General features: G+C 40.4%; 2 protein-coding genes, 3 long non-coding RNA genes and 1 pseudogene across 5 annotated transcripts; 2 read left to right on the top strand and 4 right to left on the bottom strand.

The window, feature by feature from the left end:
• Positions 1-15,341: 15,341 nt before the first annotated feature.
• Positions 15,342-19,265, top strand: LOC115136728 (granzyme B-like). The gene is made up of 5 exons (XM_029672458.2): positions 15,342-15,456; positions 16,703-16,853; positions 16,976-17,123; positions 17,407-17,667; positions 18,109-19,265. Exons 1-5 carry the CDS (start codon positions 15,411-15,413, stop codon positions 18,274-18,276), a joined length of 774 nt encoding a protein of 257 aa, XP_029528318.1. The 5' UTR covers positions 15,342-15,410; the 3' UTR covers positions 18,277-19,265.
• Positions 19,266-38,311: 19,046 nt separating this feature from the next.
• On the top strand, positions 38,312-41,676 carry LOC115136727 (granzyme B-like). Its single transcript, XM_029672456.2, has 5 exons — positions 38,312-38,504; positions 39,552-39,702; positions 39,832-39,976; positions 40,185-40,445; positions 40,657-41,676. The coding sequence occupies exons 1-5, from the start codon at positions 38,459-38,461 to the stop codon at positions 40,840-40,842; spliced, it is 789 nt and encodes a 262-aa protein (XP_029528316.2). The 5' UTR covers positions 38,312-38,458; the 3' UTR covers positions 40,843-41,676.
• LOC135569968 (uncharacterized) lies at positions 40,654-50,289 on the bottom strand. Its single transcript, XR_010463386.1, has 2 exons — positions 49,444-50,289; positions 40,654-44,932 (listed from the first exon to the last, which is right to left on the bottom strand). It is a non-coding gene; the product is annotated as an uncharacterized LOC135569968 (long non-coding RNA).
• Positions 50,290-53,782: 3,493 nt separating this feature from the next.
• LOC115136726 (uncharacterized) lies at positions 53,783-59,279 on the bottom strand. The gene is made up of 4 exons (XR_010460385.1): positions 58,845-59,279; positions 55,528-55,675; positions 54,568-54,813; positions 53,783-53,802 (listed from the first exon to the last, which is right to left on the bottom strand). It is a non-coding gene; the product is annotated as an uncharacterized LOC115136726 (long non-coding RNA).
• Positions 59,280-59,774: 495 nt separating this feature from the next.
• LOC115137607 (uncharacterized) lies at positions 59,775-63,225 on the bottom strand. The gene is made up of 3 exons (XR_003864817.2): positions 61,797-63,225; positions 60,632-60,670; positions 59,775-60,171 (listed from the first exon to the last, which is right to left on the bottom strand). It is a non-coding gene; the product is annotated as an uncharacterized LOC115137607 (long non-coding RNA).
• A 12,114-nt stretch (positions 63,226-75,339) lies between these two features.
• Positions 75,340-106,696, bottom strand: LOC115137762 (interferon-induced GTP-binding protein Mx-like; annotated as a pseudogene).
• Positions 106,697-112,107: the final 5,411 nt, after the last annotated feature.

Raw genomic sequence — 112,107 nt, 5'->3', positions numbered from 1 at the left:
GGCCAGACCTTCACACTCAGGTTTCTACTGCTGGGCCAGACCTTCACCCTCAGGTTTTACTGCTGGGCCAGAACTTCACCCTCAGGTTTCTACTGCTGGGCCAGACCTTCACCCTCAGCGTTCCACTGCTGGGCCAGACCTTCACCCTCAGTGTTCTACAGGTGGGCCAGACCTTCATCCTCAGGGTTCTATTGCAGGACCAGACCTTCACCCTCAGGTTTCTACTGCTGGGCAAGATCTTCAACCTCAGGTTTATACTGCTGGGCCTGACCTTCAACCTCAGGTTTATACTGCTGGGCCAGACCTTCACCCTCATGTTTCTACTGCTGGGCCAGACCTTCACCCTCAGGGTTCTACTGCAGGACCAGACCTTCACCCTCAGGTTTCTACTGCTGGGCCAGACCTTCACCCTCAGGTTTCTACTGCTGGGCCTGACCTTCACCCTCAGGTTTCTACTGCTGGGCCAGACCTTCACCCTCAGCGTTCCACTGCTGGGCCAGACCTTCACCCCCATGGTTCTACTGTAGGACCAGACCTTCACCCTCAGTGTTGTACAGGTGGGCCAGACCTTCACCCTCATGTTTCTACTGCTGGGCCAGACCTTCACACTCAGGTTTCTACTGCTGGGCCAGACCTTCACCCTCAGGTTTCTATTGCTGGGCCAGACCTTCACCCTCAGGTTTCTACTGCTGGGCCAGACCTTCACACTCAGGTTTCTACTGCTCGGCCAGACTTTCACACTCAGGTTTCTACTGCTGGGCCAGACCTTCACCCTCAGGTTTTACTGCTGGGCCAGACCTTCACCCTCAGGTTTCTACTGCTGGGCCAGACCTTCACCCTCAGCGTTCCACTGCTGGGCCAGACCTTCACCCTCAGTGTTCTACAGGTGGGCCAGACCTTCACCCTCATGTTTCTACTGCTGGGCAAGACCTTCAACCTCAGGTTTCTACTGCTGGGCCTGACCTTCAACCTCAGGTTTATACTGTTGGGCCAGACCTTCACCCTCATGTTTCTACTGCTGGGCCAGACCTTCACCCTCAGGGTTCTACTGCAGGACCAGACCTTCACCCTCAGGTTTCTACTGCTGGGCCAGACCTTACATTTACATTTACATTTAAGTCATTTAGCAGACGCTCTTATCCAGAGCGACTTACAAATTGGTGCTTTCACCTTATGACATCCAGTGGAACAGCCACTTTACAATAGTGCATCTAGGTCTTTTAAGGGGGGGTGAGAAGGATTACTTTATCCTATCCTAGGTATTCCTTAAAGAGGTGGGGTTTCAGGTGTCTCCGGAAGGTGGTGATTGACTCCGCTGTCCTGGCGTCGTGAGGGAGTTTGTTCCACCATTGGGGGGCCAGAGCAGCGAACAGTTTTGACTGGGCTGAGCGGGAACTGTACTTCCTCAGTGGTAGGGAGGCGAGCAGGCCAGAGGTGGATGAACGCAGTGCCCTTGTTTGGGTGTAGGGCCTGATCAGAGCCTGGAGGTACTGAGGTGCCGTTCCCCTCACAGCTCCGTAGGCAAGCACCATGGTCTTGTAGCGGATGCGAGCTTCAACTGGAAGCCAGTGGAGAGAGCGGAGGAGCGGGGTGACGTGAGAGAACTTGGGAAGGTTGAACACCAGACGGGCTGCGGCGTTCTGGATGAGTTGTAGGGGTTTAATGGCACAGGCAGGGAGCCCAGCCAACAGCGAGTTGCAGTAATCCAGACGGGAGATGACAAGTGCCTGGATTAGGACCTGCGCCGCTTCCTGTGTGAGGCAGGGTCGTACTCTGCGGATGTTGTAGAGCATGAACCTACAGGAACGGGCCACCGCCTTGATGTTATTTGAGAACGACAGGGTGTTGTCCAGGATCACGCCAAGGTTCTTAGCGCTCTGGGACGAGGACACAATGGAGTTGTCAACCGTGATGGCGAGATCATGGAACGGGCAGTCCTTCCCGGGAGGAAGAGCAGCTCCGTCTTGCCGAGGTTCAGCTTGAGGTGATGATCCGTCATCCACACTGATATGTCTGCCAGACATGCAGAGATGCGATTCGCCACCTGGTCGTCAGAAGGGGGAAAGGAGAAGATTAATTGTGTGTCGTCTGCATAGCAATGATAGGAGAGACCATGTGAGGTTATGACAGAGCCAAGTGACTTGGTGTATAGCGAGAATAGGAGAGGGCCTAGAACAGAGCCCTGGGGACACCAGTGGTGAGAGCACGTGGTGAGGAGACGGATTCTCGCCACGCCACCTGGTAGGAGCGACCTGTCAGGTAGGACGCAATCCAAGCGTGGGCCGCGCCGGAGATGCCCAACTCGGAGAGGGTGGAGAGGAGGATCTGATGGTTCACAGTATCGAAGGCAGCCGATAGGTCTAGAAGGATGAGAGCAGAGGAGAGAGAGTTAGCTTTAGCAGTGCGGAGCGCCTCCGTGATACAGAGAAGAGCAGTCTCAGTTGAATGACTAGTCTTGAAACCTGACTGATTTGGATCAAGAAGGTCATTCTGAGAGAGATAGCGGGAGAGCTGGCCAAGGACGGCACGTTCAAGAGTTTTGGAGAGAAAAGAAAGAAGGGATACTGGTCTGTAGTTGTTGACATCGGAGGGATCGAGTGTAGGTTTTTTCAGAAGGGGTGCAACTCTCGCTCTCTTGAAGACGGGAGGGACGTAGCCAGCGGTCAGGGATGAGTTGATGAGCGAGGTGAGGTACGGGAGAAGGTCACCGGAGATGGTCTGGAGAAGAGAGGAGGGGATAGGGTCAAGCGGGCAGGTTGTTGGGCGGCCGGCCATCACAAGACGCGAGATGTCATCTGGAGAGAGAGGGAGAAAGAGGTCAGAGCACAGGGTAGGGCAGTGTGAGCAGAACCAGCGGTGTCGTTTGACTTAGCAAACGAGGATCGGATGTCGTCGACCTTCTTTTCAAAATGGTTGACGAAGTCATCTGCAGAGAGGGAGGAGGGGGAGGGGAGGAGGATTCAAGAGGGAGGAGAAGGTGGCAAAGAGCTTCCTAGGGTTAGAGGCAGATGCTTGGAATTTAGCGTGGTAGAAAGTGGCTTTAGCAGCAGAGACAGAGGAGGAAAATGTAGAGAGGAGGGAGTGAAAGGATGCCAGGTCCGCAGGGAGGCGAGTTTTCCTCCATTTCCGCTCAGCTGCCCGGAGCCCTGTTCTGTGAGCTCGCAAAGAGTCGTCGAGCCACGGAGCGGGAGGGAGGACCGAGCCGGCCTGGAGGATAGGGGACATAGAGAGTCAAAGGATGCAGAAAGGGAGGAGAGGAGGGTTGAGGAGGCAGAATCAGGAGATAGGTTGGAGAAGGTTTGAGCAGAGGGAAGAGATGATAGGATGGAAGAGGAGAGAGTAGCGGGGGAGAGAGAGCGAAGGTTGGGACGGCGCGATACCATCCGAGTAGGGGCAGTGTGGGAAGTGTTGGATGAGAGCGAGAGGGAAAAGGATACAAGGTAGTGGTCGGAGACTTGGAGGGGAGTTGCAATGAGGTTAGTGGAGGAACAGCATCTAGTAAAGATGAGGTCAAGCGTATTGCCTGCCTTGTGAGTAGGGGGGGAAGGTGAGAGGGTGAGGTCAAAAGAGGAGAAGAGTGGAAAGAAGGAGGCAGAGAGGAATGAGTCAAAGGTAGACGTGGGGAGGTTAAAGTCGCCCAGAACTGTGAGAGGTGAGCCGTCCTCAAGAAAGGAGCTTATCAAGGCATCAAGCTCATTGATGAACTCTCCGAGGAACCTGGAGGGCGATAAATGATAAGGATGTTAAGCTTGAAAGGGCTGGTAACTGTGACAGCATGGAATTCAAAGGAGGCGATAGACAGATGGGTAAGGGGAGAAAGAGAATGACCACTTGGGAGAGATGAGGATCCCGGTGCCACCACCCCCGCTGACCAGAAGCTCTCGGGGTGTGCGAGCACGTGGGCGGACGAAGAGAGAGCAGTAGGAGTAGCGGTGTTGTCTGTGGTGATCCATGTTTCCGTCAGAGCCAAGAAGTCGAGGGACTGGAGGGAGGCATAGGCTGAGATGAACTCTGCCTTGTTGGCCGCAGATCGGCAGTTCAGAGGCTACCGGAGACCTGGAACTCCACGTGGGTCGTGCGCTGGGACCACCAGATTAGGGTGGCCGCGGCCATGCGGTGTGGGGCGTTTGTATGGTCTGTGCAGAGAGGAGAGAACAGGGATAGACAGACACATATTTGACAGGCTAGAGAAGAGGCTACGCTAATGCAGAGGAGATTGGAATGACAAGTGGACTACACGTCTCGAATGTTCAGAAAGTTAAGCTTACGTAGCAAGAATCTAATTGACTAAAATGATTAAAATGATACAGTACTGCTGAGGTAGGCTAGCTGCGTTGTTGACACTACCCTAATCAAGTCGTTCCGTTGAGTGTGAAGTTTCTACAATGCTGCTTTTCGGGGGTAAGCTGGCTAGCTAGCAGTGTTGGTTACGTTACGTTGCGTTAGGAGAACGACAATAGCTGGCTAGCTAACCTAGAAAATCGCTCTAGACTACACAATTATCTTTGAAACAAAGACAGCTATGTAGCTAGCTATGTAGCTAGCTACGATCAAACAAATCACACCGTTGGGACTGTAATGAAATGAAATGAAAATATGATACTACCTGTGGAGCGAAGCGGAATGCGACCGGAATGCGAAAGTTCTATTCAGTAGACGTTGGCTAGCTATTGGCTAGCTAGGAGTGTCTCCTACGTTAAGGACGACAAAATAGCTGGCTAGCTAACCTCGGTAAATTAAGATAATCACTCTAAGACTACACACTCTAACTACACAATTATCTTGGATACGAAGACAGCAAAGACAACTATGTAGCTAGCTAACACTACACTAATCAAGTCGTTCAGTTGAGTGTGATAGTTACTACAGTGCTACACTACCTTCACCCTCAGGTTTCTACTGCTGGGCCTGACCTTCACCCTCAGGTTTCTACTGCTGGGCCAGACCTTCACCCTCAGCGTTCCACTGCTGGGCCAGACCTTCACCCCCATGGTTCTACTGTAGGACCAGACCTTCACCCTCAGTGTTGTACAGGTGGGCCAGACCTTCACCCTCATGTTTCTACTGCTGGGCCAGACCTTCACACTCAGGTTTCTACTGCTGGGCCAGACCTTCACCCTCAGGTTTCTATTGCTGGGCCAGACCTTCACCCTCAGGTTTCTACTGCTGGGCCAGACCTTCACACTCAGGTTTCTACTGCTCGGCCAGACCTTCAAACTCAGGTTTCTACTGCTGGGCCAGACCTTCACCCTCAGGTTTTACTGCTGGGCCAGACCTTCACCCTCAGGTTTCTACTGCTGGGCCAGACCTTCACCCTCAGCGTTCCACTGCTGGGCCAGACCTTCACCCACAGTGTTCTACAGGTGGGCCAGATCTTCACCCTCATGTTTCTACTGCTGGGCCAGACCTTCATCCTCAGGGTTCTATTGCAGGACCAGACCTTCACCCTCAGGTTTCTACTGCTGGGCAAGACCTTCAACCTCAGGTTTCTACTGCTGGGCCTGACCTTCAACCTCAGGTTTATACTGCTGGGCCAGACCTTCACCCTCATGTTTCTACTGCTGGGCCAGACCTTCACCCTCAGGGTTCTACTGCAGGACCAGACCTTCACCCTCAGGTTTCTACTGCTGGGCCAGACCTTCACCCTCAGGTTTCTACTGCTGGGCCTGACCTTCACCCTCAGGTTTCTACTGCTGGGCCAGACCTTCACCCTCAGCGTTCCACTGCTGGGCCAGACCTTCAACCCCATGGTTCTACTGTAGGACCAGACCTTCACCCTCAGTGTTCTACAGGTGGGCCAGACCTTCACCCTCATGTTTCTACTGCTGGGCCAGACCTTCACACTCAGGTTTCTACTGCTGGGCCAGACCTTCACCCTCAGGTTTCTATTGCTGGGCCAGACCTTCACCCTCAGGTTTCTACTGCTGGGCCAGACCTTCACACTCAGGTTTCTACTGCTCGGCCAGACCTTCACACTCAGGTTTCTACTGCTGGGCCAGACCTTCACCCTCAGGTTTTACTGCTGGGCCAGACCTTCACCCTCAGGTTTCTACTGCTGGGCCAGACCTTCACCCTCAGCGTTCCACTGCTGGGCCAGACCTTCACCCTCAGTGTTCTACAGGTGGGCCAGACCTTCACCCTCATGTTTCTACTGCTGGGCCAGACCTTCATCCTCAGGGTTCTATTGCAGGACCAGACCTTCACCCTCAGGTTTCTACTGCTGGGCCAGACCTTCACCCTCAGGTTTCTACTGCTGGGCCTGACCTTCACCCTCAGGTTTCTACTGCTGGGCCAGACCTTCACCCTCAGCGTTCCACTGCTGGGCCAGACCTTCACCCCCATGGTTCTACTGTAGGACCAGACCTTCACCTTCATGTTTCTACTGCTGGGCCAGACCTTCACCCTCAGGTTTCTACTTCTGGGCCAGACCTTCACCCTCAGGTTTCTATTGCTGGGCCAGAACTTCACCCTCAGGTTTCTACTGCTGTGCCAGACCTTCACCCTCAGGTTTCTACTGCTGGGCCAGACCTTCATACTCAGGTTTCTACTGCTGGGACAGAACTTCACCCTCAGTATTCCACTGCTGGGCCAGACCTTCACCCTCAGGGTTATACTGCAGGACCAGACCTTCACCCTCAGTGTTCTACGGGTGGGCCAGACCTTCACCCTCATGTTTCTACTGCTGGGCCAGACCTTCACCCTCAGGTTTCTACTGCTGGGCCAGACTTTCACCCTCAGCGTTCCACTGCTGGGCCAGATCTTCACCCTCAGGTTTCTACTGCTGGAGCAGACCTTCACCCTCAGATTTCTACTGCTGGGCCAGACCTTCACCCTTAGGGTTCTACTGGTTGGCCAAACTTTCACCCTCAGGTTTCTACTGCTGGGCCAGACCTTCACCCTCAGGTTTCTACTGTTGGGCCAGACCTTCACCCTCAGGGTTCTACTGGTTGGCCAGACTTTCACCCTCAGCGTTCCACTGCTGGGCCACACCTTCACCCTCAGGGTTCTACATGTGGGCCAGACCTTCACCCTCAGTGTTCTACAGGTGGGCCAGACCCTCCTGGAGATAACACTGTTCTCATTGAGTTTACACTCTGATCCTGGAGGTAACACTCTGATCCTGGAGGTACAACTCTCATCCTGGTGAAGAAATATGTGGAGAAACACAGTCATTAATACTACCTGTGTAAGGTCTGAGCTACTACAGGGCCACAGTCATTAATACTACATGTGTAAGGTCTGAGCTGCTACAGGGCGACAGTCATTAATACTACCTGTCTAAGCTCTGAGCTGCTACAGGGCCATAGTTAACACAGTCATTAATACTACCTGTCTAAGGTCTGAGCTGCTACAGGGCCATAGTTAACACAGTCATTAATACTGTGAATATTAAAGAATACCTGGTTCTGTTGTCCTGGTCTGTTTAGGTCCTTAGAGGGGATCCTCACTGTGTTTAAAGAATACCTGGTTCTGTTGTCCTGGTCTGTTTCAGTCCTTAGAGGGGATCCTCACTAAAGAATACCTGGTTCTGTTTCCTGGTCTGTTTCAGTCCTTAGAGGGGATCCTCACTAAAGAATACCTGGTTCTGTTTCCTGGTCTGTTTCAGTCCTTAGAGGGGATCACCACTGGGCCCACAGAAGGTGAGCACAACTCTACTTGTCAAATTGAGAATAAGAGAAGAATAGTGTTCAATCCAATTTCATATATTACCGTTAAAGTGATATATTATCATTCAGGATGATTGTTTCCAGACATGTATATGGTTATTTCAAAACAATTATACAACTTCAGAACTGTGTCACTTTCCCTGAGAAGTGACTTTTGTATTTGTTGTGTCCTACAGGACAGATTCCTCGATCATATACTACATCAGTCCTTTCGAAAAGTCCAAGAAAAAAAACATCTGACCATCTGGCCATACCTTACTGTTGAACTAGTGTCCTGTCCTGTTGACCAACTGCACTATAAAGTAGTGTTGCCCCACTGTACTGTTGACCTACTGTACTGTTGACCTACTGTACTGTTGACCAACTGCACTATAAAGTAGTGTTGCCCCACTGTACTGTTGACCTACTGTACTGTTGACCTACTGTACTATACTGTACTGTTGACCTACTGTACTGTACTGTTGACCTACTATACTGTACTCTTAACCTCCTCTACTGTACTGTTGACCTACTCTACAGTACTGTTGACCTACTCTACACTGTACTGTTGACCTACTCTGCTGTACTGTTGACCTACTCTACTGTACTGTACTGTTAACCTCCTCTACTGTACTGTTGGCCTACTGTTAACCTACTCTACTGTACTGTTGACCTACTACTGTACTGTACTGTACTGTTGACCTACTGCTGTACTGTTAACCTACTCTACTGTACTGTTACCTACTCTGTTAACCTACTGTACTGTACTGTTAACCTCCTCTACTGTACTGTTGGCCTACTCTACTGTACTTTTAACCTACTCTACTGTACTGTACTGTTAACCTCCTCTACTGTACTGTTGACCTACTCTACTGTACTGTTGACCTACTCTACTGTACTGTTAACCTACTCTACTGTACTGTACTGTTAACCTCCTCTACTGTACTGTTAACCTACTCTACTGTACTGTTTACCTCCTCTACTGTACTGTTAACCTCCTCTACTGTACTGTTGACCTACTCTACTCTACTGTACTGTTAACCTACCCTACTGTACTGTTAACCTCCTCTACTGTACTGTTAACCTACTCTACTGTACTGTTAACCTCCTCTACTGTACTGTTGACCTACTCTACTCTACTGTACTGTTAACCTACTCTACTGTACTGTTAACCTACTGTACTGTACTGTTGACCTACTATACTGTACTGTTAACCTCCTCTACTGTACTGTTAACCTACTGTACTGTTAACCTACTGTACTGTACTGTTGACCTACTATACTGTACTGTTAACCTCCTCTACTGTACTGTTAACCTACTATACTGTACTGTTAACCTCCTCTACTGTACTGTTAACCTACTCTACTGTACTGTTAACCTACTCTACGCTACTGTACTGTTAACCTACTCTACTGTTCTCTACTGTTAACCTCCTCTACTGTACTGTTAACCTACTCTACTGTACTGTTAACCTACTCTACTCTACTGTACTGTTAACCTACTCTACTGTACTGTACTGTTGACCTACTCTACTGTACTGTACTGTTAACCTCCTCTACTGTACTGTTAACCTACTCTACTGTACTGTTAACCTACTCTACTCTACTGTACTGTTAACCTACTCTACTGTTCTCTACTGTTAACCTCCTCTACTGTACTGTTAACCTACTCTACTGTACTGTTAACCTACTCTACTCTACTGTACTGTTAACCTACTCTACTGTACTGTACTGTTGACCTACTCTGCTGTACTGTTGACCTACTCTACTGTACTGTACTGTTAACCTACTCTACTCTACTGTTAACCTACTCTACTGTACTGTTGACCTACTCTACTGTACAGTTGACCTACTGTACTGTACTGTTAACCTACTGTACTGTTGACCTACTGTACTCTACTGTACTGTTGACCTACTCTGCTGTACTGTTAACCTACTGTATTGTACTGTACTGTTGACCTACTGTACTGTACTGTTAACCTACTGTACTCTACTGTTGACCTACTCTACTATACTGTTGACCTACTGTACTGTACTGTTAACCTACTATACTGTAATGTTGACCTACTCTACTCTACTGTTGACCTACTCTACTGTACTGTTAACCTACTCTATTGTACTGTTGACCTACTCGTCTGTACTGTTAACCTACTCTACTGTACTGTTGACCTACTCTACTGTACTGTTGACCTACTCTACTGTACTGTACTTGACCTACTGTTGACCTATTGTACTGTTAACCTACTCTACTGTACTGTTAACCTACTCTATAGTACTGTTAACCTACTGTACTGTACTGTTAACCTACTGTACTGTATTTGACCTACTGTTGACCTATTTTACTGTTGACCTACTATACTGTACTGTTGACCTACTCTACTGTACTGTTGACCTACTGTTGACCTACTATACTGTACTGTTGACCTACTGTACTGTATTTGACCTACTGTTGACCTATTTTACTGTTGACCTACTATACTGTACTGTTGACCTACTCTACTGTACTGTTGACCTACTGTTGACCTACTATACTGTACTGTTGACCTACTGTACTGTATTTGACCTACTGTTGACCTACTATACTGTACTGTTGACCTACTCTACTGTACTGTTGACCTACTCTACTGTACTGTTGACCTACTCTACTGTACTGTTGACCTACTGTACTGTACTGTTGACCTACTCTACTGTACTGTTGACCTACTCTACTGTACTGTTGACCTACTCTACTGTACAGTTAACTTTTTATGGCTGCAGGGGCAGTATTGAGTAGCTTGGAAGAAAAGGTGCCCATTGTAAACGGCCAGCTCCTCAGACTCAGTTGCTAATATATGCATATTATTATTAGTATTGGATAGAAAACACTCTAAAGTTTCCAAAACGGTCAAGATATTGTCTGTGAGTATAACAGAACTGATATTGCAAACGAAACCCTGAGGAAAATCAAAACAGGAAGTGGCTTCTATTTTGAAAACTCTGTGTTCCATAGCCTCCCTTTGCTGGATTTAAAGGGATATGAACCAGATCCCTTTTCCTATCGCTTCCTCAAGGTGTCAACAGTCTTCAGACATAGTTTCAGGCTTTTATTTTGAAAAATGAGCCAGAACGATAACATCGTGTCAAGTGGTCAAGTTGAGTTTGGACAGCCATTGTTTAACCCCTCTCCTACTGTAAAAGACATTTGCGGTTGATATATTTTCGATTATATATTTTAAAAACAACCTGAGGATTGATTATAAAAAACATTTGACATGTTTCTGTAGACATTATGGAAACTATTTGGAATCTTCGTCTGCGTTGTCGTGATGACTCTTTCCTGTGGATTTCTGAACATAACGCGACAAACAAACGGAGGTATTTTGGATATAAAAAATAATCTTTATGGAACAAACGGAACATTTGTTGTGTAACTGGGAGTCTCGTGAGTGAAAACATCCGAAGATCATCAAAGGTAAACGATTAATTTGATTGCTTTTCTGATTTTCGTGACCAAGCTTCCTGATGCTAAGTGTACTTAATGTTTTGTCGTGCGATCGATAAACTTACACAAACACTTGGATTGCTTTCGCTGAAAAGCATATTTTCAAAATCTGACACGACAGGTGGATTAACAAAAGTCTAAGCTGTGTTTTCCTATATTGCACTTGTGATTTCATGAATATAAATACTTGTAGTAATATTTACTGTACTGTTGACCAACTGTACTGTGCTGTACTGTATTGTTTACCTACTGTACTGTATTATTTACCTACTGTACTGTTGACCTACTGTTCTGTTGACCTACTGTACTGTTGACCTACTGTTCTGTACTGTACTGTACTGTGCTGTACTTTATAGATGACCTACTGTACTGTTGACCTACTGTACTGTGCTGTACTGTATTGATGACCTACTGTACTGTTGACCTACTGTACTGTGCTGTACTGTATTGATGACCTACTGTTCTGTTGACCTACTGTACTGTGCTGTACTGTATTGATGACCTACTGTACTGTTGACCTACTGTACTGTGCTGTACTGTATTGATGACCTACTGTTCTGTTGACCTACTGTACTGTGCTGTACTGTATTGATGACCTACTGTTCTGTTGACCTACTGTACAGCACTGCACTGTATTGTTGAACTACTCTATTGATGACCTACTGTACTGTTGACCTACTTTAGTAGACCTACTGTACTGTTGACCTACTGAACTGTACACCTAGTGTACTGTACTGTTGACCTAGTGTACTGTACTGTACTGTACTGTTGATCTACTGTACTGTTCTGTTGACCTACTGTAGTAGACCTACTGTACTGTTGATCTACTGTACTGTACTGTTGACCTACTGCACTGTTGACCTACTGTACTGTACTGTTGACCTACTGTACTGTACTGTTGATCTACTGTACTGTACTGTTGACCTACTGCACTGTTGACCTACTGTACTGTACTGTTGACCGACTGTACTGTACTGAACTGTACTGTACTGTTGACCTATTGTATTATTGACCTACTGCACTGTACTGTTGACCTACTGTACTGTACTGTTGATCTACTGTACTGTACTGTTGACCTACTGCACTGTTGACCTACTGTACTGTTGACCTACTGTACTGTACTGTTGATCTACTGTACTGTACTGTTGACCTACTGCACTGTTGACCTACTGTACTGTACTGTTGACCGACTGTACTGTACTGAACTGTACTGTACTGTTGACCTACTGTATTATTGACCTACTGTACTGTACTGTTGACCTACTGTACTGTACTGTTGATCTACTGTACTGTACTGTTGACCTACTGCACTGTTGACCTACTGTACTGTACTGTTGACCTACTGTACTGTACTGAACTGTACTGTACTGTTGACCTACTGTATTATTGACCTACTGTACTGTACTGTTGACCTACTGTACTGTACTGAACTGTACTGTACTGCTGACCTACTGTACTGTACTGTTGACCTACTGTATTGTACTTTTGACCTACTCTACTATACTGAACTGCTGACCTACTACTGTGCTGTTGACCTACTGTACTACAGTATATTGTATTGTTGACCTACTGTACTACAGTATATTGTATTGTTGACCTACTGTACTACAGTGTATTGTATTGTTGGCCTACTGTACTACAGTATATTGTATTGTATTGTTGGCCTACTGTACTACAGGATATTGTATTGTACTGTTGGCCTACTGTACTACAGTATATTGTATTGTATTGTTGGCCTACTGTACTACAGTATATTGTATTGTATTGTTGGCCTACTATACTACAGGATATTGTATTGTTGGCCTACTGTACTACAGTATATTGTATTGTACTGATGACCTACTGTACTACAGTATATTGTATTGTACTGTTGGCCTACTGTACTACAGTATATTGTATTGTACTGTTGGCCTACTGTACTACAGTATATTGTATTGTACTGATGACCTACTGTACTACAGTATATTGTATTGTACTGATGACCTACTGTACTACAGTATATTGTATTGTATTGTACTGTTGGCCTACTGTACTACAGTATATTGTATTGTTGGCCTACTGTACTACAGTATATTGTATTGTACTGTTGGCCTACTGTACTACAGTATATTGTATTGTACTGTTGGCCTACTGTACTACAGTATATTGTATTGTTGTTGGCCTACTGTACTACAGTATATTGTATTGTACTGTTGGCCTACTGTACTACAGTATATTGTATTGTTGGCCTACTGTACTACAGTATATTGTATTGTTGGCCTACTGTACTACAGTATATTGTATTGTTGGCCTACTGTACTACAGTATATTGTATTGTACTGTTGGCCTACTGTACTACAGTATATTGTATTGTTGGCCTACTGTACTACAGTATATTGTATTGTACTGTTGGCCTACTGTACTACAGTATATTGTATTGTTGGCCTACTGTACTACAGTATATTGTATTGTACTGTTGGCCTACTGTACTACAGTATATTGTATTGTACTGTTGGCCTACTGTACTACAGTATATTGTATTGTACTGTTGGCCTACTGTACTACAGTATATTGTATTGTACTGTTGGCCTACTGTACTACAGTATATTGTATTGTACTGTTGGCCTACTGTACTACAGTATATTGTATTGTTGGCCTACTGTACTACAGTATATTGTATTGTACTGTTGGCCTACTGTACTACAGTATATTGTATTGTACTGATGACCTACTGTACTACAGTATATTGTATTGTACTGTTGGCCTACTGTACTACAGTATATTGTATTGTACTGATGACCTACTGTACTACAGTATATTGTATTGTACTGGTGACCTACTGTACTACAGTATATTGTATTGTATTGTACTGTTGGCCTACTGTACTACAGTATATTGTATTGTTGGCCTACTGTACTACAGTATATTGTATTGTATTGTACTGTTGGCCTACTGTACTACAGTATATTGTATTGTTGGCCTACTGTACTACAGTATATTGTATTGTACTGTTGGCCTACTGTACTACAGTATATTGTATTGTACTGTTGGCCTACTGTACTACAGTATATTGTATTGTATTGTTGGCCTACTGTACTACAGTATATTGTATTGTACTGTTGACCTACTGTACTACAGTATATTGTATTGTACTGTTGACCTACTGTACTACAGTATATTGTATTGTACTGTTGACCTACTGTACTACAGTATATTGTATTGTACTGTTGGCCTACTGTACTACAGTATATTGTATTGTACTGTTGTACTACTGTTGTAAATGTTCTACAGAAATGCTGCACCCATGTTGACTCCAATGCTTCCAATAGTTGTGTCAAGTTGGCTGGATGTCCTTTGGGTGGTGGACCATTCTTGAAACACACGGGGGAAAAACAAATCCCCAATTTTGTGGTATCCAATTGGTATTTACAGTCTTGTCTCATCGCTGCAACTCCCATGCAGACTCAGGAGAGGAGAAGGTCGAGAGCCATGTGCCCATTCAACAAGCCACACTGCTTCTTGACACAATGCACATCCAGCCCGGAAGCCAGCCGCACCAATGTGTCGGGGGAAACACCGTGCACCTGGCGACCTGGTTAGCGTGCACTGCGCCCGGCCCGTCACAGGAGTCGCTAGTGCGCGATGAGACAAGGATATATCCCTGCCCGGCCAAACCCTCCCTAACCCGGATGACGCTGGGCCAATTTTGTGCCACCCCATGGGCCTCCTGGTCACAGCCGGCAATAAGGGATCATAGCTTTCACTTGGATTCACCTTGTCAGTCAAAATCATGGAACGTTTTCTTAATTTTTTGTATACTCAGTGTGTGTCGAAAAGCAAAATAACGTTTGTGGTAATGTTTGTGTAAATATGCTTTCCAAACTCATTGTCTAAGAAAGTAGTGAGGTTAATGGTTCAATTTGATAAAAAGTGAAGGATTTTAAAACATCTTAGTCTTGTTTCGGTTTAGGTCCTGACAGGCTAGTTAGGGACATGAATGGAAAGAAAAGGAGGATATCTGAGCAGACATTCAGATGTTTTTTACTTTATTTGAAAAGGTTATTTTTTCTTCATCTGAGACCACTCACCACTGACAATCACCTTAAAATTAGAGATATTTCCACGCCATCTACCTTTACCTCAGCTTTCACTTTCAGTATGTATAATCTGCTAGACCACCAAACACCTTCTTGCTGTGTATGTGGGTAGTATGGAAGGGGGGGAGATGATGTTAAGGTGGTGTATATAGAGAGGAGAAACCTGCAGTCTCTCTAATCATCTAGAACTCTGCCCCAGTCCACCACCATGTACCTGAACCTCCTCATCCTCCTCCAACTCCTTTCCTCTGCTGGTGAGTTGATCTATTCTATACATTATATATCTACGAAGAACCAGCTAGTAAAGAAGGTATAGCTGATTATTCTCTATATAAGAACCAGCTAGTAAAGAAGGTATAGCTGATTATTCTCTATATAAGAACCAGCTAGTAAAGAAGGTATAGCTGATTATTCTCTATATAAGAACCAGCTAGTAAAGAAGGTATAGCTGATTATTCTCGATATAAGAACCAGCTAGTAAAGAAGGTATAGCTGATTATTCCCTATATAAGAACCAGCTAGTAAATAAGGTATAGCTGATTATTCTCTATATATGAACCAGCTAGTAAATAAGGTACAGCTGATTATTCTCTATATACGAACCAGCTAGTAAAGAAGGTATAGCTGATTATTCTCTATATAAGAACCAGCTAGTAAAGAAGGTATAGCTGATTATTCTCTATATAAGAACCAGCTAGTAAAGAAGGTATAGCTGATTATTCTCTATATAAGAACCAGCTAGTAAAGAAGGTATAGCTGATTATTCTCTAAGAGGAACCAGCGAGTAAAGAAGGTATAGCTGATTATTCTCTATATAAGAACCAGCTAGTAAAGAAGGTATAGCTGATTATTCTCTATATAAGAACCAGCTAGTAAAGAAGGTATAGCTGATTATTCTCTATATAAGAACCAGCTAGTAAAGAAGGTACAGCTGATTATTCTCTATATAAGAACCAGCTAGTAAAGAAGGCATAGCTGATTATTCTCTATATAAGAACCAGCTAGTAAAGAAGGTATAGCTGATTGTTCTCTATATAACAACCAGCTAGTAAAGAAGGTACAGCTGATTATTCTCTACATAAGAACCAGCTAGTAAAGAAGGTATAGCTGATTATTCTCTATATAAGAACCAGCTAGTAAAGAAGGTATAGCTGATTTTTCTCTATATAAGAACCAGCTAGTAAAGAAGGTATAGCTGATTATTCTCTATATAAGAACCAGCTAGTAAAGAAGGTATAGCTGATTATTCTCTATATAAGAACCAGCTAGTAAAGAAGGTATAGCTGATTATTCTCTATATAAGAACCAGCTAGTAAATAAGGTACAGCTGATTATTCCCTAAAAATAATCACTTGGTAGCAGACAGTAAAGGAGGTAGCTAATTGTTAACCAAATTGAACACAAATGATGTTGTTGTTTTGGTCGTTGGTCGTTGTTTTGGTCGTTGTGTGTCCCAGAAAACATAGTTAACATGGTATCCTCTTTCCTCCTCCTTCCAAGGAGCCTCTGAGAGTGGTATTGTGGGTGGTAAGATAGCTAAGCCCCACTCAAGGCCCTATATGGTCTCTCTGCAACACAGAGGACACCATGTTTGTGGAGGAATGCTCATCCGGGAGGACTTTGTTCTGACTTCAGCACACTGCTTGGAAGGGTGAGTCAACAACGAATACAAATGCATCGTGTTACATGTCTCTTGAAGGGGCATCTATGAGTAATAACTCAATGTTGACTGTCTTGTTGTTTTAATGAGACTCGTTTCGATTTGTTTTTTAGTGCTTACCCTTTAACGGTGGTTCTTGGAGCTCACAACCTAACCAAAGAAGAGAAGAAGAGTCGGCAAGAGAGGAAAGTGTCACATTACCATCGCCATCCCTTACATGAGAATATAACGCAGTTAAGTTACGACATCATGCTACTGAAGGTATGTCTCAGACATATTTCCTTTCCCTATTCTCTATGCTTAATGTTTTTTGTTCGGACGGTAAACTCCCTGATATTACTTTATCACACACAATGTCCTGCTTACAGACATCAACATCATTAATATCTGTCTCGTGAGCCACTTTTGGCTCTTTGTTCCACCTTAGCCGGTCAAGTGATACTTGTAGATATTATATTTACCCCCCCCCCATTTCATCCACAGCTTCTACCTGTTTTTAAGTGGTTCATTAGAATCTAATTCATATAATGTTTATCTTTTACAGTTACATACCAACGCCGTTCTGAACGAGTACGTGAAGGTCATTGGACTACCCAATAAAGATAAACGTATCCCAGCCAGAACCAAGTGCTCTGTCGCTGGCTGGGGCAAGACTTCACCGGATAAACCATCTGGTGTTGCAGATGTATTGATGGAAGTTGAAGTCACAATGCAGTTCAACTTTGAATGCGTAAATAAGTGGAAAGATTACTTTATAAGTAGCCAAATGATATGCACTGATGATGGACAGAAAGGCTTTTGTCAGGTAAATTACACATTTTTGAATCAAGTACATTTTTGAATCAAGTAAATATTTGAATCAAGTAAATGTTTGAATCAAGTAAATATTTGAATTAAGTACATTTTTGAATCAAGTAAATATTTGAATCAAGTACATTTTTGAATCAAGTACATTTTTGAATCAAGTAAATATTTGAATCAAGTAAATGTTTGAATCAAGTAAATATTTGAATCAAGTAAATATTTGAATCAAGTACATTTTTGAATCAAGTAAATATTTGAATCAAGTACATTTTTGAATCAAGTACATTTTTGAATCAAGTAAATTTGACGAGTACAGTTTGAAACAACATGGAATGATAAGAGGTGTTAGTTGGGAAAAAAAAGATGAGCTCTCCTTTTTCTGTTCCAGCAGTATGTACAATACACTACTTACCTACAAATGTTTGTTTTAATGTTTTCTCAGGGAGATTCAGGTGGACCTGTTATTTGCAAGAACAAGAACGTGGCACAGGGTATTGTTGCTTCTTTTCGTAATCCACTGAAATGTGATGATGGTAAATTCCCCCGTGTGTACATAAATATTTCCTTCTTTAAGTCCTGGATTGAAGAGGTGATTAATGGATACCTTTAAAAAATATATATATATACATATAAAAATAATTCATGCATAAATAGATATATCATAAATGCATAACTTGTTGTGTACGAATATACAGGTAACTGCCAAAATAGTGGAAACTCTTGAGTAAATGAGGGATACAAATGATTTTGAAACATACACTTCCACAAAGGTGTGGTTCCTGAGTTGATTAAGCAATTAACATCATGATTATGGTCACATGTAGAAAAATGCTGTGCAGACCATTATTTTGGCTACCATGGCAATGAATACATAGGATGACAATGCCGCCATCCACAGGGCACGAGTGGTCACTGAATGATTTGATGAGCATGAAAAATGATGTAAACCATATGTCATAGCCGTCTCAGACACCAGATCTAAACCCAATTGAACACTTTACGGGAGATAGTGGAGCGACTCCTGAGACCAGTGTTTTCCACCACCGTCAACATAACACCAAATGATGGCATTTCTCGTGGAAGAATGATGTCACATCCCTCCAATAGAGTTCCAGACAGTTGTAGAATCTATGCCAAGGTGGATTGAAGTTGTTCTGGTGGCCCAACGACCCTATTAAGACACTTTCTGTTGGTGTTTCCTTTACTTTGGCAGTTACAGGTCTGCTTAATAAGGAACATTGCATATTGTATGTATCTTTTCTTTCAGTTTTGATTGGTGTAGCTGTACAGTAATGGCATGTCCCACATTCTCTGTTTTTTTTAATCAATTACTGCTTTTACTACAATGAAATGTAACGTTTTCTAAAGCCAAATCTTTGTGACACAGTGGTTAATATTTTGCATGTTGAAGCCATGTAGCATTTGTAAAAAAAAAAAAAAAAAATGTTGTACTTTAGGATAATATAATTTAAAAATATTTGTATTTGTTAATTAACTAGTGATTTTAAAAATATTGTCAATGCTTAGTCATTGTGTGCATCAATCCTTTCATTTACCCTTAATACAATGATGAATTAAATGCCACACGCATCCATATCATTTCCCATAGCATACCACTTATTTAGTCTGGGAAAATGTAACAGAATGCTTGAAAAGATTAATCTTGAAAAGCTTGAAAAGATTAATCTTCTGAAGTTAGATGAATGTGATCTGACAATAAGGTAGGGCAGTTGTACATAAATAAGGTACAAATCTGTCGTTCTGCCCCTGAACAGGCAGTTAACCCACTGTTCCTAGGCCGTCATCGAAAGTAATATTTTTTTTGACTTGCCTAGTTAAATAAAGGTCAAATAAAATAAAAAATTAGACTGTAAATCCAGAGGTATACTTCATTAGACTGTAAATCCAGAGGTATATTTCATTAGACTGTAAATCCAGAGGTATATTTCATTAGACTGTAAATCCAGAGGTATATTTCATTAGACTGTAAATCCAGAGGTATACTTCATTAGACTGTAAATCCAGAGGTATATTTCATTAGACTGTAAATCCAGAGGTATACTTCATTAGACTGTAAATCCAGAGGTATACTTCATTAGACTGTAAATCCAGAGGTATATTTCATTAGACTGTAAATCCAGAGGTATACTTCATTAGACTGTAAATCCAGAGGTATATTTCATTAGACTGTAAATCCAGAGGTATATTTCATTAGACTGTAAATCCAGAGGTATACTTCATTAGACTGTAAATCCAGAGGTATACTTCATTAGACTGTAAATCCAGAGGTATATTTCATTAGACTGTAAATCCAGAGGTATACTTCATTAGACTGTAAATCCAGAGGTATACTTCATTAGACTGTAAATCCAGAGGTATACTTCATTAGACTGTAAATCCAGAGGTATATTTCATTAGACTGTAAATCCAGAGGTATACTTCATTAGACTGTAAATCCAGAGGTATACTTCATTAGACTGTAAATCCAGAGGTATACTTCATTAGACTGTAAATCCAGAGGTATACTTCATTAGACTGTAAATCCAGAGGTATATTTCATTAGACTGTAAATCCAGAGGTATACTTCATTAGACTGTAAATCCAGAGGTATATTTCATTAGACTGTAAATCCAGAGGTATACTTCATTAGACTGTAAATCCAGAGGTATATTTCATTAGACTGTAAATCCAGAGGTATATTTCATTAGACTGTAAATCCAGAGGTATACTTCATTAGACTGTAAATCCAGAGGTATACTTCATTAGACTGTAAATCCAGAGGTATATTTCATTAGACTGTAAATCCAGAGGTATACTTCATTAGACTGTAAATCCAGAGGTATACTTCATTAGACTGTAAATCCAGAGGTATACTTCATTAGACTGTAAATCCAGAGGTATACTTCATTAGACTGTAAATCCAGAGGTATACTTCATTAGACTGTAAATCCAGAGGTATACTTCATTAGACTGTAAATCCAGAGGTATACTTCATTAGACTGTAAATCCAGAGGTATATTTCATTAGACTGTAAATCCAGAGGTATACTTCATTAGACTGTAAATCCAGAGGTATATTTCATTAGACTGTTACAATATTTGCCCATTATTCTTTAGAAAATTCTTCAAGCTCTGTCAAGTTGATTGTTGGTCATTGAAAGACAGCCATTTGCAAGTCTTGCATTAGATGTTCTAGCTGATTTAAGACAAAACTTTAACTCTGTCACTCAGGAACATTCAAAGTCTTGTTTGGTATGCAACTCCCGTATAGATTTGGAATTGTGTTTTAGGTTATTGTCCAGGTGAAAGGTGAATTGATCTCCCAGTGTCTGGTGGAAAGCAGACTGAACCAGGTTATTGTCCTGCTGAAAGGTGAATTAGTCTCCCAGTGTCTGGTGGAAAGCAGACTGAACCAGGTTATTGTCCTGCTGAAAGGTGAATTCATCTCCCAGTGTCTGGTGGAAAGCAGACTGAACCAGGTTATTGTCCTGCTGAAAGGTGAATTCATCTCCCAGTGTCTGGTGGAAAGCAGACTGAACCAGGATATTGTCCTGCTGAAAGGTGAATTCATCTCCCAGTGTCTGGTGGAAAGCAGACTGAACCAGGTTATTGTCCTGCTGAAAGGTGAATTCATCTCCCAGTGTGTTGGAAAGCAGACTGAACCACGTTTTCCTCTAGGAAAACCTTGCGTGTGCTGAACTTATTTAGGCGTGCCTTAACAAAGAGGTTAAATACTCGTTGATTCAAGACATATCAGCTTCACAATTGAATTAATTTCTAAAATGTTCAACAAACAAAATTCCCCTTTGACGTCATGGGGTATTGTGTGTAGGCCAGTGACACAACATTCAATCTACTGTATTTAAAATGCAGGCTGAAATACAACAAAATGACCATAGATGACTGTATAGACTTTTGACCCTGTGTGTGTGTGTGTGTGTGTGTGTGTGTGTGTGTGTGTGTGTGTGTGTGTGTGTGTGTGTGTGTGTGTGTGTGTGTGTGTGTGTGTGTGTGTGTGTGTGTGCGCGTGTGCGTGCGTGTGTCTAAGATTGTGTGGCCTGTCCTCTTCTGTTCCACTGAAACCTGTCATATATGTCTACCTCTCACTTAGTTATTGAGAAACCAACACCTTCTCAGAAATAGACAGGACCCCAAACTCACCCAGCTCAACGTGGTCTCTGTTGCTAGGCAATACATTCTCCGGAAACAACTTTACGGTGACATTTGCAGGTCTTTCTCACCTTCTTTCACCTCTCCTCTGTGAGTGACAGAGTCTGGAGTCTCAGGTTATAGAGTGGTATTTTGATCTGTTTGTTTTGGAACAAACAAATTACATGTTTCAACGCTCTGGCGAGGAGCTGAGAAAAGTACATCCTCTCACGTCCACCGAGCCGCTCGGCTATGATTCTAGAAAGGAAAAAATGATTCAATGCAACGCTGGAGAGATGAGAGTTGATCTGTGAGAGATACAGGTGAGCTTCTCACGTAGCCATGGCAACACGTTGGTCTCAAATATAGCTTACAATGTTACGCAAACCGTAAGCCCTGGCCAACCCAAATCAACTCTTAAAATATCAGGCCCAGGCAGTAAATCTAAATAACGAAAAGGAAACTCAAATGAACTTTGATCGCCTTTATTCACATTTTTTTACATTGTAGAAAGTGACTATTACTTTTCATGCCACAAGAGATGCTGAATCCGGCCAAATCGGTTCCCGGAACGAAACAGAGAGGTGTCGGATCCTGTTTCCTGCCGGATCCAGCTCAAATGAAGCACTGTGTACCTTTGATCTAATGTTCTGTTGACTTACTATCCTGTTCTGTACTGTAATGTTGAGCGAATGTTATGTACTGCACTGTTGACCAACTGTGCTCTGAGGGGATTTGAACTCCCTAGAAAGGCAGGAACCAAGGAAGAAACCTAGAGAGGAACCAGGCTGTGAGGGTGTTTGAACTCCCTAGAAAGGCAGGAACCAAGGAAGAAACCTAGAGAGGAACCAGGCTCTGAGGGGATTTGAACTCCCTAGAAAGGCCGGAACCAAGGAAGAAACCTAGAGAGGAACCAGGCTGTGAGGGTGTTTGAACTCCCTAGAAAGGCAGGAACCAAGGAAGAAACCTAGAGAGGAACCAGGCTCTGAGGGGATTTGAACTCCCTAGAAAGGCAGGAACCAAGGAAGAAACCTAGAGAGGAACCAGGCTGTGAGGGTGTTTGAACTCCCTAGAAAGGCAGGAACCAAGGAAGAAACATAGAGAGGAACCAGGCTGTGAGGGTGTTTGAACTCCCTAGAAAGGCAGGAACCTAGGAAGAAACCTAGAGAGGAACCAGGCTGTGAGGGGATTTGAATTCCCTAGAAAGGCAGGAACCTAGGAAGAAACCTAGAGAGGAACCAGGCTGTGAGGGTGTTTGAACTCCCTAGAAAGGCAGGAACCTAGGAAGAAACCTAGAGAGGAACCAGGCTGTGAGGGTGTTTGAACTCCCTAGAAAGGCCGGAACCTAGGAAGAAACCTAGAGAGGAACCAGGCTGTGAGGGTGTTTGAACTCCCTAGAAAGGCAGGAACCTAGGAAGAAACCTAGAGAGGAACCAGGCTGTGAGGGGGTTTGAACTCCCTAGACAGGCAGGAACCTAGGAAGAAACATAGAGAGGAACCAGGCTCTGAGGCATGGCCAGTCTCTTCTGACTGTGCTGGGTGGAGATTATAAGAGCACATGGCCATTTATTACCTCTTAGGGCTAGGTGTGCCGCTCGCGCCCCACCTCGACAACATTGCATAAAGCGAAATTCAAAATACAAAATTCGTAATATTAAGCATTCATGAAAATATAAGTGTCTTACATCATTTAAAAGCTTAACTTCTTGTTAATCCAGCCACCCTGTCAGATTTCAAAAAAGCTTTATGGTGAAAACCTACCGTGCGATTACCTGAGGAGAGCGCCCCGCATACAAAAGCATTACAAACATTTTCCAAACAAGCAAAGGCATCACAAATGTCAGAAATAGCGATAAAATAAATCACTTACCTTTGATGATCTTCCTCTGTATGCAATCCCAAGGGTCCCAGCTACATAACAAATGGTTGTTTTGTTCGATAAAGTCCTTTTTCATGTCACAAAAAAGTTATAGAATTTAGAAGTTAGTTGGCGTGCTTGATCCACTGGTTTCCCTCGTTTAACATGCATACAAAGGAATCCCAAAAGTTACCAATAAACTTCATCCAAACAAGTCAAACACCGTTTCTAATAAATCCTCAGGTACCCTAATATGTAAATAAACAATACAATTTAAGACGGAATGTAGTATGTTCATTACCGGAGGTAAATAACGAGGTGAGCACCCTCAGCCACGTGAAAAGAAAGAAGGGACACTTATCATGGATACATTCTAGAACTATTCTCACATGAATCATATATTTCTTATCATGGATACATTCTAGAACTGTTCTCACATGAATCATATATTTCTTATCATGGATACATTTTAGAACTGTTCTCACATGAATCATATATTTCTTATCATGGATACATTTTAGAACTGTTCTCACATGAATCATATATTTCTTATCATGGATACATTTTAGAACTGTTCTCACATGAATCATATATTTCTTATCATGGATACATTTTAGAACTGTTCTCACATGAATCATATATTTCTTATCATGGATACATTTTAGAACTATTCTCACATGAATCATATATTTCTTATCATGGATACATTTTAGAACTGTTCTCACATGATTCATATATTTCTTATCATGGATACATTCTAGAACTGTTCTCACATGAATCATATATTTCTTATCATGGACACATTTTAGAACTGTTCTCACATGAATCATATATTTCTTATCATGGATACATTTTAGAACTATTCACACATGAATCATATATTTCTTATCATGGATACATTCTAGAACTGTTCTCACATGAATCATATATTTCTTATCATGGATACATTTTAGAACTATTCTCACATGAATCACATATTTCTTATCATGGATACATTCTAGAACTATTCTCACATGAATCATATATTTCTTATCATGGATACATTTTAGAACTATTCTCACATTAATCATATATTTCTTATCATGGATACATTCTAGAACTATTCTCACATGAATCATATATTTCTTATCATGGATACATTCTAGAACTGTTCTCACATGAATCATATATTTCTTATCATGGATACATTTTAGAACTGTTCTCACATGAATCATATATTTCTTATCATGGATACATTTTAGAACTGTTCTCACATGATTCATATATTTCTTATCATGGATACATTCTAGAACTGTTCTCACATGAATCATATATGTCTTATCATGGACACATTTTAGAACTGTTCTCACATGAATCATATATTTCTTATCATGGATACATTTCAGAACTATTCACACATGAATCATATATTTCTTATCATGGATACATTCTAGAACTGTTCTCACATGAATCATATATCTCTTATCATGGATACATTTTAGAACTATTCTCACATGAATCATATATTTCTTATCATGGATACATTCTAGAACTATTCTCACATGAATCATATATTTCTTATCATGGATACATTCTAGAACTGTTCTCACATGAATCATATATTTCTTATCATGGATACATTCTAGAACTGTTCTCACATGAATCATATATTTCTTATCATGGATACATTTTAGAAATAGTCTCACATGAATCATATAATTCTTATCATGGATACATTTTAGAACTGTTCTCACATGAATCATATATTTCTTATCATGGATACAATTTAGAACTATTCTCACATTAATCATATATTTTGCACATGAACAGCCGTCCGTCCGGGAATAAGAAATCATGAATGTATTTACATGTGAGTGCCTTTGTTTATCGTTTATCTCTGTCAGAACCAGCCCTCCTTAGAAAGGATGTGGGTTGGCCTTTCAGCGGTACGCTTGTAAGGCTCTGATTGTCCGAAAGCGTCCGGGAACATCTCTTCTACTGTTGTTCACTCTGGAAGATAGACAGCTGTGTTTAAGCACTCTGGTGGTGTTGATGGTAGGAGAATCCGGTGATTTGAGACTCGTAGTAAGATGGGATGATTTGAAGAGTAGAATGGTGGTCCCTCTAAGATGAGCTTTTCTCAATATTTGACTTAGGACAGCTAATCAGCCGTACCAGTGATTCTCTGCGAGTTGAGCTTCTCGCCTACACCTCGTGTTGATTATTCAGGATTCAGACAACTTTACACAAACAGCTGCAACCTGCCAATGTTCTCGTCTGAAATGTTCATTCTTGTCCAGTTCTTTTAAGCACTCTGGTGGAAAAGGACAGTTCCATCAGGCTGACATGCTCTTCTGACCTCACTCTGGGTGTGGCTACTTACTGTGCAAAGGATATGATTGCAAAATCTCTTTTGACTCCTAAAATCACATGCCTATCTTAACAAAAATACGTTCATCCTTTTTCAAATTTTATGCGTAACGTTTTGGATGGAAACTTGACAGATTAATGGGATATACTTTCCAAGTTACAGTATTTCATCCTTACAATTTTTTATGACGTCACAAAATGAAAACCGACATTAGTTTTCTACAGCTCCCCATTGACCATTCTCAGCATTCTTATGTTAGAAATATTATTCCAGTATTCACTTTTTCAAACGTGTTAGAGTTTTGGCTGGAAAAGGTCTGTTAAAACCTCTTAAGGCTACCCCTGACTACTGCCCCTTCTGGAGGAATTCGGTACCCATATAAAACATGATACATTTTTGTCAAAAGTTGCTAATATATGCATATAAAAAATATTATCGAATAGGAAACACTCTAAAGCTTCTAAAACCGTTTAAATTTTGTCTCTATGTAAAGCAGAAGTGTCAGGGCATGCATTCTCCCAAAGTCTCTCTTGTAATGGAAAAAGTTGCTACCACTTTGACGTCATCGTATACGCACTTACCAAGCAGTTATAACCATGGGAACAGTTTCCACGTCTTCAGCGCGAAGCCTGCTTTCGATGAGGCGTGTAACTGTGAGAATCGCGCGCTCACGAGACGTTCAGCGTGCCGAAAGGTCTCGGTCACGCAAAAAAAAAGTTTACCCAATGCGCGCTGTGAAGTTTCTCTCTCTTTTCCTCAGGATGGATTGAACAACGTGTGTGTGTCTGTTCGCCCTCACGATTTCTGTGCACCTTTATAACATGTTAAGGCTTAATTATGAACATAGTTTGACAAGTTTACTCGACATATAATGTATACTTTCGACGTTTTGGTGCGCATCCACTTGAAATTTGCATACATTTCGACCGAAATGTGGCTAGTTTGAGAACCGAAAGACACAGACTTGAAAACTGAACGCTAACTTGGTGAGTATTAACCCTTCCAGGTCTTCTGATGGAAGAACAGCAACGGTAAGGGAATATTTATGTGTTAATTTTGGGTTTCTGTCGACTCCAAGATAGAGGAGTCATTATGCTAAATGGGAGCGCCGACTCCCTATTATAGCCTAGTGAACGCCAAATGGAACGTTAAAAATAAATGTAACATAGCGATTGCATTTAGAAGAAGTTTATCTTGCTATACATATGTAAAACATGCATATTTAGTCAAAATTTATGATGTGTATTCCTTGTTAGCTGACGTTATCTGCCGGAGCTATTTTATTTCTCCTGACATTGCAGTAGCATTTTTTGAACGATGCATAATTGTAAACAGAGATTTATGGATATATATTGCAGATTATTGAAAAAAAAATGAATGTACTGTGTAACATGTTATATTACTGTCATCTGATGAAGATTTCAAAAGGTTAGTGAAATGATTTTTCTTTTAATCCTGCGTTTGTTGATTGCATATTTTTTCCTACTTGGCTATGCTAATGAGGTATGTCTGCAGTGGTGGTTGGACATAAATATGTGCTATGTTTTCGCCGTAAAACATTTTAGAAATCTGACTTGCTGGGTAGATAAACAATTTGTTTATCTTTCATTTGAGCTATTTTTCTTGTTAATGTGTGGAGGTTAAATATTTTTAGGATTATTTCTTGCGTTCCATGCGGCACCTTCCAGCTGAACGTGGGGGGGAAAGTTCCCAGGTGGGTCTCAAGATCCGTGTAAGGTTAACCTCTCTAGGGGGTGTGGGACGGGAGCGTCCCACCTGGCCAACATCCAGTGAAATTGCAAAGCACCATATTCAAAAAATAATCATTATAAAAATTCATGAAACATACAAGTGTTGTTCATCGGCTTAAAGATTAACTTCTTGTTAATCCAAACACGTTGTCAGATTTCAAAAAGCTTTACGGTGAAAGCATACCATGCGATTATCTGAGAACAGCGCCCAGCAGACAAATCATTACAAACCTTTACCAGCCAAGTAGAGGAGTTACACAAGTCAGAAATAACGATAAAATTAATCATTTACCTTTGATGATCTTCATATGTTTGCTCTCACAAGACTCCCATTTACTCAATAAATGTATATTTTGTTCGATAACGTCCCTCTTTATATTCAAAAACCTCACTTTTGTTCGCGTGATTTGTTGAGTAATCCACAGGCTCAAAGGCAGTCACAACAGGCAGACGAAAAATCGAAAGTTTGTAGAAACATGTTAATTAAACAATGTTTATAATCAATCCTCAGGTTTTTTTTGTCATAGTAATCAATACATTTTCAACCGGACAAAAGATTTGTCAATATAAAAGGAAAACAAGAAAGGTGCACTCTCGGTCTTGCGCATGAAAAATCTCTGGGACACTGTAGTGTTGACTCATTCAGAGTGGTCTTACTCCCTCATTTTTCAGAACACAACCCTGAAACAATTTCTAAAGACTGTTGACATCTAGTGGAACCCATAGGAAGTCCTAAATCAATGGAATCTGTATAGGCAGTCAATGGAAAACTACAAACAAAACAAAATCCCACTTCCTGGATGGATTTTTTTCTCAGGTTTTCGCCTGCCATTTCAGTTACGTTATACTCACATACATTATTGTAATAGTTTTAGAAACGTTGGAATGTTTTCCATCCATGTCTACTAATTATATGCATATCCTAGCTTCTGGGCCTGAGTAGCAGGCAGTTAACTTTGGGCACGCTTTTCATCCAGAGGTGAAAATTGTGCCCCCTACCCTAGTGATGCCAATTATTGATTGGGTTAATTAGTGATTGGGAGCCCGGGATCGAACCCGGGTCTGTAGTAATGCCACGAGCGCTGCAGATGCAGAACGCTGCGCAACTCAGTCCACTGTTGACCTACCATCCTGTACTGTACTGTTGACCCACTTTAATATACTGTATTGTTGACCCATTGTATTGTACTGTTGACCTACTGTACTGTTGACCTACTGTACTGTTGACCTACTGTACAGTTGACCTACTGTACTGTTGACCTACTGTACTGTACTGTTGACCTACTGTACTGTTGACCTACTATACTGTACTGTTGACCTACTGTACTATTGACCTACTGTACTGTACTGTTGACCTAAGGTACTGTACTGGGTTATGAATGTATTGTACTGTTGACCTACTGTACTGTACTATACTGTACTGTTGACCTACTGTTCTATACTGGGTTATGAATGTATTGTACTGGGGTATTATGGGGGTTTTGGGTGGCGGCGGGGGGGGGGGGGGGGCTGGAGTGTAAACTTGTGTGGCTAAAAGCAAAATCTGTGTTTGTAATCATGTAATCATGTAATCATTTTTGTATACATATGCTTTCCACGCTCATTGACTAAGTAAGTAGTGAGGTTATTGGTTCAATTTGATAAAAAGTGGAGGATTTTAAAACATTTACATTACATTTACATTACATTTACATTACATTTAAGTCATTTAGCAGACGCTCCTATCCAGAGCGACTTACAAATTGGTGCTTTCACCTTATGACATCCAGTGGAACAGCCACTTTACAATAGTGCATCTAAGTCTTTTAAGGGGGGGGGGTGAGAAGGATTACTTTATCCTATCCTAGTTATTCCTTAAAGAGGTGGGGTTTCAGGTGTCTCCGGAAGGTGGTGATTGACTTAAAACATCCTACTCTTGTTTCGGTTTAGGTCCTGACAGGCTAGTTAGGGACATGAATGGAAAGAAAATGAGGATATCTGAGCAGACATTCAGATGTTCTTTTACTTTATTTGAAAAGGTTATTTTTTCTTCATCTGAGACCACTCACCACTGATTGTACTGTACTGATTCAAGACATATCAGCTTCACAATTGAATTAATTTCTAAAATGTTCAACAAACAAAATTCCCCTTTGACGTCATGGGGTATTGTGTGTAGGCCAGTGACACAACATTCAATCTACTGTATTTAAAATGCAGGCTGAAATACAACAAAATGACCATAGATGACTGTATAGACTTTTGACCCTGTGTGTGTGTGTGTGTGTGTGTGTGTGTGTGTGTGTGTGTGTGTGTGTGTGTGTGTGTGTGTGTGTGTGTGTGTGTGTGTGTGTGCGTGCGTGTGTGCGTGTCTAAGATTGTGTGGCCTGTCCTCTTCTGTTCCACTGAAACCTGTCATATATGTCTACCTCTCACTTAGTTATTGAGAAACCAACACCTTCTCAGAAATAGACAGGACCCCAAACTCACCCAGCTCAACGTGGTCTCTGTTGCTAGGCAATACATTCTCCGGAAACAACTTTACGGTGACATTTGCAGGTCTTTCTCACCTTCTTTCACCTCTCCTCTGTGAGTGACAGAGTCTGGAGTCTCAGGTTATAGAGTGGTATTTTGATCTGTTTGTTTTGGAACAAACAAATTACATGTTTCAACGCTCTGGCGAGGAGCTGAGAAAAGTACATCCTCTCACGTCCACCGAGCCGCTCGGCTATGATTCTAGAAAGGAAAAAATGATTCAATGCAACGCTGGAGAGATGAGAGTTGATCTGTGAGAGATACAGGTGAGCTTCTCACGTAGCCATGGCAACACGTTGGTCTCAAATATAGCTTACAATGTTACGCAAACCGTAAGCCCTGGCCAACCCAAATCAACTCTTAAAATATCAGGCCCAGGCAGTAAATCTAAATAACGAAAAGGAAACTCAAATGAACTTTGATCGCCTTTATTCACATTTTTTTACATTGTAGAAAGTGACTATTACTTTTCATGCCACAAGAGATGCTGAATCCGGCCAAATCGGTTCCCGGAACGAAACAGAGAGGTGTCGGATCCTGTTTCCTGCCGGATCCAGCTCAAATGAAGCACTGTGTACCTTTGATCTAATGTTCTGTTGACTTACTATCCTGTTCTGTACTGTAATGTTGAGCGAATGTTATGTACTGCACTGTTGACCAACTGTGCTCTGAGGGGATTTGAACTCCTAGAAAGGCCGGAACCAAGGAAGAAACCTAGAGAGGAACCAGGCTGTGAGGGTGTTTGAACTCCCTAGAAAGGCAGGAACCAAGGAAGAAACCTAGAGAGGAACCAGGCTCTGAGGGGATTTGAACTCCCTAGAAAGGCCGGAACCAAGGAAGAAACCTAGAGAGGAACCAGGCTGTGAGGGTGTTTGAACTCCCTAGAAAGGCAGGAACCAAGGAAGAAACCTAGAGAGGAACCAGGCTCTGAGGGGATTTGAACTCCCTAGAAAGGCAGGAACCAAGGAAGAAACCTAGAGAGGAACCAGGCTGTGAGGGTGTTTGAACTCCCTAGAAAGGCAGGAACCAAGGAAGAAACATAGAGAGGAACCAGGCTGTGAGGGTGTTTGAACTCCCTAGAAAGGCAGGAACCTAGGAAGAAACCTAGAGAGGAACCAGGCTGTGAGGGGATTTGAATTCCCTAGAAAGGCAGGAACCTAGGAAGAAACCTAGAGAGGAACCAGGCTGTGAGGGTGTTTGAACTCCCTAGAAAGGCAGGAACCTAGGAAGAAACCTAGAGAGGAACCAGGCTGTGAGGGTGTTTGAACTCCCTAGAAAGGCCGGAACCTAGGAAGAAACCTAGAGAGGAACCAGGCTGTGAGGGTGTTTGAACTCCCTAGAAAGGCAGGAACCTAGGAAGAAACCTAGAGAGGAACCAGGCTGTGAGGGGGTTTGAACTCCCTAGACAGGCAGGAACCTAGGAAGAAACATAGAGAGGAACCAGGCTCTGAGGCATGGCCAGTCTCTTCTGACTGTGCTGGGTGGAGATTATAAGAGCACATGGCCATTTATTACCTCTTAGGGCTAGGTGTGCCGCTCGCGCCCCACCTCGACAACATTTCATAAAGCGAAATTCAAAATACAAAATTCGTAATATTAAGCATTCATGAAAATATAAGTGTCTTACATCATTTAAAAGCTTAACTTCTTGTTAATCCAGCCACCCTGTCAGATTTCAAAAAAGCTTTATGGTGAAAACCTACCGTGCGATTACCTGAGGAGAGCGCCCCGCATACAAAAGCATTACAAACATTTTCCAAACAAGCAAAGGCATCACAAATGTCAGAAATAGCGATAAAATAAATCACTTACCTTTGATGATCTTCCTCTGTATGCAATCCCAAGGGTCCCAGCTACATAACAAATGGTTGTTTTGTTCGATAAAGTCCTTTTTCATATCACAAAAAAGTTATAGAATTTAGAAGTTAGTTGGCGTGCTTGATCCACTGGTTTCCCTCGTTTAACATGCATACAAAGGAATCCCAAAAGTTACCAATAAACTTCATCCAAACAAGTCAAACACCGTTTCTAATAAATCCTCAGGTACCCTAATATGTAAATAAACAATACAATTTAAGACGGAATGTAGTACGTTCATTACCGGAGGTAAATAACGAGGTGAGCACCCTCAGCCACGTGAAAAGAAAGAAGGGACACTTATTTCTTATCATGGATACATTCTAGAACTGTTCTCACATGAATCATATATTTCTTATCATGGATACATTTTAGAACTATTCTCACATGAATCACATATTTCTTATCATGGATACATTCTAGAACTATTCTCACATGAATCATATATTTCTTATCATGGATACATTCTAGAACTATTCTCACATGAATCATATATTTCTTATCATGGATACATTCTAGAACTGTTCTCACATGAATCATATATTTCTTATCATGGATACATTTTAGAACTGTTCTCACATGAATCATATATTTCTTATCATGGATACATTTTAGAACTGTTCTCACATGAATCATATATTTCTTATCATGGATACATTTTAGAACTGTTCTCACATGATTCATATATTTCTTATCATGGATACATTCTAGAACTGTTCTCACATGAATCATATATTTCTTATCATGGACACATTTTAGAACTGTTCTCACATGAATCATATATTTCTTATCATGGATACATTTTAGAACTATTCACACATGAATCATATATTTCTTATCATGGATACATTCTAGAACTGTTCTCACATGAATCATATATCTCTTATCATGGATACATTTTAGAACTATTCTCACATGAATCATATATTTCTTATCATGGATACATTCTAGAACTATTCTCACATGAATCATATATTTCTTATCATGGATACATTCTAGAACTGTTCTCACATGAATCATATATTTCTTATCATGGATACATTCTAGAACTGTTCTCACATGAATCATATATTTCTTATCATGGATACATTTTAGAAATAGTCTCACATGAATCATATAATTCTTATCATGGATACATTTTAGAACTGTTCTCACATGAATCATATATTTCTTATCATGGATACAATTTAGAACTATTCTCACATTAATCATATATTTTGCACATGAACAGCCGTCCGTCCGGGAATAAGAAATCATGAATGTATTTACATGTGAGTGCCTTTGTTTATCGTTTATCTCTGTCAGAACCAGCCCTCCTTAGAAAGGATGTGGGTTGGCCTTTCAGCGGTACGCTTGTAAGGCTCTGATTGTCCGAAAGCGTCCGGGAACATCTCTTCTACTGTTGTTCACTCTGGAAGATAGACAGCTGTGTTTAAGCACTCTGGTGGTGTTGATGGTAGGAGAATCCGGTGATTTGAGACTCGTAGTAAGATGGGATGATTTGAAGAGTAGAATGGTGGTCCCTCTAAGATGAGCTTTTCTCAATATTTGACTTAGGACAGCTAATCAGCCGTACCAGTGATTCTCTGCGAGTTGAGCTTCTCGCCTACACCTCGTGTTGATTATTCAGGATTCAGACAACTTTACACAAACAGCTGCAACCTGCCAATGTTCTCGTCTGAAATGTTCATTCTTGTCCAGTTCTTTTAAGCACTCTGGTGGAAAAGGACAGTTCCATCAGGCTGACATGCTCTTCTGACCTCACTCTGGGTGTGGCTACTTACTGTGCAAAGGATATGATTGCAAGTTATCTCTTTTGACTCCTAAAATCACATGCCTATCTTAACAAAAATACGTTCATCCTTTTTCAAATTTTATGCGTAACGTTTTGGATGGAAACTTGACAGATTAATGGGATATACTTTCCAAGTTACAGTATTTCATCCTTACAATTTTTTATGACGTCACAAAATGAAAACCGACATTAGTTTTCTACAGCTCCCCATTGACCATTCTCAGCATTCTTATGTTAGAAATATTATTCCAGTATTCACTTTTTCAAACGTGTTAGAGTTTTGGCTGGAAAAGGTCTGTTAAAACCTCTTAAGGCTACCCCTGACTACTGCCCCTTCTGGAGGAATTCGGTACCCATATAAAACATGATACATTTTTGTCAAAAGTTGCTAATATATGCATATAAAAAATATTATCGAATAGGAAACACTCTAAAGCTTCTAAAACCGTTTAAATTTTGTCTCTATGTAAAGCAGAAGTGTCAGGGCATGCATTCTCCCAAAGTCTCTCTTGTAATGGAAAAAGTTGCTACCACTTTGACGTCATCGTATACGCACTTACCAAGCAGTTATAACCATGGGAACAGTTTCCACGTCTTCAGCGCGAAGCCTGGTTTCGATGAGGCGTGTAACTGTGAGAATCGCGCGCTCACGAGACGTTCAGCGTGCCGAAAGGTCTCGGTCACGCAAAAAAAAAGTTTACCCAATGCGCGCTGTGAAGTTTCTCTCTCTTTTCCTCAGGATGGATTGAACAACGTGTGTGTGTCTGTTCGCCCTCACGATTTCTGTGCACCTTTATAACATGTTAAGGCTTAATTATGAACATAGTTTGACAAGTTTACTCAACATATAATGTATACTTTCGACGTTTTGGTGCGCATCCACTTGAAATTTGCATACATTTCGACCGAAATGTGGCTAGTTTGAGAACCGAAAGACACAGACTTGAAAACTGAACGCTAACTTGGTGAGTATTAACCCTTCCAGGTCTTCTGATGGAAGAACAGCAACGGTAAGGGAATATTTATGTGTTAATTTTGGGTTTCTGTCGACTCCAAGATAGAGGAGTCATTATGCTAAATGGGAGCGCCGACTCCCTATTATAGCCTAGTGAACGCAAAATGGAACGTTAAAAATAAATGTAACATAGCGATTGCATTTAGAAGAAGTTTATCTTGCTATACATATGTAAAACATGCATATTTAGTCAAAGTTTATGATGTGTATTCCTTGTTAGCTGACGTTATCTGCCGGAGCTATTTTATTTCTCCTGACATTGCAGTAGCATTTTTTGAACGATGCATAATTGTAAACAGAGATTTATGGATATATATTGCAGATTATTGAAAAAAAAATGAATGTACTGTGTAACATGTTATATTACTGTCATCTGATGAAGATTTCAAAAGGTTAGTGAAATGATTTTTCTTTTAATCCTGCGTTTGTTGATTGCATATTTTTTCCTACTTGGCTATGCTAATGAGGTATGTCTGCAGTGGTGGTTGGACATAAATATGTGCTATGTTTTCGCCGTAAAACATTTTAGAAATCTGACTTGCTGGGTAGATAAACAATTTGTTTATCTTTCATTTGAGCTATTTTTCTTGTTAATGTGTGGAGGTTAAATATTTTTAGGATTATTTCTTGCGTTCCATGCGGCACCTTCCAGCTGAACGTGGGGGGGGGAAAGTTCCCAGGTGGGTCTCAAGATCCGTGTAAGGTTAACCTCTCTAGGGGGTGTGGGACGGGAGCGTCCCACCTGGCCAACATCCAGTGAAATTGCAAAGCACCATATTCAAAATATAATCATTATAAAAATTCATGAAACATACAAGTGTTGTTCATCGGCTTAAAGATTAACTTCTTGTTAATCCAAACACGTTGTCAGATTTCAAAAAGCTTTACGGTGAAAGCATACCATGCGATTATCTGAGAACAGCGCCCAGCAGACAAATCATTACAAACCTTTACCAGCCAAGTAGAGGAGTTACACAAGTCAGAAATAACGATAAAATTAATCATTTACCTTTGATGATCTTCATATGTTTGCTCTCACAAGACTCCCATTTACTCAATAAATGTATATTTTGTTCGATAACGTCCCTCTTTATATTCAAAAACCTCACTTTTGTTCGCGTGATTTGTTGAGTAATCCACAGGCTCAAAGGCAGTCACAACAGGCAGACGAAAAATCGAAAGTTTGTAGAAACATGTTAATTAAACAATGTTTATAATCAATCCTCAGGTTTTTTTTGTCATAGTAATCAATACATTTTCAACCGGACAAAAGATTTGTCAATATAAAAGGAAAACAAGAAAGGTGCACTCTCGGTCTTGCGCATGAAAAATCTCTGGGACACTGTAGTGTTGACTCATTCAGAGTGGTCTTACTCCCTCATTTTTCAGAACACAACCCTGAAACAATTTCTAAAGACTGTTGACATCTAGTGGAACCCATAGGAAGTCCTAAATCAATGGAATCTGTATAGGCAGTCAATGGAAAACTACAAACAAAACAAAATCCCACTTCCTGGATGGATTTTTTTCTCAGGTTTTCGCCTGCCATTTCAGTTACGTTATACTCACATACATTATTGTAATAGTTTTAGAAACGTTGGAATGTTTTCCATCCATGTCTACTAATTATATGCATATCCTAGCTTCTGGGCCTGAGTAGCAGGCAGTTAACTTTGGGCACGCTTTTCATCCAGAGGTGAAAATTGTGCCCCCTACCCTAGTGATGCCAATTATTGATTGGGTTAATTAGTGATTGGGAGCCCGGGATCGAACCCGGGTCTGTAGTAATGCCACGAGCGCTGCAGATGCAGAACGCTGCGCAACTCAGTCCACTGTTGACCTACCATCCTGTACTGTACTGTTGACCCACTTTAATATACTGTATTGTTGACCCATTGTATTGTACTGTTGACCTACTGTACTGTTGACCTACTGTACAGTTGACCTACTGTACTGTTGACCTACTGTACTGTACTGTTGACCTACTGTACTGTTGACCTACTATACTGTACTGTTGACCTACTGTACTATTGACCTACTGTACTGTACTGTTGACCTAAGGTACTGTACTGGGTTATGAATGTATTGTACTGTTGACCTACTGTACTGTACTATACTGTACTGTTGACCTACTGTTCTATACTGGGTTATGAATGTATTGTACTGGGGTATTATGGGGGTTTTGGGTGGCGGCGGGGGGGGCTGGAGTGTAAACTTGTGTGGCTAAAAGCAAAATCTGTGTTTGTAATCATGTAATCATGTAATCATGTAATCATTTTTGTATACATATGCTTTCCACGCTCATTGACTAAGTAAGTAGTGAGGTTATTGGTTCAATTTGATAAAAAGTGGAGGATTTTAAAACATTTACATTACATTTACATTACATTTAAGTCATTTAGCAGACGCTCCTATCCAGAGCGACTTACAAATTGGTGCTTTCACCTTATGACATCCAGTGGAACAGCCACTTTACAATAGTGCATCTAAGTCTTTTAAGGGGGGTGAGAAGGATTACTTTATCCTATCCTAGGTATTCCTTAAAGAGGTGGGGTTTCAGGTGTCTCCGGAAGGTGGTGATTGACTTAAAACATCCTACTCTTGTTTCGGTTTAGGTCCTGACAGGCTAGTTAGGGACATGAATGGAAAGAAAATGAGGATATCTGAGCAGACATTCAGATGTTCTTTTACTTTATTTGAAAAGGTTATTTTTTCTTCATCTGAGACCACTCACCACTGACAATCACCTTAAAATTAGAGATATTTCCACTCCATCTACCTTTACCTCACTTCCAGTATTAATAATCTGCTAGACCACCAGACCCCTTTCACTGTGTGTGTGTGTGTGTGTGTGTGTGTGTGTGTGTGTGTGTGTGTGTGTGTGTGGAAGGAGGAAGGTGGGGGTTGGAAAGGAGGTAGGCCTATATGTAGAGAGACAACACCTCACCTGATTGGTCCGAAAGAAAAATTGACTCACATGATTGGTTGTAGGAAAAATCCCTGCCCACACCATACCCCATCGTGTGTTACAGCTGTGTAACCTGGGATTTACAACTACAAACCATTTTGGCGCAAGTTAGACGTTACATTTGTGTCAAAATGTATTTTCTTCATAACAAAGTGCTTAGTAAGCAAGGTAATTATTGGTTGAATTGTATAGTAAGAGAAGCATTTCTAATGTTCTTGTTCCTGTTGAGGTCCTGACAGGTTAGGGACATGAATGACAATCTAAAGTGGCATACGAATGATATACTTTCTTTTAAAAGGTGCTTTTTTTGTATGGATCATCAGAGGCAACCAACTTAAAAATGTGTGATATTTCCACTCCATCTCACTTTACCTCAGCTTTCACTTTCAGTATGAATAGTCTGCTAGACCACCAAACACCTTCTTGCTGTGTATGTGGGTAGTATGGAAGGGGGGGAGATGATGTTAAGGTGGTGTATATAGAGAGGAGAAACCTGCAGTCTCTCTAATCATCTAGAACTCTGCCAGTCCACCACCATGTACCTGAACCTCCTCATCCTCCTCCAACTCCTTTCCTCTGCTGGTGAGTTGATCTATTCTATACATTATATATCTACGAAGAACCAGCTAGTAAAGAAGGTATAGCTGATTATTCTCTATATAAGAACCAGCTAGTAAAGAAGGTATAGCTGATTATTCTCTATATAAGAACCAGCTAGTAAATAAGGTACAGCTGATTATTCTCTATATAAGAACCAGCTAGTAAAGAAGGTATAGCTGATTATTCTCTATATAAGAACCAGCTAGTAAAGAAGGTATAGCTGATTATTCTCTATATAAGAACCAGCTAGTAAAGAAGGTATAGCTGATTATTCTCTATATAAGAACCAGCTAGTAAAGAAGGTATAGCTGATTATTCTCTAAGAGGAACCAGCGAGTAAAGAAGGTATAGCTGATTATTCTCTATATAAGAACCAGCTAGTAAAGAAGGTATAGCTGATTATTCTCTATATAAGAACCAGCTAGTAAAGAAGGTATAGCTGATTATTCTCTATATAAGAACCAGCTAGTAAAGAAGGTATAGCTGATTATTCTCTAAGAGGAACCAGCGAGTAAAGAAGGTATAGCTGATTATTCTCTATATAAGAACCAGCTAGTAAAGAAGGTATAGCTGATTATTCTCTAAGAGGAACCAGCGAGTAAAGAAGGTATAGCTGATTATTCTCTATATAAGAACCAGCTAGTAAAGAAGGTATAGCTGATTATTCTCTAAGAGGAACCAGCTAGTAAAGAAGGTATAGCTGATTATTCTCTAAGAGGAACCAGCTAGTAAAGAAGGTATAGCTGATTATTCTGTATATTAGAACCAGCTAGTAAAGAAGGTATAGCTGATTATTCTGTATATTAGAACCAGCTAGTAAAGAAGGTACAGCTGATTATTCTCTATATAAGAACCAGCGAGTAAATAAGGTACAGCTGATTATTCCCTAAAAATAATCACTTGGTAGCAGACAGTAAAGGAGGTAGCTAATTGTTAACCAAATTGAACACAAATTATGTTGTTGTTTTGGTCGTTGTGTGTCCCAGAAAACATAGTTAACATGGTATCCTCTTTCCTCCTCCTTCCAAGGAGCCTCTGAGAGTGGTATTGTGGGTGGTAAGATAGCTAAGCCCCACTCAAGGCCCTATATGGTCTCTCTGCAACACAGAGGACACCATGTTTGTGGAGGAATGCTCATCCGGGAGGACTTTGTTCTGACTTCAGCACACTGCTTAAGGAAGTGAGTCTTTCTTTGTCGTAGACAACAAATGAATCCAGATGCTGTTTGTTTTGTTGCATCTTGTTAGGCCTCTTGAGGAATTCTTCTACTTCATTCTATGTCTTGTGACCCGTTTTGATATTCTGTTAGTGCTTATCCTTTAACGGTGGTGCTTGGAGCCCACGACCTAAAGAAGTGGAAGAAGAGTTGTCAGAAGATTCAGGTGTCCCATTACCTTCGGCATCCATTACATGAGAATGCAACGCAGAACAGTTATGACGTCATGCTACTGAAGGTAATCTTCAAGACACCTCTAATGTCTCCTTTCTACAGTATATAGTACTTATTTCGTATGAACTTTAATTGAATGCAGGGCCTTATAAGAAATGCGTTCAATTGATACTGATTATCGTCACTGACATTAATATTTATAGAGTTTTATTCTTTCTGAATCATACAACTGGAATATCATTATTTTATTTTAATTTTATTTCCTCTTATAGTTAAGGACCACAGCTCGTCTAACCGAGTATGTGAAGGTCATTGGACTCCCAAAGGAGGATGAACATCTCCCAGCATCCCCCAAATGCTCCGTAGCTGGTTGGGGCAAGACTAACTCGAACAACAACCAGGGTTCTGGCGTTTTGATGGAAGTGGCAGTGACGGTGGAGGATGACTCTGAATGCAAGAAGGTGTGGGAGAAATACTTTGACAAAAAACAAATGATGTGCACTCGTACTACCGGAGGGAAAGGATTTTGTCAGGTAACTAAATTACATTTGGATCAAATGATTATAGTAATAGTAGAAACAGAGGACAACCAGTACAGGTTTTAGTTGGTCAGATAAGCAGTGTTTATTTATCTGTAACATTACTGTACTAAAACAGCTAAAACAGCCTTGGAAGTGTTCACTCATTCTCCTTTCACAATCTCACTTCTGTCTCTTCTCTAATTCCTGTTGTTCTGTGTTCCAGGGAGATTCAGGGGGACCTCTTATTTGTAACAACAAGGCACAGGGTATCGTTGCTTTTAATTATCCTGAGAGATGTGATGATTCCCGATATCCTCATGTGTTCATGAAAATCCCTTTCTTTCTGCCCTGGATTAAAGAGGTGTTGCACGGATATGGTGCCAACATGTCTTTAGACAAGCAGGAATAAAGGACTAGGAAGTACATTGATTATAGTGTACTTAACATAATGGTATCTATTCCCAGGAAGTACATTGATTATAGTGTACTAACATAATGGTATCTATTCCTAGGAAGTACATTGATTATAGTGTACTAACATAATGGTATCTATTCCTAGGAAGTACATTGATTATAGTGTACTAACATAATGGTATCTATTCCTAGGAAGTACATTGATTATAGTGTACTGACATAATGGTATCTATTCCTGCATAAATACACTTCTCATTATGCCCTGGATAGAGGACATGTTTCTGATAAAGCTAAACCTTCATCCGTTCATAGTTGTTAGAGAGAGACAGAGAGGGATTGTGTGTGTGTGTGTGTGTGTGTGTGTGTGTGTGTGTGTGTGTGTGTGTGTGTGTGTGTGTGTGTAGGCTCCGTGCAGTGTCGTACTGCAGGCTTATGAAGGGTATTGTGGCTCTTACTAATTCAACAACATGTGATGATCCTAAGTACCCCTGTGTTCACATTAACAATCATTTGTTCGTCCTGGATTTGAAGAGGTGATCGTGGATATTGACAATAATGTCACAAAACTCAGTTCTAGAATGCATTAATAGATACATTTTAACATGTTGTGTTCTAATACAAATGACTGTATTTCTGCATTGTACACCTTGTCTGTTGTACACCTGTATACCTTAAGAAACAGGAAATACATTTCTCAACAGATTTTTATTTTGTTTACATTTGAAACTGTATTATTCAGATGGGCACAGCTATCCAGTGCTGCCCCCTAATCACTGCTTTTCACTGTAGTTACAACGTTCATTATTAAATCAAACGTTTTCTAAAGATACATCTTTACTGTGTCGTATTTTACATGTTGAAAGGATATCATATTTGGTAACTCTTTACAATAAGGTTACATTACTTGTCATAAAGTAAATCAAGTAATGTAAGCGATTAGAAGTCATTAGACATTTTGGCAAACCTTTGTCAACATCTTTTTCCACAGTTAATTATAGACTCATCATTACTAGGTTAGATATAATCAACACATTGTGGCTAACATTATTATAAATAGTTTGTTTATCAAATCAAATCAATCTTTATTTAAAATTGCAATACACTTTACAGTAAAAATCTAAAAGAAAAGGACACGCTAGTAGAATAAAGGAAAATCAAACAGAATTATTAGACTGGCTTTAAGGCCAGGCACCACCCTCATAAGGTAATGTTTTCCCCCTTAATCGTATAACAATCAGCTTTTACCAGTTGAATTTATGTTACTTTTTAATAATACTATGGATCAACGTATCAGCATATCTCATTATTGATAGGTAGATGCAAAAATGTAATTTCAGTCTTTTGGTGTCTAGCCTTCAGCTGGCCTTCAGCTAGCCAAGAACACCCTGAGGTGCCTGGCCTTCAGCTGACCTTCAGCTAGCCAAGAACAGCCTGAGGTGCCTGGCCTTCAGCTGGCCTTCAGCTAGTCAAGAACAGCATGAGGTGCCTGGCCTTCAGCTAGCCAAGAACAGCCTGAGGTGCCTGGCCTTCAGCTGGCCTTCAGCTAGTCAAGAACAGCATGAGGTGCCTGGCCTTCAGCTAGCCAAGAACAGCCTGAGGTGCCTGGCCTTCAGCTAGCCAAGAACAGCCTGAGGTGCCTGTCCTTCAGCTGGCCTTCAGCTAGCCAAGAACATCCTGAGGTGCCTGGCCTTCAGATGGCCTTCAGCTAGCCAAGAACAGCCTGAGGTGCCTGGCCTTCAGCTAGCCAAGAACAGCATGAGGTGCATGGCCTTCAGCTGGCCTTCAGCTAGCCAAGAACAGCCTGAGGTGCCTGGCCTTCAGCTAGCCAAGAACAGCATGAGGTGCATGGCCTTCAGATGGCCTTCAGCTAGCCAAGAACAGCCTGAGGTGCCTGGCCTTCAGCTGGCCAAGAACAGCCTGAGGTGCCTGGCCTTCAGCTGGCCTTCAGCTGGCCAAGAACAGCCTGAGGTGCCTGGCCTTCAGCTGGCCTTCAGCTGGCCAAGAACAGCCTGAGGTGCCTGGCCTACTGCTGGCCTTCAGCTAGCCAAGAACATCCTGAAGTGCCTGGCCTTCAGCTGGCCAAGAACATCCTGAGGTGCCTGGCTTTCAGCTGGCCAAGAACAGCCTGAGGTGCCTGGCCTTCAGCTGGCCTTCAGCTGGCCAAGAACAGCCTGAGGTGCCTGGCCTTCAGCTGGCCTTCAGCTGGCCAAGAACATCCTGAGGTGCCTGGCCTACTGCTGGCCTTCAGCTAGCCAAGAACATCCTGAGGTGCCTGGCCTTCAGCTGGCGAAGAACATCCTGAGGTGCCTGGCCTTCAGCTAGCCAAGAACAGCCTGAGGTGCCTGGCCTTCAGCTGGCCTTCAGCTAGCCAAGAACATCCTGAGGTGCATGACCTTCAGATGGCCTTCAGCTAGCCAAGAACAGCCTGAGGTGCCTGGCCTTCAGCTGGCCAAGAACAGCCTGAGGTGCCTGGCCTTCAGCTGGCCTTCAGCTGGCCAAGAACAGCCTGAGGTGCCTGGCCTTCAGCTGGCCAAGAACATCCTGAGGTGCCTGGCTTTCAGCTGGCCAAGAACAACCTGAGGTGCCTGGCCTTCAGCTGGCCTTCAGCTGGCCAAGAACAGCCTGAGGTGCCTGGCCTTCAGCTGGCCTTCAACTGGCCAAGAACATCCTGAGGTGCCTGGCCTACTGCTGGCCTTCAGCTAGCCAAGAACATCCTGAGGTGCCTGGCCTTCAGCTGGCCTTCAGCTAGTCAAGAACAGCATGAGGTGCCTGGCCTTCAGCTAGCCAAGAACAGCCTGAGGTGCCTGGCCTTCAGCTGGCCTTCAGCTAGTCAAGAACAGCATGAGGTGCCTGGCCTTCAGCTAGCCAAGAACAGCCTGAGGTGCCTGGCTGTTCAGCTGGCCTTCAGCTAGTCAAGAACAGCATGAGGTGCCTGGCCTTCAGCTAGCCAAGAACAGCCTGAGGTGCCTGGCCTTCAGCTGGCCTTCAGCTAGTCAAGAACAGCATGAGGTGCCTGGCCTTCAGCTAGCCAAGAACAGCCTGAGGTGCCTGGCCTTCAGCTGGCCTTCAGCTAGCCAAGAACAGCATGAGGTGCCTGGCCTTCAGCTAGCCAAGAACAGCCTGAGGTGCCTGGCCTTCAGCTGGCCTTCAGCTAGCCAAGAACAACCTGAGGTGCCTGGCCTTCAGCTGGCCAAGAACAACCTGAGGTGCCTGGCCTTCAGCTGGCCAAGAACAACCTGAGGTGCCTGGCCTTCAGCTAGCCAAGAACAACCTGAGGTGCCTGGCCTTCAGCTGGCCAAGAACAACCTGAGGTGCCTGGCCTTCAGCTAGCCAAGAACAACCTGAGGTGCCTGGCCTTCAGCTGGCCAAGTGCCGCTTATTTGTTTCCATTACAATGTACAGTATGCATTTGGGCTGTTGCCCCTTTAACGTAACTATCCAGTGTAAATCGTACATATTCTGATACCTCATACCGGAATACTGTTGTTGACTCTTCCAATACTCGGAATTGTGGCCAAATCATAAATGGGAGAGTTTTTAAAATATTTTTTAAACAACGTCAAACTTTGTATCTCAAACATACAGTTTAAAAAACATTTGCCCTATTTCCTCATAGAGAATGATGCCATCCTGCATCATTAGCAAAACTGGCCAATCAGTGGTCTACTTGACGCCATCCTGCATGAATATATACAATGACTGGTATACACTCACACCCTTCTGTTTCTGTACAGACCCACACCATTCCAACACAGAAAACAAACCTAATTAGCTTTTTCATTTTTTTTATTTAAGGAAAATCTTTCCCTTGTATTTTTATTCATAATAGGTCATATTTTATAAAAATCTGACAGTTACTTTACGAGTTCTGAAGCGTAGTCTAAAGCTTTGGCACTGGCGATAAGACCGCCCCCAATCGCAGTGCCAACGCCAGGAACAAAGGAACAAATAGTCCCAACTCCATCCAACATTTTGGAGACATTATTTTGAGGAGTTGGATTATCGTTACTTTGATTGGCGTTTTTGTTTTTCTCCATGTATTCTCCTATTTCCTTAAAGCCTTTATCCGTTAGGTCCTTCAGCTCCTGAAATGTAATAATGAAAACAAATTAACAAGTAGAAAATGTAGATTTTAAGGAAAAATGTGTGTGCCTGCTTTAACCATCTAAAACAAAATCCATGATTGTAGTGTTTATAAAAATAATACTATTTTAATTCTGAACATTTAAACTTTTTTGGTGTTTCTATCGTAATCCTTTAAAGGATCGGACCCTTTTCCCCCCACAATTTTCGCATAAAATGACATTCCGAAATCTAACTGCCTGTAACTCAGGCCCTGAAGCGAGGATGTGCATATTATTGGTACCATTTGAAAGAAAACACTTTGAAGTTTGTGTAAATGTGAAAGGAATGTAGTAGAATAAAACACAAACAATCTGGTAGAAGAAAATACAAAGAAAGAAAACAACCGTTATTTTTTGAATAAGTTAAACAGCCGTACAATTTGAAACGCCATATCTAAATGTGTTATGGTTCTTGTCCTGCTGGAAGACCCATAACCTACAAACAGAGACCCATTTTTTTAGTTTGACAGCGGATTGAACATTTCCCTCCAAAACACCTTAATAATCTACGGATTTCATAATGTCTTGCACACCTTCAAGGCTCCCATACCAGAGGCAGCAAAGCAACCCCAGAACATTATCAAACCTCCCCCATGTTTGATTGTAGTGAGGGTGTTCAATTCATTGAATGTTTCATTTGGCCATTATTCAGTATAGTTCTGATCGGTATTGCCAAGGAGCTCTAATTTTGTTTAATACTACCTGTCTAAGGTCTGAGCTACTACAGGGCCATAGTTAACACAGTCATTAATACTACCTGTCTAAGGTCTGAGATGCTACAGGGCCATAGTTAACACAGTCATTAATACTACCTGTCTAAGGTCTGAGCTGCTACAGGGCCATAGTTAACACAGTCATTAATACTACCTGTCTAAGGTCTAAGCTAATACAGGGCCATAGTTAACACAGTCATTAATACTACCTGTCTAAGGTCTGAGCTAATACAGGGCCATAGTTAACACAGTCATTAATACTACCTGTCTAAGGTCTGAGATGCTACAGGGCCATAGTTAACACAGTCATTAATACTACCTGTCTAAGGTCTGAGATGCTACAGGGCCATAGTTAACACAGTCATTAATACTACCTGTCTAAGGTCTGAGCTGCTACAGGGCCATAGTTAACACAGTCATTAATACTACCTGTCTAAGGTCTAAGCTAATACAGTGCCATAGTTAACACAGTCATTAATACTACCTGTCTAAGGTCTGAGCTAATACAGGGCCATAGTTAACACAGTCATTAATACTACCTGTCTAAGGTCTGAGCTGCTACAGGGCCATAGTTAACACAGTCATTAATACTACCTGTCTAAGGTCTGAGCTAATACAGGGCCATAGTTAACACAGTCATTAATACTACCTGTCTAAGGTCTGAGATGCTACAGGGCCATAGTTAACACAGTCATTAATACTATCTGTCTAAGGTCTGAGCTAATACAGGGCCATAGTTAACACAGTCATTAATACTACCTGTCTAAGGTCTGAGCTGCTACAGGGCCATAGTTAACACAGTCATTAATACTACCTGTCTAAGGTCTGAGATGCTACAGGGCCATAGTTAACACAGTCATTAATACTACCTGTCTAAGGTCTGAGATGCTACAGGGCCATAGTTAACACAGTCATTAATACTACCTGTCTAAGGTCTAAGCTAATACAGGGCCATAGTTAACACAGTCATTAATACTACCTGTCTAAGGTCTGAGATGCTACAGGGCCATAGTTAACACAGTCATTAATACTACCTGTCTAAGGTCTGAGCTGCTACAGGGCCATAGTTAACACAGTCATTAATACTACCTGTCTAAGGTCTGAGCTAATACAGGGCCATAGTTAACACAGTCATTAATACTACCTGTCTAAGGTCTGAGATGCTACAGGGCCATAGTTAACACAGTCATTAATACTATCTGTCTAAGGTCTGAGCTAATACAGGGCCATAGTTAACACAGTCATTAATACTACCTGTCTAAGGTCTGAGATGCTACAGGGCCATAGTTAACACAGTCATTAATACTACCTGTCTAAGGTCTGAGATGCTACAGGGCCATAGTTAACACAGTCATTAATACTACCTGTCTAAGGTCTAAGCTAATACAGGGCCATAGTTAACACAGTCATTAATACTACCTGTCTAAGGTCTGAGATGCTACAGGGCCATAGTTAACACAGTCATTAATACTACCTGTCTAAGGTCTGAGATGCTACAGGGCCATAGTTAACACAGTCATTAATACTACCTGTCTAAGGTCTGAGCTGCTACAGGGCCATAGTTAACACAGTCATTAATACTACCTGTCTAAGGTCTGAGATGCTACAGGGCCATAGTTAACACAGTCATTAATACTACCTGTCTAAGGTCTGAGATGCTACAGGGCCATAGTTAACACAGTCATTAATACTACCTGTCTAAGGTCTGAGCTGCTACAGGGCCATAGTTAACACAGTCATTAATACTACCTGTCTAAGGTCTGAGATGCTACAGGGCCATAGTTAACACAGTCATTAATACTACCTGTCTAAGGTCTGAGATGCTACAGGGCCATAGTTAACACAGTCATTAATACTACCTGTCTAAGGTCTGAGATGCTACAGGGCCATAGTTAACACAGTCATTAATACTACCTGTCTAAGGTCTGAGCTAATACAGGGCCATAGTTAACACAGTCATTAATACTACCTGTCTAAGGTCTGAGATGCTACAGGGCCATAGTTAACACAGTCATTAATACTACCTGTCTAAGGTCTGAGCTGCTACAGGGCCATAGTTAACACAGTCATTAATACTATCTGTCTAAGGTCTGAGCTAATACAGGGCCATAGTTAACACAGTCATTAATACTACCTGTCTAAGGTCTGAGCTAATACAGGGCCATAGTTAACACAGTCATTAATACTACCTGTCTAAGGTCTAAGCTAATACAGGGCCATAGTTAACACAGTCATTAATACTACCTGTCTAAGGTCTGAGCTGCTACAGGGCCATAGTTAACACAGTCATTAATACTACCTGTCTAAGGTCTAAGCTAATACAGGGCCATAGTTAACACAGTCATTAATACTACCTGTCTAAGGTCTGAGCTGCTACAGGGCCATAGTTAACACAGTCATTAATACTACCTGTCTAAGGTCTAAGCTAATACAGGGCCATAGTTAACACAGTCATTAATACTACCTGTCTAAGGTCTGAGCTAATACAGGGCCATAGTTAACACAGTCATTAATACTACCTGTCTAAGGTCTGAGATGCTACAGGGCCATAGTTAACACAGTCATTAATACTACCTGTCTAAGGTCTGAGATGCTACAGGGCCATAGTTAACACAGTCATTAATACTATCTGTCTAAGGTCTGAGCTAATACAGGGCCATAGTTAACACAGTCATTAATACTACCTGTCTAAGGTCTGAGATGCTACAGGGCCATAGTTAACACAGTCATTAATACTATCTGTCTAAGGTCTGAGCTAATACAGGGCCATAGTTAACACAGTCATTAATACTACCTGTCTAAGGTCTGAGATGCTACAGGGCCATAGTTAACACAGTCATTAATACTACCTGTCTAAGGTCTGAGCTGCTACAGGGCCATAGTTAACACAGTCATTAATACTACCTGTCTAAGGTCTGAGCTAATACAGGGCCATAGCTAACACAGTCATTAATACTACCTGTCTAAGGTCTGAGATGCTACAGGGCCATAGTTAACACAGTATATGTGTGAAATTCTTTACTTAAGTTTCCAAAAACACATTGTTGACAATCACATAACAACATGTGATGACCAAAAAAAACTATTTTAGAAAAGTGCAAGTGTGCCAATATATTTGGCAAGCAACTTGTAACTTGTAAATAATTATCTTGTAACATGTTCATCTTCCTGTTATAATGAATATAAGTTGGCTGCAGTCAATGCGTTGTCATAATTTGTGGTCACTATTTGAACTGGCTAGCCAGTTAGCTAAGAAGATGGTGTGGTAAAGGTTTTTGTCTAGATATATGAAAGGGATAACAGAAATATCTCCCTGTCCTTCATTCCATACCTTAAGTCTGGTTCCTGTCCTTCATTCCATACCTTAAGTCTGGTCCCTGTCCTTCATTCCATACCTTAAGTCTGGTTCCTGTCCTTCATTCCATACCTTAAGTCTGGTCCCTGTCCTTCATTCCATACCTTAAGTCTGGCCCCTGTCCTTCATTCCATACCTTAAGTCTGGTCCCTCTCCTCCATACCTTAAGTCTGGTCCCTGTCCTTCATTCCATACCTTAAGTCTGGTCCCTGTCCTTCATTCCATACCTTAAGTCTGGCCCCTGTCCTTCATTCCATACCTTAAGTCTGGTCCCTCTCCTCCATACCTTAAGTCTGGTCCCTGTCCTTCATTCCATACCTTAAGTCTGGTCCCTGTCCTTCATTCCATACCTTAAGTCTGGTCCCTCTCCTTCATACCTTAAGTCTGGTCCCTCTCCTTCATACCTTAAGTCTGGCCTCCAACACTTGTTTATATTCCTGTTTGGTGATCTCTCGTTCTTTCTCAATCTTTTCCATCAGCTGTTGCTGAATCTGAATCTGCTCTTCTGCCGCTCTCCGAGCCTGTTCTGCTGCCTCCTTCCTCACCCTCTCCACTGTAGAGAGAGAGAGAGAGAGAGAGAGAGAGAGAGAGAGAGAGAGAGAGAGAGAGAGAGAGAGAGAGAGAGAGAGAGAGAGAGAGAGAGAGAGAGAGAGAGAGAGAGAGAGAGAGAGAGAGAGAGAGAGAGAGAGAGAGAGAGAGAGAGAGAGAGACACAGACACACTCAATGTTATTACCAGGGGAAATTTGTCAATGGGTCTCAGGCATTGTCCCACTCAGCAGAAGTAATTGAAATCCCAATTGAAAGTCTCTCAGCTTTGCGCTGTATAATGTTTTTTTTTTTAAATAGTTTTTATTAGTATTATTTTTTTAAACAGGGAAGACACACTGAGACCAAGGTCTCTTTTACAGGATCTCCAATATTAGCCTGTTCCCGGGTCTGGCAGCCACATGCCTGTACGTCAACAATGTAGTAAGGCATGGTGGGAGCTTATGTGAGAGGGCTTCATAAACAAAGTGCAATGCATCGATCTACAAGACCTCAAAGAGGGCCAGTCTACTTTTTGATACAAAGTGCAGTGATGTCCCCAGTCCACCTGACTGTGGTGCTGCTCCAGTTTCAACTGTTCTGCCTTATTATTATTGGACCATGCTGGTCATTTATGAACGTTTGAACATCTTGGCCTTGTTCTGTTATAATCTCCACCCGGCACAGCCAGAAGAGGACTGGCCACCCCTCAGAGCCTGGTTCCTCTCTAGGTTTCTTCCTAGGTTTTGGCCTTTCTAGGGAGTTTTTCCTAGCCACCGTGCTTCTACACCTGCATTGCTTGCTGTTTGGGGTTTTAGGCTGGGTTTCTGTACAGCACTTTGAGATATCAGCTGATGTACGAAGGGCTATATAAATAAATTTGATTTTGATATGATTTGACGTGTACTGAACCTATCGCCCTTAATAAAACGTAGTGCTCTATGGTAAACTGTGTCTAAGGGCTCCAATACAGTGGAAACTGCATTCATATAGATCAGGGGTGGGCAATTCCAGTCCTCGAGGGCCTGATAGGTGTCACAGTTTTGCCCCAGCTAACACACCTGACTCCAATCATCACCTAATCATGATCTTCAGTTTAGAATTTTTGCAATTGTATTAATCATCTGTGTTTTCTACGGATGGAGAAAAAGTATGACTCCAATCAGGCCCTGGAGGAGTCGCGCACCACTGGTTTAGATCATATTGCCATAGTCAATTTATTTATTTTACCTTTATTTTACTAGGCAAGACAGTTAAGAAAAAATTCTTATTTTCAATGACGGCCTAGGAACAGTGGGTTAACTGCCTGTTCAGGGGCAGAACGACAGATTTGTACCTTGTCAGCTCGGGGATTCGAACTTGCAACCTTTCGGTTACTAGTCCAACGCTGTAACCACTAGGCTACCCTGCCGCCCCATCTATTATGGAATAGATGTTGATTGAATTATTTATTTAGTCTATTTAATGAAAGGCATGATCTGTTCTTGTACAGGAAGCCTATTTTAATTCTCAATTTCTTTTAACTAACTCGTCAACATGTTTTGTGTAGGAAAGCCTGTTCGCTCAATCCAGATGCCCAGATATGATCAGTGAGTGCACAAATCCTCAGAATGTTTTTTTTTAAAATGTGATTTAGAAAATAGCATAAACTTTTTTATTTTTTTTTACCTGCATTAAACATCTTCAATTCAACGAAGGCTTTCTGCCAGGCAGTAAAGGTAAATTGAAGCTCAGAAAGATATTGGCCTGTACCCAGGGAACCCTTGAGAAGACTCATCAGACACCTACTGGTCAAATGTACACGAGGGGTAACTTCAGGGGAACTCCTGGCCGAGCAAAATTCAGTTGGTGGTACAACTAACCTGTACCCCTGCACACTGACCTGGTACCTGTACCCCTGCACATTGACCTGGTACCTGTACCCCCGCACACTGACCTGGTACCTGTACCCCTGCACACTGACCTGGTACCGGTACCCCTGCACATTGACCTGGTACCGGTACCCCTGCACATTGACCTGGTACCTGTACCCCTGCACATTGACCTGGTACCGGTACCCCTGCACACTGACCTGGTACCTGTACCCCTGCACATTGACCTGGTACCTGTACCCCCACACATTGACCTGGTACCTGTACCCCCCCACATTGACCTGGTACCTGTACCCCCCCACATTGACCTGGTACCTGTACCCCCCCACATTGACCTGGTACCTGTACCCCCCACATTGACCTGGTACCTGTACCCCCCACATTGACCTGGTACCTGTACCCCCCACATTGACCTGGTACCTGTACCCCCTGTATGTAGCCAACCTACATGTACTGTACATCAACTAACCTGTACCCCAGTACATTTACCTGGTACCGGTACCCCTTGTATATAGCCTCCATATTGTCTCTTTACTCTATATAGCCTCCATATTGTCTCTTTACTGTATATAGCCTCCATATTGTCTCTTTACTCTATATAGCCTCCATATTGTCTCTTTACTGTATATAGCCTCCATATTGTCTCTTTACTCTATATAGCCTCCATTTTGTCTCATTACTGTATATAGCCTCCATATTGTCTCTTTACTCTATATAGCCTCCATATTGTCTCTTTACTCTATATAGCCTCCATATTGTCTCTTTACTGTATATAGCCTCCATATTGTCTCTTTACTGTATATAGCCTCCATATTGTCTCTTTACTCTATATAGCCTCCATATTGTCTCTTTACTCTATATAGCCTCCATTTTGGCTGTGGGTATGACCAGTGTGAAATACCTGCTAGAGCGCATGCTACAGGTGGGTGTTGTTATCGTGACCAGTGTGAAATACCTGCTAGAGCGCATGCTACAGGTGGGTGTTGTTATCGTGACCAGTGTGAAATACCTGCTAGAGCGCATGCTACAGGTGGGTGTTGTTATCGTGACCAGTGTGAAATACTTGCTAGAGCGCATGCTACAGGTGGGTGTTGTTATCGTGACCAGTGTGAAATACCTGCTAGAGCGCATGCTACAGGTGGGTGTTGTTATCGTGACCAGTGTGAAATACCTGCTAGAGCGCATGCTACAGGTGGGTGTTGTTATCGTGACCAGTGAGCTGAGATAAGGCGGAGCTTTACCTATCATAGACTTATAGATGAACTGGAGCCAGTGGGTCTGGCGATGAATATGTAGCGAGGGCCAGCCGACTAGAGCATACAAGTCGCAGTGGTGGGTGGTATAAGGTGCTTTAGTGACAAAACGGATGACACTGTGATAGACTGCATCCAGTTTGCTGATTAGAGTATTGGAAGCTATTTTTTAAATGACATCGCCGAAGTCGAGGAACGGTAGGATAGTCAGTTTTACTAGGGTAAGTTTGGTGGTGTGAGTGAAGGAGGCTTTGTTACGAAATAGGAAGCCGATTCTAGATTTAATTTTGGATTGGAGATGTTTAATATGAGTCTGGAAGGAGAGTTTACAGTCTAGCCAGACACCTAGGTATTTGTAGTTGCCCACATATTCTAAATCAGAACCGTCCAGAGTAGTGATGCTAGTCGGGCAGGTGCAGGCAGCGAACAGATGAAATCATGCATTTGTTTTTACTGGAGTTTAAGAGCAGTTGGAGGCCACAGAAGGTGTGTTGTATGGCATTGAAGCTTGTTTGGAGGTTAGTTAATACAGTGTCCAAGGAGGGGCCAGAAGTATACAGAATGGTGTCGTCTGCGTAGAGGTGGATTAGGGAATCACATGCAGCAAGAGCGACATCATTGATATATACAGAGAAAAGAGTCGGCCCGAGAATTGAACCCTGTGGTACCCCCATAGAGACTGCCAGAGGTCCAGACAACAGGCCCTCCAATTTCACACACTTAACTCTATCTGAGAAGTAGTTGGTGATCCAGGCGAGGCAGTCATTTGAGAAAACAATGCTGTTGAGTCTGCCAATAAGAAGAAGGTGATTGACATTCAAAAGCTTTGGCCAGGTCGATGAAGACTGCTGCACAGCAATGTCTTTTATCGATTCCACCCAAACAATGCAAGGACTTCATTTTGAATGAAATAGAAGCTCTGTCGGTGCATTTACCTCATTGGAAACATAAACTAGCTCGCTGCTGCTACATAGTGCTGATGTGAAATATCTTCATGAAATTTGTGAAATGTTGGATAAGGAATCTGATGAAAACAGGGAAATGTATTGTCCGCTAAGCACACATCCCGTCCCCATTCCCCCCGTCCCCATTCCCCCTCAATAGTTCCTCACTCTGTAACACCAGGCAACTATTTAAGAGCAGTTCCCCCGTCCCCATCCCCGTCCCCATTCCCCCTGTCCCCATTCCCCCCCGTCCCCATCCCCGCCCCCCCCACTTGTTCCGTTCCGCCATTCCCCCCCTGTCCCCATCCCCACGTCCCCCTGTCCCCATCCCCCCCCCTCCCCCTGTCCCCATCCCCCCGTCCCCCCACGTCCCCCTGTCCCCATCCCCCCGTCCCCCCGTCCCCATCCCCCCTGTCCCCGTCCCCCCTGTCCCCATCCCCCGTCCGTCCCCCACGTCCCCCCTGTCCCCATCCCCCCCACGTCCCCCCTGTCCCCATCCCCCCCCCCTGTCCCCATCCCCCCGTCCCCCCCTGTCCCCATCCCCCGTCCCCCCTGTCCCCATCCCCCCGTCCCCCCCTGTCCCCATCCCCACGTCCCCCCTGTCCCCATCCCCCATCCCCCCCCCCCCCCCCATTCCCCCCGTGTCCCCATCCCCCGTCCCCACCCCGCCCCCCCCATCCCCCCGTCCCCAACCCCACGTCCCCCACGTCCCCCTGTCCCCATCCCCCCGTCCCCCACGTCCCCCCCGTCCCCGTCCCCGTCTGTCCTCATACATACCATACCTCCCCTGCCCCATACATACTCCTCTCTGTTCTGTATTGCTTGGTTAGCTCCTGTATTTTGTAATGGAAGTCTTTGTAACCCCCCTGTCCCCATCCCCCCCCGTCCCCCCTGTACCCCCCTCCCCCCACGTCCCCCCTGTCCTCATACATACCATAACTCCCCTGCCTCTCTCTGTTCTGTATTGCTTGGTTAGCTCCTGTAGGTTGTCATGGAAGTCTTTGTAACCCCCTGGGTGAATATAGGATCCATGACTCAAAGCCTCTTCCAGGGGCGCAAACACACGAGCGATGTCGTTCTTAATCCGACACACTGGTTCCTCCATCATCACTGTAGAAACGGCTGGGTCAGACTGGACATAACCGAGGGCGGTTGAATTGTGCAATCTTTGGTGAGTCGCCTTTTTAAATCGGAAAGAAAGCACATCTTATTTAACGTTTGTTGTGGCCAATACTTTATATATAATATAATATATATAATATATAATAAGTATATAAATATATATATATATTTATTATTTGTCATACTAAATTGGACAGACTTTTAATATATTTAATGTATTTTCTTTGAATTTAGGTACAAATAAAATATATTAAGCGTACTGGTGTTGTTATTATGATACCCTTAAATGGTACTTTACATCTTCAATATATGATTTAAACGTTTAAATAAATATTGCTCCATATGAGAGAAAAATGATCTGTATATTTCAATTTCCAAACATGGAATACAATAGAACAAATAAACAATAGAACACATTAAAAGTACAAATCATTTGTCCAGATGGTGTCCTGTCTAAGGGAGCGATCACAATTGTTACCCTCATGATATTCTTACTGTTTTTCTTAAGAAGCCTATTCAGTTATTTTTCAATAAGAAGTGTTTTTGTGAATCCGGTCCCAGGACTGCAACCTTGATTGCCTACTAAAAAGGGATTTAATATTCCCTGCTACTTTGTTTTAATTATCATTTTGGGAGGGTTACATGTTTGTTTTTTCAAACGCTCGAGGGAGGTCCAGGGTAAAAATATATTTTAAACATATTTTCCTCAGGTGGAGGGCCATCCAGGTATCCCTCAATATAAATAACGTTCCCTAACAAACCAACGTCTCACCTCAATCAGATACACTGGTTCCCTCATCACTGTAGTCTGGAGATCCTTTATTTCCTCAGTTCTTGAAGAGTGGAGCGTCTCCTGTTTTTTGGCCGGACCGGACTGGAACCAGAACTCTCTAACACTTGAGTTCATTTTGAGCTGGTATCTTTGAAATGGTACAGCAGCCAATTAGCCAAATAATGTAAAAAAATCATAACATTTCTTAAAGGACCATGGGCTATTTAACTCTCACCCGTATCAATTAAAACATGTGTTTTTCTCCCATGACACCAGCCCATTATCCTGAAGATGCACCTTCAAGTTCCACCAAGTTGATTACCTGTAGCAACGCACATGCCCAATCCACCTCAGATTTTTAGCATTACCTGAATACTTGAATTTCAAAACTGTCTGGAATCCATTGACTTTCTGGAATTCAATTTAAATATTTATGGGCTTTTACAAAGGAATTGACCATTGTAGGACTACTAAATATCCTAATAATATGTTCATATACACCCTTGAGTAAAATATATTTTCTGTCACACCTGTAGTTCTGTCTTTGAGCTGTTCTTGTCTAATGATGTTCTGTATTATGTTTCATGTTCTGTGTTCTGTGTTCTGTGTGGAACCCCAGGAAGAGTAGCTGCTGCTTTTGCAACAGCTAACCGGGATCCAAATAAAATACCAAAATACCTGGCGCTCGAAGGCGCCAGGCTCGACAGCATTACATACTTCTGCCTTCCCCCCTGTCACGCGCATCAGCGATTGTTGGACTCACCTGGACTCAATCACCTGTGTCATTACCTCGCCTATATCTGTCTGTTCTCCAGGTCTGTTCCCCCTGCTTTAGGAGTAATGTTTGTTTGTCTATATCTGTCTGTTCCCCAGGTCTGTTCCCCCTGCTTTAGGATTAATGTTTGTTTGTCTATATCTGTCTGTTCCCCAGGTCTGTTCCCCAGGTCTGTTCCCCATTGTTTCCCCTGCTTTAGGATGTCTGTTCCCCAGGTCTGTTCCCCCTGCTTTAGGAGTAATGTTTGTTTGTCTATATCTGTCTGTTCCCCAGGTCTGTTCCCCCTGCTTCAGGATTAATGTTTGTTTGTCTATATCTGTCTGTTCCCCAGGTCTGTTCCCCCTGCTTCAGGATTAATGTTTGTTTGTCTATATCTGTCTGTTCCCCAGGTCTGTTCCCCCTGCTTCAGGATTAATGTTTGTTTGTTTGTCTATATCTGTCTGTTCCCCAGGTCTGTTCCTCCTGCTTCAGGATTAATGTTTGTTTGTCTATATCTGTCTGTTCCCCAGGTCTGTTCCCCAGGTCTGTTCCCCCTGCTTTAGGAGTAATGTTTGTTTGTCTATATCTGTCTGTTCCCCAGGTCTGTTCCCCCTGCTTCAGGATTAATGTTTGTTTGTCTATATCTGTCTGTTCCCCAGGTCTGTTCTTCCTGCTTCAGGATTAATGTTTGTTTGTCTATATCTGTCTGTTCCCCAGGTCTGTTCCCCCTGCTTCAGGATTAATGTTTGTTTGTCTATATCTGTCTGTTCCCCAGGTCTGTTCCCCAGGTCTGTTCCCCTTGCTTCAGGATTAATGTTTGTTTGTCTATATCTGTCTGTTCCCCAGGTCTGTTCCCCCTGCTTTAGGATTAATGTTTGTTTGTCTATATCTGTCTGTTCCCCAGGTCTGTTCCTCCTGCTTTAGGTTTAATGTTTGTTTGTCTATATCTGTCTGTTCCCCAGGTCTGTTCTTCCTGCTTCAGGATTAATGTTTGTTTGTCTTTGCGTACCCAGTTCTGAAGCTGTCCTGTTTGATGTCTGTTCTTTATGTTCAACTCCCCGTACTTGCTTCTCGACTCCAACTTTCCATTTTACAAACACATTTGTGACAAGCGAGCACATCCATATTGTCATTTCTCACATTTTCAAGCATTCATTGAATGTTTGGGAATGAGATATAGTTGGGCATTTGTTTAACTTATATTAGAAGCCAGCTACTCAATAAATGTTAATTATTTTACTGCATTATGCAGCTGTTACAATAATCCAAATTGTATTTCTTAACTTTTATCATTTTTAAGAGCAATTAATTAGTTTTAGAAGGATTATAAATCACTACTTGTCTGTCATATTATATTTTATTCATTCACATGGGTAGACTTTCAATGGTGAACACCTGGCATATTTGTTTCTAGCCTAAAGCCATACACATGTTATTACATGTTTAACAAATGCCCCTCTTCAATTTTCATCCAAAATATTTGAACATTTTAAATTATAGCAAATTTGATGTCCTCAAGCTTCCAATATGGAGTTGCACATCATCCTTCACATTATCATCCTCTTGGATTATGGCCGAACTATCCAACTGGTCTAAAAGAGTTTAACGTCTAGTTTTGATTTGTATATCTAATTGAGTTGTCGACTAATGTGAATTCAACCTGAAATCAACGAAAATGTGAACCATGTCAATTGATCGAAATTAAAAGTTATTATTATGAAATTTCAGTTTTCCAAATTGATTCAATGTCATTACATTGCTTTTTTGTTGTTGTTGTTGTTGAAATAACGTTGAATCAACGTTGATTAAACCAGTATGTTCCCGGTTGGATGCCTCTTTTAGCTGTTAGTTTTTACTCTCTTTATTTAGAACCTGACAGACAACTAGGAAAAGCTAAAACCAGGTTTATTCACCCAATGGGGTCCAACTGCTGAACAGACAAAAGACATGCTCCCACCAGCACCAGTAGTTATAGTCTCCTCCTTCTCTCTAAACATTACACCTGTGTTGCTAGGCAGGAAGTTAAGTGATGTGGGTAATAAACTGTTCCTTCCCACTTCATGTGACCTGACCTGACCTCAGCCCCCATTTCATCACTAATCCACAGCTATCTACCCTTATCAGTGTGATTGCCTTTTCCCTTACCTAGTAACTCTTCAGGCCCCTGGCTTTTATTCACCCTCCATTGACTCCAGCGTATATATTCCTCATACATGTAACCTATAACTTCTAATATAGCAAGTATTTCAAACTCAAACTAGAAACCAACATAGCCTTCCCAAGAGGCTAAAATATATTGATTAGGTTGAACTAAAGTCACTATAGTAATTTAAATGTATTTTCTATTTTTCTTTGCTCGCTGACAATTTTCAAAAAAGGAAATCTTTAAACATTTAATTTAATTGGTCTGGCATAAGGTGTTCACCATTGAAAGACTCCCGTGTGGGGCCTTGAATGAGCAACAATTTCTTATAATACAATGGGACGGTACAGTGGCATAGTAATACAATGGACAGAGCTACAGATGTAGTCCTCCTGGAGATGGACTTACATGCAGAATTACCTTGAAGGAGTGGATGCTTTCGGGCAGGCAGGTTGCTTGCTGAATCGTTTGAGATGTTTCAGGCTCTTCTTGAATAGTGGTCTACAAATCATGCAGCTTTTATAGAACGCATATACAGTGAAAGTGAAAGTGTTTGATAATTCGATCAGGATTGAGGTAAATCATTAGCCTATAAACCAAACTGATAAGAGGTTTTTTTCATACGGACTTGATTATCCTCTATTTGGTTGTAGGAGGGCCTGCAAACAATACTTTTCCACAGGCCGCGATGGTGTCCTGGGTGGTAGCTGGCTGTCCACGTTCCCATTCCACCTGGTCGTGCTGCTGATCCAGTGTCTGCTGTTCTGTCTGCGGCCATGGAACCCTGACCTGTTCACCGGACGTGCTACCTGTCCCAGGACCTGCTGTGTTGACCCTCTCTCTGATTCTCTGAGACCTTAAGAAAGGATTTATTTGCCTAAGTAGACAATAAAGGTAATCTAATCTAATCTAGTATCTGTTCCTGTACCTTTAAAACAGTGATTCATAGCACACACCCTGTGTCTACATAGTTTACAGCAGGGCACACACACCTTGTATGCTCATCCACACTGATTTTCTTATAGTCGCTTTAATTTCCCGGAATGGGCGGTCAAACTCTTAGACCAAATATCGACAAGCACTAAGAGGACGGGTCCTATTCAACGATACCACAGGAAGCATCCCATGCTTGGACCCAGGGTCTGCTCTTACTTATTCCAAGGAATGTGATTGTCCCAAGGACACCCATGTGTAGACGAAAATACCTTTAGTGTCTGCGATTAATGTCCTCTCAATTTTACACAAATGTTTTGTTTTTTTTAGCGATTAGAATTGGAAAATAAATGTAAACACCGAATACATCTTTATTGTGTCATATTTTGTTTTTATTCTACGTGTTAAAATGGGATGTTCACAAAAAAAAACATACAATCCATTTGCTAACATAGCAAACAAATATTTAAGATAACAATGACATGAATTACATTTGTTGAAAGTATTTTTTTAAAAAAACAACATATTTGATATATAAATTCCTATAACTATGCTGTGTGCATTTGAACCAAAATTTCCCCAAGCATACCCAGGATGTCTTCCACTATTTAGGGGCCCACTCAATTGCAGTCAAAAACAATTAACTGGTCAAGTATTTACACAGAAATTTCATTGAGAGAGAGAAATAAAGGGATGTTGACCTGTTGAGTGAGAGACTGCACAGAGGCATGATGCTGAAACCACAGAGACCTGTGTTGTTCCTCTCAGTCAGAGTGGGGGCTTCTGAAGTCAAAGGGTTTCCTCTCTGTGAAACCTGGAGAGAGAAAAGGAGATGGTTTTATGTTTCAAGTCGAGAGCTGATAAATTAATGGTTTCAACATGGCAAAGACCGGACCAGTGTTGCATGTTTGTTATGGAGGCAAAGACCGGACCAGTGTTGCATGTTTGTTATGGAGGCAAAGACCGGACCAGTGTTGCATGTTTGTTATGGAGGCAAAGACCGGACCAGTGTTGCATGTTTGTTATGGAGGGAAAGACCGGACCAGTGTTGCATGTTTGTTATGGAGGCAAAGACCGGACCAGTGTTGCATGTTTGTTATGGAGGCAAAGACCGGACCAGTGTTGCATGTTTGTTATGGAGGGAAAGACCGGACCAGTGTTGCATGTTTGTTATGGAGGGAAAGACCGGACCAGTGTTGCATGTTTGTTATGGAAGCAAAGACCGGACCAGTGTTGCATGTTTGTTATGGAGGCAAAGACAAACACTTACTTACTTGACTTGGGACTCTTGTGAAGTATCTCTTCTCTATGACCTACAATAAGAAGCACACGTTTTCAGTGATTGAGGAGATATTAATGTGATTGAGAGATACTCATGAGATACTCATTTTCAGAAGTAACAGTACACTGTATTTTTTTTATTTTTTTTACCTTTATTTAACTAGGCAAGTCAGTTAAGAACAAATTCTTATTTTCAATGACAAAGCCTAGGAACAGTGGGTTAACTGCTTGTTCAGGGGCAGAACAACAGATTTTTACCTTGTCAGGTCAGGATTTGAACATGACAACGGTTACTAGTCCAAAGCTCTAACCACTAGGCTACCCTGTGCCACTAGGGAGCCCATAATCTAAGCCAAAAAAAGCCTGACAGTCCATCATTACTTTCAGACATCAAGGTCAGTCAATCCGGAAAATTTCAAGAACGCAAAAAAACATCAAGCGCTATGAAACTGGCTTTCATGAGAACCACCACAGGAAAGGAAGACCCAGAGGTTCTTCTTCTGCAGAGGATACGCTCATTCATTTGAGTTAATTGCACCTCAGATTACAGCCCAAATAAATGCTTCACAGAGTTCAATTAACAGACACGTCTCAAAAGAGACCAAGAAACACGAGCAATTGACATTAGTCCGGTGGAAATCTTTCCTTTGGTCTCATGAGTCCAAATTTGTGTCTTTGTGAGACGCATAGTAGTTGAAGAGATGATCACTGCATGTGTGGTTCCCACCGTGAAGCATGGAGGAGGAGGTGTGATGGTTTGGGGGTGCTTTGCTGGTGACACTTTCTGTGATTTATTTAGAATTCAAGACATACTTAACCAGTATGCCTACGTGTCATATTCTGACCTTAGTTCCTTTGTTTTGTCTTTTGTTTTAGTATGGTCACGGCGTGAGTTGGGTGGGTTGTCTATGTTAGTTTATCTATGATTTTCTATTTCTGTGTTTGGCCTGGTATGGTTCTCAATCAGAGGCAGCTGTCAATCGTTGTCCCTGATTGAGAACCATATTTAGGTAACCTGTTTTCCCATTGTGTTTTATTTTCTGTCTTTGTGTTACGTGTGTATGTCACCAGACAGGACTTTTTCGGTTCGTTCATTTTGTTATTTTTGTATTGATTCAGTGTTCAGTGCTTTCTTTGATTAAAATTATGAACACTTACCACGCTCCGCTTTGGTCCTCCTCTCTTTCTCCAGATGACATCCGTTACACTACCACAGCATTCTGCAGCGATACGCCATCCCATCTGTTTTACACTTAGTGGGGCTACCATTTTGTTTTTCAACAGGACAATGACCCAAAACACACCTCCAGGCTGTGTAAGGGCTATTTGACCATGGAGAGTAATGGAGTGCTCCATCAGATGACCAGGTCTTCACAATCACCCAACCTCAACCCAATTGAGATGGTTTGGGATGAGTTGGACTGCAGAGTAAAGGAAAAGCAGCCAACAAGTGCTCAGCATATGTGGGAACTCCTTCAAGACTGTTGGAAAAGCATTCCAGGTGAAGCTGGTTGAGAGAATGTCAAGAGTGTGCAAAGCTGGCAAAGGGTGGCTACTTTAAGTGTTCTCATTTAAATGTGTATATCTGATAGTACAAAATTAAATAAGAAGAAAAACGTTTATAAATAATCATAAATATCCATAATATGAAATAATAGCATGACTACACAGATACAGGATCAGAAATAAAACAAATTCGGTGAAAATAATTATTAGAATAATATGAAGAAACAACAAGAACAATCTAAGGAAAGGAAAGTTAGATCCAGCATTAACATGGAGGACAAACCTCATCCAAATCCTCTGCCCTTTCACACAATCTCCTCTATTACATAGAGTAGGATACACAACTAAGACTCAACTCATTCACTCAATTAAACTCTGCTCCTCCACCGCACATACTTAACTCAACCACCAGAGGGCAACACAACTACATTGCATTTCTATGCAGGAGGGTTCATAGTGGGTACGTGCACCACTCACGTAGGAAGGCTAATCTTGAGTGTTTGAAGTGTACATGACAGCACAGCATAGTCCTCAAAGGCTATATTTGTTCTATCAGAGTAGTGGGCTAGTGACAGAGCCACCATAACACTGATTATTAGGAACATGGGGAGACATTTGTCTACTTCCCAAATTGTATCATTTTCCCAAAATAGGGATTCACTGTATTCTGACAGTTGTAATGTTATGGAAAGATATGGTTATAATGTAGTTGATAGTGACAACAAACCTCCATGTGACAACATTCTAATGAAAACATTTTATCAAAAAAATATGAACACATCATTAGATATAAATAATGTTATCTAAAAATCAAATAAAAAAAGTGTTATTTTAGCAAAATGACAGTTCATTTGCATATTTTGTAAAACTAAAATATAAAATGTTCCCTTAAATAAAGTAAATAAATAAATAAAGTACAGCTGTTTTTTCCAAAGTTTTCCCTATACAGGATTCATTATATACTGGCCGTGGCAATGTTCCAGAACGATATGGTTATAATGGAGCTGATAGTGACAACAAACCCCACATTCCATGTCACAACATTCTTATCAAAACATCATGATATGTAAATAATGTAACCTAAAAAAATCTAATTAAAAAAGTGTTTTTACAGCAAAATGACAGTTTAAATGTGCATGTTCTGTAAAACTAAAATATAAAATGTTTCCTTAAATTAAAGTACAGCTTTTTTTCCAAAGTACAATCCACATGGGTAATAAAAAGCTGATTTACTATCATTTGATTGTAGTACCATTTAGATTTCAGTTTAAATCTAACTGCTTGGACCTTCAAGGATTATTGATACCATTTGAAAGGAAACATTTTTGAAGTTTGTGTAAATGTGAAATTAATGTAATAGAATATAACACATTAGATCTGGTAAAAGAGAATACAAACAAAAAAACATGTTTTCAAATTATAATTTCTTTCATCATCTTTGAAAAGCAAGAGAAAGGCCATAAAACGACATTAGTATTGCATTGCACAGTTTCGATTTGTGCCACCAGATGGAAGCAGTATGTGTGCAACGTTTCAGACTGATGCAGTGAAGCATGACATTATTGCAGAAAATTTTGAATCAAGTCAAGTCTTGCCAAATGGGCCGAATTGGTCAATTAATACATTTTCAGGTACGTAAGTATAGAGAACATACAAAAATGATAGGCAAATATAAAATAATTGTTTACAGACTACAAGGAACGTCATACATGCCCTTTCTCACCTGGAAAAAAGGAACACGTGAGAATGCTGTTAAATTGACTACAGCTCAGCGTTCAACAACATAGTTCCTTCAAAGCTCATCACTAAGTTAAGGATCCTGGGACTAAACACCTCCTGGATATCCTGACGGGCCACCCCCAGGTGGGGATGGTAAGTAGCAACACATCTGCCACACTCATCATCAACACTGGAGCCCCCCAGGGCTACGTGCTCAGTCCCCTCCTGTACTCCATGTTCACCCATGACTGCATGGCCAGGCACGACTCCAACACCATCATTACGTTTGCAGATGACACAACAGTGGTAAGCTAATCACCGACAATGATGAGACAGCCTATAGGGAGGAGGTCAGACACCTGACCGGGTGGAGTCAGAATAACAACCTATCCCTCAACGTAACCAAGACTAAGGAGATGATTGTGGACTACTGGAAAAGGAGGACCGAGCATGCCCCCATTCTCATCGACCGGGCTGTAGTGGTACAGGTTGAGAGCTTCAAGTTCCTTGTTGTCCACATCACCAACAAACTAGAATGGTCCAAACACACCAAAACATTCGTGAAGAGGGCATGACAAAGCCTATTCCTCCTCAGGAAACTAAAAAGATTTGGCATGGGTTCTGAGATCCTCAAAAGGTTCTACAGCTACAACATCGAGAGCATCCTGACAGGTTGCATCATTGCCTGTTACGGGCGTAGTGCGTACATCCCAGTACATCACTAGGGCTAAACTGCCTGCCATCCAGGACCTCTACACCAGGCGGTGTCAGAGGAAGGCCCTAAAAATTGTCAAAGACCCCAGCCACCCCAGTCATAGACTGTTCTCTCTACTACCGTATGGCAAGTGGTACCAGAGTGCCAAGTCCAGGACAAAAAATCTTCTCAACAGTTTTTACCCCAAACCATAAGACTCCTGAACAGGTAATCAAATGTCTACCGGGAATATTTGCAGATGTGTGCCCCCCCTCGTTTTACGCTGCTGCTACTCTCTGTTTATCATATATGCATAGTCACTTTAATTATACATTCATGCACATATGAACCCAACTACCTCAATTTGCCCGACCAACCAGGGCTCCCGCACATTGGCTAACCGGGCTAACCGGGCTATCTGCATTGCAGAACAACAGCAAAGGACCTTGTGAAGATGCTGGAAGAAACAGGTACAAAAGTATCAGTAAATCGAGTCCTATATCGACATAACCTGAAAGGAAGGAAGAATCAAATCAAATCCAATATTATTTGTCACATACACATGTTAGCAGATGTTAATGCAAGTATAGCGAAATACAAACTGGCAACCCTCCGGTTGCTGGCTCACCTCTATAACCGCTAGGCTACCTGGTTCTACTGAGGCTCGAACCCAGGACCTTCTGTGTGTAAAGCAGACTTGATAAAACACATAGCTGATATGACTGAGCTGCTTACAAAAATGTGCTTTCTACTGACAATTGATATGTACAAACTATGGCATAACGGAACGATGAGGGGATAAATAGGCAATCCATAATTTTGATTAAGACATTAATGAGCGAGCTAAGACTGACATAGTCAATATAACTACTTGTTCAGCACTTTGAAATGTACAGCGACAGAATTCAGAACATGGGCCGTTCTTACGCTATTGTCCCTGTACACCAAGTCAGAACCCGAAGGACAAATAAAGGTGGCATAGCAGCAGACAATGAAAGCTCTTACAAAATTCGATGATGACATTTCTCTAAAACAGGCTATAGGTTAAATGTGCACCACCAAGTCAGAACAGTGGGCTAAGTTATGAGGGGGAAAGGAACCAAATTATTAGGATGAAGCACATGGCCTACTAACAGCATACTACACAACATACACTTGGTATTACTTTCCTATATACAGTATTACTTTCCTAACATATACAGTATACATATCTCCCTGACATATTACTACATAACATACACTTAGTATTACTTTCCTATCTATAGTATACATATCTCCCTGACATATTACTACATAACATACACTTAGTATTACTTTCCTATCTACAGTATACATATCTCCCTGACATATTACTACATAACATACACTTAGTATTACTTTCCTATCTACAGTATACATATCTCCCTGACATATTACTACATAACATACACTTAGTATTACTTTCCTATCTATAGTATACATATCTCCCATGACTACATAACATACACTAGTATTACTTTCCTATCTATAGTATACATACACTTAGTATTACTTTCCTATCTACAGTATACATATCTCCCTGACATATTACTACATAACATACACTTAGTATTACTTTCCTATCTACAGTATACATATCTCCCTGACATATTACTACATAACATACACTTAGTATTACTTTCCTATCTATAGTATACATATCTCCCTGACATATTACTACATAACATACACTTAGTATTACTTTCCTATCTATAGTATACATATCTCCCTGACATATTACTACATAACATACACTTAGTATTACTTTCCTATCTATAGTATACATATCTCCCTGACATATTACTACATAACATACACTTAGTATTACTTTCCTATCTATAGTAGACATATCTCCTTCTGACATATTACTACATAACATACACTTAGTATTACTTTCCTATCTATAGTATACATATCTCCCTGACATATTACTACATAACATACACTTAGTATTACTTTCCTATCTATAGTATACATATCTCCCTGACATATTACTACATAACATACACTTAGTATTACTTTCCTATCTATAGTATACATATCTCCCTGACATATTACTACATAACATACACTTAGTATTACTTTCCTATCTATAGTATACATATCTCCCTGACATATTACTACATAACATACACTTAGTATTACTTTCCTATCTATAGTATACATATCTCCCTGACATATTACTACATAACATACACTTAGTATTACTTTCCTATCTATAGTATACATATCTCCCTGACATATTACTACATAACATACACTTAGTATTACTTTCCTATCTATAGTATACATATCTCCTGACATATTACTACATAACATACACTTAGTATTACATCTATAGTATACATATCTCCTGACTGACATATTACTACATAACATACACTTAGTATTACTTTCCTATCTATAGTATACATATCTCCCTGACATATTACTACATAACATACACTTAGTATTACTTTCCTATCTATAGTATACATATCTCCCTGACATATTACTACATAACATACACTTAGTATTACTTTCCTATCTATAGTATACATATCTCCCTGACATATTACTACATAACATACACTTAGTATTACTTTCCTATCTATAGTATACATATCTCCCTGACATATTACTACATAACATACACTTAGTATTACTTTCCTATCTATATATACATATCTCCCTGACATATTACTACATAACATACACTTAGTATTACTTTCCTATCTATAGTATACATATCTCCTGACATATTACTACATAACATACACTTAGTATTACTTTCCTATCTATAGTATACATATCTCCCTGACATATTACTACATAACATACACTTAGTATTACTTTCCTATCTATAGTATACATATCTCCCTGACATATTACTACATAACATACACTTAGTATTACTTTCCTATCTATAGTATACATATCTCCCTGACATATTACTACATAACATACACTTAGTATTACTTTCCTATCTATAGTATACATATCTCCTGACATATTACTACATAACATACACTTAGTATTACTTTCCTATCTATAGTATACTATAGTATACATATCTCCCTGACATATTACTACATAACATACACTTAGTATTACTTTCCTATCTATAGTATACATATCTCCTGACATATTACTACATAACATACACTTAGTATTACTTTCCTATCTATAGTATACATATCTCCCTGACATATTACTACATAACATACACTTAGTATTACTTTCCTATCTATAGTATACATATCTCCCTGACATATTACTACATAACATACACTTAGTATTACTTTCCTATCTATAGTATACATATCTCCCTGACATATTACTACATAACATACACTTAGTATTACTTTCCTATCTATAGTATACATATCTCCCTGACATATTACATAACATTTCTCCCATCACTTAGTATTACTTTCCTATCTATAGTATACATATCTCCTGACATATTACTACATAACATACACTTAGTATTACTTTCCTATCTATAGTATACATATCTCCCTGACATATTACTACATAACATACACTTAGTATTACTTTCCTATCTATAGTATACATATCTCCTGACATATTACTACATAACATACACTTATCTCCCTGTATTACTTAACATACACTTAGTATTACTATCTAGTATACATATCTCCCTGACATATTACTACATAACATAACTTAGTATTACTTTTCCTATCTATAGTATTATCTCCCTGACATATTACTACATAACATACACTTAGTATTACATATCTATCTCCCTGACATATTACTACATAACATACACTTAGTATTACTTTCCTATCTATAGTATACATATCTCCCTGACATATTACTACATAACATACACTTAGTATTACTTTCCTATCTATAGTATACATATCTCCCTGACATATTACTACATAACATACACTTAGTATTACTTTCCTATCTATAGTATACATATCTCCTGACATATTACTACATAACATACACTTAGTATTACTTTCCTATCTATAGTATACATATCTCCCTGACATATTACTACATAACATACACTTAGTATTACTTTCCTATCTATAGTATACATATCTCCTGACATATTACTACATAACATACACTTAGTATTACTTTCCTATCTATAGTATACATATCTCCCATATTACTATAACATACACTAGTATTACTTTCCTATCTATAGTATACATATCTCCCTGACATATTACTACATAACATACACTATTTACTTTCCTATCTATAGTATACATATCTCCCTGACATATTACTACATAACATACACTTAGTATTACTTTCCTATCTATAGTATACATATCTCCCTGACATATTACTACATAACATACACTTAGTATTACTTTCCTATCTATAGTATACATATCTCCCTGACATATTACTACATAACATACACTTAGTATTACTTTCCTATCTATAGTATACATATCTCCCTGACATATTACTACATAACATACACTTAGTATTACTTTCCTATCTATAGTATACATATCTCCTGACATATTACTACATAACATACACTTAGTATTACTTTCCTATCTATAGTATACATATCTCCCTGACATATTACTACATAACATACACTTAGTATTACTTTCCTATCTATAGTATACATATCTCCTGACATATTACTACATAACATACACTTAGTATTACTTTCCTATCTATAGTATACATATCTCCCTGACATATTACTACATAACATACACTTAGTATTATTTCCTATCTATAGTATACATATCTCCCTGACATATTACTACATAACATACACTTAGTATTACTTTCCTATCTATAGTATACATATCTCCCTGACATATTACTACATAACATACACTTAGTATTACTTTCCTATCTATAGTATACATATCTCCCTGACATATAGTACTACACATAACATAACACACTTAGTATTACTTTCCTATCTATAGTATACATATCTCCCTGACATATTACTACATAACATACACTTAGTATTACTTTCCTATCTATAGTATACATATCTCCCTGACATATTACTACATAACATACACTTAGTATTACTTTCCTATCTATAGTATACATATCTCCCTGACATATTACTACATAACATACACTTAATTACTTTCCTATCTATAGTATACATATCTCCTGACATATTACTACATAACATACACTTAGTATTACTTTCCTATCTAACATAGTATACATATATTACTTTCCTATCTATATACTCTCCCTGACATATTACTACATAACATACACTTAGTATTACTTTCCTATCTATAGTATACATATCTCCTGACATATTACTACATAACATACACTTAGTATTACTTTCCTATCTATAGTATACATATCTCCTGACATATTACTACATAACATACACTTAGTATTACTTTCCTATCTATAGTAATCTCCCTGACATATTACTACATAACATACACTTAGTATTACTTTCCTATCTATAGTATACATATCTCCCTGACATATTACTACATAACATACACTTAGTATTACTTTCCTATCATATATATTACTACATAACATACACTTAGTATTACTCCCTATAGTGACATATTACTACATAACATACACTTAGTATTACTTTCCTATCTATAGTATACATATCTCCCTGACATATTACTACATAACATACACTTAGTATTACTTTCCTATCTATAGTATACATATCTCCTGACATATTACTACATAACATACACTTAGTATTACTTTCCTATCTATAGTATACATATCTCCTGACATATTACTACATAACATACACTTAGTATTACTTTCCTATCTATAGTATACATATCTCCCTGACATATTACTACATAACATACACTTAGTATTACTTTCCTATCTATAGTATACATATCTCCCTGACATATTACTACATAACATACACTTAGTATTACTTTCCTATCTATAGTATACATATCTCCCTGACATATCTCCCTACACTTAGTATTACTTTCCTATCTATAGTATACATATCTCCTGACATATTACTACATAACATACACTTAGTATTACTTTCCTATCTATAGTATACATATCTCCCTGACATATTACTACATAACATACACTTAGTATTACTTTCCTATCTATAGTATACATATCTCCCTGACATATTACTACATAACATACACTTAGTATTACTTTCCTATCTATAGTATACATATCTCCCTGACATATTACTACATAACATACACTTAGTATTACTTTCCTATCTATAGTATACATATCTCCCTGACATATTACTACATAACATACACTTAGTATTACTTTCCTATCTATAGTATACATATCTCCCTGACATATTACTACATAACATACACTTAGTATTACTTTCCTATCTATAGTATACATATCTCCCTGACATATTACTACATAACATACACTTAGTATTACTTTCCTATCTATAGTATACATATCTCCCTGACATATTACTACATAACATACACTTAGTATTACTTTCCTATCTATAGTATACATATCTCCCTGACATATTACTACATAACATACACTTAGTATTACTTTCCTATCTATAGTATACATATCTCCCTGACATATTACTACATAACATACACTTAGTATTACTTTCCTATCTATAGTATACATATCTCCCTGACATATTACTACATAACATACACTTAGTATTACTTTCCTATCTATAGTATACATATCTCCCTGACATATTACTACATAACATACACTTAGTATTACTTTCCTATCTATAGTATACATATCTCCCTGACATATTACTACATAACATACACTTAGTATTACTTTCCTATCTATAGTATACATATCTCCCTGACATATTACTACATAACATACACTTAGTATTACTTTCCTATCTCCCTGACATATTACTACATAACTATATAGTATACTTTCCTATCTATAGTATACATATCTCCCTGACATATTACTACATAACATACACTTAGTATTACTTTCCTATCTATAGTATACATATCTCCCTGACATATTACTACATAACATACACTTAGTATTACTTTCCTATCTATAGTATACATATCTCCCTGACATATTACTACATAACATACACTTAGTATTACTTTCCTATCTATAGTATACATATCTCCTGACATATTACTACATAACATACACTTAGTATTACTTTCCTATCTATAGTATACATATCTCCCTGACATATTACTACATAACATACACTTAGTATTACTTTCCTATCTATAGTATTACTTTCCTATCTATAGTATACATATCTCCCTGACATATTACTACATAACATACACTTAGTATTACTTTCCTATCTATAGTATACATATCTCCCTGACATATTACTACATAACATACACTTAGTATTACTTTCCTATCTATAGTATACATATCTCCTGACATATTACTACATAACATACACTTAGTATTACTTTCCTATCTATAGTATACATATCTCCCTGACATATTACTACATAACATACACTTAGTATTACTTTCCTATCTATAGTATACATATCTCCCTGACATATTACTACATAACATACACTTAGTATTACTTTCCTATCTATAGTATACATATCTCCCTGACATATTACTACATAACATACACTTAGTATTACTTTCCTATCTATAGTATACATATCTCCCTGACATATTACTACATAACATACACTTAGTATTACTTTCCTATCTATAGTATACATATCTCCCTGACATATTACTACATAACATACACTTAGTATTACTTTCCTATCTATAGTATACATATCTCCTGACATATTACTACATAACATACACTTAGTATTACTTTCCTATCTATAGTATACATATCTCCCTGACATATTACTACATAACATACACTTAGTATTACTTTCCTATCTATAGTATACATATCTCCCTGACATATTACTACATAACTCCCTGACATACACATAACATAGTATTACTTTCCTATCTATAGTATACATATCTCCCTGACATATTACTACATAACATACACTTAGTATTACTTTCCTATCTATAGTATACATATCTCCCTGACATATTACTACATAACATACACTTAGTATTACTTTCCTATCTACAGTATACATATCTCCCTGACATATTACTAGTATTATAACATACACTTAGTATTACTTTCCTATCTATAGTATACATATCTCCCTGACATATTACTACATAACATACACTTAGTATTACTTTCCTATCTACAGTATACATATCTCCCTGACATATTACTACATAACATACACTTAGTATTACTTTCCTATCTACAGTATACATATCTCCCTGACATAATGCATCATTTATGCAGCAGCAGACAATACACTTTTGGACTCAGTTGTCCTGTGCTCACTTGAACAGGAAGGTGGCGCGGCAGTCCTTCTTGTGGGCAAATTTGTCATAAAACTTTGTCATCAAAGTCCGGCATTCCCTGGAGTTATGGTGCTTTCAAGACAGGTTTCCTAGAAGGAAGCCCGAGTTCCCGACTTCGAATTGTGAGTTGGATGACTATTCAAAATGTATTTTCCCAGTCGGAGCACGTTTTTCCCAGTTGTCTTGAACTTACTGAAGTCTGAGATTTCCCAGTTCCGAGTTTCCAGTTGTTTGAACGCAGCAGAAGCCATGCTGCCTTTTCTGGCCCTTTTCTGGTGTTGCGTGTCAATATTTATCTTTTAAGCTCGGAAAAGAGACTCTTAAACCCTGACATGGGGCGGCAGGTAGCCTAGTCGTTCTGCCCCTGAACAAGGCAATTTAACCCACTGTTCCTAGGCTGTCATTGTAAACAATAATTTGTTCATAACTGACTTGCTAGTTAAATAAAGGTTAAATAAAAAAATTAAATGTACCACACACCCTCTCTACCGAATAGCAGGAAGGGGAAGCACAATAGGGATTGCTTTGCAGCGCTTGCAGTTAGCCACTGATTCCTTCCAAACCGCTCATTGTTGAATTTGCGATTTCCAACTTGTTGTGTAATGTTTATGGCCAATGAGCACCGATACATTTTATCCATCATTTCTCTTCATATGACATGGATTGAAAATGATTTGCCAGTAGATTGTCTGGCTGATGACTGGTTGTCTAGCTTGCTAGCTAAGGGTTGTAAGTACTGATGTTTTAAAAGATCATTCCAACCAAAGCGACGGAAGATATAACTTGTTTTGACGGTCATTCTATCTGTAGGCAATGACCTTGAGCTTTCTTGGAAGGGCACGTCTAATGAAAATAATAATTGTAATAATTGTTTTATTTTCTCAGGTAAACAGTTGGGTCGCCAATGGATATAACCATTTCTAACACAGGCACCATGGCCTTAACCACATATAAGGACAAGACCTCTAATTTGAAGATAATAATAATAATAAGAAGATATATTTTGTACACAATAAAGAAAATCAATTGCAGTTCAACATCTAAATAGGATATTTCTCCCAGCACTGATCAAAACTCAGAATGCATATATTATAGATCTGACTGAGTTCTATTACCGCCTGCCTCTTTGTGAACGAGTGGAATCATGAACAGTGGTTTGTGCGTTATGTATCCTGGATTGCCTCCTGGATTTGCTTTTTAACAGCACATTCACCACTCTCTCAAACGGCTGAAACATGAAACGAACTGTCGCATCTCACTGTCGGCTCTGCTGACAGCGTGTTTGCGAGATGCCGGACAAAAGGCCATTTAAAAGCGTCCGGCGTCTCCTGCCGTGTCTACAGATATCCCCCAAACAAACAAAAAATTACTCTTGAAAAATGAGCAGACAACTGATAAATAGTCGCTTATAGATATTCCAGTCAGCCAGGTGACTAGCTGATGGCAGAGACTTCTATTGCAGTAACGTTGAAGGGCTCTGGATAGTATTACTAAGCCAGCTAGAAGGATGAATTAAGAAGCTAACGTTAAACGGAGCCCACCTCAACAGGAGCAAAACATCTGCCACTAAGTTCTCATAATAAGGTTTTCTTCACAGAGTATAGGCTACTGAGACAGACAGTCATGTGGCACTAAGTTCTCATAATAAGGTTTTCTTCACAGAGTATAGGCTACTGAGACAGACAGTCATGTGGCACTAAGTTCTCATAATAAGGTTTTCTTCACAGAGTATAGGCTACTGAGACAGACAGTCATGTGGCTCTAAGTTGTGAGGCTGAGGCAAGCTGCAATGCATGCAGGAGGAAGCAGAAGAGACGGAACGAGAAAGTAAGCAAGCAGAGAGAGTGGTTAGTACCGTGGATCCCAGACTTGGGGTAGGTGGCCATGTATGGTCCCCATGTATGGCCATGTATGGTCCCCTGAGAAAATCTGTACTAATCTTATCAAACTTCTTAAAAAGAAGATATGTTTCTATATGAACATCTCCACAGGACCTATCTTCCCTATAGGCCGACATTAAAATGCAATCAACATGCAACCAATACAGTTCTAGCAAAATGCTTGGCGCACAGAATTTAAAAAAGTATTGTCAGATATTACTCATCCTAATCAGACAGATTTTTTACATGGATGATACATTGGAGATAATATAAGTACTGGAAACAATAGACAACTATGAAATATCGGGGACACCAGGCCTGTGTTTCATAGCTGACTTTGAAAAGGCTTTTAATAAAGTACGACTAGAGTTTATTTATTAATGCCTAGAATATTTCAATTAGGGGAATCTCTTATAAAATGGGTTAAAGTTATGTATAGTAACACTAGGTGTAAAATAGTTAATAATAGTTAATAATGGCTACATCTCAGAACATTTTAAACTATCTAGAGGAGTAAAACAAGGTTGTCCACTATCGGCATATCTATTTATTATTGCCATCGGAATGTTAGCTGTTAAAATGAGATCAAACAATAATATTAAGGGATTAGAAATTCGGGCTTAAAAAAACTAAGGTGTCGTTGTACGCTGATGATTCATGTTTTTTTTTAAAACCACATTTAGAGTCTCTCCACGGCCTCATAGACGATCTAGATACATTTCCTCTCTGGATTACAACCAAATTATGAAAAGTGTACTATATTACGTATTGGATCACAAAAAAATTAAAATGTTACATTACCATGTAGTTTACAAATTAAATGGTCTGACGGAGATGTGGACATACTCGGTATACAAAAAAGAAAGAAATAGAAAAGTTAGCAAAAATAGATAAGATCTTGGAACCATGGAAAGGCAAATACCTGTCTATTTGTGGAAAAATCACTATGATTAACTCTTTAGTCATATCACAGTTTACCTATTTGCTTATAGTTTTGCCTACACCTAGTGACCTGCTTTTTAAATGATATGAACAAAAAATATTCAATTATATATGGAACGGCAAGACAGACAAAATTAAAAGGGCCTATTTATACACAGAATATGAATTCAGAGGGCAGAAATGATTAAATATTAAAGCGTTAGACCTCTCACTAAAGGCATCAGTCATACAAAAGTTATACTTAAATCCAAACTGGTTCTCTAGTAAATTGTTAAGAATGTCATATCCTATGTTCAAGAAGGGCCTTTTTCCCTTTATTCAGATTACAACAGCTCACTTTCGGTTGTTTGAAAAGGAAATAATCTCCAAAATATCAAAAAAGCCTTAGAAAGTTGGTTGGTTTCAGTTTAATCCACCTGAAAAGACAGAACAAATAATACATAAATTATTGTGGTTAAACTCAAATATACCATTTGATAAAAAATATATATTTTTTGAAGAAATGTTTAAAAAAGGTAATATTTTAGTGAAATATATCAGAATTAAGACCGGTAGAGTTACGTCACACATGCATCTAACACAGATATATGGAAATGTCTGCTCTACCCAAAATTACAACCTAGCATTTCCACAAAAATGGAAGAGGCAAGTAGAAGGGGAAAAAAGTAAGGAACTTGTATGTCGGCCCTGTATTAAAGAACATAAATGGTTAAAGAAAAGTGTGATAAATAAAAACACATCAATTTAATTTAGGAACCAAACTGACAGCTGTTCCATTTAAATTGCAAAATAGTTGTGAAAAGATTTTGGTGTACCCATTTCATGGGACATGGTTTATGAATTGATACGCCTACAATGCCGGATTCAAAACTTCACATTTCAATTAAAAATACTATACAAAATTATTGCAACCAATGGAATGTTATATATATGTGGAGGATACAATCTTTCCAGCTCTGCAGATTCTGTTGTGAGAATTAGATCATTAGATCATTTGTTTTGGTATTGTCCATATGTAGCTCGTTTTTGGTCCCAGGAATGGCTGAAGAATTGCAACATTTGCCTAGAACTAACGCTGTAGATCGCAATACTGGTTGATTTGAAAAGCCATAGTCAATCAATCAATAATATAATAATAATTTTAGCAGAAATTTGTATTTTTAATTTACAATCTGTAGAAGCTATGAGAATAGAAAGGTTCAATTCCTTTGTGAAGCATCACAGTACAGTTGAGAAAATATATGGCAAATAGAAATCCAAAATGGCTGATGTTGAGAGACAGATGGGAGGGGTTGAATGGAGCTGAAGGGTGACTAATAACAAGATAAACAATGTAAAATATACGGGGTCTGTCAAATGTATATAGGTTCAGAACTTTTGTGAAATAGCACAGTTACAAGTAGAAATCAAACCGGATGGACATCAGAAATAGAGGAAGGACTAAAAACAAACTAAATATAACTATTGTAAAATAGATTGTGTCTGCAAAATAAGATGTATAAGATGTATAAACTGAAAGTAAAAGCCTAAGTGTTTATTAGTTTACTCTAATTGGGGGATCAGTGGTAGGGTTAGGGGGAAATAATAATAAAGGTATATTATTTAAAAAGTATGTATGTGTAAATAGGTATGTGTATGTATATATGTGTATATGTATGCATGCGTGAATGTATATAGATATATATTTAACCAAAAAATATGGGGGATTGGAAATTATGCAGACAATTACATTGATGGAAGCAACATTCTTTCTGCAATATTAAGCTGAAAAAATATATATATATATTTTATATTAAAAAAAATAATAAAAATACAGTTCTATAAATGTCCTACATGTTCATTTCGTCGCTGATCCTACACGTCAGCGTGAATAATTCATCACATTTCCCTCTTTTAGGAGTATAACATTACAATCGTATAGTTAATATGCCGTGTGTTTGTAGATGGACTGAGGTGAATGAACCTACAGCAGCCAAGGCGATAATGGCTGGTGTTATTTTTTTTTATTGTTTTTGCTGTTCTACAAGTAGCATTTGAATGCGTTTTTATTGAATAGAAAGGCAGTAAAACAATGTTCCTCCAGTTCTCAGTAAAAGTCAAACCCTGTTACCAGCCCTGGTTAATTGTAAAGGTTCTCCATCTCTGCAGGTGATCTGTCTAGCTGGTCAAGACCATGGATACAGGTCCCCCTCTCTCTGGTAATAGATATAGAGAGAGCTGGATTCAAATTAAGCCTTTTTTAGATTGGCCCCAGAATACACACCAATACAGCTCAGTGTAGATTTACAGCATATCTGGATTGGAGATTTCTCTGGTATGTATAACATTAGCAGACTTTTACATTGCATTCAGAAAGTATTGAGACACTCTTGACTTTGTTACGTTACAGCCTTATTCTAAAATGGATGAAATAGTATTTTTTCCCTTCAATCTTCAGACAATACCCCACGATGACAAAGCAAAACTGTTTTTGGAAACTTTTTCAAATGTATTAAAAATTAAAAGCACAAATATCCCATTTACATTAGTATTCAGACGCTTTACTCAGTACTTTGTTGAAGCACGTTTGGAAGCGATTACAGTCTCATGTCTTCTTGGGTATGAAGCTACAAGCTTGGCACACCTCTATTTGTGGACTTTCTCTCATTCTTCCCTGCAGATCCCCTGTGTCCGGTTGGATGGGGAGCGTTGCTACACAGCTATTCTCAGGTCTCTCCAGAGATGTTCGATTAGGAACAATCTTAAAACCTGTTAAAGATAGGGCTGACTACTGGCCCCTTTGGAGGAATTGCGTGCCCATAGTAAACAGAAAAAAAATCTGTCAAAAATTGCTAATATATGCATATAATAATTATTAGTGAATAGAAAACACTCTAAAGCTTCTAAAACCGTTCAAATTATGTCTGTATGTAAAGCAGAACTCTCAGGGCAGCCATTCTCCCAAACTCTCTCTTGGCAACAGAAAAGTTGGGACAACTTTGACGTCATCGTCCCCACCCTTCCCAACGAGCTACAGATCTGGGAACAGTTCCTATCTCTTCACCGCGATGTCCCCTTTCAGTGGGGCCTGTCATTGTGAGAATCGCGCGCTCCCTCGAGTTTTGGCGGGCTGAAACCTCCGGGTCACGCGAAAATACATGTACTTTCATGCGCGCGTCGGGTCCGGAGCTCTCTTTCTTCCAGGATTCACCAAACGATGTCGGTTTGTCTGTTCACGCTAAGGATTGTTTTGTATGTTTAGAACATGCTAAAGCTCGATTCTGCACTTAGTTTGACCAGTTTAGTCGACATATAATATGTAATTTTGAAGTTTTGATGCTCATCCACTAGAATTTTGGCTGCATTTCGACCGGAATTTGTCGTGTTTGATAACCTAAAGACACAGACTTGAAAACCAAACGCAGTTTTTGGTAAGTATCACTCCTTCCACGTCTTCTGATCGAAGAACATCAAAGGTAAGGGAATATTTATGCGTTACTAATGGGTTTCTGTGGACTCCGAGATAGAGGAGTCTAATTTCTGAGCGCCGTCTCATATTATAGCCTAGTGAACGAATTCTGTAACGTTAAAAATAAATGTAACAGCGGTTGCATTAAGAAGAAGTGTATCTTTTCTATCTGTATGTAGAACATGTATATTTAGTCAAAGTTTATGATGTGTATTGCTTGTTATCTGATGTTAGCTCCGGCAGATATCATCATTTCTCCGGACATTTGAGTAGCATTATTTGAACATGGCGTCATTGTAAACAGAGATTTATGGATATAAATGGCATATTATTGAAAAAAACATAAATGTCCTGTGTAACATGTCCTATTACTGTCATCTGATGATGTGTAACATGTCCTATTACTGTCATCTGATGATGTGTAACATGTCCTATTACTGTCATCTGATGAAGAGTTTCAAAAGGTTAGTGAATTAATTTTCTTTTAATCCTGCGGTTGTTGATTGCAGATTTTGTTCAACGTGGCTATTCAAATTAGCTGTGTCTTTGGTGGTGGTTTGACATAAATACGTGCTATGTTTTCGCCGTAAAACATTTTAGAAATCTGAAAATCTTGCTGGCTAGATGAACAAGGTGTTTATCTTTCATTTGAGCTATTGGACGTTAATGTGTGGAGGTTAAATATTTCTAAGAATATTTTTGCGTTCCGTGCGCCACGTTCCAGCTGAACGTGGGAGGGGTTGTTCCCAAAAGGGAACCCTAACCCGTCATCAGGTTAAAATGATCTACTTTGCTTTACAGACAAGCATCATGAAACACATTCAGTTGACTTCGTTAAAAAAAATGTTTGGGGCCAAAAAATTTCACTTCAATGTCCAAATGAAGACGTGGGGACACATTGTGCCTTCAAAAACACATCACTAAGCTCAGGACCCTGGGACTAAACTAAACACCACTTATAACTTGGATCCTGGACTTATTGCAGAGGAACCTGACATCCTTACCACACATTGTGCCTTCAAAAACACATCACTAAGCTAAGGACCCTGGGACTAAACACCTCCCTCTCCATCTTGGATCCTGGACTTCCTGACGGGCCGTCCCCAGGTGGTAAGGGTACTGGGACTAAACACCTCCCTCTGCATCTTGGATCCTGGACTTCCTGACGGGCCGTCCCCAGGTGGTAAGGGTAGGTAACAACACATCCACCACGCTGATCCTTAACACGTTTAAAAAAAAAACAGGCATCAAGTTATTATAATGCCATTATAAAATTATTCTCAACATTGATCTGCTCTGACCAATCAAAAAATGGATACAACATTCATTTTGATTGTCACTTTAAATAATATTATCAACCATCTTCACATATTTCCTCAGGACATGATGAGATGAAAATATTATAACACAATGCAGATATGTGATGATACAACTGTCACATCATTGTCTTTTAAACACATTTTTGATCAAATGTAGAGATGCCCAACATATAAAATGTCCTGTATGCTGATAAAATGCAGGTATAATTATTGCAGGCTTTGTTGGCTACATCTCAGAATTTCTGCAATGACATGATCTTAGCCAATCTTATACATTTGTTGAATAAAAATATACTAAATATATCTAATTTAAATAAATAGCATTTGGCCGAAAGTGACCTTTGCAACAATCTGGTTATAGTTCTATAAATCGGTTTCATTTTCAAGATCTCTGAATATTGTAACTGACAAGACATCACCTACTCAGAGGCTGCTGATTTTGTCATTGGCCAGTAGAAGGCGATCCGCTTGGGCCTGCAACTTTGCACGATACTGTCCGATCTCTGAATCCTCCTGAAGGATGTTATCAGTGTCGTCTCTGTGTAGCAGATCCAGCATTTCACTGCACACAATCTTGGCTGACTGCTTCAGGATGAAGTAACAGATCATCATGGGCACCTGGTCAGCCAGTCTTTGCACCACAATCTGCGAGAGAGGTGAGGTGGGATGGAGAGTCAGGGCTAGAAGTGATGAGATGGCCACAAGGCAACCAAAAGATTACCAAATGACAACAAAGACTCAGCAAGGTGAACATATAGACTTCACAGTTGGATTGGTCTGCAAAATGCAATATTCCATAATGCAACCCTGCCACAACAATGTATGTTGGAAACAATTGTCTTAAAGTATTAATTAATTAATTAGAGATCTCATTGATGATGTCATGGATTCATTGTACAGGCTGGAGCAGAGCTATATAATGTACACTACCGTTCAAAAGATTGGGGCCACTTAGAAATGTCCTTGTTTTTTGACATTTTTTTGTCCATTAAAATAACATCAGGTTGATCAGAAATACAGTGTAGACATACAACATTAATGTTGTAAATGACTATTGTAGCTGGAAATATCTACATAGGAGTACAGAGGCCCATTATCAGCAACCATCACTCCTCTGTTCCAATGGCACGTTCTGTTAGCTAATCCAAGTTTATCATTTTAAAAGGCTAATTGATCATTAGAAAACCATTTTGCAATGATGTTAGCACAGCTGACATCTGTTGTTCTGATTAAAGAAGCAATAAATCTGGCCTTCTTTAGATTAGTTGAGTATCTGGAGCATCAACATTTGTGGGTTTGATTCCACAATTTTGTGGAAGGCCCTGATGAGAAAGTGTGTGAGTTTGTCGATAAGCAAGCTACATAACATGCCAGTTTTATGTACGTTTAGTTAATTCGATTTTATTTCTGGAACATTCTATACATACTGCACAGTAGATGTGTTGCATTGTACCTCATAGTATGCCTTGAGCAGCCCAGGGTACTTGCTCCTGGTGTCGTGATCTGAGCCTTCTGCTGTTCCCTCCTTTTGACTCTGTTTGTTGAAGATTTCATCCTGTGTGTAGACCTGCATCTCCATCTCAAACTGCTCCACGATCCTCTCCTTCACTATGTTTGACTGCTTTTCCTGGATTGTTTCAATGTTTTTCTGAGTTCAAACAAAGATGAAGATTCCATGAAGACATAAAGAATATTGGATGCAGGGAGGCAGTGAAATATTGTTACTGTTTCAGAACTAAGTTCAGTTCGACATGATCTAAGTGTCTGTTAATAGTTGCTCCTACCCTCTACTTTTTTGAACATTTTGTTAAAAATCCAACATGGGACAACGTCCATTGTACTCATGCCAGGAATATATATTGTGATTTTTAGAATGTGCTGGATTGCCTCAAGTTTTCTGGTTAAATCTTGCTGTGCCTATAACTAAGAATTTAATTTCAGCCTAAAATCACAACGTAAAATTGAAATGATTATCATGTCAGAGCGCAACAGTTTACAATTGTCATTACCTTTGAGACCAGATGAAGATAAGGATAGTTCTTAAAGCTCTCTGTGACAAATGATCAAATTGCTTTTGCACCACTGAAAAACCAAAACAAATGTATTTGGTAAAGAGATGTTAAAAGACAAATGTATTTGGGAAAGAGTTGTTAAAAGAGACAAATGTATTTGGTAAAGAGATGTTCAGAGACAAATGTATTGAAAGAGATGTTAAACGAGACAAATGTATTTGGTAAAGAGATGTTAAACCAGACAAATGTCATTTGGAAAGAGATGTTAAACGAGACAAATGTATTTGACAAATGTAAAGAGTTTTTTAAAGAGACAAATGTATTTGTAAAGAGATGTTAAAAGAGGCAAATGTATTTGGCAAAGAGATGTTAAAAGAGGCAAATGTATTTGGTAAAGTATATTCCACAAAAATGTTTTTATTTTAAAAATAGTTCAGCCAAATTACAAGTCAAAGTCCCAATATTATTTTGTTTGTGCTTATGTCAAACAATCATTGTCTACATTGAGCTACACAATCAATTTGAGATACATAGGATCATTTGGAATGAAGAGTAAAAACCCAAACAGTGTTTAAACAAAGCTGGATTGATGTCACACAAAGAAGATTGTCCATTTTATAGACTGCTTTGACTGTTTTCTAGGAAACCAATATTATTTTGTCATTTGAGTGAACTGTCCTTTTGTGTCCTATTATTCAATTATGTTCAAATGTCACGTCAAAAGCTACAATGAAATGCCGTTTTAAAAAACCTGACTTGAAGCCTAAAAATAACATCAAGTAGCAAAAACACTAGATAAATAAGAACATGTAAGTATTTTAATGACAGTTCCAGTTTTAAGCTATATACAGGTACAGTTCATTTAGCTATATACATTACAGTTCCAGGGTCAGTAGCTATGGGACGTACAGTTTCAGGGTCAGTAGCTATATAAGGGACAGTTAAGGATTTCTATTGAACAGTTCAGGATCAGTAGCTATCCAACATGGGACAACAGGTTCAGTAGCTATATACATGTACACTTCCAGGGTCAGTAGCTATATACAGGGACAGTTCCTGGGTAAGTTCCAGGGTCAGTAGTTTTCTTCCTCATCTTCTTGCTATATAACAGATAGAGTTCCTGGGACAGTAGTTATGTACAGGGACAGTTCCAGGTTGTAGATTATCATCAGTTCAGGTTCAGTAGCTATATACAGTTTACAATTCCTGGGTCATTAGCTTTGAGACCAGATTCCCGAAGATAAGTAGTTATATTAGGGACAGTTCCTGGGACAAATTCCAGTCAAATAGCTTTTACAGGGACAGATCCAGGGACAGTTCCAAAACAAATGTATAAATGGTCAAGAGTTTAAAAGAGACAAATGTATTTACAGGGAAGTTCCAGGGTTAAAAGAGACAAATGGTCATTTCCAGGGTCAGTAGCTATAAAGGGAAAGTTCCAGCGTCAATATATAAACAGGGAAGTTTTTATTTAAAGGGATAGTTCAGACAGTTCCAGGGTCAGTAGCTATATCAACAGTTCCAGGGTCAGTAGTTATATATTTGGACTGTTCCAGGGTCAGTAGCTATATACAGGTACAGTTCCAGGGTCAGTAGTTATATACATGGACAGTTCATTGGCTACACAATCAATTTGAGATACATTAGGGTCATTTGGGTCATGTAGTTATAAATGGACAGTTCAGGTAGATATAAACAAAGCAGTTCCAGGATTGATGTCACACCTTCCAGGGTCAGTAGTTATATACATGGACTTCCAGGGTCAGTAAACCAATATGCCATTTTGGGTCAGTAGTTATACATGGACTTCAACAGGTCAGTAGTTTAGTCAACAGTTCAGGGTCAGTAGTTATATACAATGAAACAGTAGTTATATATAGGACAGTTCTTCAAACTAAACAGTTCAAGGGTCAGTAGCTAAAAATAACATCACAGTTCCAGGGTCAAAATACACTAGAGACAGTTCCAGGGTCACAGTTCCAGTCAGTAGTTATCTACATGGACAGTTCCAGGGTCAGTAGTTATATACATGGACAGTTCCAGGGTCAGTAGTTATATACAGGGACAGTTCCAGGGTCAATAGCTATATACATGGACAGTTCCAGGGTCAGTAGTTATCTAGGACAGTTCAGTAGTTATATACAGGGACAGTTCCAGGGTCAGTAGCTAAATACATGGACAGTTCCAGGGTCAGTAGTTATATATAGTGACAGTTCCAGGGTCAGTTCCAGGGTCAGTAGTTATAGACATGGACAGTTCCAGGGTCAGTAGTTATAGACATGGACAGTTCCAGGGTCAGTAGTTATATACATGGACAGTTCCAGGGTCAGTAGCTATATACATGGACAGTTCCAGGGTCAGTAGTTATATACATGGTCAGTTCCAGGGTCAGTTCAATACCATATGTACAATGTGAATGGATACTGAATTGGTTCAGTTAGATACTGTATGTATAGTGGTAAGTTGACTAGGCATCAGGGTATATGATAAACAGAGTAGCATCTGTTTGTGTGTGTTTAGAGTCACTATACATGTGTGTAGATGTTACGTGGTTGAGAAAATGAAGTGTGTGTGTGTTGGAGTGACAGTGTGTGCGTGTGTTTGATGGAATGACCGTGTGTGTGTGCATCTGTAGAGTTCTGACAGTGTGTGTGTGTGTGTGTGTGTGTGCGTGTGTGTGTTGGCGTGACAATGTGCATAGAGATGGTGCAAAGATACAAATAAATAAAGGGGTCAACTCTGATAGTCCGGTAGCCATTTTGTTTGCTAGTTAGCAGTCTCATGGCTTGGGGATAGAAGCTGTTCTGTAGCCTGTTCAGGAACCGTTTGTCGTGCAGAAGCAGAGAGAACAGTCTATGGCTTGGGGATAGAAGCTGTTCTGGAGCCTGTTCAGGAACCGTTTGTCATGCAGAAGCAGAGAGAACAGTCTATGGCTTGGGGATAGAAGCTGTTCTGTAGCCGGTTCGGGAACCGCAGAAGCAGAGAACAGTCTATGTCTTGGGTGGCTGTGGACTTTAACCATTTTCCGGGCTGCAGCTGGTCAAGATGCTCTCAATGGTGCAGCTGTATAACTTTGTTGAGGATTTGAGGGCCCATGACAAAGCTTTTCAACCTCCTGAGGGGGTACTGTCTCGCCTTCCTCATTACTGTGGGCATGTGTGGACCACTTTAACTCATTAGCCTTTTTGGACACGGAGGAACTTAATGCTCTCGACCTGCTCCACTTCAGCCCTGATGATGTGGATGGGGTTCTGATTCACCAATACCTGCTTTCTTGGGTGTTAATGCTTAATATAATAGGCATGTTTGCCTTGTCATTACTACCATAAGAGACCCATGAATGATGTTCGATAAAGGGGCTTTTGGAAAAACACATCGGCCCTAGAGCTGTAACGTGTACACTGATAAACAGGAAGCAAGTACAGGGGGTGAATTTAATGAATAAACGAACATGAAACAAAACAAGACACATGAGTAGAGTACAGACATGAAACACAGAACAGAAACAATAACGCCTGAGGAAAGAACCAAAGGGAGTGACAGAAATAAGGGAGGAAATCAGGAAGGTGATGGAGTCCAGGTGAGTTTCATGAGGCGCAGGTGCGCGTAACGATGGTGACAGGTGTTCGTAATAATGAATAAACTGGTGACAACAAGTGCCAGAGGGGGAGAGATGGAGTAGACATGACCATGGGTTTTGGTCACTTACCTCTGATTTTCTGTAGTGTCGTCATGGCTGGTGTCTTAAGTTCAGCCACTAGTTTCTGAACAACATGTTGAAATACCCTGTAGTTACTGAATCCTGGCAGCTCACTTCCCCTGTGCTCCTTATCATATTCATCCACCACTTGTTGCACTACTTTGTGGTCTAAATTCAGGAAAACAATGTTAATCATTTATTGGAGATTATAATCACTGTTGTATGACATAACTATTAGTAGTATAATAATTATATCAGTAAATATTAGGGATATTTAGAAACGTAAATATTTATTGGTTATACAAGGTATTATGATGAGCAATACTTGGGCTATTCAAATTCTACCTACAGTTTGATTTGTCATTTTCCAAGCATTTCATCCACTGTGTAAATTCCTTTCGCATGAGAACAAACAGATTCTCCTCAACGATAATATCCCCTTTGGACAGTTGGGTAATCTGCTCATTGAAATCTGTTATGACCTGAAGGAGGAAACATAACAATGAAACCTGTTAAAATGTTTCATATTTAGGTATTTTAGATGACTGTTTAATAAAATGTCTCCACAAGACCCATCCAACCTTACGTCTTCTACAGATATTAAAACTTACGGCTGCGATCCCGGATCGATATGACAACAGCCAGTGAAAGTGCAGGGCACCAAATTCAAAACAACAGAAATCCCATAATTAAAATTCCTCAAACATACCAGTATTTCACACCAATTTAAATATACACTTCTTGTTAATCCCACCAGTGTCCGATTTCAAATAGGCTTTACAGAAATGCACCACAAACGATTACGTTTGGTGAGTGCCTATTCACAGAAAAACACAGCCATTTTTTCAGCCAAAGAGAGGAGTCACAAAAAGCAGAAATAGAGATAAATTAATCACTAACCTTTGATGATCTTCATCAGATGACACTCATAAGACTTCATGTTATACAATATGTATGTTTTGTTCGATAAAGTTCATATTTATATCAAAAAATCTCAGTATACATTGGCGCGTTGTGTTCAGAAGTTCCAAAAACATCCAGTGATTTTGCAGAGAGCCATCAATTTACAGAAAAACTCATCATAAATGTTGATGAAAATACAAGAATTATACATGGACCTTTAGATAAACTTCTCCTTAATGCTGTGTCAGATTTAAAAAAAACTTTTACGAAAAAGCAAACCATGCAATAATCTGAGTACAGCGCTCAGTGCCCAAACAAGCCATTCAGATATTGGCCATGTTGTGGAGTCAACAGAAGTCAGAAATAACATTATAAATATTCACTTACCTTTGATGATCTTCATCATAATGCACTCCCAGGAATCCCAGTTCCACAATAAATGTTTGTTTTGTTCGATAATGTCCATTATTTATGTCAAAATATCTCCTTTTGTTAGCGCGTTTGGTAAACAAATCTAAATTCATGACGCGCGTTCACTAAGAGCAGACAAAAAGTCAAAAAGGTCCGTAGAAACATGTCAAACGATGTATAGAATCAATCTTTAGGATGTTTTTAACATATATTTTCAATAATGTTCCAACCGGAGAATTCCTTTCTCAGTCTCGCTATCACGTGAACGCGCGAGACTGATCTCGTGGCTCTCCGGCAGACCTCTGACCCATTCCACTCTCATTCGCCCCACCTCACAGAAGAAGCATCAAACACGGTTCTAAAGACTGTTGACATCTAGTGGAAGCCTTAGTGCAACATGACCAATATCCCACTGAATCTTCAATAGGGAATGAGTTGAAAAACGACAAACCTCAGATTTCCCACATCCTGGTTAGATTTCATCTCAGGTTTTTGCCTGCCATATGAGTTCTGTTATACTCACAGACATCATTCAAACAGTTTTCAAAACTTCAGAGTGTTATATATTCAAATATACTAATCATATGTATATCTTAGCTTCTGGAACTGAGTAGCAGGGAGTTTACTCTGGGCACCTTATTCATCCAAGCTACTCAATACTGCCCCCTACTGACATAAGACGTTTCAACAAGAACTATCTTACAGTGACTTGTCCAAGTGTTTTTGTAAAATCAGCTGTCAAGGTAAAGTATTGTTTAACCTGGTGACAAACATAATCAGGGGAAATTAAGGAAGGAGAGTGGAGGAAGTGGAAGTGGAGAACATTTAAATGCTGCTTTATTTATCTTTCTGGACAGTATGTTTACTCTTACACTTGTGTTGCAAATCTGACCAATCCAAATGGTAGAGGATGTGCAACAGAACTGATGCCTTTACACCAAGTACCATTGCCCAAATTCTCTATAGAACATTCTACTGACAATTTACCAAACCATGACAATAACACACCTGGACTACTGTGCAACAGTATGGCTTCCAACCCTACATCATACATTTTTATAGAAATGTTGTACAAAAGAAGAAGTTTACGAAGCTGAAAGACGGAAAGGTGAAAGATGGACTCACCTGAATGAGGTACTTCCTCTTCTCTTCAGGTTCAAGGGGAGGCCCGCCCTCTAATTTACTCAATGAATTCTTTACCTCCCCCAGCTGCTCCTTTATCTTATCTGACATCTGGGGCAGATATGTCTGACCAGGAGCAAACATACAAGTGAACTATTAATAGGTACCAGACCACATGTTTTCCAGTGTGCACTGGGTGTAGGGGGAACAGATAACCATAGGGTATGTGGTTGGACTAACCTTGATCTGTTTGAACAGGGCATTGGTGAGCTTTTGGCTAGGCACTTGGTGGTTGCCTTCTCCTCATGCACGAGGGATCTATACATTGTAAGGGAGAGAAATATAACAAACACAGTATTTCATCCCAACAATTGGCCATAACCTGGTATGGTATAACCTTTGGCCTACAATGGTCACGCCCCACATATATCTAATTAACATAATACAAAAAACCATCAATATCCTTCTGTTTAAGCTAGAGATATGTGCTAAGCTAACATATGGATTTGTTTTATTATAATTATACCAAGGATAATTTAGCCATTTTAATTTTGAATGTTAAAAAGTACAATATGCAGAAATGTAAGAGAAGGGAGGGAGGGACTCTCATTCATCGACACTATATGGAACTACTCTCAAAGGATATCTGGAAAAATATTATTTTTCATAAAATCCTGAAACCCACAGTTTGGGGCCCTGAACATTTTCAGATGTAAAAGCCATCAAAAACAAAGATGCAAGTTTACTTAACACATGGCAAGAACACATTTTACCTGAAGTGCTCATGATTTCGGAAGAATTCCAACTCCTCCTCAATCGCACGGGTTATTGACATGTTTTCATCAATTTGCTTTTGACCACGACATTTCACAATGACATAGCCCATGCTGAGAAAGATGACTCTATTGTGGACAATTTCCAACACATTCTTCTCTGCTCCCGGGTCTATCAGGTCTGGCTTTGTCAGAATGGCTTGAAGACAAATTAAAAGGATTATGATAACTGCTTATATAAAAACACTATAAAAAAAATACATGAATCTATATAATTTCTTTACCCAGAGTTCTTGTGCCTTCAGGATCCATTTCTTGTGCCATTTTCAGGGCCTCTGTTGTTGCTATGTCAACATTACATGGTACCACCACCAAAATAATGGTTCTCTTATTCTTTATGAATTTCGTAATGAGATTATTGATCTAGTAAAAAAGTAAGAAGAATGTGACAAAGCAGTCAGGATTCAAGCCTTTGATCGAGTTATGTGATTAATCCACGAGAGGGTATCAGACCGCTTGTTACCGGGATATCGCCCTGTGTGGGGCACTCTGTTCTTTATGGTTCTGACGCTCAACCTTCCTCAACGTCAACACATTCAAAGTGCCTTTCACCAGAATCAACCATCATAGCTACATGTACCTTGCTAGCAATTATGGTATAAAATCTGCACACGTGGCTAAAACAATTCATCCTTAGTGAATCATGAGATGAGAACCAAGAGTCAACAACGTACTGGACCAAGTCCAACAGCTATACGCTCTAACGACAGACTTACTTGGACTCCAATGTCTTCTGGTTGTCCTTTCACTGCCACCCTGGTGATCCCTGGTAAGTCAATCAGACTGAGGTCACACACCGTGGAGGATGTGATCTTTAGAGTGATCAGGTCTTCACATATCCCCACTCCCTTTCCAGCTAACGTGTTCTGAGCTGTTAAATCAATGGGAAAATATTCATGAGTTTATTGTTTGTTTGTCTGTCTGTCTTATACCCAGATAGAACTAATCTTATTATAATATATATTCTGTAGTTCTCTATGGTAAATGCCATACAATCTTTTCCACAATAAATTATAATGGATTTGTCAATGGCGGTTGGTACCGTTTAAGATTAAGGACAATAATGTATTTTTATGAGCATGGCCTTATTTCTATTACTATTACAGCGTATGACTGTCATTCATATTCCATTCACCCAGTTCAATGTAACAGTGACAGGTTTAGGTTACTGTCATTCATATTCACCCAGTTCAATGTAACAGTGACATTACCATTCATATTCACCAGTTCAATGTAACAGTGACAGGTTTAGGTTACTGTCATTCATATTCCATTCAGTGATTTTAGGTTACTGTCATTCAGTTCAATGTAACAGTGACAGGTTTAGGTTACTGTCATTCATATTCACCCAGTTCAATGTAACAGTGATAGGTTTAGGTTACTGTCATTCATATTCACCCAGTTCAATGTAACAGTGACAGGTTTAGGTTACTGTCATTCATATTCACCCAGTTCAATGTAACAGTGACAGGTTTAGGTTACTGTCATTCATATTCACCCAGTCAATGTAACAGTGACAGGTTTAGGTTATTCATTCATATTCACCCAGTTCAATGTAACAGTGACAGGTTTAGGTTACTGTCATTCATATTCACCCAGCACAATGTAACAGTGACAGGTTTAGGTTACTGTCATTCATATTCACCCAGTTCAATGTAACAGTGACAGGTTTAGGTTACTGTCATTCATATTCACCCAGTTCAATGTAACAGTGACAGGTTTAGGTTACTGTCAACACCCAGTTCAATGTAACAGTGACAGGTTTAGGTTACTGTCATTCATATTCACCCAGTTCAATGTAACAGTGATTTAGGTTACTGTTTAGGTTACTGTCATTCATATTCACCCAGTTCAATGTAACAGTGATGAGGTTTAGGTTCATTCATATTCACCCAGTTCAATGTAACAGTGATGAGTTTAGGTTACTGTCATTATTCCATTCACCCAGCTCATTGTAACTCTGATAGGTTTAGGCTACTACATGATACTACAACCTAGCCTATGAATGAAAGTTAACAATGCAGGTGCAAAAGTTGAGAGAATTTTTAGTAATCAAGGTGACAGACACCGACACATCCAATACATTCAATTTGTCTGTAGCAAACAAGAGTTTCTATTGGACAAATTCAGGTATGTTTATGCCTGTTTTGTTCTGTTTGCTTCCAAAAAGTCTGATGTTTTTGATCATTGTATATATAATTCCTCCTCCCATCTACGTGCTCCCCTCCTATCATGTTTTCCCTTGTGGATTCAGTGCTGTGACGGCTGTCTGTGACCAGCCGAAAAAACCTTTCCAAGCCAAACCTTCATATCAGCGCTACACACAGCCGACATCGTTGTCACCATATTATACCATCATGGTCAACCTAGCTACTAGAGCTACTAACCCTAACCCTAACCCCTAACCCTAACCCTAACCCTGACCCTAACCCTAACCCTAACCCTAACCCCTAACCCTAACCCTAACCCCTAACCCATCCCTGACCCTAACCCTAACCCTAACCCCTAACCCCTAACCCTAACCCTAACCCCTAACCCATCCCTGACCCTAACCCTAACCCTAACCCCTAACCCTAACCCTATCCCTGACCCTGAACCCTAACCCTAACCCCTAACCCTAAACCCCCCCTAACCCTAACCCATCCCTGACCCTAACCCTAACCCTAACCCCTAACCCATCCCTGACCCTAACCCTAACCCCTAACCCCTAACCCTAACCCTATCCCTAACCCAACCCTAACCCATCCCTAACCCTAACCCCTAACCCATCCCTGACCCTAACCCTAACCCATCCCTGACCCTAACCCTAACCCCAACCCTAACCCCTAACCCTAACCCCTAACCCCTAACCCTAACCCTAACCCTAACACGTTAGTAAACCTGATACAATCATGCAGTACAGTGTTCAGTCAGCAGCAAGCAGTTTAGCAGTTACATCGGGAGGGCATCAGTGGCTAACAATTTATAAAACCTAAAAACTTACCTTGACTTGGAAGAGTTCCTTTGTTGGATAGTCATACCCAGCTAGCTAACATAAGATCCCTCTCTGTTTGAGCCTGGTGTCTGAGTAGGCTAAACTAGCTAGCTAACTTCACTAGCTCAGTAACTGAAAGTGTCCTTAACCATTGTCCTCTTGTCTTTCTCTCTATTTGGGTAAGCTACTCACCAAATGTTATGTATTGCAGTGCTAGCTAGCTGTAGCTTATGCTTTCTGTAATAGATTTGTTCTCTGATCCTTTGACTGGGTGGCCAACATCTCAGTTCATATTTCAAGAGCTCTGATAGGATGGAGGACGTCCTCCAGAAGTTGTCATACTTTCTGTGTAAGTCTATGGAAGGCAGGGAGAACCACGAGCCTCCAAGATTTTGTATTGAAGTCAATATAACCAGAAGAAGATGGAACTAGCTGTCGTCTGGCTACACCATGGTTCCACCCTACAGAGTGCTGTTGAGGCTACTGTAGGGTTTCATTGCAAAACAGTGTGTATTATTCAATTATTTGGTGATGTAAATATTTTAAGTATAACTTTATTAAAAATATATATTTAAAAATATATATTTTTACATTTTGTTTTATTCATTGAGGAGGATTGGTCCTCCCCTTCCTCCTCTGAGCAGCCTCCACTGGTTAATGTACAGTATTGAATAATATGTCTGTGTGTTTGTGTGTGTGTCTGTGTGTGTCTGTGTCTGTGTGTGTGTGTCTGTGTGTCTGTGTGTGTGTCTGTGTGTGTGTGTCTGTGTGTTTGTGTGTGTTCGTTCCCATCTCACCTTGTTCAACTTGTCTCACGACTTCTGAAGGTTCGTCAAACTCAAAGACTTTCCCTCCGTATGAGATGACAGCATCCCATTTCACTGTCCTGTCGTTACAGAGTTTAAGTAGCAGTGGGCACCTAGTGACTATACCTGGAAACAAGGAAGTACCAATGACAGATCATTATACTGTATTACAGAACAATCAATACAATACAATATGACAGTACAGTCAACATTGGACCGGGACATGAATTTCATGATACATATTTAACTTCTGCAGGCTACAGACAACAAGGTTGCTCTAATGTTCAGAAAGCATGTCAGACATTTACAGTGTCTGACTAAATGGTTAGAAAACTCATGTACAGTTAACATTTTTAATAAAGTTTTGCTGTGGTAATCTAGAACAGTTCTAAACATTTCAGTAATGTCCGTGTCTCTGTGGTCCCATTGTACTGTCTGTTTCCTGACCTCGTCTATGGACAAGGACAGTTTGGGGTTGTTTACTAGCCACGGGCATCAATCGCCAACTTCAGCATCTTCAAACCAAAAACGAGTCAATTCCCAAATCATGTCTAAGTTACAAACCACTTTTAGAGACTTTGGGTGATTTAGGAATTTTAAAATGCTAATATTGTTTTTTGTTTTTTTTGTATGTTCAGAAAACAATACAGAATCTCACCAGTTCCTCTGGGCAGCGCCACCCCAGAAAGAGTCTCAAGCACAGAGCTCTTTCCTGAACTCTGGTCTCCCACCACAGCAATGGTTGGCAGTGGCAGCTCCTTATCTATCCCTATGGATCTCATGTAGTCTATTAAGTCTATGAAGGGCCGGACCTTCTCGGCCAGCTGGTCTTGGAACGTCCTGGTCAGGGGTACAAAACAATACCATTATGAATGGTTAATTTGATGATAGACATTCATGGCTAAATGGATTATTTTACACTGTTTTTCTAGTTAGTAACTAACTATAGTTTGGCGTACGAGAAAATGTATTCCCCAAATATGTTAAAGCTGCACCATTAACAACATTTCACACAATTTCACACTGTATAAATAATCACCATAACATTCAGAATATTAGGATCATAGTATTGTGGTAGAGTGTAATACTGAGTAGTACTGCAAGGGTGCAATAACAAGTGGAAAATGAATTCATGTCCCACCTCGGTCCATCATCATGAGCCATTTCTTTCTCCCCCTGAAATAAAAGAGAATGAAAGCTAAAGCATTTAGTTGAAAATACAGAATAACAGCAATGCATTTGTATTTTGAACTAAAGTTATTAGAATCTAAATCATAACATAACATAAATATAACATAAGAGGAGATACAGTCTCACATGCCCAGTTCGGAACCTCACCATTTGGCCAACTGTAAAACACTGGGTATACCAAACATTAAGAACACCTTCCTGAATGATATACTGCTCTCCCAGGAACAGGCCCAGATCCCTGTGATTTTACTGTAAAACACTGGGTATACCAAACATTAAGAACACCTTCCTGAATGATACACTGCTCTCCCAGGAACAGGCCCAGATCCCTGTGATATTACTGAAATACACTGGGTCCCTGTGATACCAAACATTAAGAACACTTTCCTGAATGATATACAGAATGATACACTGCTCTCCCAGGAACAGGCCCAGATCCCTGTGATTTTACAGAATGATACACTGCTCTCCCAGGAACAGGCCCAGATCCCTGTGATTTTACTGAATGATATACTGCTCTCCCAGGAACAGGCCCAGATCCCTGTGATTTTACTGAATGATATACTGCTCTCCCAGGAACAGGCCCAGATCCCTGTGATTTTACTGAATGATATACTGCTCTCCCAGGAACAGGCCCAGATCCCTGTGATTTTACTGAATGATATACTGCTCTCCCAGGAACAGGCCCAGATCCCTGTGATTTTACAGAATGATACACTGCTCTCCCAGGAACAGGCCCAGATCCCTGTGATTTTACAGAATGATATACTGCTCTCCCAGGAACAGGCCCAGATCCCTGTGATTTTACAGAATGATATACTGCTCTCCCAGGAACAGGCCCAGATCCCTGTGATTTTACTGAATGATATACTGCTCTCCCAGGAACAGGCCCAGATCCCTGTGATTTTACTGTAAAACACTGGGTATACCAAACATTAAGAACACCTTCCTGAATGATATACAGAATGATACACTGCTCTCCCAGGAACAGGCCCAGATCCCTGTGATTTTACAGAATGATACACTGCTCTCCCAGGAACAGGCCCAGGCCATGTGATTTTACAGAATGATACACTGCTCTCCCAGGAGCAAGACCAGATCCCTGTGATTTTACAGAATGATACACTGCTCTCCCAGGAACAGGCCCAGATCCCTGTGATTTTACTGAATGATACACTGCTCTCCCAGGAACAGGCCCAGATCCCTGTGATTTTACTGAATGATATACTGCTCTCCCAGGAACAGGCCCAGATCCCTGTGATTTTACTGAATGATATACTGCTCTCCCAGGAATAGGCCCAGATCCCTGTGATTTTACAGAATGATGTACTGCTCTCCCAGGAACAGGCCCAGATCCCTGTGATTTTACTGAATGATATACTGCTCTCCCAGGAACAGGCCCAGATCCCTGTGATTTTACAGAATGATATACTGCTCTCCCAGGAATAGGCCCAGATCCCTGTGATTTTACTGAATGATATACTGCTCTCCCAGGAACAGGCCCAGATCCCTGTGATTTTACTGAATGATATACTGCTCTCCCAGGAACAGGCCCAGATCCCTGTGATTTGCGGGAAGAGAAGGAGGAGAAAAAGGGGCCAAAGAGCGGGGCTGCCTTCTGATAATTCGTAGGCGATCCAATAAACCCTTATTCCTTCCATTCTGCAAGCAAACGTGCAATCTTTGGACAATAAAATATATGACCTACGCGGAAGATTAAACTACCAACGGGACATTCAAAACTGTAATATCTTATGCTTCACGGAGTCGTGATGAAAGACAGAACTATCAACATACAGCTGGCTGGTTATACGCTGTACCGGCAGGATAGAACAGCGGCATCTGGTAAGACAAGGGGCTATATGTCTATGTATTTAGGTAAATAACAGCTGGTGCACGATATCGAAGGATGTCTCCAGCTATTGCTCGACTGAGGTAGAGTTTCTCATGATAAGCTGTAGACCACACTATCTACCTAGAGAGTTTTCATCTGTATTTGTTGTAGCTGTTCACATACCACCACAGTCAGAGGCAGGAACTAAGACAGCATTGAATGAGCTGTATTCCGCCATAAGCAAACAAGAAAACGTTCACCCAGAGGCTGGCACTAAGACAGCATTGAATGAGCTGTATTCTGCCATAAGCAAACAAGAAAACGTTCACCCAGAGGCTGGCACTAAGACAGCATTGAATGAGTTGTATTCTGCCATAAGCAAACAACAAAATGCTCACCCTAGTAGCCGGGGACTTTAATGCAGGGAAACATAAATCAGTTTTACCAAATTTCTATCAGCATGTTAAATGTGCAACCAGAGGGAAATAATCTCTGGACCACCTTCACTCCACACACAGAGAAACTCTGTACCGGGAGTGGCACCGGTTAGATGAGGTAATATGAATATTGCATCATAAATAGAGGTTGCATCATCTGTGGATCTGTTGGGGCGGTATGCAAATTGGGGTGGGTCTAGGGTTTCTGGGATAATGGGATAATGGTGTTGATGTGAGTCATGACCAGCCTTTCAAATAACCCCACTGTATATAGTCTCGCTATTGTTATTTTACTGCTGCTCTTTATTTACTTGTTAGTTTTATTTCAAATTCTTATCCGTATTTTTGTTAACTGTTGGTTAGGGGCTCGTAAATACACATTTCACTGTTGTATTCAGGCACATGTGACTAATAAAATGTTATTTTATTTGAATACTTTGTAGATGCACCTTTGGCAGCGATTACATCTGTGAGTCTTTCTGGGTAAGTCTTTAAGAGCTTTCCACACCTGAACTGCCGATTATTCTTTCCAAAAAACTGTCACGCTACGTTGAATTGATTGTTGATCATGGTTAGATAACCATTTTCAGGTCTTGTCATAGATTTCAGTCAAAAAATGTAACTCATCCACTCAGGGACATTCACTGTCTTCTTGGTAAACAACTCCAGTGTAGATATGGCTTTATGTTTTAGGTTTTTGCCCTCACTGAAAGGTGAATTAATCTCCCAGTGTCTGGTGGAAATTAGACTAGTTTTGATATCAGACCATTTCTTACCTGAACAGGTTTCTTAACTTTAAGTTTGTCTTGCCTTCCAGGTTACCCACTTGGTCATTTTGTAAATATTATATTATGTTCTGGAACCATGACATGCACCCTTCTCATTGTTATTTAATTATTATATCTATGTATATATAATATATATATATACAACTGTTTTTTTGCGTCATGTCCTCAATGTGAGATGTTTTTGACCTGACGAAGATCCGTTTCGGATCGAAACGTAGTCAATAAAGCGGTGAATTGGGAGCAGTGGGCGGGCCTTCCTGTTCAATACCAGTATTCCTGTTCAATACCAGTATTCCTGTTCAATACCAGTATTCTGTATTAGCCCAGCACCTATGTTTAAGGATGTGCGTATGACCACAAACTTTTCTACAGATAGAAATGAGACTAAACCAGATTTTCCTGTGCTCAGTTCTATTCTGTTTCTTTTTTTTCTGAAAAACTCCCCAGTAACGATGACAAGCATACACATAACATGATGCAGCCACCACTATGCTTAAAAATGATTGGTACTCAGTAATGTGTTGTACTGTATTGGATTTGCCAGACAGATCATTTACATATGCCCTTGAAGACACACTTTAACATGCATTGGCCAATCAAAACCTAATATAGGCATGACTATAATAACAAGGCTTATAGAAGGGCAATGGGTTTCACTGAATTTCAGACAGACAGCAAATGTTCTGCATCATAACACTGTCATAACACTACCATAACACTATCATAACACTGTCATAACACTATCATAACACTGGTATAACACTATCATAACACTATCATAACACTGTCATAACACTGGTATAACACTATCATAACACTATCATAACACTATCATAACACTATCATAACACTGTCATAACACTGTCATAACACTATCATAACACTGTCATAACACTATCATAACACTGTCATAACACTATCATAACACTGTCATAACACTATCATAACACTGGTATAACACTGTCATAACACTGTCATAACACTGTCATAACACTGTCATAACACTGTCATAACACTGTCATAACACTGTCATAACACTGTCATAACACTGTCATAACACTCATAACACTGTCATAACACTATCATAACACTACCATAACACTATCATAACACTGTCATAACACTATCATAACACTGGTATAACACTATCATAACACTGTCATAACACTATCATAACACTGTCATAACACTGTCATAACACTATCATAACACTATCATAACACTATCATAACACTATCATAACACTCATAACACTATCATAACACTATCATAACACTATCATAACACTCATAACACTCATAACACTATCATAACACTGTCATAAGACTCATAACACTATCATAACACTGTCATAACACTCATAACACTGTCATAACACTGTCATAACACTATCATAACACTATCATAACACTATCATAACACTGTCATAACACTATCATAACACTCATAACACTATCATAACACTGTCATAACACTGTCATAACACTGTCATAACACTGTCATAACACTGTCATAACACTGTCATAACACTGGTATAACACTGTCATAACACTGTCATAACACTGTCATAACACTGTCATAACACTGTCATAACACTCATAACACTGTCATAACACTATCATAACACTATCATAACACTATCATAACACTATCATAACACTGTCATAACACTGGTATAACACTGTCATAACACTATCTATTATGCTCCGTTATAAGGTATCAGGCTGTGGGTGTGTCATAGCTAAATAAGGCTAGAAAATACAGCAATATCTTTATCTTCCTGATGTTGAGTTGCTAGGTGAGAATCTAGTAAAAATGAAAGAGTAGGGCAGTAACTGAATAAGTAAAATCCTTATATGATTTTAAACATTAGACTAGACTATTAGATTAGAATGTATTTATCCCTTAGGTCAATGTCTATCAGAGCATAACTGGTACACTATATATGCCTGTACAAAGGTTTGTGGACACCCCTTCAAATTCGTGGATTCAGCTATTTCAGCCCCACCCGTTGCTGACAGGTTTATAAAATCAAGCACACCGCCATGCACCTCCATAGACAAACATCGGCAGTAGAATGACCTTACAAGTGCTCAATGACTTGAACGTGGCACCGTCATAGAAAGTCACCTTTCCAGCAAGTCAAGAACAAACCAGTTCACAAAGATGTGTCCTAAGAATAGCTGTTGTATATTTGCCATATACCACACCTAAATCGGGCCTTATTACTTAATCATAGCAGTCAAAAAACTAAAATGGACATTGATGGAAAATGATTTGATTTAATAAAGTCTAATTATATTTTGTATCGGAACATAACAAGTATTATTATTTTGATGGAAATTGATCTTCTTAGCCTTCAGTACATCGTTGCTAATTGGGCTAGATATTCCTTCTGAATTCGATCAATAACATTCTGAAAAAAAAATGTTTAAACTATTTTATTACCTATATTTATATTATTATTACCTATATTTATATTATTATTACCTATATTTATATTTATTTATTATTACCTATATTTAATTAATAATTATTACTATTTAACAACAAATTTTCAATGACAGCCTAGGAACAGTAGGTAAACTGCTGTGTTCGTGCCAGAATGACAGATTTGGGGCCTATCCCTAACCCTAACCCTACCCCTAACCCCTAACCCTAACCCTAACCCCTAACCCTAACCCTAACCCCTAACCCTAACCCCTAACCCCTAACCCCTAACCCTAACCCCCTAACCCTAAACCTAACCCTGGCCCTGATCCTCACCCTGACCCTGACCCTGACCCTGACCCTAACCCTATTCACAACTAGAATGACAGATTTGGGGCCTATCCCTAACCCTAACCCTAACCCCTAACCCTAACCCCTAACCCTAACCCCTAACCCCTAACCCTAACCCAACCCCCTAACCCTAACCCTAACCCTGACCCTGATCCTCACCCTGACCCTGACCCTGACCCTAACCCTATTCACAACTATAATGACAGATTTGGGACCTATCCCTATCCCTAACCCCTAAACCCCTAACCCTAACCCTATTCACAACCAGAATGACAGATTTGGGGCCTATCCCTAAGAAGTTTTAACATTGTTTGCGAATGATAGATCCTCAGTATTTGAAAAGTAATTGTTGTTGTTGTTGGTTAAGCCACAGAAAAAGTAAAAGACCTTCCCACTAGCCATTATTGGCTGAAGTAATGAATGGGCTGGACATGCCGAGAGAGGAGTTCAGATTAGTCTGCCATATTGAAGGCATATGTGTCACGCCCTGGTCTAAGTATTTAGTGTTTTCTTCATGTATTGGGTCAGGCCAGGGTGTGGCATAGAGTTTTTGTATTGTGGTGTGTTTTGTCTTGGGATTTTGGAATGTGTGTATAGTGGGATTGTAGCTTAGTGGGGTGTTCTAGGAGAGTCTATGGTTGTTAAGTGGTTCTCAATCAGAGGCAGGTGTTTACCGTTGTCTCTGATTGGGAACCATATTTAGGCAGCCATATTCTTTGGTTGTATTGTGGGTGATTGTCCTGTGTGTCTTGATGTCCTGGTTAGAGGTTAGTAGACACTTGTATAGGCTGTTTTCTTTTGTAGTGTTTTTTGTTGTGTGTTACGTTTGTTTATTAAAGATGAATCAAATGTTAACGCTGCAGTTTGGTCCGACTTGTTTATTAAAGATGAATCTGTGTTAGTAATCCTGAACGAGCTATTTATGTATTGTGGTCCTTGGTCCGACTCTGATAGGTACCTTCACCATTAGAAAGCCGTTACATAATAAATTATATTGAATATCTATTTGAGTTTGTCAGTCTCATGATGTAACATGTATACACCTATTTATTATTGTGTCTGGCAGCTGTTTCCAAAAGTGGGTTTCATTTCACGCTAATGTAGATGGAGCTAGTACTAGCTAAAGAGATGGAGAAAACACCTGTCTGGATTACATCTTCAAACTAAGAGCAACCGTGGTATTGCATTCCTGACAGGGAGATGCGTCCATCTTGCATCATGATGTATACATGTATACACCTATTTGAGATATTATGTTTCTAATTTTGACAGAAAAGTGGTTTCATTTCACGCTAAAGTGTACTTCAGCTAGCTAGCTAAAGTTAGCTGGCTGGCTCCCTTGCAGACTTTATTATTTGTTTCCTGTCCCGCTTGCCATCTAGTTAGAGCCTAATGTTAGCTAGCTAACATTGAACATGGTTGGTTAGCTGCCAGCAATGTGGCATTGTTGGAACGTTGTTCATTGTTGTTTAACTAGTTAACTTTAGCTGGCTGGCTCCCTAGTGGACTTTATTATTTGTTTCCCAGAGCCGCTTGCTATTCTAGTTAGAGCCTAATGTTAGCTAGCTAACATTGAACATGGTTGGTTAGCTGCCAGCAATGTGGCATTGTTGGCACTTTGTACATTGTTGTATAATTAGCTAACGTTATCTGGCTGGCTCGTTAGCTAACATTACGTGTGTACAACACCCATTGAATATGGCCGGTGTCAGTAAAAGTCTGCTTAAAAGAGTAATGCAATTGTTGACAGCAGAGCTGGTTAGGCTGTTTTCATGTTATCCAGAGGTAAAGAAATCATCGGCCAGAGCGTCAAGGCCACGAAAACTAAACGAGATGCGTGGGACTAAAGCTTAAGAGGATGTGAACGATGCTGAATGGGTGTAGACAAAGAAGAGCTGTTCATTAGATACCAAAATATTCCAAGGGGATTTTTCAAAAAATGTAGATTACAAGTTGATCAACTGTCACGTTCTGACAATAGTTATTTTGTATTTTCTTTGTTTTAGTGTGGTCAGGGTGTGAGTTGGTTGGGCAGTCTATGTTTTCTGTTTCTATGTGGGGTTTCTTGTTTGGCCTGATATGGTTCTCAATCAGAGGCAGGTGTTAGTTTGTGTGGCTGCACCAGATAGAACTGTTTCGGTTGTCACTTTGTTTTGTAATTTGAAGTGTTCAGTTTTTTTAATTATTATTAAATTAAGATGAACACTAACCACGCTGCGCTTTGCTCCACTCCTTCTTTCACCGTCTACAACCGTGTGCAACTTTCAAAGCAGAATTACTTTCGCATTGTTCCTCAAATGCAGTGTATGTTATACCATTTTGTAGCTCTGAGTCTGATTCAATGTAAAAAACACAATTTCACATTTTACTACATAAGACCGAATCCAGGAGGTTGAGTCACATTTGTCGGTTTTAGGCCTATGTATTTTACTTAGTTACTTAGCAGTTCTGTCCCAAGTCTGTGTTACTCCATCCCTACTGACAGATACAACAGTAGTTCTGTCCCCGGTCTATTTAATTTTGACTCATTTACCCTAGAAATGACATATAAGTTGGTTGTCATAAAATATGGTGTCTCTAGCTCTATCGATTTCTGTGTAATTAGGAAAATAACTTAAGTTTTACTTTCGTCCCGGTACTCCCCTACCTCATTTTCCAATGTATTGAGAATAGCAAACCTTTTAGACTTCAATAATACAACCACTTGTTTAAGGATTCAAGGCAACAGAAGATTCACTTAGAGCTCAACGACCTTTCAGAATGCGAATATAGTAACTGACTTGATTGAAACTCCTGTTGATACAATTAATAAAGGTAAAACTATTTAATGATAACTATGGTAGAGTTTTTAAAAGGTTAAATTATTTAATGATAACTATGGTAGAGATAATAAAGGTTAAGCTATTTAATGATAACTATGGTAGACATATTAAAGGTTAAACTATTTAACGATAACTATGGTAGAGATAATTTAAGGGTCCTCTAAAATTAATTTAGATAACATCTTAATTACAATAAATTAGATCAATTAATTACTCCAGTAATAACTTCATCAATTATATTGAATATCCATAGTCAAGGGAGCAACTTTGTTTTAAGTTTTTATCCAATTGGATAATCACTCCAAACAGTCCCAGCGACCGCCTGAGCAGTCCGCATTTTCCTGGAGCACACCGTTGCCTAGTTATGTATCACATTCCAATGATGGGCTCCGAGTGCAGCGTTCTAAGGCACTGCATCACAGTGTAAGAGGAGTCACTTCAGGCCCTGGTTAGAAAATAGGCTACATCACATCCGGCCGTGATTGGGAGTCCCATGGGGTGGCACACAATTGGCCCAGCGTCGTCCGGGGAAGGCCGTCATTGTAAATACGATTTTGTTCATAACCGACTTGCCTCGTTAATTAAAGTTTAAATAATGTGGGGGATGTGGGCGATGTCCCCCCATCCCCAGTGACAGGTCTGCCCCTGTCCATTGCCAAAGACCCACAACCAAGGTCCCAAACGTGGTTCAGGAATACTGAGTATCGATGGAGAAAATTGGGGAAGACACACTTTAACATGCATTGGCCGATCTAAACCTAATATAGGCGTGACTATAATAACAAGGCTTATAGAAGGGCAATGGGTTTCACTGAATTTCAGACAGACAGCAAATGTTCTGCATCATAACACTGTCATAACACTGTCACAACACTGTCACAACACTGTCACAACACTGTCACAACACTGTCACAACACTGTCACAACACTGTCACAACACTGTCACAACACTGTCACAACACTGTCACAACACTGTCACAACACTGTCACAACACTGTCACAACACTGTCACAACACTGTCACAACACTGTCATAACACTATCATAACACTGTCATAACACTATCATAACACTGTCATAACACTGGTATAACACTGTCATAACACTATCTATTATGCTCCGTTATAAGGTATCAGGCTGTGGGTGTGTCATAGGCTGTCATAAGGCTAGAAAATACAGCAATATCTTTGTCATAACACGATCATGACATATTTATGACAGCTTATGACATGTGTTATGAACCTTTATGACATGTTCAAATAAACTGTACCCCAAAAGGTTGGCAAGCAATTCCCCCAATTACCAATAATCAAATGTACAGCAATGGACCAATCAGATCTCATTATTAAGTATTACAGAGCTTCGATTATTCTAAAGAAATGCCTTTGATATTTGAAAACAGACCTCAGCTCTCTTGTTCAGAAAATGATTTCTCAGATTTAAAAAAAAAAAATACAAATATTCAGTACATGGGCTAGTTTATCTGGACATTTCTGACAAGTTATAAATGGCTCTCTAAGGTATAAAATGACTGAGATGACAAGAGTAAAACTGGAGATGCACTCTCTATTATTATTCTATTACAACATTCAAGAATAAGTTGAAAGCCAGACTGAGTTAATAAACATAAATGAACTCCTCCACCGCCCGCCCCGCCCCACTGTTTGGAATCCACCAGTGGTGGAATAAGTACCTCATCGTCCTACTTGAGTCAAAGTTTAGATACCTTAATGGAACGTTACTCAGTGGAAAGTAACTCACCCAGTAAAATACTACTTGAGTAAAAGTCTAAAAGAATTTGGTTTTGTATATACTTAAGAATCAAAAGTAAATGTAATTGCTGAAAAATACTTAAGTATCAAAAGTAAAAGTATGAATAATTTTAAATTCCTTATTTTAAGCACAGCAGATACAACCATTTTCTTGATTTTTAAATGTATGGATAGCCAGTGTGACGACCCTCCCACTCTGTCTGCCGTATTCTCTCTTTGTTCTTGTTTCCTTATTAGGATGCCGGTGGGCGGAGTTGGGAGGGTCGTCAGCTACATGGGAAACACCTGGGACAGGTGTCTCCCAGGATAACTAGACCTCTTCCACATTCATGGAGGAGACTCTCTCCATGCAGACACCTTTATAGATTTGGTTGTTTTGTTGGTGGTTTTTTGGTTGTTTGCTTTGGCATCTTTCAACACCCTGCATTATCATATTCATGCATGCAAAACACTCACTTACACTACTGATTACTGATTACAGACACCATTGTATATTATACTTAGTTACCTATTTAATAAATATATATTTTATTACTCCTTATCTTCACGTTGTCTCCCTTTTGTTACGGGCTTTGAGCCGGTTCGTGACACCAGGGGTACACTCCAACACTCAGACATCATTTACAAAAGATGCATTTGTGTTTAGTCAGTCTGACAGATCAGAGGCAGAAGGGAGGACCACGTGTTGTCTTGATAAGTGCGTGAATTGGACCATTTTACTGTCCTGCTAAGCTTTCAAAACGTAACGAGTACTTTTGGGTTGTCAGGCAAAATGTATGGAGTCAAAAGTACATTATTTTCTATAGGAATGTAGTGAAGTAAAAGTAAAAGTTATCAAAAATACAAATAGTGAAGTACAGATACCCAAACAGCAACTAAAGTACTATTTTGAAGTAGTTTTACTTAAGTACTGGAAATCACTGGAATAAATGTGGTCCATTATTTCTACAGTTTCATTTGGTTTTAGTCCTTTCAATGTAGATTGAGGTAACCCTGCCTTAGATGATAACAACACCACCTTCAATGGAACTGAACAGAGTTAAGGATTCTTAGGGGTTCTTAAACATTTCCAGCTAGAGACCCAAATTAGAAACTGACCGTCATCCCATGACCCAAATCATCCTCCAGAGACCCAAATTAGAAACTGACCGTCATCCCATGACCCAAATCATCCTCCAGAGACCCAAATTAGAAACTGACCGTCATCCCATGACCCAAATCATCCTCCAGAGACCCAAATTAGAAACTGACCGTCATCCCATGACCCAAATCATCCTCCAGAGACGCAAATTAGAAACTGACCGTCATCCCATGACCCAAATCATCCTCCAGAGACCCAAATTAGAAACTGACCGTCATCCCATGACCCAAATCATCCTCCAGAGACCCAAATTAGAAACTGACCGTCATCCCATGACCCAAATCATCCTCCAGAGACTCAAATTAGAAACTGACCATCATCCCATGACCCAAATCATCCTCCAGAGACTCAAATTAGAAACTGACCGTCATCCTATGACCCGAATTATCCTCCAGAGACCCAAATTAGGAAATGACCATCATCCTCCAAAGACTCAAATTAGGAAGAAATAGTGTGCGATTATATATTTATTTTATATAACTTGCGACTCACCTCTCACTCGCTCACGGCCCACTTTGGATCCCGACCTATAGTTTAAGAAACCCTGATCTTGTCCATTTAAATGCACACTTACTTTGAAATCGTTGCCACTTTCAGACAAGCAGGCTGTGCGTTGAGCCAGGGTCACAGAGCAGTACAGGTCTACAGCTTGAGTCTATCACCTTTCATGTAAAGCAAAATGAAAGTGAAACGTTTTGATGGTCCATTCTGGGAAATCACACCATTATTCTGAATCTGTTACACAGTGCCTAATCACATCTCAGATACAACCTCATTGGTTCTTAAGGGTCACATGATTTCCCAGAAAGTCAAATGAAGTCCAGGTAGTTTCTCAAAGTACAAACTAACACAGATAGACACAATAAAACGGATGACATCCCACTGTGGATGTAATAGACTTTACAATGGGGGGAATGTTTCCACTGCACAGCCTAACCTATGGATTGTGTCCCCATGAAATGGGATATCTCCTCAGTGACATTCACAGGACACAACTGTGTAGAGTTTACACAACTTCTAGCGTTTTAGCTGCAGGACTTTGTGAGAAATCAGTTCACTACACAGCCTAATGTGCATATTGAACATACAGATTGGACCGGGACCGTACAGTCTAAACTAGAGATTGCGCTCCCATGAAATGGGTATCAGCCTACTCAGTGACACTCACAGAACTATGTACAGTTTACACACATATTAACATCTTAGCTCCTATTGTGCCCCTCCGCCCACTTCCCTTCATGAAATGGGTATCAGCCTACTCAGTGACACTCACAGAACTATGGGGCGGCAGGGTAACCTAGTGGTTTGAGCGTTGGACTAGTTGGACCGGAAGGTTGCGAGTTCAAACCCCCGAGCTGACAAGGTGCAAATCTGTCGTTCTGCCCCTGAACAGGCAGTTAACCCACTGTTCCTAGGCCGTCATTGAAAATAGGAATTTGTTTTTAACTGACTTGCCTGGTAAAATAAAATAAAATAAATGTACAGTTTACACACATATTAGCATCTTAGCTCTTATTGTGCCCCTCCGTCCACTTCACTTCCCTTCATTGAATAACGCTCTGTTGTTTCATCGCCCCCAACTGAAAATCCTTTCTACCTTTAGATTTAGTGGCATAGAGAAAGTTAAGCTATCAGGCAGGGGAGGTGAGATAAATAATACTGAGACTTCCTACAAGCAACAAAAGATCAAGAAATACCAGCTCAACCAGGTGTACGGCTCAAGGACGGGAACACCGAGAGTCCAACGTTAGGGAGGCACCACTGACCGGGGGACGCAGATACACAGCAGGGGGAGGACATGGAAACGTAGAGACAGAGGTACTACTGACCTGGGGACGCAGATACACAGCAGGGGGAGGACATGGAAACGTAGATACAGAGGTACTACTGACCTGGGGACGCAGATACACAGCAGCGGGAGGACATGGAAACGTAGATACAGAGGTACTACTGACCTGGGGACGCAGATACACAGCAGGGGGAGGACATGGAAACGTAGATACAGAGGTACTACTGACCTGGGGACGCAGATACACAGCAGGGGGAGGACATGGAAACGTAGATACAGAGGTACTACTGACCTGGGGACGCAGATACACAGCAGGGGGGGGACATGGAAACGTAGACACAGAGGTACTACTGACCTGGGGATGCAGATACACAGCAGGGGAGGACATGGAAACGTAGATACAGAGGTACTACTGACCTGGGGATGCAGATACACAGCAGGGGGAGGACATGGAAACGTAGACACAGAGGTACTACTGACCTGGGGACGCAGATACACAGCAGGGGGAGGACATGGAAACGTAGATACAGAGGTACTACTGACCTGGGGATGCAGATACACAGCAGGGGGAGGACATGGAAACGTAGACACAGAGGTACTACTGACCTGGGGACGCAGATACACAGCAGGGGGAGGACATGGAAACGTAGATACAGAGGTACTACTGACCTGGGGACGCAGATACACAGCAGGGGGAGGACATGGAAACGTAGATACAGAGGTACTACTGACCTGGGGATGCAGATACACAGCAGGGGGAGGACATGGAAACGTAGATACAGAGGTATCCACTGAGAGCTAATTCCCTACTGTCAGTAGGTATTATTATCCAGATATTATTCCCTAAAGGTCTTAATGATGAAATGCCTATATATGTTATGCCCCATGTACTACCCACCATTGCGACCTGTACGCTCTCGTTGGCTGGCCCTCGCTTCATACTCGTCGCCAAACCCACTGGCTCCATGTCATCTACAAGACTCTGCTAGGTAAAGTCCCCCCTTATCTCAGCTCGCTGGTCACCATAGCATCTCCCACCTGTAGCACACGCTCTAGCAGGTATATCTCTCTAGTCACCCCCAAAACCAATTCTACAAACTACAAAAATCTCTGAAACTGGAAACACTTATCTCCCTCACTAGCTTTAAGCACCAACTGTCAGAGCAGCTCACAGATTACTGCACCTGTACATAGCCCACCTATAATTTAGCCCAAACAACTACCTCTTTCCCTACTGTATTTAATTAATTAATTTATTTTGCTCCTTTGCACCCCATTATTTTTATTTCTACTTTGCACATTCTTCCATTGCAAATCTACCATTCCAGTGTTTTACTTGCTATATTGTATTTACTTTGCCACCATGGCCTTTTTTTGCCTTTTACCTCCCTTCTCTCCTCATTTGCTCACATCGTATATAGACTTGTTTATACTGTATTATTGACTGTATGTTTGTTTTACTCCATGTGTAACTCTGTGTCGTTGTATCTGTCGAACTGCTTTGCTTTATCTTGGCCAGGTCGCAATTATAAATGAGAACTTGTTCTCAACTTGCCTACCTGGTTAAATAAAGGTGAAATAAAATAAATAAAATAAAATGAAATATGTTGTAAATGTGAACATGAATTATGCCCCTATTCCAGATTACTCTGACGTTTTTTCTTGATTTTGAAAATTTGCTTTGGTAGGTCGAATTCCTCATTGTGGTTTAACAGAAGTGTTTAATACGTTTTATGCACACACTTTATTTTAATGTTGATGAAATGCATGGAGCGGATGTGGCTAGGTCTATATAAGGGTGGTGTGGGTGGGGCTAGGTCTATATAAGGGTGGTGTGGGTGGGGCTAGGTCTATATAAGGGTGGTGTGGGTGGGGCTAGGTCTATATAAGGGTGGTGTGGGTGGGGCTAGGTCTATATAAGGGTGGTGTGGGTGGGGCTAGGTCTATATAAGGGAGGTGTGGGTGGGGCTAGGTCTATATAAGGGCGGTGTGGGTGGGGCTAGGTCTATATAAGGGTGGTGTGGGTGGGGCTAGGTCTATATAAGGGTGGTGTGGGTGGGGCTAGGTCTATATAAGGGTGGTGTGGGTGGGGCTAGGTCTATATAAGGGTGCTCAGTTAAAAAAACGTACAAAAGCTCTGACTATGGCCATACATAAAGCTTTGAGAAGTTTTGAATCCCAAACAACCTGCATACACATTGTTTGAAGTACAATAGACCAACATATAATGCTTTCAGAAAGTATTCCCATTGACTTACTCCACGTTCTGTTGTTTTAAAGCCTGATAGACCATCGTAGTTGCTGTAGTAGGTCAAAGTTGTGTGCTGGAAAACCTTGGTAGAGCCTCGGGTAGAGAAGGCACTCTGTTTCGGACTCCCTACTTCTAACTTAGTCATTTTTTGTTATTGAACATGCTGATTTGTCCTTGTCTTTTGGCTGGCTCCTTAAGAAATACTGGCGACCATGACAGAAGCCAAACATGAGTTGGCTTGGGGGTGTGGTTTGATTTGGTTGTTTCTTGAATCCCAAGTGCCAGGTCTCTCTCCATTCAGAGACCTCAGTATCAAGCCTATCTGTCAGAGTGCCAGGTCTCTCTCCATTCAGAGACATCAGTCTCTAGCCTATCTGTCAGAGTGCCAGGTCTCTCTCCATTCAGAGACATCAGTCTCTAGCCTGCCTGTCAAGAGTGCCAGGTCTCTGTCCATTCAGAGACATCAGTTTCAAGCTCGTCCGACAGTCTGAACTTCATCACATCATCTTGCAAGTCTCCATCTGCTGGCTCAATACATGTTTCTGTGAACACATACACACAGTCACTGTTCTATTACCAATGGCAGTTAGGATAGGTGATATCTGACACAGGAACAGGTACTATGTTGAAGATTGAACAGGTCAGATAAAAACCTACCCGATTATGATCTCCCCATCGACGACCTTTGGTGAGGCTGGAGGTGAGGCTGGAGGTGAGGCTGGAGGTAAGGCTGGAGGTGAGGTTGGAGGTGAGGTTGGAGGTGAGGCTGGAGGTGAGGCTGGAGGTGAGGTTGGAGGTGAGCCTGGAGGTGAGGCTGGAGGTGAGGCTGGAGGTGAGCCTGGAGGTGAGGCTGGAGGTGAGGCTGGAGGTGAGGTTGGAGGTGAGGCTGGAGGTGAGGCTGGAGGTGAGGGTGGAGGTGAGGTTGGAGGTGAGGGTGGAGGTGAGGCTGGAGGTGGGGCTGGAGGTGAGGGTGGAGGTGAGGCTGGAGGTGGGGCTGGAGGTGAGGGTGGAGGTGAGGCTGGAGGTGAGGCTGGAGGTGAGGCTGGAGGTGAGGTTGGAGGTGAGGCTGGAGGTGGGGCTGGAGGTGAGGCTGGAGGTGAGGCTGGAGGTGAAGTCTTTGGCCAGAGTCCCATTGATGGGTATATCAGTGTAGATCAGCTCCTGGCCCCTCATTAAAGAGACCGGTCAGTCACAAACACACAAATGATGCTGATGATTGCTCCCTTGCTGGTTCTCTCTATTCTGCGTGTTTGGCTGCGAACTTGACATCTCTCGAACAACTACAGCAGGCGATCTTATGAGGTTGTGACTGGGAGGTACAATAGACGGCCAAGTGGTCAATTGTACCTTGTTGTAAAGAAAGAACTAAGCTTTTTGCTTCTAATGCTTCTAATGCTTCGAATGCTTCGAATGCTTCTAATTCACAACCAAAATGACTCTACTAGTTGTATCTCCTTGGCTTGGGAATTATCCTACTAGTTTATCAAACTAGGTTTTTTTTATACAACTGTTCAAATATACACAACCAGATACAGAAGCATCAGTCTACGGTCTAGCTACCAGTTTACTCACCACCACTGCACTGGGGACCGATGAACTCCAACCACCTATTCTGCACGATAGGGTCCAAACTGTAGTTGGTCAATATGTATAGGGCTTTTCATTTGGGGGCGATGAAACAACAGAGCCCCATTTAATGAAGGGAAGTGAAGTGGGCGGAGGGACACAATAGGAGCTAAGATGTTAATATGTGTGTAAACTGTACATAGTTCTGTGAGTGTCACTAAGTAGGCTGATACCCATTTCATGGGAGCACAATCTCTAGTTTACACTGTACAGTCCAATATGTACGTTCAATATGCACATTGGGCTGTGTAGTGAACTGATTTCTCACAAAGTCCTGCAGCTAAAACGCTAGAATTTGTGTAAACTCTACACAGTTGTGTCCTGTGAATGTCACTGAGGAGATATCCCATTTCATGGGGACACAATCCATAGGTTAGGCTGTGCAGTGGAAACATTCCC

The sequence above is a fragment of the Oncorhynchus nerka genome, linkage group LG3, assembly GCF_034236695.1.
Source record: "Oncorhynchus nerka isolate Pitt River linkage group LG3, Oner_Uvic_2.0, whole genome shotgun sequence".
Taxonomy (NCBI): domain Eukaryota; kingdom Metazoa; phylum Chordata; class Actinopteri; order Salmoniformes; family Salmonidae; genus Oncorhynchus; species Oncorhynchus nerka.
This window is presented reverse-complemented; position numbering and strand designations above follow the sequence as displayed.

Coding starts and splice junctions, on each gene's coding strand:
- LOC115136727 (XM_029672456.2), top strand. CDS start 38,459: ATGTACCTGAACCTCCTCATCCTCCTCCAACTCCTTTCCTCTGCTG. Junction 39,703..39,831: donor TCAGCACACTGCTTAAGGAA/GTGAGTCTTTCT, acceptor ATATTCTGTTAG/TGCTTATCCTTTAACGGTGG. Junction 40,446..40,656: donor GAGGGAAAGGATTTTGTCAG/GTAACTAAATTA, acceptor TCTGTGTTCCAG/GGAGATTCAGGGGGACCTCT.
- LOC115136728 (XM_029672458.2), top strand. CDS start 15,411: ATGTACCTGAACCTCCTCATCCTCCTCCAACTCCTTTCCTCTGCTG. Junction 17,124..17,406: donor ACGACATCATGCTACTGAAG/GTATGTCTCAGA, acceptor TATCTTTTACAG/TTACATACCAACGCCGTTCT. Junction 17,668..18,108: donor GACAGAAAGGCTTTTGTCAG/GTAAATTACACA, acceptor ATGTTTTCTCAG/GGAGATTCAGGTGGACCTGT.